Source organism: Dendrobates tinctorius, unplaced genomic scaffold, assembly GCF_039654945.1.
Source record: "Dendrobates tinctorius isolate UK_male_01 unplaced genomic scaffold, ASM3965494v1 ptg000001l, whole genome shotgun sequence".
Taxonomy (NCBI): domain Eukaryota; kingdom Metazoa; phylum Chordata; class Amphibia; order Anura; family Dendrobatidae; genus Dendrobates; species Dendrobates tinctorius.
This window is the reverse complement of record NW_027361669.1, coordinates 12,190,806-12,303,735: the sequence shown is the minus strand read 5'-3', so window position 1 is coordinate 12,303,735 and position 112,930 is coordinate 12,190,806. Positions and strand designations below refer to the sequence as shown.

General features: G+C 46.1%; 1 protein-coding gene across 1 annotated transcript; it reads left to right on the top strand.

The window, feature by feature from the left end:
* Positions 1-337: 337 nt before the first annotated feature.
* Positions 338-111,415, top strand: LOC141082363 (ADP-ribosylation factor-like protein 3). The gene is made up of 7 exons (XM_073566333.1): positions 338-2,452; positions 2,624-2,671; positions 20,065-20,217; positions 25,649-25,765; positions 55,749-55,799; positions 56,378-56,563; positions 111,303-111,415. The coding sequence occupies exons 2-7, from the start codon at positions 2,654-2,656 to the stop codon at positions 111,348-111,350; spliced, it is 573 nt and encodes a 190-aa protein (XP_073422434.1). The 5' UTR covers positions 338-2,452; positions 2,624-2,653; the 3' UTR covers positions 111,351-111,415.
* The last annotated feature ends 1,515 nt before the right edge of the window (positions 111,416-112,930 follow it).

Genomic DNA, 112,930 nt, shown 5'->3' with positions numbered 1-112,930 from the left:
CATTCCCATTTAATTTAGGTGTATCCATATAAATGGCCCACCCAGGCCTAACCTTATAAATGGCCCACCCTGTAGTTTTGAGCACTTTGAGGTGTGCAGTTTTGGGGTATTTTCTATCAAATATAGCCTTCTTAAAGTCACTTGGAACGTGATATGATCCTAACAAAAATTGGATTTGTAAATTTTGTTGGAAAATTGAGAAATTGCTTATAAACATTTAACCCTTCTAACTTTCCTAACAAAAAAAAAATATGCTTCAAAAATTATGCTAATCAGACATGTGGTAAATGTTATTTATTAACAATTTTGTGTGATATATCTACCTGGTTAAAGGGCATAAAAATTAAAAGTTTGAAAATTGCAAAGTTTTCTCCAAATTCTGATATTTCCACAAATAAATGGAAAGAAATGCAAGTCTTCCAGGTCCTGGAGCAGCAAAACAGCCCCAGACCATCACACTACCACCACCTTCATATTTTGGCATGATATTTCTTTTCTGAAATGCTGTGTTACTTCTACACCAGACGTAATGAGACATACACTTTCCAAAAAGTTCAACTTTTATCTTGTCAGGCCAGAGTATTCTCCCAAAAGTCTTTGGGATCATCAAGATGTTTTCTGGTAAAACCGAGATGAGCCTTTATATCTTTAATGCTCAGCAGTGGTTTTCATCGTTGAACTCTGCCATGCAGCCCACTTTTACCCAGTCTCTTTCTTATGGTGAAGTAATGAACACTGACCTTAACTGATGCAAGTGATACCTGCAGTTCTTTGGATGTTGTTGTGAGGTCTTTTGTGATCTCTTGGATGAGTCATAGCTACGCTCTTGGGGTAATTTTGGTCTGCCTCTCCTGGCAAACTCACCACTGTTCCATGTTCTTGCCTTTTGAAGATAATTGCTCTCACTGTGGTTTGCTGGAGTCCAAAGCTTTAGAAATTGTTTCTAATTTGTTCCAGAATTTCTTTGGATTGCGGCATGATGTCTAGCTTTTGAAGAACTATAGGTCTACTCCACTTTGTCAGGCAGGTCCTATTTAAGTGATTTCTTGATTGAGAACAGATGTGGCAGTAATTAGGCCTGGGTGTGGCTAGGAAATTTGAACTCAGCTTCCCAAAGATGTGATAAACCACAGTTAATTTATGTTTTAATAGGGGGTGGGCAATCACTTTTTTCACGCACCTCTAGATTTGGATTTCTTTTTCCCTTAATGATACAGTCCTTCATTTAAAATCTGAATTTTGTGTTTACTTGTGTTATCTTTGTCTAATATTTAAATTTGTTTGGTGATCTGAAACATTTAAGTGTGACAAACATGCAAAAGAATAGGAAATCAATAAGGGGGCAAAAACTTTTTCACACCACTATATAAGAAAAATGTGGATTTCTCTGGAATAAGAATTCAAATTGCATATATCAAGGTATAATTTTATCCAGCTTCCTATAACCTACATGCTCTGCAAAGTAGCTGCTTTTTCACCAGTGAATTTAGTGAAACAGTGACCCAAGCAAGTAAAGCAAATATCCTTTAATGTCCAAATACTGCATATATGCAATCACTCACCTCCGTGTTTCAGCCGTGAACATGACAATAAAGTCCTGTGCCGCTGGCACTTCCACCCCGTAAGTTCTTGAGCACTACAGTGTACATACTCATCACTGGCTCTGGCCTGCATTAGCTTCACACAGCTTGGTATACAACCACGGCACCTTAAGCTCTGCTGCATGTGAAACCAAATACAAAACATACACACCCAAACCTGATCTAAAAGTTTAAATGGGTTTCATGGACATGGGCGACTCCCAAAACCCGGAGTGGAGGGAGAGATCCATCCCACTACCAATCCTATAGATCGCTCCAAAAATATAAGCCCATGTTAGGTTTTCTTAAATCTGACTTGGTCAAATAGTTTGACCAAATCCACTCTCTCTTTTATTTTGCATTATAACCACAGGCGTGGCTATAATTACAATGCTCTCCAGCGGGTTGAATATGCCTCTACGAGCATCCATAACGACCCTCATATATGATCTCCCTCACAGCCCATATAGATAGCTTAAGAGGGTTAATCCTACTTACAGATTGCCTTTAATATGTGTTGACAACACAATCTTTACTCGTGCCACTTTAGAATAAATCATGTAGCTGAACTATGCAGTTTCCAATATTGCTTTCCCAACAGTAATCAGTTCATATTAATAAATAGGAGACAAAACAAAATCTGAACTAAAACAATAAAGCAAATTACACAAAACATTTAAACTGAACAACTGCTCAAATCAGACAATTTACCAGGAAATATATTATAATTTACCTAATTTAGTTTTCTGTGTTTTGGAATAATAGATCGACGACGACCTTAGTAGTGGCAGTAGGAGCAGGTACTATTGACCTGAACCCTTGTATGTCTGACCAGCATTGAACTGCGAGCAGATGGCAATGGGATTACACAGGTAATTATTTAATGCTGAGACAAAAACAGCCTAGTAATCCTCATTCTACCCTCCTACTAGACGTATGCTGTCCACACCCTTCTAACCAGAGGAGGTATCCGATCTGCCTGAATGCACCAAACACTGTGAGCAGGGAAGACTTCTCATACCAGAATCACAACTTTTTTTCAGAACGTCGCATTGTGCAAAGAATGGTGTATTATGGGTGAAGTAAAAAAGGTAAGTGCTTATGGATTTGTACATGATATATGTACAGTGGTGGTTGAAAGTTTGTAAACCCATCAGGATCTCCAATATTTCTGTCAAATGTATACAGAAATATAGAATATTGTAAGGGTTCACAAACTCTAAATCACCACTGTAACCATAGAAGCTGAATACTGACTGTATTATTGACTTGACTCTGGTTGTTGCATTAATTATCAATAATTATTATTACTGACAGATCCACATAATATAAACCACAGTTTGCTGGGAAGTATGTGATTTGCTCTTTGATCTATAGTTGTTATTTGGGGATTAAAGTTGTATTCTTAAATTTGAAAGTTATCCGCTATCCATGGGGTAGGGGTACACATCCCAATTGCTGGGACCACTGGAAATAGCCGAACACTGCACACGGCTACTCTCCAGTGCTTCATTAAGAATGAATGGAGTGGCAGTGTGCATGGTCGACAACCTCTCCATTCACACGGAGCTCTGAAAAATCCCAATTCTGTGGAACTATTGGACCTCAGCGATCGTGAGGTTATCCCCTATCTAATGGATAGGGTAACTTTCAAACGTGAAAATATTGCTTTAATCCTCAACTAATTATGGATCAAAACACACACCATTTCTCGGGATCGTGGGGTACCATTGATTTAGGATGAATACCAGGGGGGGGATCATTTTATGGATAACTAACTTGCTGAAGAGCGCAGCGTTGCCCAGGCATAGTAACTAACTGTGGTTAGTTATACACAAATTAACTAAATGGTTACCCAAGTATTGATAGTATTTTTATATCCGGCGCCATTTTGTTGAAGCAAAAATATTTTTTAACACAATATTAACCCCTTAACGAGTCCCGATATGACTTTTAACGGCGGCAGCGGAAGTTAAGGGGCCTTATTCCTCCTGCACCTAATGCTCCTTTTTTACACAGCCTCCTCCTGCACCTCACGCTCCTTCTTTAAACACAGCATTTTTCTGCAGCACAACTTTTCTCCTTTATAGTCACCTCCTCCGGTAGCACCTCACACTCCTCTTCCATATAGAATTGGAAACGCTTGATCCCGAGAGAAATTGCACTAATTGCAATAAAGCGTATCGTATATACAGCCTACTTCTACTGCAACACCACACATTTCTCCTTTAGACCTCATTCACACGTTATTTGGTCAGTACTTTTACCTCCGTATTTGTAAGCTAAAACTTGGAGTAAAACAAGCAGAGGAAAAGTATATTAGAAAACGTCACCACTTGTGTATTTTTCTCCCACTCGTGGTGTTGGCTTGTAAATACTGAGGTAAAATACTGACCAAATACTGAATGTGTGAATGTGGCCTTATACACAGCCTCCACCTGCAGCGCCTCACTCTTCTCTATACACAGCCTCATACTGTAGCAGCACCTCACTTCTCTCATTTTCCCATCACGCCTCTCATTTTCCCCCTCACAGCTCTTATTTTCCCCCTCACACCTGTCATTTTGACTTCACACCTGTCATTTTCCGATCACTCCACTATTTTCTCCTCACTCCTCTCATTTTCCCCCTCGCACCTCTCATTCCCCCACCTGTCATTTTGACCTCACACCTGTCATTTTACGATCACTCCACTATTTTCCACTGACACCTCTTAATTTGCATCTCACAACTTTCATTTTCACCTCACACCTCTCTTTTTCAACTCACTCCACTATTTTCCCCTCACTCCTCTCATTTTCACCTCACTCCTCTCATTTTCACCTCACTCCTCTCATTTTCACCTCACACTTGCCCAGCAACTTCCTGTTATGAGCACAGCGGTGTAATCCATGAGGCTCCTCTCTTTCCCTTGACGTCATGCCTCTCAGGAGCAACTCCATTCTAGACAGGACGGAGCTAGATGTGGCCTGTGTCTGCTGCACACTGATGCTCTGATGGCAGCGGTCCTGATTGTATCTTGCAGCGGCTGGGACGTTGCAGCCGGTGAGTTTTCCAGGGTGGCTTTCGAGGTGAATGTGTCTCCACAAGTGTGCCGTGTGGACGGGGCTTTGTGTGTGGAAGTGAGTGTGGCTATGTGGAGTGGGCGGGGTTATGTGGAGTTGGCATGGCATGATACACACACACTCAGCTTTATATACCATATTTTTTGGATTATAAGATGCACTTTTTTTCCCAAAAATTTTGGGGGAAAATGGAGGTGCATCTTATAATGCATATTTACCTTACGGTACCGTTCTGCAGGCCACAGGCTGGGATGAGGGGATGCCCGGCGGTGCTACGGAGGTGTCCGGTTCTGCTGGGGTGTTTGGCGGTGCTGCCCAGTGCTGCTGCGGGTGTCTATGGTGCTGTGGGGGGCTCTGTCCACTTTTTGTGAAAGGCCAGAGCCCCCCGCAGTTCCCTGGTTTCCTGTGCAGTGGACTCCGGGAAAATGGCCACCAGGGACAGCGCATGCACAGATGGAGATTTTGGCACCAAGATTTCGGAAGATGAGATCTCAGGGCTCAGCACCACACAGCACCTGGCACCTGCAGCGGCGCGCCGCACATCAGAATGCCCCCTTATCCCAGCCTATGGCTGCAGCATCACCCCACTTCTGCCTCCTCCAGCAGCGACCCTGGGACCCCGCTTCACCACAGACACCACCCCTGGTAAGCAATAAGAAGCATGGATTATAAGAAGCACCACCATTTTATTAAAAGAAACATTTCCTATTTTTCTCCTCAAAATTTGCGGTGCATCTTAAAATCCGAATATAGGAGATTCCTTTCAAAGGAGAATTTTGCTTTAAGCATTTAGAAAATAAGAAATGTTAGAACAGTCAAACAGGTAACAGTGACATATGCAGGTACAACCTGGCAAAGGTCAGTATCGTCCAGTCTGATTTCTCCATAGATGGGCTATGTGAGGACTATAGGACTGGTCGGTATGCCTTTTAAAGTAAATTCACACACTGAAGTGTGTTTTACTAACTAAACCAGAAAACTAGAGCTAGGGACAGACCTTGCTTATAGGTGAGCTGGGGAAGGAACAACTGGACACATAAATGGGGGTAATGTTGTGCAACACTCAGGGCCGGCCCGAACATATAGGCGAACTAGGCGGCTGCCTAGGGCGCCGACCCAAAGGGGCGCCAGAGAAAAAATAGAAAAAATTATAAAAAATCTTTTCAAAAGGCAAAAAGTTTTAGGGATGGAAAGAAAAGTGTACATAAATTTTTTTACCATAAATTTAAAAGAAAAACCGTTGAGCTTCAATTTACGCACGGAAAGGAGGTGCTAAACTGCGGACGTGAGTCGTTTGCATCGTCTGCTGACAGGTGTTTGATCCCGCGCGTTTATTTTGCTCCTAAGTTTTCAAATGTTGGCAAAGCAAAGCAAACAACCAAAAATGCACACTTAGCACACACTACACTAAGGGGGCGCCCGAGAGAAAAAAAATACGTATACTTAAAAGGTAGGTCTATTTTGCTCCTAAATTTATATCCCAAGTTTTCATCTACTGCCAAGAATAGTAGGGGCGCAACAAAATAGTTTAGCCTAGGGCGCTGTAATCTCTCGGGCCGGCCCTGGCAACACTGGAGATTTCATGAAGAGGTGGTGAGTCGCGTATGAGAGCTGGAAAGTGACGTCTTGGCACCTACTTAGGAATTAGTAGTATACAATAATTAAGGTGATGGTAATCCTGGGAGAATTCTGTTGGGATTACGCTTACATCACATTTCTAATTAACTAGAGACTAGAGACGTACTACTAGAGGTAATACTGATGTCTTCTGTGGAAGAGGGGATTTTGTGCCCTATTTAAGTGATAAATAGAGCTAAAAACTAATCTACTGGATTTTCTAGTTAAAGGGATCAATGATAAAGATCTATTGTTTCAATCACATTTTTATGCATACAAATAATGTACATCAGCTCACCAGGCATTACATGGTCATACAGCTGGTTTCAGAGCCAGGATTAAAGAGAAAGGGAAGCGAGGCCAGCATCCGGATCATTAGGACATCATTCATGCTTTCTTTCTTAATGTTAAAATTACAGAATGACTAGATTCCACAAGCATGAAACAGAGCCTGGAAAAGATCAATTAGAGTTCAGGACAAAAGAGGAGAACTATAGACTAGTATTCATAAAATATGGATTTATTAAGTGCAACATAATATTGCATTTCAAAAAAGAATCCCTCACCGGGAAAGTAGCAAATGCCTGGAGTATAATTAATAAGGATATGATCAGTAAGCATAGTATTACATGAGGAGACGAAAAACCAAGTGTAAAGACAAACCAATCGTACCATAGTATTAACTTGCTGGGTGCCTAGTCACCAGTACATAGAGCGGTCATTAATAAATAAAGGTGTTAAAACCTTGTAAGCTAGAACCATCGACGCTTAAGAAGTGTCCAGTTTGGTGTCCCTACGCCCCGACGTGAGTTTCGCTCAGCTTCTTCTGGGGGCTGACAGCACTATATACTATTAATTATGCACCTAGCAAGTTAATACTATGGTAGAATTGGTTTATCTTTCCGCTTAGTTTTTCCTCTCCTCATATATAATATACTAGCTGAAGACCCCAGCGTTGCCTAGGCATAGTAACCAACTGTGGTTAGTTATAACAAATTATAATGATTATATTGCACATAAAAACTGTGCATCTAATCCTATCCTGTGTGATACTGACTGCTGAGCCGTGTATCTAATCCTATTCTGTGTGATACTGTCTGCTGAGCCGTGTATCTAATCCTATTCTGTGTGATACTGACTGCTGAGCCGTGTATCTAATCCTATTCTGTGTGATGCTGTCTGCTGAGCCGTGTATCTAATCCTATTCTGTGTGATACTGTCTGCTGAGCCGTGTATCTAATACTATTCTGTGTGATACTGTCTGCTGAGCCATGTATCTAATCCTATCCTGTGTGATACTGACTGCTGAGCTGCGTATCTAATCCTATCCTGTGTGATACTGTGTGCTGAGCTGTGTATCTAATCCTATCCTGTGTGATACTGCCTGCTGAGCCGTGTATCTAATCCTATCCTGTGTGATACTGACTGCTGAGCCGTGTATCTAATCCTATTCTGTGTGATACTGACTGCTGAGCCGTGTATCTAATCCTATTCTGTGTGATACTGTCTGCTGAGCCATGTATCTAATACTATTCTGTGTGATACTGTCTGCTGAGCCGTGTATCTAATCCTATCCTGTGTGATACTGACTGCTGAGCTGCGTATCTAATCCTATCCTGTGTGATACTGTGTGCTGAGCTGTGTATCTAATCCTATCCTGTGTGATACTGCCTGCTGAGCCATGTGTCTAATCCTATCCTGTGTTCTACTGACTGCTGAGCTGTGTATCTAATCCTATCCTGTGTGATACTGACTGCTGAGCTGTGTATCTAATCCTATCCTGTGTGATACTGGGCTCCCCCTGCAGTCTGTGTCAGAGGGTGGTCTGTGTTGGCACGGTAATAAATTGTGTTATTTACAGCTTTACAGATGGACGATAACACCATAGAAATGATAAGAATAATAGGCCTCAGTTACCACAATGGTCTACAAAGAAAACTGTTGCTGAAAGCAACCAATCACAGCTCATTTTTCTTCTTTTAAACAGCTCTGGGACAGCGTGGCGAGTTTTGAGTGGCGACTTTTGTGTTTCGACTTTTATGTGGCAAGGTTGGTGTATGTGTGGTGAAATGTGTGCTGAGGGTGGTATGTGTTGAAGCACGTGGTAGTGTGTGGCGCATTTTGTGTGTGTGTTCATATCCCCGTGTGTGGTGAGTATCCCATGTCAGGGCCCCACCTTAGCAACTGTACGGTATATACTCTTTGGCGCCATCGCTCTCATTCTTTAAGTCCCCCTTGTTCACATCTGGCAGCTGTCAATTTGCCTCCAACACTTTTCCTTTCCCTTTTTCACCATTATGTAGATAGGGGTAAAATTGTTTGGTGAATTGGAACGCGCGTGGTTAAAATTTCGCCTCACAACATAGCCTATGACGCTCTCGGGGTCCAGACGTGTGACTGTGCAAAATTTTGTGGCTGTAGCTACGATGGTGCGGATGCCAATCCCGGACATACACACATACAAGCATACATACTGTGATAAAACACTCCGGGATCGGCTTTGCTGGGGTCAAAGGTCACGTTCGTTCAGCATGAAACTCAGGCGCAGAGCTGGGATTCGGGTGTAACTGACCCTGGGTCAGGTTTATTAACGGTGAAAGCAATGCAAAAGGAAATAAAACATAAAACAAATCCTTGCCTGTCCGGCACTAACTAAACAATGGACAACCTAACTACCAACTGGCGGGCTTCTCCCGTCCAGCCAAACCACAGTTGCAGTGGGCACTGCTTTCACTTACTGGTGTCTCTCACACAGACAGGCTCTCTGTGTTCCCAGGCTGAGACACTCACACAACTACCTGGCATCCTTTTATATCCACCTCCCATTATTCATTAGCAGGCAGGTGCGATACTGACCAGACTAGGCCACATAGGAAAGGAATCTGGGCGAGATATACCTGCCCTCATCCACTATTCCCACATGATTCTCACATATCCCCCCCCTCTGCTCAGACCACTCCGGTCGAGCAATGACACCCGCCAAACAGTGCACTCGGTACAGGGCATCTGCATTTCCCATCTGTACCCCTGGGCGGTGCTCCACCGTAAAAGTGTAGGCCTGCAGGGCAAGGAACCACCGGGTCACCCGGCTATTCCGCTCCTTGTTCAAGTGCATCCACTTGAGAGGGGCATGGTCAGTGTTCAGCCTGAACTTTCGGCCCACCAGGTAATATTTGAGGGCCTCTAGAGCCCACTTAATGGCGAGGCACTCTTTTTCTACGACTGCATACCTTTGCTCGTGTTTATTCAGCTTCCTGCTGAGATAGAGGACTGGGTGTTCCACTCCGTCCCTCACTTGTGAGAGTACGGCCCCGATACCGGTATCAGAGGCATCCGTTTGTACCACAAACTCGCTGCGGAAGTCCGGAGTCACCAGTACGGGCTGAGAGCAAAGTGCCCGTTTTAGGCTATGGAAGGCTTCTTCAGCCGCTAAACTCCATTTAATCATGACGGAGTCTTTCCCTTTTGTAAGATCCGTCAGGGGGGTAGCGATGGCTGCAAAGTTGGGTATGAACCGGCGATAATAGCCGGCAATCCCCAGGAAGGCTTGCACCTGCTTCTTGTTGACAGGTTGTGGCCAGTCCTGAACCGCCTGAATCTTATCAACCTGGGGTTTAACAACACCCCTCCCAATTACATACCCCAAATACCGTGCTTCTTCTAGCCCGATGTGACATTTCTTGGGGTTCGCGGTTAGACCTGCCTCCCACAGGTCGTCAATCACAGCTTGTACTTTCTGGAGATGAGTCTCCCAGTCCAAGCTGTAAATGACAATGTCATCCAAATAGGCCGAAGCGTACCGCCTATGTGGCCTCAGGACTCGATCCATCAGTCTCTGGAAGGTCGCCGGTGCCCCGTGCAGTCCAAACGGCATATACACATACTGAAATAAACCTTCCGGCGTAGCAAATGCCGTCTTTTCTCTGGCAGCCTCAGCCAGAGGGATCTGCCAATACCCCTTTGTTAGATCTAGGGTCGTAATATACCGGGCTTTTCCTAACCGATCTATTAACTCGTCGACCCGGGGCATAGGATAGGCATCAAATTTTGAGACCGCATTCAGTTTCCTGAAGTCATTGCAGAACCGGATGGTGCCGTCCGGTTTAGGAATTAGCACAATCGGGCTGGACCACGCACTGTGCGATTCCTCAATGACTCCTAACTCTAACATTGCCTTCACTTCTCGGGAAACGGCTTCACGGCGCACTTCCGGGATTCGGTAGGGCTTTACGTGAACTGTGACACCAGGTTCCGTTACGATGTCATGTTTCATTAGCATAGTCTGCCCGGGTTTTTCTGAGAAAAACTTTTGGTTGTGAAGTAGAAACTGCCTGACCTCAGTCTTTTGCCGCTCCGAGAGGGTCTCTGCAACCCGTACCTCCGGTACGGTATGCGAGCAGACAGGACGGGCCAGCTCCGCTGACAAGGCAGACCGATCCTTCCAGGGCTTTTTCAGATTTACATGATAAATCTGTTCAGGTTTCCGTTTACCTGCCTGGTATACTTTGTAGTTTACTTCACCAACTCTTTCCTTGATCTCAAAGGGGCCCTGCCACTTTGCCAGGAACTTACTGTCCACCGTGGGGACCAGGATCAACACCCTATCTCCGGGTGCAAACGTACGGATCTTGGCGCCCCTATCATAGATTCTTTTTTGGGCTCCTTGAGCCTGTATCATGTGTTCTTTGACGATAGGCATAACAGCCGCAATACGATCCTGCATTTGTGTGACGTGATCTATCACTGTTTTAAACGGAGTGACCTGACCCTCCCATGTTTCTTTTGCAACGTCTAACAGTCTGCGAGGACGTCGGGCGTACAATAACTCGAAAGGCGAGAATCCTGTGGAAGACTGGGTTACTTCCCTGATGGCAAAAAGCAAATACGGAAGTAAATAGTCCCAGTTCTTCCCATCCTTGTCTATCACCTTTCTCAGCATCTGCTTCAGAGTTTTATTGAACCGTTCGACCAACCCGTCTGTTTGAGGGTGATACACGGATGTGCATAACGGTTCGATTTGTAACAATCGGCAGAGCTCCTTCATTACCCTGGACATAAAGGGGGTCCCCTGGTCGGTGAGTATCTGTTTTGGTATACCTACCCAACTAAACACATGCACCAGTTCCTTGGCAATCGTTTTGGTGGCCGTGTTACGCAAAGGGATGGCCTCCGGGTAACGAGTGGCATAATCCAAGATGACCAGGATATGTTGGTGTCCACGTGCAGACCGTGGAAGGGGCCCAACTAAATCCATCCCAATCCTCTCAAACGGGACTTCAATAATAGGTAGGGGTACCAAAGGGCTACAGAACCGGGGCTTAGGTGCAGAGGCTTGGCAGTCAGGACAAGACTCACAATATACTCGAATATCGTGATGCATGCCTGGCCAAACAAAACAGTGTAATATCCTTTTGGTGGTTTTCTGGACTCCCAGGTGACCTCCCATCACATGTCCGTGGGCCAGGTCCAGCACCTGCCGCCGGTAGGGTTTTGGCACGACTAATAGTTGCACCGTATCTTCCCCCTTTTTCTCTATCTGATAGAGTAAATCATTCTCCAGAACCATGTAAGGATATGCCAGCCTAGAGCCAGGTTCTACGGGTACCCCTTTTATCACTTTTACATTTGTCCTAGCCTGAGAAAGGGTAGGATCCTTTACTTGCTCGCTTTGGAAGTCATCCTTCTGAACTTCTAAATCCGGCAAACGGGGAGGTGGACGGCTGTCGGCCTCCTCCTCTTCCCCGGTCTCCTCCGTATCACCCGCCATGACTGAAAACGGGAACTGCAGGTCATTTCCCGCAGACTCTTCCCCAGAGTCTTCCGGGGAGACCTCTTCCAGGGGTTCGGGACCCACACGCGCTCTGGGAGAAGAATCATGTACACTATTACCCTGGGGTATCAACTGATTCTCCCACAATTGCCAGAAGTGGGGAAAATCCCGGCCCAGGATAACATCATGCAATAACGCCGGGACGAGTCCCACTTTATGTTGCACAGACCCATAGGAAGTAGTAATGCATATGACCGTGGTGAGGTACGAACAGGTGTCTCCATGCACACACGTTACAGAAAATTTGTCTGATGGTCCAGTCGGGGCCTTCACCAGAGTCACCACACTTCCCGAGTCTAGCAATGCCACCACATTTTTGCCATCAACAGTTAAATCACACAAGTGTTTTTCCACATCCTTTTGACCGGCATTCACACTCACTACCCGTGCAACCATAGACATGAGGTTTTTAGAGTCTGTGACGTCGCACTGCATGGGTTCAGTAGTGACCGGACAGTTCGCAGCAATATGTCCCAACTCTTGGCAGCGGAAACACCTAACGGGCCCCTTGCTTAGACCATAGTTCGTTACTCTCGGCCTCGCAGTGCGGGCAGTCCCGTTTTCCTCTCCCACTGTCTTAGGGATTTTTCCATCTCCCCTACTCCCTGGAACAGTCTTACCGGTTCCACGTGGAGATGATGAAGAACGAGGTGGGGTAGCGTCGTCTCTGAGTCCTTCCGCCACGGAGTAACGTTCAACCAGATCCACCAGTTGATCTGCCGTCGTAGGATTTCCATGGCTTACCCACTTCCTCAGGGCTGGCGGTAGAGCTCTCAGGTACTTGTCCATGACGACTCTCTGGATTATCTCTGGCGCTGTCAGCACCTTGGGTTGTAGCCACTTCTTCGTCACGTAGATCAGGTCGAACATCTGTGACCGCGGTGGTTTATCCGGCTGATAAGTCCATTGATGCACTCTCTGTACACGGACAGCGGTCGTCACTCCCAGCCGGGCCAAGATCTCGGCTTTCAATTTGTCAAAGTCCTGCGCGGCTTCAGGCTCTAAGTCATAATAAGCCTTTTGGGCCTCACCGGAAAGAAACGGGGCAATCAGGCCGGCCCATCGTGCCTTCGGCCATTTTTCTCGCACCACCGTCTGTTCAAACGTGGTCAGGTATGCCTCGACGTCATCTTCGGTCGTCATTTTCTGCCAGTACCGACTCACGTGAATCACTCTCGACTCGGCTTCCAGGTTAAGCTCAGGTAAGCTTGCCAAGCGCTGCGCCACCTGCTGGAGAAGCGAACGATCGGTAACTGTCATGTCCACCAACTCCTTCAGCTGGGCCATCATCACCCGATTAGCTTCTTGCTGGACGGCGGTGGACTGTACCAGCGCTTTCACCACGTCCTCCATGCTCATGCTTGCAACATGATGCCCGCATTCTCCACCACAATGTGATAAAACACTCCGGGATCGGCTTTGCTGGGGTCAAAGGTCACGTGCGTTCAGCATGAAACTCAGGCACAGAGCTGGGATTCGGGTGTAACTGACCCTGGGTCAGGTTTATTAACGGTGAAAGCAATGCAAAAGGAAATAAAACATAAAACAAATCCTTGCCTGTCCGGCACTAACTAAACAATGGACAACCTAACTACCAACTGGCGGGCTTCTCCCGTCCAGCCAAACCACAGTTACCGTGGGCACTGCTTTCACTCACGTGTGTCTCTCACACAGACAGGCTCTCTGTGTTCCCAGGCTGAGACACTCACACAACCACCTGGCATCCTTTTATATCCACCTCCCATTATTCATTAGCAGGCAGGTGTGATACTGACCAGACTAGGCCACATAGGAAAGGAATCTGGGCGAGATATACCTGCCCTCATCCACTATTCCCACATGATTCTCACAATACATACACACACACACATTGAGCTTTATGTATGAGATTCTACGCCAAGCATTTGCTGTGTCCCGGTAAGGCAATTCTGTTTTGAATTTTAATGTTTTGTTATACTTAATAAATTCATATTTAATGAATACTTGCGTAGGTTTCTCTTCTTTTGTCCTGGAATCCATTTTATCATTTCCAGGCTTTCTTTGCTTCATGTCATATTGAAGAGCTGCATATTACGTGATATTTACAGTAAGGACTTTGTGAACCCCTTGGTGACTAGGCCGAATTTTTAAAGTCTGACATGTGTCACTTTGTGTGGCAATAACTCTGGAGTGTTTAACATATGCCAGTGATTTTTAGATTTTTTTGTGACATATTATATTTAATGATAATGGTACATTTATGTTGATATGTTTTGCGTTAATTGCTATAAATATCCAAAATTTTACAATTTCTAAAAATTTGTAATTTTCAAACTTTGAATGATTATCCCTGTAATTCAGATAGTCATATCGCACAAAAACAATAATAAATAACATTTCTCTCATGTCGGCTTGTCATCAGCACCATTTGTAAAACGTTCTTTTATTTTGTTAGGATTAGAAGCTTTAGGCTATGTGCACACAGCGTTTTTTGGCTCTGCGGATTTTGTAGTAAAAACCACAGATAAATCCGCAGGACTATAGTCCTGCGGTTTATCTGCGGTTTTGCCTGCAGTTTTGCCCTGCGGTTTTACACCTCATAATAGATGAGGTGTAAAACTGCAGCGCTTCTGGACAAAAGAATTGACATGCTGCGGATTGTAAACCGCAGCAAAACCGCACAGAAAAATCCGCAGCATGTGCACTGCGTTTTCCAGTTTACCATTGAAAACAATGGTACTGTACAACGCACCGAAATCTGCTGCGGACCCACAGCTGCAAAAACGCTGCGGATCCGCAGCAGAACCTGCACCGTGTGCACATACCCTTAATATTGTAGCAGTAATTTTTCATTTTTTCAAGGAAAGTTACAAAACTTATTTTTTAGGTGCTTATTTTTTGGAGGGGACTATATACACTCGAAACCCCCCAAAAATGGTTTCTTTTCAGGAATTAATGCAAAGTGGCATGACGGGAAAGAAAAATGTTATTTTTACCACCTAAATGTTGCTAACTTTTGAACAGGTCACTATAGTCAGCATATTCTAAGTCCGTTACTGGGCAACCATCAGCAAAACACAAACATAATCTCACGGTGCCTATGGGGTTAAAGAGGCAGCCCCCATACTCTGTTAACCATCTAGAGGCTGTAGTCACTATTGACAGCAGCATCTAAAGGATTAAACGGCCCTGGTCAGTGACAATACCAATCATGACTGATGCAGCAGGGTGTCAGCTATAGTGTACAGTCGACAGTTGCTGTTGTGGCTCCCCCAGGAGTATGGTCGCCACAGTGGCTTTGCCGTCCTCCAGGGAGGGTAATGTCAGGCTTGGAGGCAATGATGGGTCTCTCTCGCAGTCAATCTATGCATACAACACAGTTCCACTCCAGGCCAGCAGGGGAAACTCTGAACTGGGATTAAGGGGAGAAGTGCTCTCTGAGGGCCAAGGGGAAGGAGTAGTCATTTAGTCTGCGGAGGATGAAGTGTGCAGACGTGTGGAAGGAGCGCTGAGATAGAGCTGAGAGGAAGAGCTCATCTCTGGAGAGAGCGCATGAACTGGAGCCTAGTCTCCACGGTTGTACGGATACTAACGGTCCTGCAACAGACACCAGAGGAGTAGGAGGCTGTAAATGCCTTACTCCCATCTAAGACTTGAGGGCACAACAGCAGCTTGAATAGTGAGCCGGGACTCAGGAGAGAGGAGTCCCAGAGAGAGGCTACAGCTGTCTGCCGTGCAAGTGAGGTTCTTGAGAACATCTGTCCGGAGGAACTTCAGTGTAACTCAGTACTGGGAGTACTTCATTCGAATAAGCGCTAGTAAGGAGACTGCACAACCCATCTGCTGAGAGAGAATCCCTGAATTACTTCCGGGCTAGCCTGCTCCAATACCATCTGTAATCAGGACCTGGACTGCAGTTATCAAGTAAAGGTACAGAAATTGCACCCCGCTGTGTCTTGTCTGCTTCCTACCTTTCCGGCACCGCTACATCCCCGTGCCAACCACATCTACACTGCCCTGGGACTATAGCTTCGCCTGAGGGGAGCTTTTACATCTTTGCTGCACCATACCATCAGTCCCAGCGGATCTGCATGCAGCGTCAGCTTAACACCTCCCTTGCCGAGCACCACAGGTGGCGTCACAAACTATTACATTCCACCATTCACATCTTCCTATTACTTGGGCGCCCAGGGCCACAGTCCGGGTCACCGCTGCTGTGACACATCCCACTGATACCAGCCCGGTACCGAGTACCCCACAGCCCTTGGAGGGCGACCCACTGTATTTACACCCATTAGTGTGTAAGGGTTAATCACAGTTTACTGTATTGCTGGAGATTTGTGATTTAATATATGATCTGGCCAGTAGAGGGCAGCAGGCTAAGGCCTGAGTTAGAGCACGGGGATTTTGGCAGTTGGTGTGCGGTTGGACAAAGGCAAAGAAGAGTCCAGAAGGAAGTGGAGGTGCTAATCCTTGGGAAAAGACTGGATCTGTTGTTGGTGACTTTGGTATGCGTTGTTCGGCTTGACTTGAGTCAATTTGGTGAGGACAACCAAGTACACAGCATCTTGGGCTAGGCCATGTGAGGCCTCATCTCTAAGGACTTGGGGAGGCCCTGCGTTGGAGAGATTGGCATTCCCTAAGAGCTTCAAGACGGCATTTCTGATTATTCGGGACTCAGCCCAGCAAGGAGCCTTCTGCTTCAGTCTCAGGACGTATCTTACATCAGAATATATATGGGCATATATAAATAGCCTTATAGTGGTCTAGTTAGTTAGGAAAAAAAACTTTCCTGTAAGAGACATTTTGAAAACTGCTTTAAATAGGTGATTACTAAAATACTGGCATAACACTGTAGTTTTATTGATTTATGCATAGAAAGGGTTAATGAGTAAGTCGATGTTGGAGGCTTTTTAACCCTTAAAGTCAGCAGCTAATAGGCACTTATAAACTGCATAGCAAAGTTACTCTATTATGCCCACAGTGGAGCTGCAGATAGACAAATCTCTGGTATAGAACTAAATGAAGGTAAAATGTCAGATCGGTAATATACCTCAAAGACTCAGTCGCTGTATGAAGGAGTTACTGGAGCATCAGCCTTCTGCCCCAACACGCCCCCCCGAAGAAGCAGGGTGAAACGTGTGCGTCAGGGCCATTATTAAGATAAGTGCAGTAATTGTATTTGTAACTTATACACTGTTTACCGACAATCCTTTTCTTTGGTTTTATAAACTGATTGGTAAATATTTAAAGTATATTATACTATCTAATTTGTGTGCGTGTTTGTTGACTGCTGCTGTACCCCTCATCCTGTGGCTGTACCTCATCTACGTTTCAAGGGGATGCTATTCACTTATAACTCAGCTCAGTTTTGGGTCATATTGGTGGTTACTGCTAAGGGGTTAAAATTTGATTCCACAAGCAGTAGCAATCTCTCCTACACATTTCGGGCCAATAGTCGCCCTTAGTTACAACAAGGGTCTGTACCGCGTAGTTATGAGAAAAAGTCAAGTAAATTGACTGAAATTTGAAGGATGCACAGGCACGGTTCGTGGAATCGGTCTATTCTCTCATTTTAACACGAAGAAATAAAGCTTGAATCTATATATGTAAACGCCTTATCGTGTCTGTCTGTAACCGAAATTGCGGGCCGCTGATCGGTCGCGGCCGCTAGGCCGCAACCAATCAGCGACATGCGCAGCTCTTTGTAACGGTAAGCTGCGCCTGCCGCTGACTGGTCGCGGCTGCTAGGCCGCGACCAATCAGCGGCAGGCGCAGGCCTTAATCTGTAAAAGAGAGAATTTAAAATAAAAAAAGTTATTCTCACCTTCCGACAGCCTCCTGTCTTCTTTCCACGCGCCCGGCCTCGTGTTCCCAGTAATGCTTTGCGGCTTAGACCGCTGATGACGTCATTCTCGCAAGAGCGAGAAAGAAAACCAACGTCATCAGCGGTCTAAGCCGCAAAGCATTACTGGGAACACGAGGCCGGGCGCGTGGAAAGAAGACAGGAGGCTGTCGGAAGAATAACTTTATTTTATTTTTTAATATTATTTTTGTACTGGGCCGCGACAGTGATTGGTCGCGGCTACAGGGCCGCGTTGCTGATTGGCCAAGGACAGAGGGCCGCGACGCTGATTGGTCGCGGATACACGGAAAGGGGGGTGAGGGGACCATGCATACCAGGATTGTGGGGTGAGGGGACCATGCATACCAGGATTGGGGGGTGAGGGGACCATGCATACCAGGATAGGGGGTGAGGGGACCATGCATACCAGGATTGGGGGGTGAGGGGACCATGCATACCAGGATTGGGGGGTGAGGGGATCATGCATACCAGGATTGGAGGGTGAGGGGACTATGCATACCAAGAACGGGGGGTGAGGGGACCATGCATACCAAGAAAGGGTGGTGAGGGTACCATGCATACCAAGAAAGGGGGGTGAGGGGACCATGCATACCAGGAAAGGGGGGAGAGGGGACCATGCATACCAGGAAAGGGGGGAGAGGGGACCATGCATACCAGGATTGGGGGGGGTGAGGGGACCATGCATACCAAGAAAGGGGGGTGAGGGGACCATGCATACCAGGATAGAGGGGTGAGGGGACCATGCATACCAAGAAAGGGGGGGTGAGGGGACCATGCATACCAAGAAAGGGGGGTGAGGGGACCATGCATACCAGAAAAGGGGGAAGAGGGGACCATGCATATCAGGATTGGGGGTGAGGGGACCATGCATACCAGGATTGGGGGGTGAGAGGACCATGCATACCAGGACTGGGGGGTGAGGGGACCGTGCATACCCCAAAAGGGGCGTAAGAGGACCATGCATACCAGGAAAGGGGGGAGAGGGGACCATGCATATCAGGATTGGGGGTGAGGGGACATGCATACCAGGACTGGGGGGGTGAGGGGACCAGGCATACCCCAAAAGGGGGGTAAGAGGACCATGCATACCAGGATTGGGGGGTGAGGGGACCATGCATATCAGGAAAGGGGGGTGAGGGGACCATGCATACCAGGAAAGAGAGGTGAGAGGACCATGCATACCAGGATTGGGGAGTGAGAGGACCATGCATTCCAGGATTGGGGGGTCAGGGGACCATGCATACCAGGATAGGGGGTTGAGGGGTGGCATGCATATCAGGATTGGGGGTGAGAGAACCATACATATCAGGATTGGGGGTGAGAGAACCATACATATCAGGATTGGGGGTGAGAGAACCATACATATCAGGATTGGGGGTGAGAGAACCATACATATCTGGATTGGGGGGTGCATTATTGCATTATTATTAAATCTTCAAAAATAAACTGCATATATATTCTAGAATACCCGATGCGTTAGAATCGGGCCACCATCTAGTAATTTTATAATGATCCTGATGCTGGCTAGCCTCTCTGCCGTTTCACAATATTGTGATTTTATGTTGATGTCTAATTTTTAAAATACTTGGAAATCTTGCACTTTTTACAATGATCACTGAACCACGCCGTAGGCTGACAATTCCTGCTCTGTGGAAATCACTTTTCAGCAGTTATCTCATTATCATCACAGGCTGTAGTATAATGAAAAATAACACCTATATATTACAAAGCATCACACCATTATGTGATGAATACAGCTGTCCTCTTCTTCCTACACAAGTCACAGAGCATGCCCAGAACACTTTCCTAGAGATGATAGTATGTACGTCTTAACCAGACACAACTTTCCTTTAGTCCACGTGGCAGTTGCAAATTAAATCTCTAAACTGTTGCTTCCACAGTAGATGAACAGAAAAAGCAATATGGATATCCTGATAATTCTGTAAAACAGATTATGTTTCAGTATCTTAATAATAAAATATCTAATCGATAGGCCGTGTTTACACACATGGCTGAATAACATCGATAGCAGAGGCAAAAGGGCAATACAATTACATTAAAGCTTGAGGTTTAGAAGCTCACCCTTTTTTTCTATTCCAACCATTTCATCTTGGTCTGTGTTTCTAGAGTTTGTTGTCCCTTGCAGAAGAATTGAGAAAAGTAGAAGATCTGGAGGACAATGCGATTAAAATAATATTACTAGGGTTAGACAATGCTGGCAAGACAACCATCTTGACGCGGCTTGCTTTGGAGGAAGTCAGCAATATAACGCCAACACAGGTATGTACATGGTATTATTTGGAATATAAAAAATCAACAAGTGTCCAAATACAAATACACAGGGCACTTCACATAATGATATACCACATTTCCCATATACCGCTATATAGGACAACGAAGAGATCCCAAAACCAAATTATTTTTATTTCATATGCAGATTAAAATACATACATTAAAAATGCAAAATGCGGTATAGGGGGCGCTAGAGCACTCAATAATACAAAAAAACAAAGGTCCATGCAGTTATATCAGTACAAGATGCTATAAATACAACATCTTATGGAGCATATACAATAATAATATGCAGGTATTAAGGCACATATACAATAAATGTTAAATATTAATAGATGCTCCAATGAGCTATCATATACTCATAAAAAATACCAAAATACTTAATGTTGTAAAAATTCTCATATGCTGGTATAAAGGCACACTAATATTAATAAATGCTCCAATGAGCTAAAAAGAAACACCTATTTTTACAATGTGCCCAAATCAAAAATACCCTATTGTGCCTTAAATCCATATATAGCACAAAGAAATGCCCCAACAAACATGTGCCATGGCTGATAATATGACCTGAGACAATAAGGAAGAAAAAATCTAGGTGTATAGTACCATAACAGGGTCCCAAACGGGAAGGGAATTCCCAACTCCGTCGGTAATCAATGCCTAAGACCAATCAGACTGTACAAAAGAATGGAGTCATATTTACCAGTAGTATAGAAAGATGCTCCTGGTGTCCCCTCACCCCGATGCGTGTTTCGCCGCCAGCTTCTTCCAGGGGGCGTCTCCACCCCTCGAACTGTCCAAAGTCCCACCGCTCTCTCTTGGAAAAACTCCACTTCTCACCAATCACACAATAACAGTTCCCATCACCAGATCACACATATAGCCAGCAGCTTTTGTTTTAGCCAAAAGATTTTTTAAGCCGCCACCATGACAAGGTAGACTCTTTTGGCCGGGCCATACTCTACTCTAACCTATTAAATATTTGATAAAATATCCAGTACAATTTAGGTATATTTTTATTTATTTTTCAATGTTTAAAATGACCAATAATATCACATACAGGGGACAAATACCACCATGCCACGACCAGGCACCATATTACCACCACATAATGACCAAATAATAGCACATACAAGGAACAAATACCACCACACCATGTCCAGACCACATATTGCCACCACATAGTGACCAAATAATAGCGCATACAACAAATTACCACCACATAGTGACTGAATACTACAATACTGATCAGTAATAAAAAAAAACCACAATGCTAATATCACCATAAAAAAACACAAAAATTGAGCTTTGTTTAAGTTGGTATACATGCAGCACATACACGCATGTTCACATTGGCCATAAAGCATACAGAACCTACAAAAGACAAAATGAGAGGTAGTTTTAATATCACAAAAATTGTCGTTATACACAGGAGATCTGTACTTAGTATGCAGTGTCTGTGTACAGGGAACACAGTGATTACCGGTGACATTATACACAGGAGTTCTGTATACAGTATCAGTGTACAGGTAATACAGTGATCAACAGTGACATTATACACGCGAGCGCTGTATATATTGTACAAGTGATACAGTGATCAATGACATTATACACAGGAGCTCTGTGTAAAAGTCATATAGTGATCACTGGTGAAATTGTACACAGGACCGCTGTATAGAGTATACAGTGTATAGTGTCAGTGCACAGGTAAAACACTGACTCACCAGTGACATCTCTAGGTGAAGTCCTTCGTCTTCGCTTTTTATCTTCATCCAGCACATACTGCCGTCACTTCTTCCAGCCAGGGCTCGTCTCTGCAGGAAATAACACAGTTATCTAGAGTACCGCTTGCAGGACACATTACTTATTTTTTCCCAAATTCTAAACTACACAAGATGAAGAAAAAAGGCAATAGTATTGCTCTGCACAGTAACAGTATCCTCAAAAAATAAAATAAATACATCACTGCAGTAATAATATCCCTTATTTAGCCCCTATGGTAATAATATCCCCCATCTTGGTCCCCATGTGCCTCATTCCTGGCTCCAGCCAAATGTTCTCCTATCCTGCCTCCATTTGATGTCCTATCCTGCCCCCTATGATCTCACCATCCTGCCCCATCTGTCCCATGATCCTGCCCCATCTGTCCCATGATCCTTTCCTGTCTGTCTCCATCGTATTCATACTGCCCCATGATCCTACACCACCTGTCTCCATCCTGCCCAATCTGGCCCATGATCCTGCCCCATGTGTCCCATGATCCTGCACCATCTGTATTCATCCTGCCCCATATTCCTGCCCCATCTGTCTCCATCCTGCCCCATGTCCCCATCCTGCCCCCTGTGTCTCCAATCCTGCTCTGTGTCTCATCCTGACCCCATGTCTCCCATTCTGGCCTTGTGTCTCCCATTCTGCCCATGTGTCTCCAATCCTGCCCCATGTCTCTAATCCTGCCCCAGTGTCTCCCATCTGCCCCCTGTCTCCATTCTGTCCCGTGTCTCCATTCTGCCCCGTGTCCAAATTCTGCCCCTTGTTTACATTCTGTCCCCTTGTCTCCCATCCTGCCCCGTGTCTCCCATGCTACCCCTTGTCTCCCATCTGCCCCTGTGTCTCCATTCTACCCGTGTCTAGTCTACATTCTGCCCCTTGTCTCCCATGCTGTCTCTATGTCTCCCATCCTGCCTCTATGTCTCCCATCCTGCCGCCATGTCTCCAATGCTGCCCTCATGTCTCCATTCTGCCCCTTGTCTCCATTCTGCCCCTTGTCTCCAATCTGACCCGTGTCTCCTTTCTGCCTCGGGCAGGATGGAGACACATGGTCCATGTGTCTCCATCCTGCCGGTGAAACATAGTGTGGCTTGCCGCTTTCAATAAATAATTTAAAAAAATCCTTTCCTCTTACCTAGCTGTGCTCCTGCAGCGATGATCTCCTCAGGCGTTTCAAGAGCGCACTTGCCGGCGAATGACAATGATGTCATACGCCGGCGACGTGCACGCTGACGTCACTGCCAGCCTCCGATTTGCTGCTGGGCCAATGGGGGTTAATGTCAGTTTTTCCCCTGCTGGCAATCTGGTGTTACTGCAGTTCTGCTGGGTCAGCTGATGCAGGTAGTGACCACTCCCACCATCCTTTAAAAAGTCACCTGATGCATCAGCTGACTGTTGGTGATACAGTTCCTTTCTGGAGCCAGCCTAGCAGGAGCATCTCTCTGGTGTCAGCCACATCTGATGTTGGGAGTTCAGGTGCTGTTGTTACCTGCGGTGTGAAGCTTAGCAGAGGTGTCCATAATCTAAGTTGTTTTTTCACCATCCCTTACTTGTTTGTCACTATTCCCTGAGTGCTATTATCTGTAGTGGCTAGGCTAGCACCCTTCACTGGCCAGTGCACTAGCCAGGGCAGTTTAGGTGACAGTGAGGGATGAAGTATCCTGCTTGCGGCGGAGGGAAGGACCTGCATAGGGTGTTAGGCGAGTGCAGGGACAGGCTCAGGTTGGAGCTCAGGTGGTGACCATCCCTCATTCCCTATTGGTAGGGCCATTCTCTCACCTATCCCATCCCCATTGTATGTGTGTTGTGCCGTTAGCTGACCGACCATCTGTTGGGTCGAGTCACTCCGTGACAGTCACCCCGTGACACCCAGGCTATTAATAACACATCTGTTTGCTTAGCCTTTCCTGGTTAATGTATGGGAGGCCCCAGAAATATAATGATGCAGGGTCCCTCCTATAAATTCAAATCTGCAAAGGCTAAACAGACAGCTGTGGGTTGATATTAATAGCCTGGAAAGGGGTGAGAGATATTCTGTAATCACCAGATGCCCATTCCATTGAAGCACTCGTCCCCTGTAAAAAAAAACCAGAAAAAATAAACAGCTATATACTCACCTTACGCCCATTCCATTGAAGCCCTTGTCTCTTTAAAAAAAGAAAAATAATACACCACCATATCCCTTACCTGACCGAGATACTGTCCCACACCTTAATTTATCTCAGCGATAACTGCTTTACAACCTGGACAGTGCCAAAAAGCGACCGTCCAGGCTGAATAGCAGGATACAATGAGGTGTTGCGAGCGCAGCTACAGTAACGAGCGATGATGTCATAGAGTTCACCTCTGGTCATTGTAGCTGCATTCCTTCACTGTGGCATGATAAACTGTGGTTACCGTAAATTCACCAGGAAAGGCTAAACAAACAGCTGTGAGCTGTTATTAATAGCCTGGGAACCTTAGGGACTATTATTGTCCTTTGTCCCAGGCTATTAACATCAGCCTCCAGATGTGGGCTTTCCCTCTGCTAGTTACGAAAACTTTGTGTGCCCCCACACCGTTTTATTTTATTTAATTATTTGTTTTACACAAGATGTACACAGCTGCTGCTGGGTACAACTCCCATCATTGTCTACTCGTTGAGATAAGATCAGCATGACCAGGAGACAATGATGAGCGCTACATTCAGCAGCTGGCCCCAGAGAACAGTGTGAACTGTACCGCTTCTTCCCTGGCACCGGTACTTGTCACGCTGATGACAACTCCCATCATTGTCTCCTGGTCACGCTGATCTCACACAAGCAGGAGACAGTGATGAGAGCTGCCTTCAGCAGCTGGCACCAGGGAACAGCGGAAAACCGCTTGTTCTCAGGAGCCGGTACGTGTAACACTGATGTCATCCATGTGTTATCAGTCCATGTGAAAAACTGTCATGTGTGCACCACCATTCAATACAATGGGTGTGTGTATGTCCGTATTTGCGGTCCTTAAAAAACGGTTTGCATACCAACATACAAACCGGACGTGTGAAGAAGGCCTTAACTGGGTTTTAATTTTTTAATCCACTCCTCTAGGATTTTTGGTCAGGTAGGTGGTCCTATCAATGATTGACAGCCATGTCAGTATGCACAATGATGCAAAGAAAGCTGTCAGTCACTGATAGGACCACCAACTGCACCGAGAATCCCAAAAAGAGCAAAGGATTCAATCATTAAATCACAGATTATACTAAATCTTTTCTCACAAAACTATATATCAATCTGCATACCCTGATGTACAACATGGTGCCTGCAAATTTAACTGCATTTTCAGGGTGACAGGTTTCCTTTAAATGTAACATACTATATTGCATTTCCTGTAATAAATCTATAATGTTTGAAAATACCCTTAGACCCCGTTCACACTATCAGTATTTGGTCAGTATTTTACATCAGTATGTGTAAGCCAAAACCAGGAGTGGGACAATCAGAGGAAAAGTATAATAGAAACACGTCACCACTTCTGGATTTATCGCCCACTCCAGGTTTTGGCTTACACATACTCATGTAAAAACTCACCTAATACTCAATGTGTGAACGTGGCCTAAGTGTATTGAATGAAAATAGTAGTTTCAAGTTTTTTCCCTTAAATTGTTTTCTTCTTTGTTGTGAAGGGCTTTAATATAAAAAGTGTCCAATCTCAATGTTTGAAGTTGTCAGTCTGGGATATTGGCGGTCAAAGAACAATTCGTACCCACTGGAAGAAATACCTTGGAAACACAGACTTATTGGTGAGAATAAGATAACACTAAATAAGTGCTCTGCCAGTGTTACCCCACCTTGTCATTCGCCATAAATCTACAGCACAGTAGTACTCTCATCCCAGTAAATGCATGCTCAAGATACTCTATAACATTTCGGAACCTCACACACGTACACCTCCAAATTTTTGAATAAAAGAAAGAATGACAGACAATTGCGGCGCACACAAATTTTGCCAACACCCCTGACCACTCCCCAATCCAAGCCCATTTACCATTTCTTTCTCTCGTGGCAGGAGGAGTTGTCAGAGAGGTGGTGGTAGTGGCAGTTGGGACTAGAGATGAGCAGATCGATTCACGGGTCTGTGGTTCAGGATCCAGGTCGATGGCAGCTGGATGGGAGACCATGAATCTCTAACCTTCCAGGTTCGCCGGTGCAGCTTTTGATCAGCCAGGGCTGGCGCAACGTCATCTGTGCGTCCTGCTCATCTCTAGTTGGGACCTGTGGATTTATTTTTCGCTCCTTCATTCACAATCGGAGCAGTCAGAACTTTCTCATCTTTATGTGGTTTCACTACATGACATCTGCATTTTTGTGTCTGGAAGGCCATGTTCACATGTTGCAGAAATATTGTGGGGGGGGGTTTCAGCAGATGTCCAAAGCAAACTACACAATAACAGACTTCTCTTCCTTATTTGATGAGTTTTTGGTGCAGATATGAAGCCGTGTTTTTTATAGTTCAGAAAAGTATTGATTCTGCACTTAAAAAAAATAATTGACGTTTTTTACATGTGTTTTTTAGGCTCCACATAGAAGACAAAAGAGGAAAAAAAGCACCAAAACTGCACAGTTCAACAGCATCCTTGAGTGCAGAGCGGGCACAGATATTATGAAATCACATCCACTTTGCTTGGACAGAAAAACAGCAGAATTTTTGTGTAATAAAAAGGAGCAGAAAATGTGCAGCATTTACGCTAAATGTCAACAAGGTCTTAATTACCAAGGAAACTGGATGTGATTCCCCCGATGGTTAAAAGATGCTGTTTAACTCTGCATTTTTGGTGCATTTCTTTTCTTTAGGCTTATTCTGAAAAAATGCATCAAAGAGCAGAATCAAAGCTTTTCTGTAGTATTAAAAAAAGAGTTAAAAACTCTTCTTCACATCAGCCACAAAATCGCATCAAATAAGAGGGAAAATGCATACAAGAAATGCAGCAAACACGTAATAACCAGCGAGGATTGTTATTGCGTTGTATGATGTGGACACCTGCACAAAACGTGCAGAAAAAAAGCAGCCGAAAGAATGCAGCTTTTACGATGTGTGAGCACGGCCTCAACATTACAGTTGTATTACATTTTTTATGTGTTTAATAGAGAAAAAATATTAATCACACCATTTTTTTACTTCATTTACCGATCCTCGTAAATAATCTGACTTCAGTGTTGTGCAAGCGGTTACCATTACAGTACACAAAAAATAAAAAAAAAAATTCAATTACACAAAAATCGCCCTATCACATCACAAGTGATTGTGACTCTGTAGCTTAATCTCATTCCTGTAACATTAAGGTTGTGGGTTCACACGCCAGGGACACACACAAAAAAATGAAATTTTTGTAATTTCTTATAATTCTTACTACTTTTATAGAAACATGAAAAAAATTTTCTTCACCTCAGGATATAGGGAACGTAGATATACATTGTTATACACAATGTATATAACATATGGACTACTGCAACTCTCTTCTGATCAGTCACCCTCTTTTTCCAAATTCTATCCTCTCCAATCCGCCCTGAATGCCGCAGCCAGGGTCCTATTTCTGTCCAGCCGCTTCACCGATGCCTCCACCTTGAGCCAGTTATTACACTGGTTGCTCATTCACTACAGAATACAATATACTGTATACTCATATATGTGACCTACAAAGCCCTCCACAGTTGTGCACCACCCTATTTCTCCTCCCTCATTTCTGTCTATTGCTCTACATTCTGAAACTGACCTAAGACTAACATACTCCTTAACCCCTTAGTGACAGAGCCATTTTGCAGCTTAATAACCAGGCCAATTTTTACAATTCTGACCACTCTCACTTTATGAGATTATAATTCTGGAACGCTTTAACGGATCCCGCTGATTCTGAGAATATTTTTTCATGACATATTTTACTTCATGCTAGTGTTAAAAAATTTTTGATATGACTTGCATTTATTTATGAAAAAAACATAAATATGGCGAAAATTTTTAAAATTTTGCAATTTTCAAATTTTAATTTTTATGCCCTTAAATTAAAGAGATACTGTATGTCACACAAAATAATTAATAAATAACATTTCCCACATTTCTGCTTTACATCAGCACAATTTTGGAACCAAAATTTTTTTTTTTTGTTAGGAAGTTATGAGTTAAAAGTTGACCAGCGATTTCTCATTTTTACAACAAAATTTACAAAACCATTTTTTGAAGTCTCTTTGAGAGGTCAATATGACAGAAAATACCCAAAAGTGACACCATTCTAAAAACTGCATCCCTCAATGTGCTCAAAACCACATTCAAGAAGTTTATTAACTCTTTACGTGCTTCACAGAAACTGAAGCAATGTGGAAGGAAAAAAAATAACATTTAATTTTTTTTTACAAACATTTTACTTCAGAGCTATTTTTTTTATTTTCACAAGTGTAAAAAGAGAAAATGAACTATAAAATTTGTTGTGCAATTTCTCCTGAATACGGTGATACCCCATATGTGGGGATAAACCACTGTTTGGGCGCACGGCAGAGCTCAGAAGGGAAGATCGCCGTTTGACTTTTTCAATGCAGAATTGGCTCGCGTTTGGAGAGCCCTTGATGTGCTTAAACAGTGGAAACCCTCCACAAGTGACACTATTTTGGAAACTAGACCCCTTAAGGAACTTATCTAGATGTGTGGTGAGCACTTTGAACCCCCAAGTGCTTCACAGAAGTTTATAACGCAGAGCAATGAAAATAAGAAAATCATATTTTTTCTACAAAAATGATCTTAACCCTAACCACAACCCTAAACCCAACCCTAACCCCAACACACCCCTAACCCTAGTCCCAACCCTAACCCTAATCCCTAACCTTAACCCTAATCCCAACCCTATCCCTAAATCTAACCCTAATTCCAACCCTAACCCTAATTCTAACCCTTCTGGAAAAATGAAAATAAATATATTTTCTTTATTTCATTATTTTTTCCCTATGTATGGGGGTGATAAAGGGGGGGTATATTTACTATTTTTTTTATTTTTTTTTTATTTTGATCACTGTGATACGGTCTACCACAGTGACCAAAATGAAACAATAGGAAAACTCTTCTTACTTCTTATTGTTGCCGGGTACCGGCCGGCAGATCTCGTCGGGGGCACTGCGCAAGTGCCTGCCATTTTCTTCCCGGAAGAAGATGGTGGCACCGATGGAGGGGAAGCACGAGGGTCAAGGACCACTGGGAAGTATCGGGGGATCGGGGACCCTATTTCTCTCTCCTCTGATGTTGAAAACCGACCGGATTCATGTTCTCTATCCCCAGCAGCCGAGACCCTGGAGAAAATCCGACTCTGGGGGGCGCTATACACTTTCTCCACAGCGCCGTTAATTAACGGCGCTGTGGTTTAAGTACCCTTAACTACTGCCATTAAAAGGCGTATAGGCGGTCGTTAAGGGGTTAATCCAAACCGCTCACCTCCAACTCCAAGACTTCTCCTGTGCTGCTCCAGTTCTCTGGAATGCACTCCCCCAGGCGATCCGACTAATACCTAGCCTCCATGTTTTGAAGTGTGCTTTAAAAACACATTTCTTTAAACAAGCCTATCACTTCAACTCATTAACCTACCATGTATACTCGCGTATAAGCCAACCCGTGTATAAGCCGACCCCCTTAATTTTGCCACAAAAAAACTGGCAAAACTTATTGACTCGCGTATAAGCCTAGGGTGGAAAATGCAGCAGCTACTGGTAAATTTCAAAAATAAAAATAGATACCAATAAAAATAAAATTAATTGAGACATCAGTAGGTTAAATGTTTTTGAAAATCCATATTGAATCAGGAGCCCCATATAATGCTCCATACAGTTCATGATGGCCCCATAAGATGCTCCATACAAAATACACCCCATATAATGCTGCGCAAAGGTTAATAATGGCCTCAGAGTAATATGCCCCATATGCTGCCCCATAAAGGTTATGGTCCCATAAGATGTTCCATAGATTATGCCCAATCTGGTGCACATAAGATGCTCCATAGACTATGCCTCCATATGCTGCCCCCATAAGATGCTCTTTTGAATATGCCCCCATAAGATGCTTCATTGAATATCCCCCCATATGCTGCCCCCATAAAATGCTCCATTGAATATGCCCCCATATGCTGCCCCCATAAGACGCTCCATTGAATATGCCCCTATATGCTGCCCCATAAGATGCTCCACTGAATATGACCCCATATGCTGCCCCCATAAGACGCTCCACTGAATATGCCCCTATATGCTGCCCCCATAAGATGTTCCACTGAATATGCCCCCATATGCTGCCCCCATAAGATGCTCCACTGAATATGCCCCCATATGCTGCCCCCATAAGATGCCCCATAGATTATGCCCCCATAAGATGCCCCATAGATTATGCCCCCATATGCTGCCCCCATAAGATGCCCCATAGATTATGCCCCCATATGCTGCTCCATAGATTATGCCCCCATATGCTGACCCCATAAGATGCCCCATAGATTATGCCCCCCCATATGCTGCTCCATAGATTACGCCACCATATGCTGCCCCCATAAGATGTCCCATAGATTATGCCCCTGGATCACTCCCAGGGCAGTGGGATACTCGGTACCGGGCCAGTGTCTTAAAGGGATGTGTCGTGGTGGCAGTGACCCGGTCTGTGGCCCTGAGTGTCCATGTAAAATAGGTGGAATTGAATAAAGTTTATAGATAGATAATTTGTGACGCTACCTGTGGTGTTCGGCAATGAAGGTGTTAAGCCGACGCTGCAGTGCAGATCCTCTGGGACAGATGGTATAAGGCAGCAAAGATGAAATAGCTCTCCACAGGTAGAGCTGTAGTCCCAGGGCAGTAGTAGTGTTAGGCACAGAGTGTTAGGAGTGGCGGAAGACACTAAATAAAAAATAAATGCCTTCGCCACTCTGGGTCCACCGTGCGGTGGATGGAAAAACCGCTGCTAAAAGAGGCAGAGCACTAAGGCAGTAATGTGCACAGGGTTTTAACTGCACCCAGTGCTCACAAGCAAGCTCTGTTATGCTCATAGAGCTGCAGAGACAAAGAATAAACTAAACGCTGAATCTGTTCAGAGTCACAGACTTTCAGCGACGCAGACACGGTATTAAGAACTACGGTAAAATGAGCTGCGTGGCGTCGCAACTGCGGACGCAGAAATATGCTGCAACTGCAGCACGGCAAGAACTAAGCCACTGGCTAGGCGCTGCAATAACGCTGGCGCAATGCAGACGCTAAGCTGCTGTGCAAGATGGAGCTAAGGCACGCTGGCACTAGCGCTGCTACTGGCGAACCCAAACACTCACGCAATCGTATTATCAGAGGGAAGTGGTTTCTTAATAAGTCAGTCACCAGTCCAAGCATCCATCACCATACATACAGCAGCAAATATGAAAAATACTAGCGCATGGCGGAACAGCCATGCGCGCTTTTTATACCAAACGGGACCTTCCGGAAATCTCCAAGGCTCCATGAAGAGCCAATGGGATTCGACACAGGACCTGAGCACCTGACTCCCGAACTCCAATGGGAGTTCGTCCCATGAGCATGCTCAGATGACGGAACAAAGGACTTAGCCTCTGGAGAGAGTTGCCGCAGGGCAATCTCCTCTGCAATCTCCTCTGCAGCAGGAAAAGCGCAGGAGACTGCAGAATGTGAGGACCTAGATCTCAGCAAAGGAGAGGCAGAAATCTGAGACTTAACATTACCCCACCTCCTAGGGCCCCCTCCTCTCTGAGCCCTCCGGACCAACGACCTGTGCCCTGTGGTGGCATAGGGTACAAACTCGTCCGAAGGCGAGCCTGGTGTCCTGGTAGGTGAGACGGTAAACCGGGACACCTGGACGGCATCAGTGGAGACAAGGTCACCAGGTTTCAGAAGAGACACCTGGGAAATGGCGGGAGCGGCCGATGCAACACAGCGTCGCTGTGAGTCGGCGGCCGTTGCCACCCTCTGCCTAGGAAGGCTATTCTGAGCACATGAGGTGCAAGCCTGGATAAGTTTTTTAATGTCCCGAGCTCTATGGGGCCACCAATACGCTCTGTCCAAAAGCTTTGAGATTTGCATGTAGCCCCGATGGTGAGGCGCATTGGACGCATGCACCCATGTGAGAACCTGAGCCCTAAGATGAGGAGGGACAAAGGTCTCGATGACTGGTTCAGACTCCGACCGTTGCGGGGAGCTGGCTTCCGGAGAAACCGCACATATATGGTGACACCCGCAAATGGATTCCTGATCTGAGTCTGTATTAAGATTGGTACGAGACACCTCCATGGGCTCAGGGGGTAGAACCTCTGGCTCAGACAGCTCAAGAGGTTCAAAAAATTTAGAAGCCGAAACAGCTCTTCACTTGGAGTGAGCCAGCTCCATACCGCGCTCCGAAAAACGGTGGTCGATACGTGAGGAGACGGAAATTAACTCCTCCAAGCTGGTGGGGATCTCTCTAGTGGAGAGAGCATCCTTCACGTGCTCTGCTAGACCTCGCCAAAACACGGGGATGAGAGCTTTGTCAGACCATTCCAACTCAGACGCCAGTGTCCGAAAACGGACGGCATACTGGCTAACCGAGAGTGACCCCTGAGTAAGGGCGAGTAGTTGCAGAGACGTATCGTGTGTGACCCGAGGACTGAGAAAAACTTGCTTGATGGCTGTTAGCAAGTTGGCAGCGGTCCGAATCTCGAGGTCACCACTTTCCCATAAAGGCGTAGCCCATTCTAAGGCCTTGCCCGACAGTAGGGAGATAATAAAGGCCACCTTAGCCCGCTCTGTAGGGAATTGCACAGCCAGCAGCTCAAGATGTATTGAGAACTGGCTGATGAAACCCCTGCAGGAGGCGCCATCCCCAGAGAATTTATCGGGCAATGGGAGGTGGGTAACTGTCGGCGCAAGGGAAGACATGGACATACGCCCTACCGCATCTGTAAGTGCCTGGACAGCTTCGTCTGTGGCTTGCATAGCAGCGAGGGACCTCTCGAGGGTAACCAGGTGAGTCTCGAGCTGACGTACACACTGCAGAAGTTGCTGCTGTTCTGCCATCTCTAGCCAGACCCTGGCGCTAGTATTATGTTAGGAGTGGCGGAAGACACTAAATAAAAAATAAATAAAGTGCCTTCGCCACTCGGGGTCCACCGTGCGGTGGATGGAAAAACCGCTGCTAAAAGAGGCAGAGCACTAAGGCGCTAATGTGCACAGGGTTTTAACTGCACCCAGTGCACACAAGAGAGCTCTGTTATGCTCACAGAGCTGCAGAAACAAAGAATAAACTAAACGCTGAGTCTGTTCAGAGTCACAGACTTTCAGCGACGCAGACACGGTACTAAGAGTCACAGGAGTAGCCTTAGACAGCAGGACTACTCCGTCTAGACCTACCGTAAAATGAGCTGCGTGGCGTCGCAACTGCGGACGCAGAAATATGCTGCAACTGCAGCGCGGCAAGAACTAAGCCGCTGGCAAGGAGCTGCAGTAACGCTGGCGCAATGCAGACGCTAAGCTGCTGTGCAAGATGGAGCTAAGGCGCGCTGGCGCTAGAGCTGCTACTGGCGAACCCAAACACTCACACAATCGTATTATCAGAGGGAAGGGGTTTCTTAATAAGTCAGTCACCAGTCCAAGCATCCATCACCATACATTCAGCAGCAAGTATGAAAAATACTAGCGCATGGCGGAACAGCCATGCTCGCTTTTTATACCAAACGGGACCTTCCGGAAATCTCAAAGGCTCCATGAAGAGCCAATGGGATTCGACACAGGACCTGAGCACCTGACTCCAGATCTCCAGTGGGAGTTCGTCCCATAAGCATGCTCAGATGAGGGAACAAAGGACTTAGCCTCCGGAGAGAGTTGCCACAGGGCAATCTCCTCTGCAATCTTCTCTGCAGCAGGAAAAGCGCAGGAGACTGCAGAATGTGAGGACCTAGATCTCAGCAAAGGAGAGGCAGAAATCTGAGTCCTAACACAGAGACGTAGCAGTGCTGAAGGGGTTGCAGGAAGGATTCAAAGAATACAACAGGGTGCAGTTTCTTTTACCCTTTATGGTGCTTTGTAGGTACAATCCAGGATCCTGATTACAGATGGTACAGGAGTTGGTTGGCCTGGAAGCAACTTAGGAATCTCTCTATGCAGATGGGTTGCGTAGTCTCCTTTCTAGCGCTAATCTGAAGTACTTGTAGTTCTGAATTACACTCAAGTTCCTCTTGCTTAGAACTCCACTCGCATGGCAGGCAGCTGTAGCCGTCTCTCTCTGGCTCACACACGTTGCTGCTGTGACTTCGAGTCTTAGGTGGGAACAGAGCATTTGCAGCCTCTTGTTCCTCCGGTTTCTGCAGTGGGACCTTTAGTATCCACACAACCTCGGACACCGGGGTCCGGTCAATGCGCTTCAGCTAGGGATGAGCCTGACTTCAGTTCAGTCCTCCCCAGCTCGTCTCCACGTCTACACTCTTCCCTCTCTCTGCACAAATTAACGAATTTCCTCCCTCCCGACCACAGAGAGCAGTTCCTCAGCAGTGAGGTTCAGAGCTCCCACTGCTGGCCTGGAGTAGGAACTGTGCTGTGTGCTGGAATTACCTGATAGAGAGACCCTTCACTGCTTCCAAGCATGACATCACACTCCCTAGGAGGAAGGTAATGCCACTGTAGTGACCGTACCCCTAAGGGCGCCACACCCCCATAAAATGCCCCCATAAAATGCCCCATAGATTATGCCCCCATATATTGCTGCTGCCGCTACTGCAGGTATTAAAAAAAAAAAAAAGACATACCTCTCGTCGCTAGGGGCCAGGTACCGGTGTGCTGAGCAGGCGGAGACACCGATGCGCTATGGGGGACAGGTGTCGCCGCTGGCTCAGGACCCAGCACCTGAGATCAATCACCTGTCCCAGTTTCAACGCTGCTCACCGCTGTCTGCCCGCCGGGTCCCTCTGTCAATGACTGTACAGTCAGCAGAGGGCGCGGCGCGCACTGACTACGTCATTGCGCCCTCTGCTGTCTGAACGTCACTGACAGAGGGACCCAGTGGGCAAACAGCGGCGAGCAGCATTGGAACCGGGACAGGTGAATATAGCATATACTTACCTCCCCCTGGTGCGGTCTCTGCAGCCCCGTCCTCTCACGGTCTCCCTTCCTTCAGCGGTCACGTGGTACCGCTCATTAAAGTAAAAAATATGAGCATATTTATGACTTTAATGAGCGGTACTATGTGACCGCTGTAGGAAGGAAAGGAGACCGTGGGACAAGCAGGGGGGGCTGCAGAGGCCACGCCGGGGGGGCAGTATTATGTGACACCCCTGCTCCCCCTCCCCCACCTACCCCCTGGCTATATGACTCGCGTATAAGCCGAAAATGGGCTGAAAATCTCGGCTTATACACGAGTATATACGGTAACTCTCCCCTGTTCCCGTCTTTTAAATTTTATTCAGAATCTGCTTTCTCCTATTCATCTGTGTCCTCGCCCTTTATGCACATGATTACTGCACTCAGTAATTGCACTTGATCATACGGGCTGATGACAGGATCATGCAGCCTTATATGAAAATCCCTATTTATTATAATTGTTGGACCTGAAACAACAGGAACTTTTCACCTCCCTATTTCCTTGTAGATTGTAAGCTTGTGAGCAAGGCCCTCACTGCTAATATATCTATTTAAAATGTCTTACGTTATATTGCATTTATTGTCTGTATATGTCCCTGCTTAATTGTAAAGTGCTGCTGAATATGTTGACGCTATATAAATAAATTATTATTATAATGTATCTCTATAGACATACAGTCATATGTAAAAGTTTGGGCACCCCTATTAATGTTAACCTTTTTTCTTTATAACAATTTTGGTTTTTGCAACAGCTATTTCAGTTTCATATATCTAATAACTGATGGACTCAGTTATATTTCTGGATTCCAATGCGGTTTATTGTACTAACAGAAAATGTGCAATCTGCATTTAAACAAAATTTGACCGGTGCAAAAGTATGGGCACCCTTATCATTTTCTTGATTTGAACACTCCTAACTACTTTTTACTGACTTCCTGAAGCACTAAATTGGTTTTGTAACCTCATTGAGCTTTGAACTTCATAGCCAGGTGTATCAAATCATGAGAAAAGGTATTTAAGGTGGCCACTTGCAAGTAGTTCTCCTATTTGATTCTCCTATGAAGAGTGGCATCATGGGCTCCTCAAAACAACTCTCAAATGATCTGAAAACAAAGATTATTCAACATAGCTTTTCAGGGGAAGGATACAAAAAGTTGTCTCAGAGATTTAACCTGTCAGTTTCCACTGTGAGGAACATAGTAAGGAAATGGAAGAACACAGGTACAGTTCTTGTTAAGCCCAGAAGTGGCAGACCAAGAAAAATATCCGAAAGGCAGAGAAGAAGAATGGTGAGAACAGTCAAGGACAATCCACAGACCACCTCCAAAGACCTGCAGCATCATCTTGCTGCAGATGGTGTCACTGTGCATCGGTCAACAATACAGCGCACTTTGCACAAGGAGAAGCTGTATGGGAGAGTGATGCGAGAGAAGCCGTTTCTGCAAGCACGCCACAAACAGAGTCGCCTGAGGTCTGCAAAAGCACATTTGGACAAGCCAGTTACATTTTGGAAGAAGGTCCTGTGGACTGATGAAACAAAGATTGAGTTGTTTGGTCATTCAAAAAGGCGTTATGCATGCGCTGTATTGTTGACCGATGCACAGTGACACCATCTGCAGCAAGATGATGCTGCAGGTCTTTGGAGGTGGTCTGTGGATTGTCCTTGACTGTTCTCACCATTCTTCTTCTCTGCCTTTCGGATATTTTTCTTGGCCTGCCACTTCTGGGCTTAACAAGAACTGTACCTGTGTTCTTCCATTTCCTTACTATGTTCCTCACAGTGGAAACTGACAGGTTAAATCTCTGAGACAACTTTTTGTATCCTTCCCCTGAAAAGCTATGTTGAATAATCTTTGTTTTCAGATCATTTGAGAGTTGGTTTGAGGAGCCCATGATGCCACTCTTCATAGGAGAATCAAACAGGAGAACTACTTGCAAGTGGCCACTTTAAAAACCTTTTCTCATGATTTGATACACCTGGCTATGAAGTTCAAAGCTCAATGAGGTTACAAAACCAATTTAGTTCTTCAGGAAGTCAGTAAAAAGTAGTTAGGAGTGTTCAAATCAAGAAAATGATAAGGGTGCCCATACTTTTGCACCGGTCAAATTTTGTTTAAATGCAGATTGCACATTTTCTGTTAGCACAATAAACCTCATTTGAATCCAGAAATATAACTGCGTCCATCAGTTATTAGATATATGAAACTGAAATACCTGTTGCAAAAACCAAAATTGTTATAAAGAAAAAAGGTTAACATTAATAGGGGTGCCCAAACTTTTACATATGACTGTATATTACAAGCTTCTGGATTCATTGACTGCAATAGAGGTCGCGATTACCAAATTCTGCTACCTACTGTCACGGGTATGTCATAAGTAGAGTTGAGCGATACCGTCCGATACTTCAAAGTATCGGATCGGAATGGATCAGCCGATCTTAAAAAAAAGTATCGGTATCGCCGATTCCGATACCGGAAGTCCCATTCAAGTCTATGGGACTTCCGGTATCGGAATAAGAAAAACCCTATTTTTGCATTGTACAGCCTCTCTGGGGTCTGTACAGGCCTTTCGGGGGGCTGTGCCGGCCTGCCAGGGGGTCTGTGCAGGCTCCGGTGGTCTGTGCCGGCCTGCCGGGGGGCTGTGACGGCCTGCCGGTGGTCTGTGCAGGCTCCGGTGGGCAGGGCCGGCCTGCCGGGGGGCTGTGCCGGCCTGCCGGTGGTCTGTGCAGGCTCCAGGGGGCTGTGCCGGCCTGCCGGGGGGCTGTGCCGGCCTGCCGGTGTTCTGTGCAGGCTTCGGGGGTCTGTGCAGGCATCGTCCGATGGGACAACAAGTCCCATCAGGCGATGCCTGCTACCATGACAGTGATTGACACATTAGCCAATGATGGGACAGTAGTAGTCCCATCATCCAGCTAATGTGTTGAATGTAAAAAAAAAATAAAAATAAAAAATTACATGCTACATACATGCTACATACATACAAAATGCATACTACATATATACTACATGTAACATACATACTACATATATACTACATGCAACATGCATACTACATGCATGCTACATACATGCTACATACTACATGCATGCAACATACATACTACATATATACTACATGCATGCAACATACATACTACATATATACTACATGCATGCAACATACATACTACATATATACTACATGCATGCAACATACATACAACATATATACTACATGCATGCAACATGCATACTACATATATACTACATGTAACATACATACTACATATATACTACATGCATACTACATACATGCTACATACTACATGCATGCTACATACATACTACATGCATGCTAGATACATACTACATGCATGCTACATGCATGCTACATACATACTACATGCATGCTACATACATACTACATGCATGCTACATATATACTACATGCATGCTACATACATACTACATGCTACATACATACTACATACATACTACATACATACTACATGCATGCTACATACATACTACATGCATGCTACATACATACTACATGCTACATACATACTACATACATACTACATGCATGCTACATACAATACATTCATACAATACATACATAGACATACAGTACATATAACATAGAGTAACATACTTACCAATACTTGTCACATTGTTCCCCGAAGCCATTGTCTTTTACAGAATAAATATTAACATAACAAACCACAAAAATACTCACCCATGATCCGAAGCAGTCCAGGAGTGTGTCCCACGACGATCTTGGGTAGAGAACTGCAGCATCAGCTGATGCTGCCGCTCTCTACGGGCTGCAGGAATCCAATGACGGAAGGTAGGTATCCTTCCGCACTGTATTCCTCCACCACTTAAAAAAAAATTCCCACGCAGCAATGGCATAAAGTGAGACTAGGGACTTTTTTTTTTTTAAGTGGTGGAGGAATACAGTGCGGAAGGATACCTACCTTCCGTCATTGGATTCCTGCAGCTTCGGATCATGGGTGAGTATTTTTGTGGTTTGTTATGTTAATATTTATTCCGTAAAAGACAATGGCTTCGGGGAACAATGTGACAAGTATTGGTAAGTATGTTACTCTATGTTATATGTACTGTATGTCTATGTATGTATTGTATGAATGTATTGTATGTAGCATGCATGTAGTATGTATGTAGTATGTATGTAGCATGCATGTAGTATGTATGTAGCATGCATGTAGTATGTATGTAGTATGTATGTAGCATGTAGTATGTATGTAGCATGCATGTAGTATATATGTAGTATGTATGTAGTATGTATGTAGCATGTAGTATGTATGTAGCATGCATGTAGTATGTATGTAGCATGCATGTAGTATGTATGTAGTATGTATGTAGCATGCATGTAGTATGTATGTAGCATGCATGTAGTATATATGTGGTATGTACAGTATGTAGCATGTAGCATGTATGTAGCATGCATGTAGTATATATGTGGTATGTATGTAGCATGTAGTATGTATGTAGCATGCATGTAGTATGTATGTAGTATGTATGTAGTATGTATGTGGTATGTATGTAGCATGTAGTATGTATGTAGCATGCATGTAGTATATATGTGGTATGTATGTAGCATGTAGTATGTATGTAGCATGCATGTAGTATGTATGTAGTATGTATGTGGTATGTATGTGGCATGTAGTATGTATGTAGCATGCATGTAGTATATATGTGGTATGTATGTAGCATGTAGTATGTATGTAGCATGCATGTAGTATGTATGTAGTATGTATGTAGTATGTATGTGGTATGTATGTAGCATGTAGCATGCATGTAGTATGTATGTAGTATATATGTGGTATGTATGTAGCATGTAGTATGTATGTAGCATGCATGTAGTATGTATGTAGTATATATGTGGTATGTATGTAGTATGTATGTAGTATGTATGTAGCATGCATGTAGCATGCATGTAGTATGTATGTAGCATGTAGTATGTATGTAGCATGCATGTAGTATATATGTAGTATGTATGTAGCATGTAGTATGTATGTAGCATGCATGTAGTATATATGTAGTATGTATGTAGCATGTAGTATGTATGTAGCATGCATGTAGTATATATGTGGTATGTATGTAGCATGCAGTATGTATGTAGCATGCATGTAGTATATATGTAGTATGTATGTAGCATGTAGTATGTATGTAGCATGCATGTAGTATATATGTAGTATGTATGTAGCATGTAGTATGTATGTAGCATGCATGTAGTATATATGTGGTATGTATGTAGCATGTAGTATGTATGTAGCATGCATGTAGTATGTATGTAGTATATATTTTTTTTTTTTTAAACATTTAACACATTAGCCGGATGATGGGACTACTACTGTCCCATCATTGGCTAATGTGTCAATCACTGTCATGGTAGCAGGCATCGCCAGATGGGACTTGTAGTCCCATCGGACGATGCTTGCACAGACCCCCGGACATCAGCACAGCCCCCCGGCAGGCCGGCACAGCCCCCCGGCAGGCCGGTACAGACCCCCACAGGGTGCACAGACCACCGGCAGGCCGGCACAGCCCCCCGGCAGGCCGGTACAGACCCCCACAGGGTGCACAGACCACCGGCAGGCCGGCACAGCCCCCCGGCAGGCCGGTACAGACCCCGGGCAGTCCACACAGCCCCCCGGCAGGCCGGCAGAGACCCCCGGAAGGCCCGAAATGACGGCGCATCATGATGCGCACACACCGCGCATCATGATGACGTCATTTCGGCTGTCAATCAACTTTGAACTTCCGATTCCGATGCCGATGCCCGATATTGAAAAAATATCGGAAGTCGGTATCGGAATTCCGATACAGCAAGTATCGGCCGATACCCGATACTTGCGGTATCGGAATGCTCAACACTAGTCATAAGACATTCTGGATCCGGCTGTAGAAGGTCATTGTACTTGGCTCTGCAAACACCTTCTTGATCTTTTCATCTCTGTTGTGGAGTGATATCCTTCTCCTCCTAGGACCTAGCGGTGAGCGCCATCTTCTACTGCTGATTGACACACCCTTGCTGGATGTTTAAATACCTTTAGTCTCTTCAACAAGGTGCATGATCTGGAGCCTGGTCTCCACAGTTGTATGGATACTGAAGGTCTTGCAACAGAAACCAGAGGAGTAGGAAGCTGTAAATGCTCTATTCCCACCTAAGACTCGGAGGCACAACAGCGACGGGTGAGCCAAGAGAGATAGAGGGCTACAGCTGTCTGCCATACGAGGTAGTTCTAAAAGAAGATAAGAAGGAGGAACTTCAGTGTTACACAGTGCTGCATGTACCTCAACTAAGCGCTAGGAAGGAGACTACACAACCCATCTGAGAGAGAGATTCCTAAGTTGCTTCCAGGCTAGTCTGCTCCTGTGCCATCTGTAATCGGGACCCTGGACTGCATTTGCCAAGTAAAGGTAAAGAAACTGCACCCTGTTGTGTCCTTGCCTTCTTCCTACAAACTCTCCGGCACTGCTACATCCTTGTGCCATACACTGCACCCTCATCCCCAACACCTACAGTACAGACCAAAAGTTTGGACACACCTTCTCATTCAAAGAGTTTTCTTTATTTTCATGACTAAAATTGTAGATTCACTCTGAAGGCATCAAAACTATGAATTAACACATGTGGAATTATATATTTAACAAAAAAGTGTGAAACAACTGAAAATATGTCTTATATTCTAGGTTCTTCAAAGTAGCCACCTTTTGCTTTGATTACTGCTTTTCACACTCTTGGCATTCTCTTGATGAGCTTCAAGAGGTAGTCACCGGAAATGGTCTTCCAACAGTCTGGAAGGAGTTCCCAGAGATGCTTAGCACTTGTTGGCCCTTTTGCCTTCACTCTGTGGTCCAAACCATCTCGATTGGGTTCAGGTCCGGTGACTGTGGAGGCCAGGTCATCTGGCGTAGCACCCCATCACTCTCCTTCTTGGTCAAATAGCCGTTACACAGCCTGGAGGTGTGTTTGTGGTGATTGTCCTGTTGAAAAATAAACGATGGTCCAACTAAACGCAAATCGGATGGAATAGCATGCCGCTGCAAGATGTTGTGGTAGCCATGCTGGTTCCGTATGCCTTCAATTTTGAATAAATCCCCAACAGTGTCACCAGCAAAGCACCCCCACACCATCACACCTCCTCCTTCATGCTTCACGGTGGGAACCAGGCATGTAGAGTCCATCCGTTCACCTTGTCTGCGTCGCACAAAGACACGGTGGTTGGAGCCAAAGATCTCAAATTTGGTCTCATCAGACCAAAGCACAGATTTCCACTGGTCTAATGTCCATTCCTTGTGTTCTTTAGCCCAAACAAGTCTCTTCTGCTTGTTGCCTGTCCTTAGCAGTGGTTTCCTAGCAGCTATTTTACCATGAAGGCCTGCTGCACAAAGTCTCCTCTTAAAAGTTGTTGTAGAGATGTGTCTGCTGCTAGAACTCTGTGTGGCATTGACCTGGTCTCTAATCTGAGCTGCTGTTTAGTGTCCGGAGGCCACTCATAGAATTGGGCTCCTGTCACAGGTGTGTCAGGTGTGACAGTCACTTCAAATTTTGGAATAAATTCATGGACTTCAGTGCGCTGCTAGACAAATTCACTAATCCAGGTTATGAGAAAGATTAACTGTTTATTTCCCAACGCGTTTCAAAGTGTATACCACTTCTTCCTCAGGGGATGACATATTTGATATATGTCATCCCCTGAGGAAGAAGTGGTATACACTTTGAAACGCGTTGGGAAATAAACAGTTAATCTTTCTCATAACCTGGATTAGTGAATTTGTCTAGCAGCGCACTGAAGTCCATGAATTTATTCCAAAATTTGAAGCTTTAAGCGGTCACAGAGCTGACCCTTGGACGTGCAGCAAGCAGACTACTGATCCTATATGCCTGAACCTCTCCTGAAAAGGGTGAGTACATTCTAAATTATTCTTTTAATAATAACCCGGATAAGACCCTATTGCGCTTTTTTGTTCCTTAGTTTGATTGCAGGTGTGACAGTCAGACATTCTGGATACGGCTGTAGAAGGTCATTGCACTTGGCTCTGCAGGCACCTTCTTGATCTTTGCATCTCTGTTGTGGAGTGATATCCTTCTCCCACTAGGACCTAGCGGTGACCTCCACCTTCTGCTGCACCTTCCCTTGCTGGATGTTTAAATACCTTTTGTCTCTTCCAGTAAGGCACTGGTGATAGTTCTGTTTTCCTCTACCCGGTTGGAAGTGCTAGTAGTTGACTGGTGTTTTCTTGGAGGTCTCTTGGAGGATTGTTGGCATGAACTAACTTGTGTCTTCACAAGCTAAGTATATTCCCTAGTTTGTTTAACCATTTTGTCTTTAGTTGCAGTGGGTTCTGACTAGCAATTATACTGTCCTCCCCCTATTCCAGGACCTATCGCTAGGGGCAGTCAGGGATTAGGCTCCTGCTCGGCAATAAGTGCATAATCTATTTAGGGACATTGTCAGTTCTGTCTAGGGGCCTTTAATCCCCCCTTTCCTAGTGTTTGGGCTTCCCCACCCTCTTCCCATTATTGTGCACCTAATTGCTTCTTCCCCAGTGTTAGACATACATCATTGTGGGCTGTGGCTCCTAGATAGAGCAACAGCTTGTGGACATGCAAGGTTGAGTTTCAATCCTGGGAGACCCAAACACAGGAGAAGAAGCAATGAATATATAATTTAATTTATGCACTGAGCAGAGAGATGTGGCCCCAACCCCCAAGAAGGAGGAGGACCTAGAGAGCGATGAAATTGGAGAGAAGAGAGGTGATTATACTGTAGAAGCTCTGACATGCCGGGACAGTCCTGCCGAACCCGGGACAGTTGGGAGCTATGCGCATGCACATTATCACTCTAGAACCAGAAGTGGGGCATCTGCTCTTACTGTATGATTGCATGAAACGCAGGTGGGAAGTTCTCCTTTGTGTTCAGATCAATGCATTCATTATGTGTAAGGAATCATGCTGAGGTCAATATACTTCATTTAGTGAATATTTCTGAAACTAATGCTGCTGTGAATTGGACCTATAATTAGGAAACAGGTGTTCCTAAGGACACTCATTTTCAACTATCGAGTACTCTACATAGGCGAGCAATCAACACATGAACAAGCAGAACGCTTGTTTGTCAGATGTGCAGAGAACAATAGTATTAGGTGAGCATAGAAGTGTGATCTGCCTACCTAAATAGGGCCATTAAAAAAACGCCAATTAGCATACATGTAGCCGATCATTAGTTGTTTAACAACTGAGTTTGATACGTGTAAACCCAGCTCCAGTCGTACAAGTTGACTGGGCATTTATGATGAGCGAGTGGCATTGTTGCTTGGGTTTTCCCAAGCATGCTCGGGTGTCCTCCGAGTATTTTGGCGGGCTCGGAGATTTAGTTTGTGTCGAAGCAGCTGCATGATTTGTGGCTGCTAGCAAGAATACATGTGGGGATTCCCTAACAAACAGGCATTCCTCACATGTATTCAGTCTGCCCAGCAACCACAAATCATATAGCTGCGTCGACAAACACAATCTCCGAGCACGCCAAAATGCTTGAAGATCACCTGAGCATGCTTGGGGAAACCCGAGCAACGAGTATACTCGCTCATCACTGCTGGGCATTACTTGTATGTGCAGTATTCATTTTTCATAAACACTACATGGACAAACATAGTGAGACACTAACCTGCAGTGGAGAAAATGAGTACCTTCAAAGAATGGAGAGATTTGTAATTTCTATCATAGGTACACTTCAACTATGAGAGACAGAATCTAAAAATAATTTAAAAAAAAACAGAAAATCACATTGTATGATTTTTAAATAATTAAATTGCCTTTTATTGCATGAAATAAATATTTGATCACCTATGAACCAGCAGGCACTCTGACTCTCACAGACCTGTTCATTTTTCTTTAAGAAGCCTCCTACTCTGCACTCATTACCTGTATTAATTCCACCAGTTAGAACTGTTTACCTGAATAAAAGACATCTGTCCACACATTCAATCCCCCTCCAACTTCTCCACCACAGCCAAAACAAAGAGCTGACGAAGAACACCAGGGACAAAATACCTGCACAAGGCTAGGATGGGCTACAGGACAGTATAGTCAAGCAGCTTGATGAGAAGGCAACAACTGTCATCACAATTATTAGAAAATAGAAAAAACACAAGATGATTGTCAATCTTTCTCGGACTGGGACCCCATGCAAGATCTCACCTTGTGACCTTATGAGGTAAGGATGATTCTGAGAAATCAGTCAGGAATCAGCACAGAACCTCAGCCGGACCTCTCTGACCTTTCCCGTCGCGGCTCCAAAGCAGGCACACTGCTCTGCCCTGTTGAGGGCAGAGCAAAGTACTGCAGTGCGCAGGCGCCGGGAAAGGTCAGAGAGGTCAAGTGCCTGCGCACTGCAGTACTCTGCTCTGCCCTCAACAGGGCAGAGCAGTGTGCCTTCACAGGAGCCGCAACGAGAAGCAAAGAAGAGGACGTCACCGTTAGGACTGGACCGCGACACCCATCGGACCAAAACCGGACCCGGACCGCCCCTGGGTGAGTATAATATAACTCGTTTTTCTTCTTTTTCAGGTTACATCGGAGCTTATCTACAGCATTACACAATGCTGTAGATAAGGCCCTAATGGCGGTGTCGGCAGCTGATAGTCGAAAAAATAGGTGACAGATTCCCTTTAACAAATTATGGGATCTGTTTTCTGCTACTATCCATTGCAAAAAGTAAAAATTTGGGGCTAAAACATTTTAGCAGAATAATTTTTGTTTTCAATCCACATTTTAAAAAGTTCTTTGACGCAGTTAGAGGTTCAACAAGCTCAGCACACCCCTAGATTAATTCAATGATGGATCTAGTTTCCACAATCGAGTAACTTGTAGGAGTTTCTGCTGTTTTGGTACTTCAGGGGCTTTGTAAAGCAGAGATGGTGTCCGCAATCTATTCCAGCCAAATTTACATTCCAAATAACAAATGTCGTTTCTTCCCTTCCAATCCCTGCCTTGTGTCCAAACAGAACTTTTTGACTACATATGTGGTATCGCCTCGCTCAAAGGAAAGTGGGAACAAAATTGAGGGGTCCACCATTTCATGTTACATCTTGCAAACGTGAAAAATTTGGGGCTAAAGCAATATTTTTGTGAATAATACATGAAAATTTTCTGTATGACGACCTAATATTATCACATTCTGTGTAGTACCTGTGAGTTCAAAATGCTCGCTATACCCCTCGATAAAAATTTATTGAGTGGTGTAGTTCCCAAACTAAAGTCATCCTTAGGGGCCCTACAAATGTGAGATGTCGCCCTCAATCTGTTTCAGCCAAATTTGTGTTCAAAAATTCAAATGGTGCTTCTTGCCTTCTGAGCCCTGCCGTTTGTACAAATAGAGGTTTCTGACTATATATGATGTATCAGTGTGCTCAGAAGAAACTGGGTAACAAATTGTGAGGTCCATTTTCTCATGCTATTCCTTGTAAAAGTGAAAAAATTGGGGCTAAAGGAGACATTGTAAAGTGTTATGAATGAGTCACCATAGGAGGCAAAAACAGAAATGCTAGCTAAGTCCAGAAAACCAGAGAAGTTGGCAGCTATCGGATTGCAGACCCCTGAACCTATCAACAACAACTAGCAGTAGCCGTGGGGGGTTCCTACGATGCCCTAGACCCCTCGATCACAGCCGGAGAACTGCCTAGCCTAAAGAAAGAAAGGGAAATCTAAACTGCCCCAGAGCAGACCCCAAAGCAATAGGCAGCCCCCAACATATAATGACAGTGAAGCAAGAAGAAAAAACACTAACACAAATAGAAAGATAGACTGAGCAAATGATGGGGCCCAAGCTAACTAGATAGGACAGGATAGGAAGGCTGCTGTCTGCAATCCGCGAAAAACCCTATCAAAATAAGAGCCAACAGACTGACAGGGAAAAAGGCCCTGAAGACGCTAGGCTTCAAAAAGACTATGTCAGTACTCAGGTATTTTCTGAAGACAGAGCAAACTGACAAAAAGGAATTCAGCTCACCCCAGCAGGGAATGGCAGAATCCAGAAAAGCAAGGCAAACTAAAACCAAAACACAAATGCAAAAAGGCAAAGCAGAAAACTTTTGAGGAGCAGGAATCAGACTGGTCTCCTAGAATTCCACAGAGAAATCACCAGCGAGGCAGAAGGGCGTCGGCTGCCTTATATCCAGTCAGAGATCCCCATCGCCCAGTCATCCTCTCCCAGCTCAGGTGCTTGGTAATCAGCCTCACTACCTTGCTTCACTAGAAGAGGGAGTTCATCAGACCTCAATGGTGAAGGGGAAAATGAACTCATAACAGTACCTCCCCCTTGAGGAGGGGTCACCGAACCCTCATCCACGCCACCAGGGCGATCAGGGTGAGCCCGATGAAAGGCACGCACCAATCTTTTGGCATGAATATCAGAGGCAGAGACCCAGGAATTATCCTCCTGACCATAACCCTTCCACTTAACCAAATACTGGAGTCTCCGTCTAGCCAGACGGGAATCCAGTATCTTCTCTACCTCATATTCCATGTTACCTTCAACCAATACAGGGTGCGGAGGTGCCACCAAAGGAACTACTGGTTCAACAAACCTCTTCAACAAGGACTTATGAAACACATTATGGATTTTAAATGTGACAGGAATAGCCAACCGAAAAGAGACCGGATTAATGATCTCCAAAATCTTGTAAGGCCCAATAAATCTAGGCTTAAACTTAGGAGAAGCTACCTTCATAGCGATATTTTTTGATGACAACCAAACCATATCACCCAACTTAAACTGGGGACCAACGGTCCTATGTCGGTTGGAAAACCGCTGGGCCTTTTCCTGGGAGAGAGATAATTTATCCACCACTTGGTCCCAGATCTAGTGCATTCTCTCCACCACAGTGTCAACACCTGGGCAGGCAGAAGGCTCCACCTGCCCTGAAGAAAATCGAGGATGAAACCCAAAGTTACAAAAAAAGGTGATATCAAAGTGGCAGAACTAGCTCTATTATTTAAAGCAAATTCGGCCAAGGGCAAAAATGAAACCCAATCATCCTGATCAGCGGAAATAAAACATCTCAAATACGACTCCAAGGTCTGGTTTGTTCTCTCCGTCTGCCCATTGGTCTGAGGGTGAAACGCAGAGGAGAAGGACAACTGAATTCCCAGCTTGGAACAGAACGTCCTCCAAAATCTAGACACAAACTGAACTCCTCTGTCAGATACAATGTTCTCAGGAATCCCGTGCAAACGAACCACCTGTTGCAAAAACAGGGGCACCAACTCAGAGGAAGATGGCAACTTAGGGAGTGGTACAAGATGAACCATCTTAGAGAACCTATCACAAATCACCCAAATAACAGTCATAATATCGCGTCCGTCTGCAAGTCTGGGCTGCAGACAGACCGCGCCCCGAGTAGCACCGACACCCTTTACCCCTATACAGGGATCTGGATTTACTGCAGAGCCCAGGAAGTGCTGTCTGAACAGGAGCAGAGTGCCAGAGCAGAACGGTCGCAATAGAAAAGCAGGAAGAGAGCCAAAAATGGAGTCGGAAACCAGGCGAGCAGTGGAGGTACAGAAACGGCAGGCAGAGGCAGAGTCGAGAGTCCAGGCAGAGGTCAAAAACCGGGAGAGTAGCGGAGGTACAAAATCGTCAGGCAGTAGAGGGGGTCAGGAATCCAGGCCAAGGTCAGCGTCAGTAATCGGGAGAAATGCAAGGTACTAAAACGGCAGGCAACAGAGTTGTCAGAAGTTCAGGCTGAGGTCGGAGTTAACGATAGGCAATCACAAGTAACATGTAGGGGAACCAAGAATATATCCAGCAGCTTGCAAGCCCAGTCCCAAGGTATTTGAGGGATCAGGTCGTCCCTCACAGGCTCCCGGGCTGGTGATGTCATCAGGACCGCCCCCAGGACAAGACCTGATGATGATGCACCAGCCCCTTAATGACTGACAGAGGAGCGGAGTCTGCGTCCAGTAGACGCCTGCGCAGAAGCCCCTTCATTGCTGCCACCCTCACTCGGGCGCGAGCCACGGCGCCTCCTAGTGGTTGAGGGCGGAACAGCAGGCACCGAGATCGACGACGACATGTCAGTCCGGCGTCTCCTGGTGGCCGAGGCCTGGACAGCAGGCCCGAGGGCGGCGTGACAGTCCGTCGCCTCCTAGTGGCTGAGGGTGGAACAGCCGGCCCCGAGTCTGACGGCGTCGTGACACATTCTCTGAGAGACAGGCATATCAGAGATGAAATCCATTGAAATATGGGTCCATGGCCTCCTGGGGACCGGCAAAGGCATCAACAACCCACTAGAGCGAGAACAAGGTTTAGACCGGGAGCAAGTCCCACAGGACTGCACAAAATTCCTGACATCACGAGACAAGGCGGGCCACCAAAAAGACCGACTCACCAGATCTCTAGTACCAAAAATACCTGGATGACCAGCCAATGCAGAGCAATGAACTTCAGACATCACTCTCTTCTTCCACTGGTCAGGAACATACAACATTCCACTGGGACAACGCTCAGGTTTGTCCTCCTGGAACTCTTCCAGAGCACGTCTCAAATCGGGCGAGATGGCAGAAAGAACTACCCCTTCGCCTAAGATGGTAGCAGGCTTAGTCACCACAGGAGAATCAGCAAAGAAGCTCCTAGAAAGAGCGCCAGCCTTGACATTCTTAGTGCCAGGAAGAAAAGAGACCACAAAATCAAAACGTGTAAAAAACAAGGCCCATCAAGCCTGTCTAGGGTTCAAGCGTTTGGCCGACTCCAGGTAAATCAAATTCTTGTGGTCAGTGAGGACCACGACTTGATGTTTAGCTCCCTCCAACCAATGTCTCCACTCCTCAAATGCCCATTTCATGGCCAACAGTTCCCGATTCCCCACATCATAGTTACGTTCAGATGGGGAGAACTTTCGAGAAAAGAAAGCACAGGGATTCATTTTAGATGTTACAGGATCCTTTTGGGACAAAACAGCTCCTGCACCAATCTCAGAAGCGTCCACCTCTACCTGGAACGGGAGTGAGACATCAGGTTGCCGCAAAACCGGGGCAGAAGTGAATCTTCGCTTCAGCTCCTGAAAGGAAGAAACAGCCTCGGGAGACCAATTCAACACATCAGCACCCTTCTTAGTCAGATCAGTCAATGGCTTGGCAATACTAGCAAATTTTGCTATAAATTTCCGATAAAAATTAGCAAAACCCAAAAACTTCTGAAGGGCCTTCAAAGAAGTGGGCTGAACCCAATCATAAATGGCCTGTACCTTGGCCGGATCCATTTCAATAGTTGACGGAGACAAAATAAATCCCAAAAATGAAATCCTCTGTACCCCAAAAAGGCATTTCGATCCTTTGACATACAGGGAATTCTCCCTCAAGATCCGGAACACCGTCCGAACATGTTCCACATGAGAATCCCAATCCTTGGAGAAGATCAAAATATCATCCAGATAGATAATGAAAAATTTATCCACAAAGTCTCGGAAAATGTTGTTCATGAAGCACTGGAAGACAGAAGGGGCATTAGTGAGCCCAAAAGGCATCACAAGGTACTCAAAATGTCCCTCTGGAGTATTAAACGCCGTATTCCATTCATCCCCATGCTTAATGCGGATAAGATTATACGCCCCCCTGAGGTCAAGCTTGGTAAACCAGCAAGCACCTTTAACTCTGGAGAATAGATCCGAAATCAGGGGTAACGGATACTGATATTTAATAGTAATTTTGTTGAGGGCACGATAATCAATACAAGGCCTTAATGAACCATCCTTTTTGGCCACGAAAAAAAAAACAGCACCTAATGGTGAAGAGGATGGTCTAATATGACCCTTCTCCAACGCCTCCTTAATATAGGATCGCATAGCCTCGTGCTCGGGTACAGATAAATTGAAGAGCCGACCCTTGGGAAATTTACACCCCGGGCTCAGTTCAATTGCACAGTCATAACTCCTATGAGGAGGCAAAGACGCAGACTCATTCTCACTAAATACATCATAAAAGTCCGCCAAATAGTCAGGAACATCATGCGACTGAGGAGAGGTGGAAAAAACCGGAGCCTCACTAAGGGCACACCGACAACCCCAACTCACCACAGACACAGATTTCCAGTCCAAAACTGGATTATGAATTTGCAACCAGGGAAACCCCAGAACAATGTTATCATGCAAATTATGCAACACCAAAAATCTGCAATTTTCTTGATGGTTTGGGGCGACCCGCATTACCACCTGGGTCCAAAACTGAGGTTTATTTTTCGCCAAAGGAGTAGCATCAATCCCCCTCAAAGGGATAGGCGTCCGCAGAGGTGTCATAGGAAATCCACAACGTTAAGCAAAATCCAAGTCCATTAGGTTCAGGGCTGCTCCCGAATCCACAAAAGCCTTGGCGGAAAATGTGGACAGGGAACAGATCAGAGTAATTGCCAGAAGAAACTTAGGTTGAACAACACCCACAGAAAACGTGTGTGCAAAACGTTTCTCTCGTTTAGGACAGACAGAAATAATATGCGATGCATCTCCACAAAAAAAACACAGCTTATTTCGCTTTCTGAACTCCTGACGTTGCTTCCTGGACAAAACTCTATCACATTGCATAGGTTCAGACACTTGTTCAACAGGTGGCAACACCTCTCGTGCAGTCCTGCGTTCACGTAAATGCCGATCAACCTGAATGGCTAATGACATAGAATCGTCCAGACCAGATGGAACAGGAAATCCCACCATAGTATCTTTCACGGCTTCTGACAAACTCTTCCGAAAGAGAGCTGCCAAGGCATTATCATTCCAGGCAGTAAGGACCGCCCACTTTCGGAATTTTTGACAGTTCAATTCTGCAGAATCTCGACCCTGGCTCAATGCCAACAGGGTCTTTTCAGCCTGATCAATAGCATTAGGTTCGTCATACAACAACCCCAAGGCTTGAAAAAATGCATTCACATTAGTCAGACTAGGATCATCAGGTTTCAAAGAAAACGCCCAATCCTGGGGATCGCCACGCAGCAAAGAGATGACAATTTTAACCTGCACGGAGCTCCCTGACGAGTTAGGCTTCAAGGCAAAAGATAATTTACAATTATTTTTGAAATTCAAAAATTTAGACCGATCCCCAAAAAACACATCAGGAGCAGGGATCTTTGGTTCAGCAGCATGTGAATGAGCAAGGTAGGTGGAAATTCCCCGCACTTCCGCAGCGAGCTGCTCCACACGATCAGACAATTGCTTTATCTCCATTGAGAGAAAAAAAAATTCCCCCTACGGCCTCAGAGATATAGAGGAAAAAATATACACACTTTTTTTTTTTTTTTAATTCTTTCCTGCTATTGAGTACCCTAGGATCTGCGTAAGGCTGGTGATTCTGTTATGAATGAGTCACCGTAGGAGGCAAAAACAGAAATGCTAGCTAAGTCCAGAAAACCAGAGAAGTTGGCAGCTATCGGATTGCAGACCCCTGAACCTATCAACAACAACTAGCAGTAGCCGTGGGGGGTTCCTACGATGCCCTAGACTCCTCGATCACAGCCGGAGAACTGCCTAGCCTAAAGAAAGAAAGGGAAATCTAAACTGCCCCAGAGCAGACCCCAAAGCAATAGGCAGCCCCCAACATATAATGACGGTGAAGCAAGAAGAAAAAACACTAACACAGATAGAAAGATAGACTGAGCAAATGATGGGGCCCAAGCTAACTAGATAGGACAGGATAGGAAGGCTGCTGTCTGCAATCCGCAAAAAACCCTATCAAAATAAGAGCCAACAGACTGACAGGGAAAAAGGCCCTGAAGACGCTAGGCTTCAAAAAGACTATGTCAGTACTCAGGTATTTTCTGAAGACAGAGCAAACTGACAAAAAGGAATTCAGCTCACCCCAGCAGGGAATGGCAGAATCCAGAAAAGCAAGGCAAACTAAAACCAAAACACAAATGCAAAAAGGCAAAGCAGAAAACTTTTGAGGAGCAGGAATCAGACTGGTCTCCTAGAATTCCACAGAGAAATCACCAGCGAGGCAGAAGGGCGTCGGCTGCCTTATATCCAGTCAGAGATCCCCGTCGCCCAGTCATCCTCTCCCAGCTCAGGTGCTTGGTAATCAGCCTCACTACCTTCCTTCACCAGAAGAGGGAGTTCATCAGACCTCAATGGTGAAGGGGAAAATGAACTCATAACAGTAAAGGGAAAAAAAATGTTTTCATTCCACATTGCATTACTTCTTTTGTAGCACCTGAAGGGTTAATACATTTTCTTGTAGCAATTTTGAAGTATGAGAGGTTTGCGGTTTTTAATATTATATCACTTTGGGGGAATTTTCAATATATCAAAGTCCATTTAAATTTACTAAAGAAACAGGTTTTCTAAATGTGTTGAAAAAATTAGAAATTGGTGTTAAAAGTTTAACCCTTGTAGCCTTCTAACAAAATAAAATGATTGAAAAAAATTATGCAGATATAAAGTAGATGTAAAGAAGATGTTGTTTGTTAACCATTTTGTACAGCACGACTAACTGGTTTAAGGATATAAAAATGGAACGCTTGAAAATTGCAAATTTTTTTTTATTTCCTCAAAATTCTGATATTTTCACAAATAAATGCAAAACATATCGACCAAAATTTACAACTAACAAAGTAGAATGTGTTACGAGAAAACAACTGCAGAATCACTGGGATATGTTGAAACATTCCAGAGTTATTACCATATGAATTGACTTTGGTCACATTTCAAAAATTTGGCCAGGTGATTAAGGTTAAAATTGGCTCTGTCACTAAGGGGTTAAGAATAATAAACATTGATGTACCTTGTTCCAGTCTCTGTCTTTATTTTGGCACCTGTGACAATTCCGCTCTCTTTCTCCTTCTCCCTTCTTCCTGTACTCACTCTCGTATCTCGTTCACATTTCTTTTGCCTTTCTCTTAGTTCTCCAATGTCACGTACACACCTTACCAGCATCTAAGGGTTGGGTCTATGCATCTAAGCAGATCTGGTGCACACTATGATGCTGTCATCACTTCTCTGTAAAGTTGCACTTTATTTCCCGCCATTTGGTTGTCCTGATCCACAGGCTAGATAGGTATAGCCAAAGGAGCTTGATATGACCTCCAATTTGCTCAGGTCTGCTACACACAATTGATCGATATCAGTTGCACAATATTTTGGCTATCAGCTGCGGTGTATGCCGAGAACAAAAAGATCGGCAGTTCGAAATTAGACATCCTGGATCCTTATCTCCCCCACATCATCTGTCAGGAGATAGTCGGGAGGCCCCCATACACTGTCGTTTGATTCTACTTTTATTAGTATTGGTTTGTGTCAGGTTGTTACTCTCATAATGAGGATTAATTAAAGCATAGTTTACCATATCTTGTAAAGGAAGCAAGAGCTTGCACTCTAACATTCCATCTGACCTCTGTGCTGTGAAGAGGCAATTGAAGTGGGTTATCTCATGGACAGCAGACAAAGAGGCTGTACAAGAGGCTGGGAGGTGAGACTTTTCTCTCCTGTATAGATAATGCACAGTCTTCGAAGTAACATTCGACCAATGATGGTACATTAATCGGCACCGCATTACAGTTATGAATATTGGGGGTTTTGTGACAGGCATAGGTCCTATAGTTCTGGAAGGCATAGTTTCTGTGTTGTGACGAAGTGGCAAACATAATGCATTTACTTACATCACTGTGCGATCTATGCATCAGCCCTGAATTAATATTGGCCAGATGGACAAAGCTAGATATGCCATGTCTCTTATCTATAGAAAGCTAAGATCATGATAGGAAATATGGCATTAATATCTCCCGCCTAGGACCTCTCATGATGGGAAATATGGCATTAATATCTCCCGCCTAGGACCTCCAGGGGAGCAGATATCCTTAAGATCAGGGCTCCCATCATTTTTTGGTATCTGAGCTGCATCCCATTTACTTGCCTCCATCTGAGCTCACTAAAGGAAGGTAGGTAGTTGTGGCTTGTACCTGCTAGAAGCCACATATGACTTACAATCATTGTTCAGTTCTGGGAGCACTCCCCTCCACTAAATCTGCACCATTTCTATGACATCAGGTCTAGCACTTTTCTTTTGCGTATCTATTTTATGTGATTGTATATACTGTATTGTTTTGTCCCCTTTTATAATATATTTTGTATATTTTTATTTTAAGTACTGGCTACTTTTCCAATAAAATATATAAAATGTAATGACTTCTTTCCTCTTGCTCTATAAACCACATCCCAGAAGCTGCGTGAGGCCATACATTGCCAGCAATGGGTGTCCAATCGGCTGGTATAAATGATTGGTGATAGCAGCTAGTTTCCTTGGGTTATTGTGGAGCTTGGCGCTGACCATGCCAAAGTATATATATTTCATGTGTTGGAATTGGATGTGTATATACTATACGTCCTCTATGAAGTCCCCAATAACCTGCCTAGTAGCAAAAACAGCTGTTGACTCGTCCCTCAATTGTCAATCAATCGTGTGATTGTCAGGACCATTGGGGCAGTGGAGTGCTATTCGTACCAAATTGGTGGCAGTGGTGGGATATCTGCGTGATCCCTTGGCTGTTCCCTGACATGGGTCATTTTGTAAATGCTATTTATATGAAATTTGATAATAGTAATTTTATAATGGCTGTAGAGGCACAGGTGGCCTTCTACCAGCATACATAACAATATTTCTACACTTTATTTATTGCAGATCTATGTGATTGACAGCGCAGATCGTAAGCGATTTGAGGAAACAGGGCAGGTATGCTCAGAACTGACTGAATCAATAAAATATATTTGAATTTTCTTTAATGACAATGTAGTGTAATCTGCAAGCATTGTGAATCTGCCTGGCGCCCTCACTTAGACTCCAGCTGACGTGAGGAAATTAACATTATTTCTCCCTGCACCATTTGGCGTTCAGCCATGGGGGGGTGTTGCCTGCACGGTTTCAGTCACCTCTCTGTGTATAGAGATCGGTGGTTGTAACAGTGCCTCCGGCACTGACTGACAGCAGCTCGGCATTAGGTCCGGTGCCTCCTTTTTGACTGAAAGCTGAATACTGCCAAGAGGAACAAAGTTCATTTTCTCCCAGCAGCAGGGCTCTAAATGCGGGTGCCAAACAGGTTCAGAATATCAACCTGCAATTTAACCCAATACCCCATATAGTAGCATTTTATCATGTGACAGGTTCCCTTTAAGACACATTATGGAATAAATCTACTGTACTCATACAATGGTTCTGCTTCACTTTCCTGTAAACTGAATTTTAGTATACAAATGATGAGGGAGACTGTTACAGTATGAACATCACCCTATCATAACCGGTTTTATATTTAGGAGCTGGCAGAACTGGTAGATGAGGAAAGTCTACTTGGTGTCCCACTTCTGGTTTTTGCGAACAAACAAGACTTACTGACTGCTGCACCTGCTTCAGACATTGCTGCTGGACTGAACCTGCACACCTACCGGGACCGCACATGGCAGATCCAAGCCTGTTCTGCCCTCTCAGGAGAAGGCATCCAGGTAAAGAGCTAATAGCAAAAACTGTGGCAAACTGTTACCTGATGCGTATTTAACAGGGCAGCTCTGTTTTCAGGGAATACCTAAAATAAACCCTATATTAAGGTTGATCGGACGAACAGTTGTTTGAACAAAAGCTCTTTTTCTTCGGATTCCCCCCCAAAAAAGGTCTGACCACCTAATCTATCGGAGAACAGGATCAGGAATATGAAATCCAATAGCCCAATCCTTATCTATTAATATTTGTGGTGGTCCCCAGATCCAGGCTTTGTGGAGACAAGACAACTTTATTCTAATGTCTATGGAGGCCATTCTAATGTGTATGGAGGCCATTCTAATGTGTATAGAGGCCATTCTATTGTGTATGGAGGCCATTCTAATGTGCATGGAGGCCATTCTATTTATTATTATTTGTGAAGAGACTGAGGATTATTATTATTATTATTTATTTATATAGCACCATTGATTCCATGGTACTGTACATGAGAAGGGGTTACATACAAATTACAGATATCACTTACAGTAAACAAACTTACAATGACAGACTGATACAGAGGGGAGAGGACCTTGCCATTTCGGGCTTACATTCTACAGGATGGTGGGGAAGGAGACAGTAGGTTGGGGGTTGCAGCAGCTCTGGTGTTGGTGAGGCGGTAGTTCTAGTAGTGGTGAGGAGGCAGCAGGGTCATTGCAGGCTGTAAGTTTTCCTGAAAAGGTGGGTTTTTAGGTTCCGTCTGAAGGATCCGAATGTGGTTGATAGTCGGACGTGTTGTGGCAAAAAATTCCTAAAGATGGGGTATATTCAGGAGTAGTCTTGGAGGTGGTTGGGTGAGGAGCGAATAAGTGATGAGGAAAGAAGGAGGTCTTAGGAGGACTGAAGTTTATGTGAGGGAAGATATCAGGAGATTAGTTCAGAAATATATGGAGGAGACAGGTTAGGCTAGGTTCACATTGCGTTAATGCAGTCCGTTCAACGCATAGCGTTGACGGACTGCAATAACGCTACTGTCATTTTGTGATCGCGTTCAGCGATCACGCTAGCACAGCTTCCATGTCTGTGCTAGCGGTGACGGACCCCCGAATGCTGCAGACAGCGTCCGAGGGTCCGTCACAGAATGATGACACATCGCGAACGCATGCCGATTATAACATGCGTTGGCAATGCGCTCGTCTATTGTAGTCTTTGGTTGCTTTAAGCATCTGTTACATAGTGTTAATGCCGCTATGTAACGGATGCGTTAAACGCTGCCCACAAACGCAATATGAACCCAGCTTTATAGATGGCATTGTAGGTCAGTATTAGTAATTTGAACTGGATATGCTGAGGGAATGGGAGCCACTGAAGAGATTTGCAGAGGGGAGAAGCGGAGGAGTAGCGAGGAGAGAGATGAATTAGTCAGGCAGCAGAGTTAAAGATGGACTGGAGAGGTGCGAGGGTGTTAGCAGGGAGGCCACAGAAAAGGATGTTGCAGTAGTCGAGGCGGGAGATGATGAGGGCATGCACAAGCATTTTAGTATATTGAGGGTTGAGGAAAGGACAGATTCTGGAAATATTTTTTGAGCTGGAGGTGACAGGAGGTGGAAAGAGATTGGATGTGTGGTTTGAAGGACAGGGCAGAGTCAAGGGTTACTCCGAGGCAGCGGACTTCCAGTACGGGGGAAAGCGTGATGTTGTTGCCTGACCTATTTATCACAAGTAAGGAAGATCTGTGAGATGGAGGAAAGATGATGAGTTCAGATTTGTCCACATTGAGTTTGAGGAAGCGAGAGGAGAAGGAGGATATGGCTGATAGACACTCTGGAATTCTGGACAGCAGAGAGGTGACATCTGGGTGAGAGAGGTAGATCTGAGTGTCCTCAGCATAAAGGTGGTACTGGAATCCATGGGACTTTATGAGTTGCCCCAGGCCAAGTGTATAGATTGAGAAGAGTAGAGGTCCTAGAATAGAGCCTTAGGGGACTCCAACAGAGAGAGGGTGGGATGAGGAGGTAGTGTGGGAGTGGGAGGCATTGAATGTGCGGTTGGAAAGGTATGAGGAGATCCAGGATAGGGCAAGGTCTTTGATGCTAAAAGAGGAGAGGATCTGTAGTCGGAGGCAGTGGTCAACTGTGTCGAAAGCAGAGGACAGGTCTAGAAGGAGGACTATAGAGTATTGTCCGTTAGCTTTGGCTGTAAGTAGGTTGTTAGTAATTTTGGTCAGGGATGTCTCAGTGGAGTGATGGGGCGGAAATCAGAATGTAAATTGTCAAAGAGCAAGTTAGATGAGAGGTGGGAGGAAAGTTCAGTATGGAGGTGCTGCTCCAGGAGTTTGGAAGCGAGTGGGAGCAGTGATATTGGGCATTAGCTGGAAATAGCGGTTGGGTAGAGGGTTAGCTTTTTAAGGATAGGAGTGATTGTGGCATGTTTGAAAGCAGAAGGGAAGGTACCAGAAGTTAGTGATAGGTTGAAGAGGTGGGTTAGGGATGGGATAAGTGTAATGGTGAGGATGAGGAGGAGGAAGGGTGATGGGATGGGGTCAAGTGCACAGGTGGTGAGGTGTGATTTGGAGAGGAGACAATTAAGCTCCCCTTCAGTGATGTTGGAGAGGGAGGTTATGGGGTTTGGGCATTGGTCTGGTATACAAAGGGGTTGTGGTGGTTGAGCAATGAAGACTTGCCTTGTTTGGTCGATCTTATCTTTGAAGTGTGTGGCAATGTCCTTAGCAGAGATGAGGGAGCTTGGAGGGGGTAGTGGTGGGCAGAGGAAGGAGTTAATAGTTTTTAATAACTGTTTGGGGTTGCACGATAGGGAAGATATGAGGGTTGTGAAGTAGACCTGTTTAGCAGAGTTGAGGGCAGATTTGAAAGCGAGTGTGGCCTGTTTGAATGCAGTGAAATCATCTTGCAAATTTGTTTTCTCCCTACGCCGCTCTGCAACCCTGGACTCTTGCCAGAGCTTTTTAGTCATGTTATTGTGCCAGAGTTGTCTGTTGATACATCGCACAATGCCATGAACGAGAGGAGCAACTGTGTCAATATCAATAGCTGATGCGAGAGTGGCATTGTAGAAAGCAGTGACACTGTGTCGTGGATTGAGGATATGGATGCCAGTGATAGAATAGAGTCAGAGAGCATGTGGGTGTCTAGGTGTGCGAGGTTTCAGTGAGGGTACGTATGTTGCTGGACATGGGTGACTGGTGAGGAGGACAGGGATGAGAAAGTGAGTAGATGGTGGTCGGATAGAGGGAGAAGGGAGGTTGTGAAGTTAGATAGAAAGCAGAAATGGGTGAAGATCAGGTCTAATGTATGTCCATCTGTGTGGGTGGCTGAGGAGGATCACTGAGCAAGTCCAAAAGATGAAGTAAGGGACAGGAGTTTGGAGGCTATTGAGTGAAGGGTATCAGTAGGGATGTTGAAGTCACTCATGATGATAGTGGGGATGTCAGTGGAAAGAAAGTGAAGAAGCCAGGTAGAGAATTGGTCAGTAAAGGAAGTGGCCGGGCCCGGAGGTCAGTAACCTCTTGAAGGTTGGAGGGAGAGTAGATGCAGACAGAGTGGACTTCAAAAGAGGGGAGGATAAGGGAGGGAAAAGGTGGGATTGGGTTAAAGGTACAGTTAGAAGAAAGGAGAAGACCCACTCCTCCACCGTGTCTGTTGCCGGGGCGAGAGAGAACGAGGTCATGAATCACATGAAACTTATTGCAGATGAAGCAGGCAATCCTGAGTGCTCCAGATAGAGGGAGCAGGGGGAAGGTCATCAAGGGCACGGGTTTTATGTTGGAAAGATTGCGGTAGTTCGTATTCGATATGGAGCGGTAGAAGGGAGAATTAATGGGAAGTATTAGCTGTGGGAGTCCAGGATTGGGAGCTATGTTGCCAGCAGTGAGGAGAAGCAGACAGAGGGAGGGCAGGTGGGAGAAAGAGAGTGGGCGGCTTGTTTTATGTTTTATTGTGAGAAATCTGAGGTTGGGGAGTAGGTCAGCAGATGAGGTCAGGTGGGGAGGAAGGAGGGAAGGGGAGATGATTACTTGATTAGAGGGTGCTGGGGTTTGGGGATAGCGAAGGAGAGTGAGGATTTGTGGAGCAAACACTGTAAACACATAGGTAAACATGGTGAAGGAGTACGATGGTTTAAAATAAAGGCTAAGTCCAAGTAATAAGAAGTGCTTACTCGGCAGACATACCTTTGCTGTTCCGCGTAAGTTATGCTTTTCAGTTTTCTATGTATTGTATTTTTCATGTTATGCATAGTACCATTCCTACTTGTCACTCTGCTGCCATCTAATGGCCTTTTTTGTATAGCAGCCTGTAATTAATTCTTATTGGCGTGCCTTCCACTTCTGGTTCAAGGGTCATGTTATCAGTTTTCGACCTCTTACTGCTCACATTTGCAGCCACACTTGGTGCTGCACCTTGGTTTGCCTTGTTTACATCTGCATTTCTGGAGAAGTTATTGTATTACCCAGGGCTGCCACTAGGAATTTCAGGGCCCCATACTGGTAAAATTTTCGGGGCCCCCTTGAGACTCCGCTCAGGCTCCACCCCAGCCCCGCCTCCACCCCTCGATCTGTCCAAAGTCCCACCGCTCTCTCTTGGAAAAACTCCACTTCTCACCAATCACACATTAACAGGTCCCATCACCAGATTACACATATAGCCAGCAGCTTTTGTTTTGGCCAAAAGATTTTTTAAGCCGCCACCATAACACGGTAGACTCTTTTGGCCGTGCCCTAATCTACTGTAACCTATTAAATATTTGTTAAAATATGTGATACAATTTAGGTATATTTTTATTTTTCAATTTTTAAAATGACCAATATCATCACATACAAGGGAAAAATACCACTGCACCATGTCCAGACCACATAGTGACCTATAATACCACACAGAAGGAACAAATACTGCCAGACCATGACCAGACCACATATTACCACCAGTGACCGAATAATATCACATACAAGGAACAAATACCACCGCACCATGACCAGACCACATATTACCACCACAGAGACTGAAAACTACAATACTGATCAGTAATAAAAAAAACACGATACTATCACCATAAGTGCCATTATACACAGGAGATCTGTACTTGGTATGCAGTGTCTGTGTATAGGTAATACAGTGATCAATGACATTATACACAGGGCCTCTATACAGTGTATAGTGTCAGTGTATAGGTAACACACTAACTCACCAGTGACGTCTCTAGGTGAAGTCCTTCATCTTTGTTTTTCATCTTTCATCCAGCACAGATCGCCATCACGTCTTCCAGCCAGGGCTCGTCTCTGCAGGAAATAACACAGTTACCTAGAGCTCCACTTGCAGAACACATTACTTATTTTTCCCAACTTCTACATTACATCACATGAAGAAAAAAAGGCAACATAGTGTCGCTCTGCACATTAACAGGACCGCCCCCATTTAAAACAGTATACTCAAAAAATAAAATAAATACATCACTACAGTAATAATATCGCTTAATTAGACCCTGTAGTAATAATATCCCCCATCATAGCCCCCCGTGTGTCTCATTCCTGGCTTCAGCCATAAATTCTCCCATCCCACCCTCATGAGTATCCATTCTGCCCCATACGATCTCTCCATCCTGCCCCATCTGTCTCCATCGTATCATACTGTCCCGGGATCCTGCATGATCTGTCTCCAACCCTGCCCCAGTGTCTCCAGTCATGCCCCCATGTCTTTGATCCTACCCCCTGTGTCTCCAATCATGCCCCGTATCTCCATTCTGCCCCGTGTCTCCAATCATGCCCGTATCTCATTCTGCCCCTTCTCGTGTCTCACTGTCACATTCTGCCCCCATCATGTCCAGCATTCTGCCCCATCATGACCAGCAGTCTGCCCCATCGTGTCCAACAATCTGCCCCATCGTGCCCAGCATTCTGCCCCATCGTCACCAGCGTTCTGCCCCATCGTGTCCAGCATTCTGCCTCATCGTCCCCAGCATTCAGCCCCATCGTGTCCAGCATTCTGCCCCCATCATGCCCAGCATTCTGCCCCATTGTCAGCAGCATTCTGCCCCCATAGTGTCCAGCATTCTGCCCCAGCCATCGTCACCAGCATTCTGCCCCCATAGTGTCCAGCATTCTGCCTCCATAGTGTCCAGCATTCTGCCCCCATAGTGTCCAGCATTCTGCCCCCATAGTGTCCAGCATTCTGCCCCCATAGTGTCCAGCATTCTACCCCCATAGTGTCCAGCATTCTACCCCCATAGTGTCCAGCATTCTACCCCCATAGTGTCCAGCATTCTGCACCCATAGTGTCCAGCATTCTGCACCCATCATCACCAGCATTCTGCCCCATCGCCACCAGCATTCTGCCCCCATAGTGTGTCCAGCATTCTGCCCCCATAGTGTCCAGCATTCTGCCCCCATAGTGTCCAGCATTCTGCCCCCATAGTGTCCAGCATTCTGCACCCATAGTGTCCTGCATTCTGCCCCATCATCACCAGCATTCTGCCCCATCGCCACCAGCATTCTGCCCCATCGTGTCCAGCATTCTGCCCCCATAGTGTGTCCAGCATTCTGCCCCCATAGTGTGTCCAGCATTCTGCCCCCATAGTGTGTCCAGCATTCTGCCCCATAGTGTGTCCAGCATTCTGCCCCCATAGTGTGTCCAGCATTCTGCCCCCATAGTGTGTCCAGCATTCTGCCCCCATAGTGTCCAGCATTCTGCCCCCATAGTGTCCAGCATTCTGCCCCATCATCACCAGCATTCTGCCCCATCGCCACCAGCATTCTGCACCTATAGTGTGTCCAGCATTCTGCCCCCATAGTGTCCAGCATTCTGCCCCCATAGTGTCCAGCATTCTGCCCCCATAGTGTCCAGCATTCTGCCCCCATAGTGTCCTGCATTCTGCCCCATCGTCACCAGCATTCTGCCCCATCGTCACCAGCATTCTGCCCCATCCATCGTCACCAGCATTCTGCCCCAGCCATCGTCACCAGCATTCTGCCCCCATAGTGTCCAGCATTCTGCCCCCATAGTGTCCAGCATTCTGCCCCCATAGTGTCCAGCATTCTGCCCCCATAGTGTCCAGCATTCTGCCCCATCATGACCAGCAGTCTGCCCCATCGTGTCAAACAATCTGCCCCATCATGCCCAGCATTCTGCCCCATCGTCACCAGCGTTCTGCCCCATCGTGTCCAGCATTCTGCCCCATCGTGTCCAGCATTCTGCCTCATCGTCACCAGCATTCAGCCCCATCGTGTCCAGCATTCTGCCCCCATCATGCCCAGCATTCTGCCCCCATAGTGTCCAGCATTCTGCCTCCATAGTGTCCAGCATTCTGCCTCCATAGTGTCCAGCATTCTGCCCCCATAGTGTCCAGCATTCTGCCCCCATAGTGTCCAGCATTCTGCCCCCATAGTGTCCAGCATTCTGCACCCATAGTGTCCAGCATTCTGCACCCATAGTGTCCAGCATTCTGCACCCATCATCACCAACATTCTGCCCCATCGCCACCAGCATTCTGCCCCCATAGTGTGTCCAGCATTCTGCCCCCATAGTGTCCAGCATTCTGCCCCCATAGTGTCCAGCATTCTGCCCCCATAGTGTCCAGCATTCTGCCCCCATAGTGTCCTGCATTCTGCCCCCATAGTGTCCAGCATTCTGCACCCATAGTGTCCAGCATTCTGCACCCATAGTGTCCTGCATTCTGCACCCATAGTGTCCTGCATTCTGCCCCATCATCACCAGCATTCTGCCCCATCATGTCCAGCATTCTGCCCCATCATGTCCAGCATTCTGCCCCCATAGTGTGTCCAGCATTCTGCCCCCATAGTGTGTCCAGCATTCTGCCCCCATAGTGTGTCCAGCATTCTGCCCCCATAGTGTGTCCAGCATTCTGCCCCCATAGTGTGTCCAGCATTCTGCCCCCATAGTGTGTCCAGCATTCTGCCCCCATAGTGTGTCCAGCATTCTGCCCCCATAGTGTGTCCAGCATTCTGCCCCCATAGTGTCCAGCATTCTGCCCCCATAGTGTCCAGCATTCTGCCCCATCGCCACCAGCATTCTGCCCCATCGCCACCAGCATTCTGCCCCCATAGTGTGTCCAGCATTCTGCCCCATCGTGTCCAGCATTCTGCCCCCATAGTGTCCAGCATTCTGCCCCCATAGTGTCCAGCATTCTGCCCCCATAGTGTCCAGCATTCTGCCCCCATAGTATCCTGCATTCTGCCCCATCATCACCAGCATTCTGCCCCATCGTCACCAGCATTCTGCCCCATCCATCGTCACCAGCATTCTGCCCCAGCCATCGTCACCAGCATTCTGCCCCCATAGTGTCCAGCATTCTGCCCCCATAGTGTCCAGCATTCTGCCCCCATAGTATCCTGCATTCTGCCCCATCATCACCAGCATTCTGCCCCATCGTCACCAGCATTCTGCCCCATCCATCGTCACCAGCATTCTGCCCCAGCCATCGTCACCAGCATTCTGCACCCATAGTGTCCTGCATTCTGCACCCATAGTGTCCTGCATTCTGCCCCATCATCACCAGCATTCTGCCCCATCATGTCCAGCATTCTGCCCCATCATGTCCAGCATTCTGCCCCCATAGTGTGTCCAGCATTCTGCCCCCATAGTGTGTCCAGCATTCTGCCCCCATAGTGTGTCCAGCATTCTGCCCCCATAGTGTGTCCAGCATTCTGCCCCCATAGTGTGTCCAGCATTCTGCCCCCATAGTGTGTCCAGCATTCTGCCCCCATAGTGTCCAGCATTCTGCCCCCATAGTGTCCAGCATTCTGCCCCATCGCCACCAGCATTCTGCCCCCATAGTGTGTCCAGCATTCTGCCCCATAGTGTCCAGCATTCTGCCCCCATAGTGTCCAGCATTCTGCCCCCATAGTGTCCAGCATTCTGCCCCCATAGTGTCCAGCATTCTGCCCCCATAGTATCCTGCATTCTGCCCCATCATCACCAGCATTCTGCCCCATCGTCACCAGCATTCTGCCCCATCCATCGTCACCAGCATTCTGCCCCAGCCATCGTCACCAGCATTCTGCCCCCATAGTGTCCAGCATTCTGCCCCCATAGTGTCCAGCATTCTGCCCCCATAGTGTCCAGCATTCTGCCCCATCATCACCAGCATTCTGCCCCATCCATCGTCACCAGCATTCTGCCCCAGCCATCGTCACCAGCATTCTGCCCCCATAGTGTCCAGCATTCTGCCCCAGCCTTCGTCACCAGCATTCTGCCCCCATAGTGTCCAGCATTCTGCCCCATCCATCGTCACCAGCATTCTGCCCCCATAGTGTCCAGCATTCTGCCCCAGCCTTCGTCAACAGCATTCTGCCCCCATAGTGTGTCCAGCATTCTGCCCCAGCCTTCGTCACCAGCATTCTGCCCCCATAGTGTGTCCAGCATTCTGCCCCCATAGTGTGTCCAGCATTCTGCCCCCATAGTGTGTCCAGCATTCTGCCCCCATAGTGTGTCCAGCATTCTGCCCCCATAGTGTGTCCAGCATTTTGCCCCCATAGTGTGTCCAGCATTTTGCCCCATCGTGTCCAGCATTCTGCCCCATAGTGTGTCCAGCACTCTGCCCTATCGTGTGCATCATTCTGCCCCCATCGTGTCCTGCATTCTGCCCCATCATCACAAGCATTCTGCCCCCATTGTCACCAGCATTCTGCCCCATCATCACCAGCATTCTGCCCCCATAGTGTGTCCAGCATTCAGCCCCCATAGTGTCCAGCATTCAGCCCCCATAGTGTCCAGCATTCAGCCTCCATAGTGTCCAGCATTCAGCCCCCATAGTGTGTCCAGCATTCTGCCCCCATAGTGTGTCTAGCATTCTGCCCCCATCGTGTGTCCAGCATTCTGCCCCCATAGTGTGTCTAGCATTCTGCCCCCATCGTGTGTCCAGCATTCTGCCCCCATCGTGTGTCCAGCATTCTGCCCCCATCGTGTGTCCAGCATTCTGCCCCCATCGTGTGTCCAGCATTCTGCCCCAGCCATCGTCACCAGCATTCTGCCCCATCGTCACCAGCATTCTGCCCCCATAGTGTCCAGCATTCTGCCATCTGCCCCGGGCCCCCCGCTCTGAATGAATGAAAAGAATAAAAAAAAAAAAAAACCACAAGCTCTTCTTACCTGGCCACAGTCCAGCGGTGAAGCTCCGGGCATCCCTCCATGCAGCAGCGCGCGCTCGCCGGCGACTGACAATGACGTCAGACGCCGGCGAGGTAAGCGCTGCGGCGGACGTGAGCTGCCAGCCTCCGATTGGCTTGCCGCTGGCGGCTGTTAACTATTGACGTGCGGGCCCGCATATCAATAGCTATCATCTGCCGCCGCGCTGAGGGCCCAGTTTAGCATGCCGGTAGGGCCCGGTGAGCAGAGGAGACCGGGCCCGATGCGGGCCCCCTCTGCCCACCGGGCCCCATACGTCAGTCAGGGCAGTAATGCCCTGATGGCGCCCCTGGTATTACCGATCGCACGCTGTATGTCCAGATTTACAAATAAACAAGTCTGGATTGCACAATCCCCGATATGCATCGTCTCTCCGGACACTGAACAGCATCGGTCCTGTCTGCTCTGCATTGAGGAAACAAAGGTAGGACCTCTCCCAGCCCTATTAATCAACCACACCTGCATTCACCTCATGCGGGGACACAACAGTCGAAAACTGCCTTGAAGCCTGGCCAGAATCACCCTTATATACCTATCCATGTGCCCGCACCCTTCCTGCTCACATACTGCAGCCCTGCTCTGTTAGAAATCTCCTGCAGCGTCACCTCAGACCGTGTTGTGCATAGAGACTCTCTGTAAATAATACCACAAAATGGTCGATGAACATCCTGTGCAGCTCCTCGGCACCAAAGTACAGCAGGTGCAGCCCGACCCTGAACATCATGAAGCGCGAGAAGCAGAGCGTGCTCCCACAACAGCCCAAGACGCACGACCAGTATGCTCCCTCAAGCCAACGCTAAAGGCCCTAGAGGACTACCGTTCAACAAGGGACGAGTTCAATGGCAATCTGGATGACCTATGGGAACTAGTCGCCTCCCTCATGTCAAGCGTCCAACACCACAAAGATGATGCTGTGAGTTTACAGGATAAGGGGAGATGATTACTTGATTAGAGGGTGCTGGGGTTTGGGGATAGCGAAGGAGAGTGAGGATTTGTGGAGCAAACACTGTAAACACATAGGTAAACATGGTGAAGGAGTACGATGGTTTAAAATAAAGGCTAAGTCCAAGTAATAAGAAGTGCTTACTCGGCAGACATACCTTTGCTGTTCCGCGTAAGTTATGCTTTTCAGTTTTCTATGTATTGTATTTTTCATGTTATGCATAGTACCATTCCTACTTGTCACTCTGCTGCCATCTAATGGCCTTTTTTGTATAGCAGCCTGTAATTAATTCTTATTGGCGTGCCTTCCACTTCTGGTTCAAGGGTCATATTATCAGTTTTCGACCTCTTACTGCTCACATTTGCAGCCACACTTGGTGCTGCACCTTGGTTTGCCTTGTTTACATCTGCATTTCTGGAGAAGTTATTATATTACCCAGGGCTGCCACTAGGAATTTCAGGGCCCCATACTGGTAAAATTTTCGGGGCCCCCTTGAGACTCCGCTCAGGCTCCACCCCAGCCCCGCCTCCACCCCTCGAACTGTCCAAAGTCCCACCGCTCTCTCTTGGAAAAACTCCACTTCTCACCAATCACACATTAACAGGTCCCATCACCAGATTACACATATAGCCAGCAGCTTTTGTTTTGGCCAAAAGATTTTTTAAGCCGCCACCATAACACGGCAGACTCTTTTGGCCGTGCCCTAATCTACTGTAACCTATTAAATATTTGTTAAAATATGTGATACAATTTAGGTATATTTTTATTTTTCAATTTTTAAAATGACCAATATCATCACATACAAGGGAAAAATACCACTGCACCATGTCCAGACCACATAGTGACCTATAATACCACACAGAAGGAACAAATACTGCCAGACCATGACCAGACCACATATTACCACCAGTGACTGAATAATATCACATACAAGGAACAAATACCACCGCACCATGACCAGACCACATATTACCACCACAGAGACTGAAAACTACAATACTGATCAGTAATAAAAAAAACACGATTCTATCAACATAAGTGCCATTATACACAGGAGATCTGTACTTGGTATGCAGTGTCTGTGTATAGGTAATACAGTGATCAATGACATTATACACAGGGCCTCTATACAGGGTATAGTGTCAGTGTATAGGTAACACACTAACTCACCAGTGACGTCTCTAGGTGAAGTCCTTCATCTTTGTTTTTCATCTTTCATCCAGCACAGATCGCCATCACGTCTTCCAGCCAGGGCTCGTCTCTGCAGGAAATAACACACTTACCTAGAGCTCCGCTTGCAGAACACATTACTTATTTTTCCCAACTTCTACATTACATCACATGAAGAAAAAAAGGCAACATAGTGTCGCTCTGCACATTAACAGGACCGCCCCCATTTAAAACAGTATACTCAAAAAATAAAATAAATACATCACTACAGTAATAATATCGCTTAATTAGACCCTGTAGTAATAATATCCCCCATCATAGCCCCCGTGCGTCTCATTCCTGGCTTCAGCCATAAATTCTCCCATCCCACCCTCATGAGTATCCATTCTGCCCCATACGATCTCTCCATCCTGCCCCATCTGTCTCCATCGTATCATACTGTCCCGGGATCCTGGATAGTGTCCTGCATTCTGCCCCATCGCCACCAGCATTCTGCCCCATCGTGTCCAGCATTCTGCCCCCATAGTGTGTCCAGCATTCTGCCCCCATAGTGTGTCCAGCATTCTGCCCCCATAGTGTGTCCAGCATTCTGCCCCCATAGTGTCCAGCATTCTGCCCCCATAGTGTCCAGCATTCTGCCCCATCGCCACCTGCATTCTGCCCCCATAGTGTGTCCAGCATTCTGCCCCATCGTGTCCAGCATTCTGCCCCCATAGTGTCCAGCATTCTTCCCCCATAGTGTCCAGCATTCTGCCCCCATAGTGTCCAGCATTCTGCCCCATCATCACCAGCATTCTGCCCCATCGTCACCAGCATTCTGCCCCATCCATCGTCACCAGCATTCTGCCCCAGCCATCGTCACCAGCATTCTGCCCCCATAGTGTCCAGTATTCTGCCCCCATAGTGTCCAGCATTCTGCCCCCATAGTGTCCTGCATTCTGCCCCATCATCACCAGCATTCTGCCCCATCCATCGTCACCAGCATTCTGCCCCAGCCATCGTCACCAGCATTCTGCCCCCATAGTGTCCAGCATTCTGCCCCAGCCTTCGTCACCAGCATTCTGCCCCCATAGTGTCCAGCATTCTGCCCCAGCCTTCGTCACCAGCATTCTGCCCCCATAGTGTCCAGCATACTGCCCCAGCCTTCGTCACCAGCATTCTGCCCCCATAGTGTGTCCAGCATTCTGCCCCAGCCTTCATCACCAGCATTCTGCCCCCATAGTGTGTCTAGCATTCTGCCCCCATAGTGTGTCCAGCATTCTGCCCCCATAGTGTGTCCAGCATTCTGCCCCCATAGTGTGTCCAGCATTCTGCCCCCATAGTGTGTCCAGCATTTTGCCCCATCGTGTCCAGCATTCTGCCCCATAGTGTGTCCAGCACTCTGCCCTATAGTGTGCATCATTCTGCCCCTATAGTGTCCAGCATTCTGCCCCCATCGTGTCCTCCATTCTGCCCCCATCATCACCAGCATTCTGCCCCCATTGTCACCAGCATTCTGCCCCATCATCACCAGCATTCTGCCCCCATAGTGTGTCCAGCATTCAGCCCCCATAGTGTCCAGCATTCAGCCCCCATACTGTCCAGCATTCAGCCCCCATCGTGTGTCCAGCATTCTGCCCCCATCGTGTGTCCAGCATTCTGCCCCCATCGTGTGTCCAGCATTCTGCCCCCATCGTGTGTCCAGCATTCTGCCCCCATCGTGTGTCCAGCATTCTGCCCCCATCGTGTGTCCAGCATTCTGCCCCAGCCATCGTCACCAGCATTCTGCCCCATCGTCACCAGCATTCTGCCCCCATAGTGTCCAGCATTCTGCCATCTGCCCCGGGCCCCCCGCTCTCAATGAATGAAAAGAATTAAAAAAAAAAAAAACCACAAGCTCTTCTTACCTGGCCACAGTCCAGCGGTGAAGCTCCGGGCATCCCTCCATGCAGCAGCGCGCGCTCGCCGGTGACTGACAATGACGTCAGACGCCGGCGAGGTACGCGCTGCGGCGGACGTGAGCTGCCAGCCTCCGATTGGCTTGCCGCTGGCGGCTGTTAACTATTGACGTGCGGGCCCGCATGTCAATAGCTATCATCTGCCGCCACGCTGAGGGCCCAGTTTAGCATGCCGGTAGGGCCCGGTGAGCAGAGGAGACCGGGCCCCCTCTGCCCACCGGGTCCCATACGTCAGTCAGGGCAGTAATGCCCTGATGGCGTCCCTGGTATTACCGATCGCACGCTGTATGTCCAGATTTACAAATAAACAAGTCTGGATTGCACAATCCCCGATATGCATCGTCTCTCCGGACACTGAACAGCATCGGTCCTGTCTGCTCTGCATTGAGGAAACAAAGGTAGGACCTCTCCCAGCCCTATTAATCAACCACACCTGCATTCACCTCATGCGGGGACACACCAGTCGAAAACTGCCTTGAAGCCTGGCCAGAATCACCCTTATATCCCTATCCATGTGCCCGCACCCTTCCTGCTCACATACTGCAGCCCTGCTCTGTTAGAAATCTCCTGTAGCGTCTCCTCAGACCGTGTTGTGCATAGAGACTCTCTGTAAATAATACCACAAACTGGTCGATGAACATCCTGTGCAGCTCCTCGGCACCAAAGTACAGCAGGTGCAGCCCGACCCTGAACATCATGAAGCGCGAGAAGCAGAGCGTGCTTCCACAACAGCCCAAGACACACGACCAGTACGCTCCCTCAAGCCAACGCTAAAGGCCCTAGAGGACTACCGTTCAACAAGGGACGAGTTCAATGGCAATCTGGATGACCTATGGGAACTAGTCGCCTCCCTCATGTCAAGCGTCCAACACCACAAAGATGATGCAGTGAGTTTACATGACAATATAAGACGGCTAGACACTGCCCACGGGAGGTACAAGAGACTGTCCACAAGGTACGTCGCCTTCCCAAAAGACTCTAATATTGATGAAGCCTTATCAGGGATAAGCAGAGAAGATTCCATAGACAGAGAAAGGAACGCCACCTTGCAAAATGCCAAAGATAAAGCAGAGCTCCGTATCGCTCATCTGCAAGAAACTAGATCGCACAGGTCAGGCTCGTCCAAACACTCTGTTCGGTCATACAAATCATCTTGCTCAAGAATTTCAGCCCTCAGACAGAATTCTAGAGGCCTGTTTAAACGCAGCGCGATCCAAACTAAGACATTCCTTCAAAGAAAAGAAAGCAGAGGCAGAAGCCAAAAAGGCAGTGGTTTGGGCAAAGATTCTTCAAACAGAAATGTAGGAAGAAATCACGCTACCCAAAGTAAAAATACTCTAACAAGCATTGAAGCAAAACCTTGACCCGATTTGCCTACCACCACTGGAAGAAGACAACCCAGCTGTTTGTACCAGCAAAGACGTGCAGAAATAGAATCCTGCAGCGCACACCTTCTCCAGTGACGTTCAACCCAACATTGCGGAAACGTCCCATTTAGCCCAACTTACAGTGCCAGTGTTGCCCACAGCATCTGCAGAGACCCAAGACCAACACCATGATGTGTCCCCTCAGGAGCAGTCATCACCACAGGACGACCACAAGGCGCACTCCAGCCTGCATCCACAGTTGAAGCAGCAGTCACAAGATTCTCCAGAGCTTAAACCACAGCTCAACCCTGCAGCAACATAATTTTACCTGGGAACAATTCACCCCTTCACACCACACAGGTTATACGTCCGAGGGGCACCACAAGCTGATACGGTAACAAGGAGTGAAAGATCAGACTTGTCTGATTTTGCCAGGTTCATGGTGAACAGAGAGCTAATCAACACCAGTCTCTCGAAATTCGATTGCCGTGCAGAGAACTACAGAGACTGGAAAGCAACCTTTAAGGCCACCCTTGCTGACCTCAACCTATCTGCGGAGCAGGAGCTTGACCTCATGTTCAAATGGTTGGGTCCAGAATCCACAAACTGCATAAAGAGTCTTAGGACCGTCTACGTAGGACAACTGAAGCAGGTCTTGCTGCTGCCTGGCAGAGACTCGAAAGAACCTACGGCAGCACTGAAGCCACAGAAAAATCCCTAATCAAGAGACTGCAGAACGTTCCAAGGATCAACCTTAAGGAAGCCCACAAGCTTCTGGATTTAAGTGATCTGCTTATGGAGATGGAACTTGCGAAAAGAGACCCTTTCTGTCTGGACTGTGCTACCTGGACACTGCCCATGGAGTGAATCCAATTGTCTCAAAGCTGCCACACAGTCTGCAAGAGAAGTGGGCAGTGTGCGTCTCCAGCTACAAAAGGTCACATGATGTCACCTTTCCTACTTTCATTCAGTTCTGCAAGTTCATCAATAAACAAACCCAAATGAGGAACGATCCTAGCCTCAACTTCCAGGAGTCTAAGGCCGGGGTCACACTGGCGATTAAATCGGACGAACGCAATGCAATAAAAAAATCGCATTGCATTCGTCCCAATGTTATTCTATGGGGCAGCTCCCATCATGCGATTTTTGATCGGATCCGATCCTCGGACCGAGACAATCGCAGCATGCTGCGATTGTCACCGATTTTCGGATCGGATTCGACAATACAAGTCTATGGGGGCGAGAAAAAATGGGACTAAAAATGGACTAGATGTGTGACTTGCGATAAAATCACACCCGGTGTCCTTTAGACAAAGCCGGCAATTCTTCCAATACAGTAAAATCACAGAGATCGGTTAAATAAAGAATGAATAGATCTAGACACACACACACATATATATATATATATATTTTATTATTTTATACATGTCATAGAGACACATTAATATATATATTACAAATTCATACAGTTCATCATAGCAGAATAGCCGCAGAAACATTTGCCGGCTTTTGTATAATTATTCTCCTGCCCAACATGAAATGACACATGGTTTACATATAGTTAACCATTTCATTTCATGTTTTTTTGTTATGTCTATCACTATTAATTAGATGAGGGTTTGTGGGTAAAATTTTGGACTTGTAGGGGTTAATTTAAGGGGTTTGTGGGGAATAGATAGCTCAGCTGGGATCTTTGCTTTGGCACAAGCGTGTGGCTATTGAGTCACTACAGCAGACTAGCAAGTTCCACATGGATATTGACACGGCATATTTATTGTGCACACTCGTTATTTAATGTTACACATGCCAAACATGAAATAAAACATCTAAGGCCGTCTGGCCACTAACTAACAATAGCAGGCTAACTACAAAATAAACCTATATAACAGCAAAGAACTCCATGTAATCTAAGGCTGAGTTCACACGTGGCGTTTTTTTTCGCTTTTCCGCGGCGGTTTTTACCGCGCGATTTTGCCGCGAAAACGTGAAAAATAAGCATCCCATGCATTCCTATGGGATTCCGCAATGCTGTGCTAATGCTGCGGTTTTTACCGCGGCGGAATCGCTTCGCGGTAAAAACCGCAGCATGCTCATTATTTTGCGGAATCGCGGCGATCCCGCACCCATAGGAATGCATTGTTCCGCTTACTTCCCGCATGTGGCTGTGCACACCATGCGGAAAGTAAGCAGAACAATTGCGGATGGTACCCACGGTCCGGAGGAGAGGAGACTGTCCTCTGGGCTTTGGGGACCATATCCCTGTAAAAAAAAGAATTATAAAATAAAAAATATTGTTATTCTCACCCTCCGACGTCCTGCGCAGCATTCTCGCTTCTCTCCACGCTCCGGTCCCAGTAATCCTTTGCGAAAATGCCCGTGATGGAGTCCGATCTCGCGGGATCGCGAAGTCTCGCGGTCATTCGCGCGACGTCATCGCGAATTACCGCGAGACGTCGCGATCCCGCGAGAACGGACGTCATCGCGGGCATTTTCGCAAAGGATTACTGGGAACGGATGCGCGGGACGTCGGAAGGTAAGAATAACAGTATTTTTTTTTTTTTTTTTTACATTCTATCTTTTACTATTGATGCCGCATAGGCAGCCTCAGTAGTAACAAGTTGGTCACACTTGTCAAACACTATGTTTGATGAGTGTGACCAACCTGTCAATCAGTTCTCCAAGAGATGCTACAGATCGCTTGGAAAACGCTAGCATTTTGCAAGCTAAATACGCTTGCAAAATGCTAGTTTTTCCGCGGGAAAATCGCGGGAATTTAAAATGCGATTTTCCCGCGGACTGGAATTCCGGAATTCTCGCGGTAATTTCCGCGAGAGTTCCGGTACGTGTGCACTTAGCCTTACTGTGTCAGCTCCCAGCTCAGCAGACGAGATAGACTGAGAGATCCCAGCTTCTCCTGATTATATCAGCTGGACCAGTCAGGAAACCAAAACCTGGATTGAATTAGTGGAGGGGGAACTACCAATCCTTCCCATGCTGATCACTAAGGAAACCAGGACTGGATTACAGTGAAATAAACTGGCTTCATCATCAGTAGAGGGAGACATATGAAATGAAACGGGAAGAAATATTCCTGTTTTCTAGTACCTCTCCCCTTGGCACCACCTCACAGGTTAATTCGGTGTATGAAATTACGGGGACTCCCTGCAGCCTCAGTGACGTCAGCAGGAGTCCCTGCAATTTCATACAACGAATCAACCCCTTAAATTAACCCCTAAAAGTCCAAAATTTTACCCACAAACCATCATCTAATTAATAGTGATAGACATAACAAAAAAAACATGAAATGAAATGGTTTACTATATGTAAACCATGTGTCATTTCATGTCGGGCAGGAGAATAATTATACAAAAGCCGGCAAATGTTTCTGCGGCTATTCTGCTATGATGAACTGTATGAATTTGTAATATATTTATTAATGTGTCTCTATGACATGTATAATATATATATATGTCTAGATCTATTCATTCTTTGTGTGGGGAAACCTGTCATTGGGCTCCATTATATGTCCATTTAGCTACCCTGCGAGAAAATCTCGCCAGACGGATGTCAAACGGATCCTTACATGCGATTAAAATCGCATCAATTAAGAAAAATCGCATCAAAAACGGATCAATGGTTAAGATACCTTTGTGCGATTTCGGACCGTTAAAATGGGACCATTTTTTTAATGGTTGTGTGTGACTCCAGCCTAACACTACAACTCCAGCAATACCGTCATCAAGGTATGAAAGCGTCACACATAGACGCAAGGACTTGAGGAACAGTGTAAGTGTCAGAAAGACTAACCTGCCACCATCTGCAGTACTTGCCGATAAGCAGTAGACTATTCCGTCGAGGGATAAGTCTTTCAGTCGTGAGTGTCCCATCCACAAAAAAACACATTCATTGAACAAATGTAGAGGCTTCAGGTCCAAAACCATGCAGGAACACAAGAAAATCCTCAGCGAACATGGGGTATGTTTTAAGTGCTGCGCCTCATTAGAACATATAGCCAAAGACTGTAAATCTGCCATTAAGTGTGAAGAGTGTCATAGTGACAGACACCCATCAGTCTTGCATCCAACCTCAGTAACCAGCAATCCAGCAGTCGCAGTTACCTCTAGTCCAGTTGCAAGCCATTCAGGGGAGTCACATAATCACGCCAAGTCCACCACGGCTGTCTCCTGCTCATCCTTAGAGGTATGTGGGGAGATCCAAAGTGCTAAATGCTGTTTCAAGATATGCCAAATCAGAGTCTATGCATAAGGGCAACCAGAGAAGGCAGTAAGAATGTATGCCATCATTGACGATCAGAGCAATCAATCCCTAGCTGGACCTAAGTTCTTTGAAGCCTTTGGTATCAAGGGACCAGCAACCCCCTACACTCTGAACACCTTCTCGGGCCACATAGAGACTAGTGACAGAAGGGCACAAGGTTTCACTGCTTCTCCTATAAACAGAGACGTAGGAATACCCCTACCTACGCTAATCGAATACGATCAAATACCCTACCAAAGGGATGAGATCCCTACCCCGGAAGCTGTGTTCCACCAACCACACTTAAGGCACCTAGCCAGCATTATCCTACCTTTGGACACAAACACTGAAATCCTACTTCTGCTCGGCAGAGACAATTTAGGGATGCATAAGGTCCGTCAACAGTTTAATGGTCCTGACTAAGCCCCCTACGCCCAGAGACTCGACTTGGGGTGAGTAGTCATAGGAAATGTATGCTTGGACTGAACAGGAGTCGATTCCTTTAAGACATACATACGCCGGGACAGCCGGACTACTCTCTGCAAGCCAAGCCCTCATCACTACGAGGTGAAAGAGAAACTTCCAGATCCCGTACAGCTGCCTGATGTTATCCCTTCTCCCTATGCAGACGACTTGGGACGATTGATGTTTCATACGACTAAGGATGACAACAAAGTACCCAATCAATGGAAGGCAAGGAATTTGTCAGGATAATGGACAATGAGTTGCTTAAGGACACGACTAATCACTGGGTTCTTCCCCTACCCTTCCGAGCTACCAGGGTAATGCTCCTGAACAATCGTGAACAAGCCTTGTCCAGATTCAACATTCTCCAGTGCACACTAAGCAACAAACCGGAGAAGAAAGAACACATTGTCACCTTTATGGGCAAAATATTCCATAACAACCATGTGTGGTGCCCCTGAGGGTTCAGTTGCCACAGAGGTACTGCACCTCCTCCTGAGGTGTGGTGCCCCACCATCCAGGTAAGGTGGGAACTCCTAACCACGCTCCAACACTCGCATCCCACACAACACAGTAGTTCAGCAAAGCCACATTGCTGCTCCCTGCTTGGAGTGTAGCAGAGCACCTTTGGTGGCTCCCTGATTGGAACACTAAACGTGCTGGGAGGTGGGTGGAGTTTAGAATACATAAAAGAGTGGGAAGGTTTAGAATTTCAGTGAGTTCGAGGTCAGTCAGGGAGAGTCACTCAGAGAGGAGTGAGGAAAGGAGATCCCTGGAAGAGGGATGGAGGAAGGAGTGCTGCAGCTGCCTCAGTGATCTGAGCCAGCTGGCACAGGAAAGGAAAGAAGGAGAAAGACATTGAATGGAAACCTGATCTTCCATAAGAAGGAAAGAATAGTACGGATCGTAGGAGTAAAAGGGAACAGAAGACGTGGGTTAGAGGAAGAACCCTGCCTAGCAGTTCTAAGCGCAAGGCCGGGGCCTGGTCCCCGAGGTTGTATGGACACTAAGGGTGTGTGCACACGCTGCGGATTTTGCTGCGGTTCCGCAGCGGATTTGGCCGCTGCGGATCCGCAGCAGTTTTTGCTGTGGTGTACAGTACCATGATTCCCTATGGGAATCAAAAACCGCAGTGCAGACGGTGCGGAATTTTCAGCGCGGATTATCTGCGGTTTTCAATCCGCAGAAAGAATTGACATGTCAATTCTTTTTGCGGATTCTGCTGCGGTTTGCCATCTCCTCCATTGAGGAGATGAAAAACCACAGGGCAAAACCACAGAGCAATCCGCAGGTAAAACCGCAGGTCTTTTGACCTGCGGTTTCACCTGCGGATTTTACAAAATCCGCGCGGATGAATCCGCACCCCAATTCGCAGCGTGTGCACACACCTTAGTGGTTCTGCAGCAGACACCGGTGGAGTAGTGGGCTGTAAATGCACTACTCCCATCTAAGACTTGGGGGCACAACAGCAACATTGATAGTGAGCTGGGACTCAGGAGTAAGGAGTCCCCGAAGCAGGCTACAGCTGTCTGCCGTACAAGTAGAGTTCTTGGGAACATCTTAAAGGAGGAACTCCAGTGTAACTCAGTACTAGGAGATCTTCACACTTAAAGGCGCTATAGAGGAGACGTTCAGAAAGGCACATGTTGGTGGAGTGTTGGAAGGGAGCGTCCTATCTTGCCTGGAGGTCGACTGAGCCCCTGACCCGGAGGACACAGCATGGAGGCAGGCACCTGTGTGTACTACAGACTGTGAGTAATGCTTTGGAACTACAAGCCTTGGTGTCCTCCATTCATTCCTGCGCCAACACACCTGGTACCGCTACATCTGGGTACCAGCTTCTACACTGCCTGCGCCTCTCAGCTACCCCTACATCTACACTGCCCTGGGACTACAGCTCCACCTGTGGGGAGCTTCACCATCTTGGCTGCAACACACCACCAGTCCCAGAGGATCTGCATGCAGCGTCGGCCTAACATCTCACTTGCCGAACACCACAGGTGGCGTCACGAACTATTCATAAACTCTATTCACCCGCTTCCATGACAACTCCCATTGAGATCAACGGCCCGGTACCGAGTACCTCGCTAGTCCTGGTCGGGCACTCCACATGCGGAGCCAGTGCATCCCTTAAAGGAAAATGAGGAGTGCTGGTACCTACCTTCATTCGGGGTATATCACCCGTGAAAAACTAAGCAAATTAGAGTTGTCTTTGATTCAAGCACTAAATATCAAGGTATATCTCTCAACGACGTCCTCCTCACGGGTCCTAATCTGACAAACAACCTAGCCGGAGTGTTGATGAGGTTCAGGAAAGAGCACATTGCCATCACCGCTGACATTGAAAGATATTCCACTGTTTCATAGTCAGAGCGGACCACAGGAATTTCCTCAGATTCCTTTGGCACAAGGACAACGACCCGAGCAAGGATATGGTGGAGTATCGCATGAGGGTGAACGTATTAGGAAAAAGCCCTTCGCGAGTTGTGACAACCTATGTCCTGCGGAGAACTGCACTGGAAGGAGAGTCCAAATATGGAACATACACCAGACACTTTGTAGAGAAAGATTTCTACGTAGATGATGGTCTAAATATCTACCCACAGAAGAAGCAGGGATCGACCTACGTAAAAGGACCCAAGGTATGTTGTACCGAGCTAAACTTAGACTGCACAAAATTGCCTGGCTGTCATGAGAACCTTTGAGTCAAGTGACCACGCACCAGGATTCAAGGACATAGACCTGGAACCAGACTGTCTGCCTGTGCAGAGAAGTTTAGGCCTGAGGTGGAACCTGTCAGCCGACGCCTTCGGTTTCCAAATCAACTGTGCAGGCAAACCATTCACTAAACCTGGTGTCCTGTCAGTGGTAAATGGCTTATACTATCCACTGGGATTCTTAGCACCAATTACCATACAAGGTAAATCCCTTTGAGACAGCTTTCCGAAACCTTCAAGGACTGGGATGCCCCACTCCTTCCTGATATGAAACAAAAATGGGAAACCTGGAAGCAGTCTTTGTGTGTCTTGGATGAAATCTACATACCGAGATGCTACGCCAGAATCTCACTTACTGCTAGCACTAGGACAGAACTCCATGTGTTCTCGGATGCATCCACGGAGGCCATTGCAGCTATCGCCTACCTGAAGGTGACGGGATCCAACAATCTAGGTCATGTTGGGTTCAGTTTCAGCAAGGCTAAGTTGGCCCCTAAGCCTGACCACACTATTCCCAGGCTTGAACTCTGTGGGACTGTGCTTGCAGTAGAACGCGCAGACTTTATACAGCATGAGCTGAACACCAACATAGATGACGTACAATACTACAGTGACAGTATGGTCATCTTAGGTCACATCTATAACCAAACAAGGAGCTTCTATGTGTACGTCAGTAACTGCATAGAGAGAATAAGGAGGTCTTCCAAGCTGAAGGTCCTTAGGAAACGTGAGCCTAAGACATTTCAGAGGCCAATCCACGAGCTCGTATTAATACTACTGATCGAGGACATTCCGGTAAGATGAACGATGAACAGAACCTCGCACTGGTACTTTGTTCATGGATTGCAGTTGGGTCGGAGACAGTTTGACCTAGTGCGGCTTTTCCGATCCGAAGATGGTATGATGCAGTGACCCCTGTGACAGCTAGGGGGCGCTGTGTGGGCTTCCCAGGACATGCATGCAGGCGTTTCCTTTATTGTGATGGGGAAATGGTGAGCACAGGATTGTAACTGGCCGATATGTTTCACAAGGGTGGGTGCCTTGTGATGGAAGCTGAGCTGGAACGTGTATTGATCAGCAGAGGTACTGCTGAGGGTTTGTTACTGTGTATCAGGGAAGCTTCCAGGTGACTTGGTGAGATGGGTGGGACCAGTCACCTACAAACCCACCCAGGGGCATGTGTCTGAACGCCCAATGTAAAGCCTGTATGTGTGTGGCTGTGTGTGGAATAGGACCTGTAGTGAGGTCATGACCATGTGATCCATACCTCACCTGTGGGTGTGGTTATGTACCATTTAATGTGCCTGAGGTCTGGTCACAAGGAGAGAGAGTGTGTACCTGAATGGTTCAGGGTGCAAGGTCCTGGAGGGTCAGTGTTGGGAGATTCTGGGAGAAGAATCGGATCCCTGGAGCACATGCTGCGACCTTGAACCTGGTGAGGCGAGAGTTTTGGATGGTCTCAGGAGGGGACGGACATCCTGAATAGCACCCGCTGAGGCCCTGGCCCTGGTGGCCGGTGTGTTGGGAGACCCTGGGAGGAGGGTTGGATCCCTGAATAGCACCCGGTGAGGCCTGTGTGTTGGATGGTTCCGTAGTGGGGACGGACGTTCAGAATAGCACACAGACAGGCCACGTGTGTTTGCAGAGTCAGTGATGGCACTGGATTGGGGGAGCTACTGTCCGTCTGTGAATCTGGACTGTCAGGTGGCCTGGTGAGCAAGGCGTTGTCCGGGATGGTGATCCCAGTTCGTCAGCTTCCCTGAGAGAGACGACTACCAAAGAATCGGCATCTGGAGCAGGAGCTCCTGCGAGGTAACCCCAGACATGGGGATATAACTGTTGGTGCCCGTGATGTTCTATGGACACAAATGAACTGTTCGGCGTGCGGTCACCCATGGTAACTGGACAAAGAGGTCCAGCGTGTTTAGTGACAGCGTGTTAAAGCCGTGTACCAAGGATTGTGATGGACTTTGTGTAAGCATGTGACATGTAACATGTTCCTCAGCGGTTTATGAAGGCATAATAAACTGCACTAGACTGTTTAAGTAGAAAGTGTTCCTATATGCATCAATATCACAGCCAAGTGAGTGTCCCCCAACACTAACAATAAGCGTTACCTTACATATGGTGGGGAATGCTATGGGCACTTTTGTAGCCTTGTTGCTAGGGGCAATTGACAAGGTTTACAAACCCAGCCGGTTGCTAAGGGCAACAGCCCAGGAGGCACGTGTGAGGTGTTTTGCTGTGACTCGGTGGGGTCACAAAGTTTTTTTTTCTCTTCTTCAAGTCAGCTTACGGTGGCTCGGTGGGGTCATGAAGTTTTTTTGATTTTTTTTCCTCAAGTCAACTTGCGGTGGCTCGGTGGGGTCACAAAGGTGACAAGCGACTGGCTGTAACTCGGCAGGGTTCCGAAGGTTGCTGTGGATCGGCGGGTCTATGAAGACGGCGCAGCGGAAGCGTGCACGGACTTGTGGCAGCGGGAGCTGCTGTTGGAAGTTGTAGCAAGAGGTTGTCATGATCCCAGTGCAGGTGTTGACCTGCACGTCAGGGGTTAATGTCTTGAGCTCAGTGCAGGCATTGACCTGCATACCTGGGGTAAATTATTGTGCCCTCTCTTTGGTTCAGGGAGAGCTTTTTATAGACCTGAGAAACTCCAATCCCTGTCAGTTATACTTTTGCCTTTGGCCGAGTGTGTTGATCTCTGTGTGCCTGTTTGTTGTTTTATAGCTTGCTTATATGGTTCTGATCCGGTTCTGTCTCCCGTTGTGAGTTTGCCTGTCTAGCCCTTTGGTAATTGTCATGCTATCTCGTGCTTTGACCCCGGCCTGATCTGGTTTATGTCCCTGTCTATGCCAATTAGTAACTTTGTTCCATAGTTACCTTTCTAGGAGTTTTCCTGCAGCTCATAGCTCTCTGGAGTTTAGGCCACGCCCCCAGCAGTCACATGCTTCAGGTCCTGCGGGTCTGAAGCACGCATCTTCTCTGCTGCTGCCCGCTCCACAGGTATTTCTGAGCACAGTTTGTTTTACTCAGGACACGCGCACTGGCTCAGTGAGCAAGTGCAGTGCGGTGTTCCTGACAAAGGTTCTGCAGCAGCAGAAACTGCAGGGACACCAGCAGCTGCTTGTGAGCGGCAGCTGGAGGTGCTGGTGGTTTGTTGGGGCAAAGAATTTCTGAGGACAGGGGCAATTCGGGAGAAGTCTTTGAGGCGGTTGGATTAGGAGAGAATAAGTGTGGAGGAGAGAAGGAGGTCTTGGGAGGACCGGAGATTACGTGAGGGAAGGTATCAGGAGATTAGTTCAGAGACATATGGGGGAGACAGGTTATAGATGGCCTTGTAGGTCAGTATTAGTAATTTGAACTGGATACGCTGAGGGAATGGGAGCCAGTGAAGAGGTTTGCAGAGGGGAGAAGCAGAGGGGTAGCGAGGAGAGAGATGAATTAGTCGGGCAGCAGAGTTAAGGATGGACTGGAGAGGTGCGAGGGTGTTGTCAGTTCATTTTCCCCTTCACCATTGAGGTCTGATGAACTCCCTCTTCTGGTGAAGGAAGGTAGTGAGGTTGATTACAAAGCACCTGAGCAGAATGATGATGACTGGGTGACTGGGATTGCTGACTGGATATAAGGCAGCCGACGCCCTTCTGCCTTGTGGGTGATTACTCTGAGGGATTCTTGGAGACCAGTCTGATTCCTGCTCCTCAAAAGCTAAGTTTTCTGCTCTACTTTTTGCATTTGTGTTTTGGTTTTGTTTTGCCTTGTTTTTCTGGATTTCTGCCTTTCCCTGCTGTGTGAGCTGAAGTCCTTTTTGCTCTGTCTTCAGATAATACCTGAGTACTGATATAGTCTTTTTGAAGCCTAGCGTCTTCAGGGCTTTTTTCCCTATCAGTCTGTTGGCTCTTGTTTTTGAGAGGGTTTTGGCGGATTGCAGACAGCAGCTTTTCTATTCTGTCCTATTTAGTTAGCTTGGGCCCCATCATTTGCTCAGCCTATCTTTCTATCTGTGTGAGTGTTTTTTCATCTTGCTTCACCGTCATTATATGTTGGGGGCTGCCTATTGCTTTGGGGTCTGCTCTGGGGCAGTTTAGATTTCCCTTTCTGTCTTTAGGCTATGTAGTTCTCCGGCTGTGATCGAGGGGTCTAGGGCACCGTAGGAACCCCCCACGGCTACTGCTAGTTGTTGTTGTTAGGTTCAGGGGTCTGCAATCCGATAGCTGCCAACTTCTCTGGTTTTCTGGACTTAGCTAGTATTTCTGTTTTTGCCTCCTATGGTGACTCATTCATAACACGAGGGTGTTAGCAGGGAGACCACGGAAAAGAATGTTGCAGTAGTCGAGGCGGGAGATGATGAGGGCATGCACAAGCATTTTAGTAGATTGAGGGTTGAGGAAAGGACGGATTCTGGAAATATTTTTGAGCTGGAGGCGACAGGATGTAGAAGAGCTTGAATGTGCGGTTTGAAGGACAGGGTAGAGTCAAAGGTTACTCCGAGGCAGTGGACTTCCGGTACTGGGGAAAGCGTGATGTCATTAAGTGTTATAGCTAGGTCGGGTAAGGAAGATCTGTGAGATGGAGGAAAGATGATGAGTTCAGATGTGTCCACATTGAGCTTGAGGTGAAATCCAGGTAGCTGTTGAAAATGACATGGTTCCAGTCATTGTTGTTGGCTCTATGGAAAGCCTTAGGAACATCCGAATGCTCTTGGAATATCAAGTGACGTACCTATGATAGGTAGAGCAGCTGATCTGGAAAAAAAATGCAAATTAAAGTACAGCTACAGGTGTTGGAAAGAAGAGGGCGACCGCTTCCAGCCCAAGAGATGGAGAAATGAGGGGCTTCTCTGGAAACTGGCAGTACGCGGTCTGAAGCAAAGAGGGTTAGAGGTGGTGACTCCTCTGTTAACTCAGGGCTTGGTAGCATAGGCAGGAGACCCGGTAGTGGACGTAGCGACAAAGGGTCAGACTCAGACCAGTCAGTTAGCTCGACTGGACGTGGGACTTCTAGCCATACCAACCGGGAGAGCCAGCCATGGAGAGAAAGGTTGAGTGACGGGGCATACGGCAGAAATGTGTAGATTAACAAGGGTCTGGTAACACAGTTGGACTGTGACTTAAAGGCCAAAGCTCAAGGCCGACATAAGGACCGCTGGGGGCAGGGGAGGCCTAACAGACGGACTCTGAAACATGAAAGGATAAAATCCGATAACGTGTTTGTCACAGAGAGGGATACAGTGACAGTGTTGGACTACATATCGGGAGCTGATGCTCAAAGATGACTAAGAGGGCCCTCTCGACTGGTAGGGCAAGGTGACATGGGTGCCCGGTCTCGGGGCCTCCGGTTTGTGACAAGTGTTCAACCCCACAAGTTTGGGGGTATGTGATGCAGTGACCCCTTTGACAGCTAGGGGGTGCTGTATGGGCTTCACAGGACATGCATGCAGGCATTTACTTTATTGTGATGGGGAAATGGTGAGCGGCAGGATTGTAAATGGCCGATGTGTATCACAAGGGTGGGTGCCTTGTGATGGAATCTGGAATGTGTATTGATCAGCAGAGGTACTGCTGAGGGTTTGTTACTGTGTATCTGGGAAGCTTCCAGGTGACTTGGGGAGATGGGTGGGACCAGTCACCTACAAACCCACCCAGGGGCATGTGTCTGAACACCCAATGTAAAGCCTGTATGTGTGTGGCTGTGTGTGGAATAGGACCTGTAGTGAGGTCATGACCATGTGATCCATACCTCACCTATGGTACCATATAATGTGCCTGAGGTCTGGTCACATGGAGAGAGAGTGTGTACCTGAATGGTTCAAGGTGCAAGGTCCTGGAGTGTTGGCAGATTCTGAGAGAAGAATCGGATCCCTGGAGCACGTGCTGCGACCTTGGACATGGTGAGGCATGAGTGTTGGACGGTCTAAGGAGGGGACAGACATCCTGAGTAGCACCCGCTGAGGCCCTGGACCTGTTGGCCGGTGTGTTGGGAGACCATGGGAGGAGGGTTGGATCCCTGAATAGCACCCGGTGAGGCCTTTGTGTTGGATGGTTCCAAAGTGGGGACGGACATCCTGAATAGCACACAGACAGGCCACATGTGTTTGCAGAGTCAGTGACGGCACTGCATTGGGGGAGCTACTGTCCGTCTGTGGATCTGGACTGTCAGGTGGCCTGGGGAGCAAGGCATTGTCCGGAATGGTGATCCTAGTTCGGCAGCTTCCCTGAGAGAGACGACTACCAAAGAGTCGGCATCTGGAGCAGGAGCTCCTGCGAGGTAACCCCGGACATGGGGATATAACTGTTGGTACCCGTGATGTTCTATGGACACTAATGAACTGTTCGGCGTGCGGTCACCCACGGTAACTGGACAAAGAAGTCCAGTGTGTTTAGTGACAGCGTGTTAAAGCCGTGTACCAAGGATTGTGATGGACTTTGTGTAAGCATGTGACGTGTAACATGTTCCTCCTAGGTTTATAAAGGCATAATAAACTGCACTAGACTGTTTAAGTGGAAAGTGTTCCTGTATGCATCAATATCACAGCCAAATGAGTGTCCCCCTGTTATGAATGGGTCACCGAGGAGGACGGCAGGAACAGGCCAAGCCACCAGAAAACCAGAGAGGTTGGTAACTAAGCGGATTGCAGACCCCTGATCTTATCCACACAACTAGCAGTAGCCGTGGAGCGTACCTACGATGCCCTAGACGCCTCGGCACAGCCGGAGAGCTAACTAAGCCTAAAGCAAGAAAGGTGAAATCTAAACTGCCCCGGAGCAGACCCCAAAGTAATAGCCCCCAAACATATATTGTCGGTGAGACAAGATGAAACACAAACGCAGGCAGAAAAATAGACTGAGCAAATGATGGGGCCCAAACTGACTAGACAGGATAGGAAAGGAAAGACACTGTCTGCAATCACACAAAAAACCCTGAAAAATCCAACACATCTGATGTACAAAAAAACACTGAAGTCACACGACTTCGCCCCCACTGTATCAGCACTCCGGTATTAACTGGAAGCAAAGCAAAAGGGACCAATATAACAGGGGACTGAACAAACTGACACAAGCGGTAACATATGGAGCGGTGGTCCAGCACAGCCCCCAGCAGGAGCAAGCTGACCTGCACAACAAGCAGAGATAGACAAAACCAGATCAGATGCAAAGGATTAGCAAATGAATCACCTGGCTGAACAATGCAGGATCAGAGCAGGAGACATCAGACCTCAGAATGCACAGGAAAGAAATCACCAGCAGGGATTAAAGGTAGTCTGCTGACTTAAATACTCCAATCAGTAACCCCAGATCTCCAGTCGTCATCATCATCATCAGGTGGCAGACCTCTGTCAATCTGGCCAGCTCCACCACCTCCAGTAACCACCAGAGGGAGCCCTGAAAGAGAATTCACAACAGTACCCCAACACTAACAATAAGTGCTACCTTACATAGGGTATCCTTTGGATTATCTCAGGAACTGACTTAAATACATTCATCTACCACTTTTTGAAGTTATTATAGCATGCATGTTTTGTTTCATTTTCTAGGTTTCTGGACTATATTTAAAAAGCATTAGTATAGTGAAATCCCTTATGGAATTTCAGACGGGGAGTGTGCTCTTCCGTGTAAGTTATGCTCTTCCGTTTTCTATGTATTGTACTGTATTTTTCATGTTTCTACATGTCACTCTGCTGCCATCTAATGGCCTTTTTGTTTGTATAGTAGCTAGTAATTAATTAATTCTTATGGGCGTGACTTCCACTTCCGGTTCAAGGGTCACGTTTTCCTAATAGCAGCCATGTCATTTTAGTTTAACTTTCAGTGGGAGAGACACCCTTGAACCGAGCTGAGAAAGGCATTAGTTTTCGACCTCTTGCTGCTTACACTTGCAGCCCCACTTGGTGCTGCACCTTTCTGCGCCTTGTTTACATCTGCATTTCTGGAGAAGTTACTGTATTACCGATCATACGCTGAATGTCCAGATTTACAAATAAACAAGTCTGCATTGCACAATCCCCGATATGCATCATCTCTCCAGACACTGAACAGCATCGGTCCTGTCTGCTCTGCATTGAGGAAACAAAGGTAGGACCGCTCCCAGCCCTATTAATCAACCACACCTCCATTCGCCTTATGCCGGGACAGAACAATACTCAAAAGAGATAGTGTGGGGTCCTGACTCCTGCTGTGACTAACTGCAGTTGAAATAACTGCACATTCTAATGTGTATAGAGGCCATTCTATTATGTATAAATGCCATTCTAATGTGTATAAAGGCCATTCTAATGTATATGGGGCCATTATACTCTCTATGGAGACCATTCTAATGTGTATAGAGGCCTTTCTAATGTGAATAGATGCCATTCTAATGTTTATGGAGGTCATCCTATTGTGTATAAAAACTATTCTAATGTGCATGGAGGCCATTCTAATGTGTATGGAGGCCATTCTAATGTGTATGGAGGCCATTCTAATGTGCATGGAGGCCATTCTAATGTACATGGAGGCCATTCTAATGTGTATGGAGGTCTTTCTATTGTGTATAAAAGCTATTCTAATGTTCATGGAGGCCATTCTAATGTGCATGGAGGCCATTCTAATGTGTATGGAGTCCTTCCTAATGTGTATGGAGGCCATTCTAATGTGCATGGAGGACATTATAATGTTTATGGAGACCTTCCTAATGTGTTTGGAGAACATTATATTGTGTATGGCCGGAGTCACACTGGCGAGGAATACGGGCGAGAGTCGCAAAAAGCACGCATTAGACACGGACAAATGATCTTCTATGGGGTCACTCGCACCAGGCGTATATTTCTCATCCGTATCCTATGCACTGTGCCAATCGCAGCATGCTGCGATTGTCAGCGTACTACGCCCGTAGTACGCCAATGCAAGTCAATGGGTGCGCAAAAAATACGGATTACACACGGAACACACGTGTGACCTGCGAGCAATACGCAGGTCTTTTGGCTGGTGACAGGAAATGGGCCAATCCATCATCAGGAAGCCTAGACATGCAAATGAGCTCAAAAACCGCTCCAGACATCCAGGAAGTACGCCTCCACGGAGTACAGCAGCAGCATGGCATCCACATACATTAATGTTGAGATGCTAATTGTGCTGGTGCAGGAGCGTCCCGAATTATGGGACCCACGCGATGCAAATTATGCAAACCGGACAAGAAAGGAGGCGTCATGGAGGCGCATCAGTCGCCAGATGTACCATGACTTTGGTGACAGACCACGTGATGAGCAGCATAAAATTCGTAAGTGCAACCATAAAAACATAATTAACCTTAGCGCACGCTAAAAAATGAATCTAAAATCAGCAACCCCCTTCCTGTGCATGTAATTTTATTAGCCTCATGAGGCCGTTACATTTGGATGTGACACATGGCTTCACACAGCCATAATTATGGGTTAGGCCACAAGCTCCTCATCCTCCTAGCCAATAAAATTAGTTTAAGTGTAGCTAATGAGACCCTGTGTATCGGCCCAATTACATATGCCACCATGGGTAGGAAGCACACCCCAGAAGGCCCCATGCCTAGACTACTGTTAGAAAATGTGACCTCTCAAATATGTGATTTTGACAATCTTTCCTGTCACATTGCAGTGGAAGATGTGATGAAACGCTGGCGAAGCATCCGGAACCAGTTCCGCTGGGAACGCCAGCAGAAGTCCAGGAGTGGGGATGCTGGACATGTCAAAAAAAAATATATATACTATGACCGGCTGAACTTCCTCGCCCCAATTCTGGATCTGAGACCGTAAGTACATACCTCACACCACATTACACAAATACATTACACAAATACTTTACAGGGACAAAAATATTGATGTATTTTTGCCTCTGTTCTATTTCATAACGGAACTCAATCCAACCTTACGGATCGAGGAACGGACTCAGAGGCAGAGCCCATTATAGATCCTGTAGGGGATGAGGTGGCTGGCCCATCTTCTCCCCCTACAAGAAGGATGGCTGAAGATGAGGCATCACAAGACCACACAATGGCTGGCCTACACACCACACCACCAGGACGGTCTGCTGTTGCCACCTCACCCATCCTGGAAGAGCCGGGCAACTTGAACAGCAGCCCAACTGCCCAGATCAGGTCCTCCCCACAGGCTGCTCTAGCATCACGGCGAACAAGAAGAAGGCGCCAGGTCACTATTCAAGAGAGCAGGACCAATGTGGACACAGGGGTGCTCAATTATTTGTCCAGAGTAACTACAGATGATGGGGAGGAGGCCTATGCACGTAGCCTCACCCTTTATCTCCGTGCCCTTACCCGTGAGGTCAGGCTCCGTATTAGGGTATGTATTCAGATCCTGCTTGATGCAAGCACCCCCCCAATACCCCATATGAGGTTTTTGAATTTCTGGAGAGGTGGCAGCTCTCACCACGAAATTTAATGCGCATGAGACCATCCACACAGATGCTTGCTCAAGCAGGGTCTGAACAGCCCCTAATACGTGGGCCAACACCTCAACCCCTTCCTCCCCCTACCCAACCGTCTATTCCGCAGCCCCAAATGTCTTCCTCAAGCCAACCCCAACAATATGGCCTCTTGTACCCACCCAGTGTTGGAGGCTGGTCCCAACCTGGTTGGGGACGATCTGGCTATCTTGGTGGGTATGAGCCACGGGCCTACCAGAGCCAACAAGAAGCCCCTCACCATCATCATTACTCTGGCCAATATCCCCAACAGTCCCAGGAGGCTGGACAATTCCAGCATCATGGGCAACAGTATGGCCCCACACAGGGCGATGTTGGCCACAATGTCCAGCAGCACCCTCAGGTTGTTCTTCCACGTTCCCCTTCCCCAACATATGAGGATTTATGATTCTGAAGGGTGGAGATGTCCAGTGAGATGTAACTGGTGCTCCTAATATAAATGAAAAAACAGGTGTTCTCCTTCACCAACATTTATAACATAATGTAACATTCACATTTTTAAACAATGTTTTCCAAACATATGAAACAATCCATTATGACAGGCAACGCTACCTCACGCCTTTCAGACAGATATTACATGTGTGTAGAAAAGAGAATATTTAAATGCGCTATGCTGTAAAATGAAAGGATGAAAATACACTACTCACTTGCTAACGCCTAGGAAAGGCGTGCTCGCCTTAGTTAAGTAGTCACCTTTTTTGTTAGCAATCTCTAGTACAAAATTTCGAGGCGACCAGCATTCAGAATATCACTCTCTCTCTATGTCTTAACAAGTGAGTTTTGTATTTTTATCCTTTCCAGTATAGCGTGCTTAAATATTGTCTGTTCTACAGACAGGTAATATCTGTGTGAAAGCTGTGAGGTAGCCTTGCCTGTCATGGTAGACTCTTTCTATGATTGGATAACATTATGAGGAAATGTGAGTGTTATCTTGTTGCCTTTATTTTGGGGATGGAGCTCACCTTTTGTTGCCAAATCTCAGTTAGTCTAGTCATGCAGCAATGTTGTTTTTGCCTAATGTTTGTTGCTGTTTTGTTATGTAAAGTTCATTTTACAACAAGTTAAAGGGTCATTTTGGCCATTGCCAAATTTGTCTTATGGCAAAATTATGTTTGCCTTTAAGCGAAAAAAAAAAAAAAAAAAGGCAAAACTAAAAATTTGTCTACTCTAGTTAACGTCTCTGTGTGATTTATCACAATCCCTCACAACATATTAACAGACACCAACCAATGCAATGAAACACTCATAGAATCATAAAGGCTTGAGTAATATATATTTAGACACACTTAAAGCAACAAATTATAACATAGACACAGCATGCTCTTGCCAAGAAGTTGCCCCCTCAGGTGAGATAACGTTATTAGTGAAAATATCACGCACTTTTAGGCCAGAGAGCGGTCTACGTTGAGGGTTCATAGGTGGTCTCACCCTGGGCACATTGTCCGGCCTACGCACAACACCCTCAGAGGAGGAACAATCATGTATCCTGGTGAAGTTATGCAGAACAACACAGGCTTTCACAACTTCATTCACATTTTGCTCACTCAACTGAATGGCAGACTGGAGTACCCGCCATTTGGCACAAAGAATCCCAAAGGAACACTCCACCAGTCGCCTAGCACGTGATAGGCGCAAGTTAAAAATTCTGCGCCTGTGGTCAAGGTTGCGCCGGGGATATGGCCTCATGACATTGCGCGATAACTGAAAGGCCTCATCTGCCACAAGGACATAAGGGACTGATTGTTCGGGGGAGCCTGGTAGCTGGCGTGGTGGTGGTGGTAGATCCAACTGGTTGGTGCGTAGCCGCCGAGCCATTATGGAAGTATTGAAGACTCTAGAGTCTCCCGTCCTTCCATAGGCCCCAATGTCAACAATTATAAACTTGTATTGAGGGTCTACCAGAGCCAACAATACAATAGAAAAGTATTGTTTATAACTGAAGAATTGGGAGCCTGAGTTCGGCGGCTTACGCACCCTGATATGTTTGCCATCCAGGGCCCCAATACAATTTGGAAACTGGCAGTCCTCCTCAAAGTCCCTTGATATCCTTAACCAGTCTTCCATCCTGGGCTCGGGCATGACCACTTGATGGAGTCTTGTCCAGATTTGTTCACATGTAGACCTCACTATGCCTGAAATGGTTGATTTTCCTATGAGAAACTCATGGTGGAGGGCGGCATAAGACAGGCCAGTGGACAGGAAGCTGTAGAACAACAGAAATAGTAAAGTTTAGAATGGCTAAAGTAAAAAAAAATCATTTACATGCCGACCAAACTTGTTAGGAAATGATAGAGAAGAACACACACATATTTGGTGGCACAATGACTAAGTGATATGCAGGACATATTAGATGTAACATTCTGCTGTGTCAGGTGCTTCATATTTGGAGTAAGATGATGGCATTCAACTTTGTCAAAGAAGGGCAAAAAACATAATTTAGCACACACATTAGGAATAGAGAGAATGTAGTTGTGTAGTATTTTTAAACAATGTTTTCCAAACATATGAAACAATCCATCATGACAGGCAACGCTACATCACGCCTTTCAGACAGATATTACATGTGTGTAGAAAAGAGAATCTTTAAATGCGCTATGCTGTAAACTGAAAGGATGAAAATACACTACTCACTTGCAAACGCATAGGAAAGGCGTGCTCGTCTTAGTTAAGTAGTCACCTTTTTTGTTAGCAATCTCTAGGACAAAATTTCTAGACGACAAGCATTCAGAACAACCCGCTTTCTCTATGTACTAACAATTGAGTTTTTGTATTTTCATCCTTTCCGGTATAGCATGATTAAATATTGTCTGGTGTACAGACAGGTAATATCTGTGTGAAAGCCGTGAGGTAGCCTTGCCTGTCATGGTAGAATCTTTCTATGTTTGGCTAACATTATGTGGAAATGTGAGTGTTATCTCGTTGCCTTTATTTTGGTGATGGAGCTCACCTTTTGTTGGCAAATCTAGGTTAATCTAGTGATGCAGCATGTAACGTGTAAGCATCCGTATGTAATCCGTATGGCATCCGTATGGCGAGATTTTCTCGCAGGCTTGCAAAATGGACATATAATGGAGCCCTATGACAGGGTTTCTAACAGAAACCAAAGAATAGATATAGACACATAGAATGCATATATATATATATATATATATACACTCACTGGCCACTTTATTAGGTACACCATGCTAGTAAGGGGTTGGACCCCCTTTTGCCTTCAGAACTGCCTCAATTCTTCGTGGCAGAGATTCAACAAGGTGCTGGAAGCATTCCTCAGAGATTTTGGACCATATTGACATGATGGCATCACACAGTTGGCGCAGATTTGTCGGCTGCACATCCCTGATGCGAATCTCCCGTTCCACCACATCCCAAAGATGCTCTATTGGATTGAGATCTGGTGACTGAGGAGGCCATTTGAGTACAGTAAACTCATTGTCATGTTCAAGAAACCAATCTGAGATGATTCGAGCTTTATGACATGGCGCATTATCCTGCTGAAAGTAGCCATCAGATGTTGGGTACATTGTGGTCATAAAGGGATGGACATGGTCAGCAACAATACTCAGGTAGGCTGTGGCGTTGCAACGATGCTCAATTGGTACCAAGGGGCCCAAAGAGTGCCCAGAAAAAATTCCCCACACCATGACACCACCACCACCAGCCTGAACCGTTGATACAAGGCAGGATGGATCCATGCTTTCATGTTGTTTACGCCAAATTCTGACCCTACCATCCGAATGTCGCAGCAGAAATCGAGACTCATCAGACCAGGCAACGTTTTTCCAATCTTCTACTGTCCAATTTCGATGAGCTTGTGCAAATTGTAGCCTCAGTTTCCTGTTCTTAGCTGAGAGGAGTGGTACCCAGTGTGGTCTTCTGCTGCTGTAGCCCATCTGCCTCAAAGTTCGACGCACTGTGCGTTCAGAGATGCTCTTCTGCCTACCTTGGTTGTAACGGGTGGCAATTTGAGTCACTGTTGCCTTTCTATCAGCTCGAACCAGTCTGCCCATTCTCCTCTGACCTCTGGCATCAACATGGCATTTCCGGCCACAGAACTGCCGCTCACTGGATTTTTTTTCTTTTTCGGACCATTCTCTGTAAACCCTAGAGATGGTTGTGCGTGAAAATCCCAGTAGATCAGCAGTTTCTGAAATTCTCAGACCAGCCCTTCTGGCACCAACAATCATGCCACGTTCAAAGGCACTCAAATCACCTTTCTTCCCCATACTGATGCTCGGTTTGAACTGCAGGAGATTGTCTTGACCATGTCTACATGCCTAAATGCACTGAGTTGCCGCCATGTGATTGGCTGATTAGAAATTAAGTCTTAACACACAGTTGGACAGGTGTACCTAATAAAGTGGCCAGTGAGTGTATATATATATGTATTCTATGTGTATATAGCTATTCTTTCGTTTCTTTATTAAACCTGTCAGTGTGAGTTTACTGTATAGCGCACTGAATTGCCAGCTTTGCTAAAAGACACCGGGTGTGTATTTCTCGCAAGTCACATGTGTGGTCCGTGTGTAATCCGTATTTTTTGCGCACCCATAGACTTGCATTGGCCTATTACGGCCGTAGTACGCTGACAATCGCAGCATGCTGCGATTGGCACGGACCGTAGAATACGGATGAGAAATATACGGCTGGTGCGAGGGACCCCATAGAGAATCATTGGTCCGTGTCTAATGCGTGCTTTTAGCGCCTCTCACTCGGCCGTATTCCTCGCCAGTGTGACCCCGGCCTAATGTGTATGGAGACCTTTCTAATGTGTATGGAGGCCATTCCAATTATGGAGTCCATTCTAATATGCATGGAGGTCATTCTAGGGCTGGAGTCACACTAACCGATGCAAAATACGGTCCGTATTTTACATGCGTAATACGGATGAATGACCCCCAAATACTGCTCCGTATGTCATCCGTAAGCAAGGTGTGGTCGTGTATTTTGCGCGTGTCAGCATCCGTATGTAATCCGTATGGCGAGATTTTCTCGCAGACTTGCAAAATGGACATTTAACTGTTTTGAGGCCAGCAAACTATTTAAATCATTAGCCTACACCCTATTTATTGGCTCAGGAACAGGTGGCTGCCTCCATTCTGTCCATTTGTGACCTTTCCTTGACTAGGTGTGTTGGTGTTGTATGTGCAACATGGCAGACAGTCTGAGTTTCAACACAACTGAGCAGGTTCTCATCAACTGGCTTTTGTCACGCCGCTATGGTCACCCATACCCAGTGATAGTGGATCCGCGGAGGAGGAGACGCATGTGGGTCCATCCACTCTTGAGGCAACGACTCACAAGAGGTCATTTTCACCGCCTCTATTCTTCTCTGTGGGATCATCCGGAAAAATTATACCAATACTGTCGCATGAGCCTTGCAACATTTGATCTACTCTTGGAGACAGTGCGTCCTGGGATAACCTTTCAGGTCCCAAGGATGCGCAAAGCTATATCTGCAGAGGAGCGACTTCTACTCACATTACGGTATGTACTACACAACCACATTCTCTATGTTCATGATGTGTTGCCCAAAGTATGTATTTTTTGCTTCTTGAACTAAGTTTAATGCCTTCATCTTATTCCAGATATACAGTATTTAAACTTACAGACCAGAATGTTATGTGTAATATGTCCTGAATATCACGTAGCGATTGTGCGACCAAATACTTTATATGTGTGTTAGTAGATATGAATCACTAACAAGTTTGGTATGTATGTGGGTCGCCCTCCCAGGGCTGTGGGGTACTCGGTACCAGGCCGGTGTCAGCGGGATGTGTCACAGCAGCAGTGACCCAGTCCGTGGCCCTGAGCACCCAATGTAAAAAAAAGGGGTGATTGAATGGTGGAATGCAGTTAGGTGAATAGTTTGTGACGCCACCTGTGGTGTTCGGCAAGGGAGGTGTTAAGCCGACGCTGCATGCAGATCCGCTGGGACTGATGGTATGGTGCAGCAAAGATGTAAAAGCTTCCCACAGGTGAAGCTGTAGTCCCAGGGCAGTGTAGATGTGGTTGGCACGGGGATGTAGCGGTGCCGGAAAGGTAGGAAGCAGACAAGACACAGCGGGGTGCAATTTCTGTACCTTTACTTGATAACTGCAGTCCAGGGTCCTGATTACAGATGGTACCGGAGCAGGCTAGCTTGGAAGCAACTCAGGGATTCTCTATCAGCAGATGGGCTGTGCAGTCTCCTTCCTAGAGCTTACTTGAGGGATCTCCAGTACTGAGTTACACTGAAGTTCCTCCTGTCAGATGTTCCCAAGAACTCTGCTTGTACGGCAGACAACTGTAGCCTGTTCCAGGGACTCCTCGCTCCTAAGTCCCAGCTCACTGTTGCTGTTGTGCCCTCAAGTCTTAGATGGGAGTATTGCATTTACAGCCTTCTACTCCTCTGGTGTCTGCTGTAGGACCATCAGTGTCCATACAGCCGTGGAGACCAGGCTCCAGTTCATGCGCTTTTACGGGAGATGAGCTCTTCCTCTCAGCTCTATCTCAGCGCTCCTTCCACACGTCTGCACACTCCACCCTCCGCAGACTAACTAACCACTCTTCCCTCTTGGCCCTCAGAGAGCACTCCTCCCCTTAATTCCGGTTCAGAGTTCCCCCTGCTGGCCTGGAGTGGAACTGTGTTGCATGCATAGATTGACTGCGAGAGAGACCTGTCATTGCCTTCCAAGCCTGGCATTACCCTCCCCTGGAGAAAGGCAAAGCCACTTTGGCGACCATACTCCTGGGGGCGCCACATATGTACCTGGTGTTTTCTTAATTTGTGCATTCTAAAATGTTCCATTTCTGCTGTTCTTCAGCTTCCTGTCCACTGGCCTGTTTTATGCCGCCCTCCACCATGAGTTTCTCATTGGAAGATCTACCATTTCTGGCATAGTCAGGTCGACATGTAGTCAAATATGGTCAAGACTACATCAACTCATCATGCCCGAGCCCAGGATGGAAGACTGGTTGAGGATTTCAAGGGACTTTGAGGAGGAATGCCAGTTTCCTAATTGTATTGGGGCCCTTGATGGCAAACATATCCGGGTGCGTAAGCGGCCGAACTCTGGCTCCCAATTCTTCAATTATAAACAATACTTTTCTGTTGTATTGTTGGCTCTGGCGACCCTCAATACAAGTTTATAATTGTTGACATTGGGGCCTATGGAAGGACGGGAGACTCTAGAGTCTTTAATACTTCCATTATGGGTCGGCGGCTACACACCAACCAGTTGGATCTACCACCACCACGCCAGCTACCAGGCTCCATTCAAGAATCAGTCCCTTATTTCCTTGTGGCAGATGAGGCGTTTCAGTTAACGCGCAATGTCATGAGGCCATATCCCCGGTGCAACCTGGACCACCGGCGCAGAATTTTTAACTTGCGCCTATCACGTGCTCGGCGACTGGTGGAGTGTTCCTTTGGCATTCTTTGTGCCAAATGGCGGGTCCTACAGTCTGCCATTCAGCTGAGTGAACAAAATGTAAAGGAAGTAATTAAATCATGTGTCATTCTTCATAATGTCACCAGGATACATGATTGTTCCTCCTCTGCTGGTCTTGTGCCTGGGTCAGACAATGTACGTGGGGCGAGACCACCTATCGACCCTCAAAGTAGACCGCTCTCGGCTCAAAGTGCGTGATATTTTCACAAATTACTTTATGTCACCTGAGGGGGAAACTTCTTGGCAAGAGCATGCTGTGTCTATGTTATAATTTTTTGGTTTATGTCTGTCTAAATATATATATTTAAACCCCTTATGATTATATGACTGTTTAATTGCATTGGTAAGCATATGTTAGTATGCTGACACCTTTTTTTATAATTGAGACAGAGACGTAAAATGTAGTAGACAAATGTTTACTTTTAACGACATCACAAAAGACCCATCAAGATGAAAATGGCACAAAAAATTGATTGAATATACAAAAACACAAAAAGAATCCAGTATACCGTGCCAGTATATAAAATGTACAAATTTTATTGACTCAATCACAGAGTATATATACATAAGAATAATGCACTCACAGTGTAGATAAAATTCATGCAAGGTCACTATTAAACCACAATTGGGGTTAGTACCAACAAAAAGCCTGACCTACACCCATTGTAAACAGTGCTTCAATATTATCCCTAAATTGCCATCTAGATCTCAAGTGCCTGGTATATTACATGTCCACCCATGGCATAAATATGGGGTATGGTAATAAAATGAGCACTTTCATATGAAGTGGTCTGCAGGATATAGTATCCCCATGCGCCCCAATGCGCGTTTCGTCCCTTCGTCAGGAGGCGAACGCTAGGGGTGGAAACATTATATAGTATGGGTAACCAATGATAGAAGCGCTCTCCAATTACTAGAAGAAGTTCCGTGTCATGTTAAGGTCACTTCCGGCATTGTACTGCGCGTGCGCCTCCAGCATCACTCACTCATAGACACCATGATTCAAGGCCGTGGAACACAAGCACAGAACGCCGTCATGGAGACGACGCATGAGCCCTGTCCCTAATGCCTGCTTACCATAGATGTCAGTCAGTGTGACGGCTCCGCACGCGTCATAGACGGAAGTGAGGGACTCAGTAAAGCGAGATCATATATCATTCTATTTATTGTGGCCAAAATAAGGTGCTCGTTGCAAAATAGGATGTTTGGTGAATGACATAGTAAAGCCAAGGGTGCGACATCCTAATATAACATAAAAACGGCACAGTAAGGCTTATAGCGTAATCCAGTGTAAACAATATAGACATCATCATACATAGTAAGAGTCCATACAAGTGAAGAAAATATATATATGTGCCTGCCTAAATATATTACATAACATATAGTGTCATACAAAATACATTACATACATAGTGTGTAATAAGATTATAGAGCAAAATATGTGATCCTATGTTGTGTAAATGTATTATATTTTATATAAAGTGCAAAGTGACTATAAAGTGACAAATACATATCAAAATTAAAAAATAGAAAAAATTTTTGGTATATGTATAAAAACCCTTGTGAAATTATAGTACAATATACACTATCAAAAATACAAAGAGTCCAAAAAATATAAATGTCGTCCATCCTAGGGTAATTACAAAGGAACAAATAGCATAATTAAGACATATACTATATTATGTTTCCACCCCTATCCCCTAGCGTTGTCTCCTGACGAAGGGACGAAACGCGCGTTGCGGCGCTTGGGGAGACCACATCCTGCAGACCACCTCATATGTAAGTGCTCATTTTATTACCATACCCCATATTTATGCCAAGGGTGGACATGTAATATACCAGGAACTTGAGATCTAGATGGCAATTTAGGGATAATATTGAAGCACTGTTTACAATGGCTGTAGGTCAGGCTTTTTGTTTGTACTAAACCCAATTGTGGTTTAATAGTGACCTTGAATGAATTTTATCTAGTGTTTTATTCTTATGTATATATACTCTGTGATTGAGTCAATAAAATTTGTACATTTTATATACTGGCACGGTATACTAGATTCTTTTTGTGTTTTTGTAAATGTTTACTTTTGCCTTATTTTTTTTTTTTTTAAAAACATATTATTGCCGTATGATAAATGTGGCAATGGGCCAAATTGGCATTTGTGCAGATGCGAAAATTGGGAACAAAAAACATTTTCTGACAAACAAAACAACCACAAAACTATTAGGCAATACCAAAATGGCAACATTATAAATTTTGGTAGGTCGGAGGAGAAGGCGGAAGACCAGCCTGTGTTTGCTGCTGGCTACTTTGCCCAACTTGGCCATCGCCCTGTGTGGGGGCATACTGTTGCCCATGATGTGGGTAGCGTACTGCCTCCTGTGATTGTGGTTGGTACTGGGCAGACTGATACTGGAGAGGGGCCTCTTGTTGGGGCTGGTAGGCCCGTGTCTCATACCCCCCAAAATAGCCATGTCGTCCCCAACCAGGTTGGGACCAGCCTCCAACACTGGGTGAGAACAAGTGGCCATATTGGTGAGGTTGGCTAGAGCCAGACATATGTGACTTGTGTTGGAAAGGTTGGGTAGGGGGAGGAAGTGGGTGAGGTGTAGGCCCACCTATTTGAGGATCCTCAGAGCCTGCTTGAGCAAGCATGTGTGTGGGGTGTCTAAGGCGCATCAGATTCCTGGGGGAAAGCTGCCACCTCTCCAGATATTCAAATAACTCATATGGGGTATTGGGGTGTGTGCTTGCATCAAGCAGGATCTGAAAACATCCTCGAATACGTAGCCTCACCTCACGGGAAAGAGCCCAAAGATAACGGGCCAGGCTGCGTGAGTACGCCTCCTCACCATCATCATTATTATTGACTCTAGCCAGATAGTTCAGTACCCCTGTATCAATATTGGTACAGGTATCTTGGGCAGGGATCTGGCGCCTTCTTCTTCCTCGCCGGGATGGTCCAGCAGACTGTGGGGAGCCCTGGATCTGGGCAGTTGGGCTGCTGCTGATGTTGCCCTGCTCCTCCTGTATGGCTGATGGTGCAGCAGCAGATGGTCCTACTTGTGGATGTGGTCCTGGTGGTGGGGTTTGTGGTGCAGGCACTGGGTTTTCCTGAGAGGAATCTTCACCCATGCTTCTTGAAGGGGGAGAAGATGGGCCAGCCACCTCTTCCCCTACAGACCCAAGATCTATGATGGGCTCTGTATCTGAGCCAGTTTCTCTCTCCGTAAGGTTGGACTGAGTTCTGTTATGAAATAGAACAGAGCCAAAAATAAATCAATTTTTTTGGCGCTGTAAAGTATCTGTGTAATGTGGTGTGAGGTATCTACTTACGGTCTCAGATCCAGAATTGGAGCGAGGAAGGAGAGGCGGTCATAATATATATATTTCCGCTTTATGTGGCCCGCATCACCACTCCTGGCACGCTGCTGACGTTCCCGCCTGTATTGGTCGCGGATGCTGCGCCAGCGTTTCATCACATCTGCCACTGCAATGTGACAGGAAATATTCTCAATTTCACATATTTGCTAGGTCAAATTTCCTACAAGTAGCCTAGGCATGTGGCCTTCTACGGTGTGCTTTCTACCCAGGGTGGCATATATAAATGGGGCATCCAGGCCAGGTACACAGGGTCACATTAGTTCAGGTATCAAGTAACTACACTTAATAACTTGGTTGGCTAGGAGGATGAGGAGCTTGTGGCCTGGACCAAATTATGTCAGTGTATAACCATTGGTCACATAAAAATCTACCCGCCTCACGAGGCAAAAAGTCCAAGCACAGGAAGGGGGGGGCTGATTCTGAATGCTTTTTTTGATGTGAGGTAATTTTAAACAGTTTTTGGGTTGTTTTTACTCATTTGCTGCTGCTCCTCACGTGGTCGATCACCAAAATCGTGGAACATCTGGCGACATATGCGCCTCCATGATGCCTCCTTTCTTGCCCGGTGGCATAATGGGCATCATGTTGGTCCCAGATTTCCGGCCGCTCCTACACTAATACAATCAGCATCTCCACATTGAGGAAATATGGCGCCATGATGCTGCAGGACTCCGTGGAGGCGCACTTCCTGGATGTCTGGAGCGTTTTTTTTAGCTAATTAGCATGTCTAAGCTTCCTGATGATGGATTGGCCCATTTCCTGTCACCTGCCAAAAGACCTTGGTATTTCTCGCAAGTCACACTTGTGGTCCATGTGTAATCTGTATTTTTTGCGCACCCATAGACTTGCATTGGCGTACTACGGGCGTAGTACGCTGACAATCGCAGCATGCTGCGATTGGCACGGACCGTAGAGTAAATATACGGCTGTTGGGAGCTGCCCCATAGAGAATCATTTGTCCTTGTGTAATGCGTGCTTTTAACGCCTCTCACTCGTCCATATTCCTCTCTAGTGTGACACCGGCCTAATATGCATGGAGGTCATTCTAATGTGTATGGAGGCCTTCCTAATAGGTATGGAGGCCTTTCTAATGTACATAGAGACCATTCTAATGTGCATGTAGGCCTTCCTAAGGCCAGTATGTGTGGTGACTGTTTTCACACCTGTGTGTTTGTGTGCAAAACACGCTGACATGTCCCTTTTTCAATGCTAGCACGGGCCGCAATACGTCCCGCCCCTAACTAGCTGAGGGGAAGCCGACAGCTGTGACTGGTATTAATATTATGGAAAGAGGTCTATAGCCATAAAGGTTCCCAACCTATTAATAGCAGCTCACAGCTGTTTTCTTAGCCTTTACTGGTTTTTAAAAAGGGGGGACAGAAAAGAAAATGACATGCGTCCTTCCTAATTTTACTAACCAGCAAAGGCTAAACAGACGGCTGCGGGCTGATATTAATAGGCTGTTAAAGGGCCATGGATATTGTCCCCCAGACTAAGAACACCATCCCTCAGCTGCCCCAGAAATGACGCATCCATTAGATGCACCAATCTTGGTGCTTAGCCTTGGCTCTTCCCACTTGCCCTAGTGCATTGGCAAGTGGGGTAATAGTTTTGGGGTTCATGTCAGCTGTTGTATGTTCGCTGACATCAAGCCCAGGGGTTAGTAATGAAGAGGTGTCTATCAGTCACCCGCATTGCTAACCCCATAGTGAAAACTCATAAAGATACACACAGAGAAAAGTCCTTGATTTGAAAAAAACACTCCTCCGACCCTCTTTTACCCATTTATTAACCGAAAACTAAAAAATCTAATTATTCTTCTTTCATCTGTTCACTTAACCAGCTTATTTCTAACTTTGTTTGGAAAGGCAAAAAGGCTAGACTCCCCCTAAAATTACTTTTTATACCCAAAGGTTCAGCCTGATATAGCCTGGTATAGCCTGATAGTATGTTTTAAAATCCGGAAGGCCAACCTTCCGGATTTTAAAGCATACTATCAGGCTATACATCTTGCTCGATGGATTACCTTGATTAAACATAGATCTGACAATCTTGACACGAATGTAGAAATTGCCATGATGGGAACAGATTCAGATTTGTACCTATGGTCATCAATTATTCCCCCCTCTCGTAAATGCAATGAAATAACCCTAACTAATCTTTCGATCAGACGCAAACTAAGTGTCCTGTTACACTAAACGACGCACCAGCGATCCCGACAAAGATACGACCTGGTCAGGATCGCTGGTGCGTCGCTACATGATCGTTGGTGAGCTCTCAAACAAGCAGACTCACCAGCGATCAGGACCAGCGAGGACGCTGATAACCAGGGTAAATAGCGGGTAACTAAGCACGCATGTCCCTTAGTTACCCGCTGTGTACCCTGGATACCAGCGTGCTCGCGCTGGGAGCTGGTTTCCAAGGTAAACAGCGGGTAACTAAGAGCGCGCGGCGCTTAGTTATCCACTGTTTACCTTGGATAACAACTCCCAGCGCGAGCACGCTGGTTTCCAGGGTACACAGCAGGTAACTAAGGGATGCGCACGCTTAGTTACCCGCTATTTACCTTGGATACCTGCTCCCAGCATCTGCTTACAGTGCCGGGAGCTTGCTGATCGATGTTCTCCCGCTGCCACATGCAGCGATGCATGCTGGCCAGCGGGAGACCAACGATCAAAAAATGGCCCAGGACATTCCTGCACGATCAGCGCGGCGCTTAGAAACCCGATGTTTACCTTGGTTACCAGCTCCCTGCATCAGCGTGCTGGTAACTAAGGTACACAGAGGGTTTCTAAGCGCCATGGGGTGCTTAGAAACCCATTGATTACCTTGGTTACAAGCTCCTGCTCGCTGATCGCTGGTCTCCCACCTGCCACACGCAGCGATGTGTGCTGGCCAGCGGGAGACCAGCGACCAAAAAAAATGTCCTGGCCATTCCAGCACGATCAGCGATACCGGCAGGGGGGCCGGTCGCTGATAGGTGTCACACACAGCGATCTCGCTGGTGAGATCGCTGTTGCGTCACAAATCTTGTGACTCAGCAGCGATCTCGCTAGCGAGATCACTGTGTGTGACGGGGGTTTAACCCTAAATATGTAGACGTTTATGATCTGTGGGATGGTCTCCCAAACATTCTGTGGCGCCCCTGAGGCTGTCGCCACAGAGGTACTGCACCTTCTCCTAAGGTGTAGTGCCCCACCAACTAGGTAAGTTGGGAACTCCTTTCCACACTCCAACACCTGCATCCCACACACAGGATAGTTCAGCACTGATCACATTGCGGCTTCATGCTTAGAGGGTAGCAGAGCACCTTTCGTGGTTCCTTGCTTCGTAACACGAGATGTGCTGGGAGGTGGGTGGAGTTAGATATAAAAGAGTGGGAAAGTTTAGAATTACAGATCAGTCTGAAAGGAGTCTGAGTGAGAGAGCAGGCTGACAGGAGGTCAGTCTGATGGGTGGTCAAGGCGGAGGAAGACAGTCAGTCAGGAGAGGCTGAGGACTGGTCTTAGTGGAACGAACTCCCTAGGAGAGGAGAGAGGAAGGAGTGCTGCAGCTGCCTCAGTGACCTGAGCCAGCTGGCATGGGAAAGGAACAGAAGGAGAAAGACGTAGAACTGCAACCTAAGCTTCCATAAGAGAGAGAAGGAACAGCGCGGAACGAAGGAGTAGGAGAACAGAGAGGAGTTGTGGGTTGGAAGAGGAACCCTGCCTATAGGTTCACAGCGCAAGGCCGGGTCCCGGTCCCCGAGGTTGTATGGACACTTATGGTTCTGCAGCAGACACCGGTGGAGTAGTTGGCTGTAAATGCATTACTCCCATCCAAGACTTGGGACACAACAGCAACACGAATAGAGAGCCGGGATCCAGGAGGTCCTTGATCAGGATACAGCTGTCGTCATACAAGTAGAGTTGTTAGGAACATCTGACAGGAGGAACTTCAGAGTAACCACGGTACTGGAGCTCTTCACACTAATAGGCGCAATAGCGGAATCATTCAGGACAGGTACATGTTGGCGGAGTGTTGGAGAGGAGAAGCCTAACTTGCCCGGGAGGTTGATTGAGTCTCTGCCCCGGAGGACACGGCATGGAAGCGGGCACCAGTGGTTACCAAGAACCGTGAGTAAAGCTTTGGAACTACAAGCCCTGGTGTCTTCCAGTCATTGTGCGCCAACACTGTCAGCACCGCTACATCTGGGTATCATCCTCTACACTACCTGTGCCTACACACTGCCCTGGGGTTACAGCTTCACCTGAGGGGAGCTATACCATCTATGCTGCAACACACCATCAGCCCCAGAGGATCTGCACGCAGCGTTGGCTTAACATCTTGCTTGCCAAACACCACAGGTGGCGTCACAAACTATTCCATTGCACCATTACAATTCCACCATTGACATTGGGCGCCCAGGGCCACGGACCGGGTCACTGCAGCTGTGACACATCCCACTGACACCGGCCCGGTACCGAGTACCCCACAGCCCTGGGACGGGGGCGACCCAATTTCTATCTCCCATCTCATGTGGGGTGATATACCATATGTGGAGGGTTGGCCGAGAGATGCTACAAAGCGTCCTAAGGACTTCTTGCAGAAACAGCATGTCCATTTCATCTTAACAAAATTTAAAGCAGACCTGAAGCATTCCCCATATAGTTAAGCTCCGTTCTCCTATCTCCAAATTAGTGTCTAAACTATATGCTAATCTTATCAAGCCACCAGAGAACTTCAAACCTCTTTATATAACCTCTTGGGAATCGGAGTTAATGATAACCCTATCTCACCAAGAATTGAGCCAGGTGCTTGCCAACTCTCACGGTTTTTCCAGATGTATTCTATTACAGGAGAACGCATTCAAGATTCTCTCCCGGTGGTACAAAACTCCAGAACACTTGTTCCACCTTGGTTTAAGCGATACACCGTTGTGCTGGAGATGTTCTGGTGCAATAGGATCTCTTGCGCATATTTTCTGGTTTTGCCCTGGTATTCCAACTTTCTGGAAAGATATTAATGACTCACTTTGTTGTATGGGTTTGACATCAACAGACCTTACTCCCCAGGAGATTTTATTGTCACTCCCCTCAAAAACTTTTAAACCAAGAAAACACGACTTACTCTCATTATTAGTAGCTGCTGCGAAACAACAGATTTCCTCACACTGGAAATCTCAAATCCCCCCACGCTAGGAGAATGGCGCAATAAGGTCCATGACTTATACCGACTGGAAGAATTATCTAGTTGGAAAACCAGATCCCATTAAAAATTCAAACGCTTATGGCTCCCTTGGAAGAAATATTCCGATACTCTGGTGGGGACAAATTGAAATTAACTAAATCTTCCCTTGTAGTACATGCCAAGGTGATCGAGTCCGGTACTCAACTTAATAACCCTTTTTAGTCTAACAGTGCAATTTACCTTATGTCATCTTCAATTCCCACTACAGTTTTTTTTCTTACTGTGAGTTCACCTATCACATATTTGTTCACCTATAAAACATCCTTCGAGGATTAATACTGGAAGAGTACTTGCCTGATATGTTTTATGTTTATGTTATGTTTATTTTAATGTTTTGACCTGTATACTACGCTTTCCAGCTCATCAACACTGAAAAATGACTGTAACTTGTATACTCTGGAAAGTACTGTTTTTTTAAGTTATGTGCAGGTTGTTTGAAAAATTTGAAACTAAAGATTTGCAAAAAAAAAAAATTCTAATTATTCCTCACCTGTGCACCATTAATTCATAATAATGAGTCTTACGATGATCCCCAACTTTGCTACATCCAGATGGTTTGGTGAGCAGTGAAATCAGTAATGTTACCACTCACCACGCCAGCTGTATCACACTGAGCTTAGCGTGAGAACGTGGCTCCAGTGACGAGCAGTGACAAAATTAAGGTTACCACAGGTCATAGGCAGTGGTTCCCACGTAAGCTTTGTGAACCTGTGAACTGCTTTAACCTTACGAACGTCACTGCTCGCACCGTTAGAAATTTCTGCAGTAACCTTAATTACAGAAAGAACACCGTGAGCACAACTCAAGATGGTGCTAAGGTTAGGTTCCCAAACCGTTAAAGCAACAAATATGAACCTAGCACTCAACTTAAAGGTATTTGTAAGGCGGTTTATTGTAGTACACGAAAAAAGACGTTTCGGTCAATGTGACCTTCTTCTTACGTGTGGTATATAGATTGTGTAGAGCTTATAGGCATCTATCAGAAAGGACGATGGTGCTTTAGGCATTGAGGAGAATGATCTCTCTAAGGTAATGAGCTTGTCAGTATATAGGAGAGGGGCAAACGTGCCTCCAGATGCGGTGTCCACCGGCCATCTCTTTTTTCGTGTACTACAATAAACCGCCTTACAAATACCTTTAAGGGTAACCTTAATTACGTCACCGCTTGTCACTGCAGCCATGTTATCACGCTAAGCTCAGTGTGTTCCGGCTGGCGTGGTGAACGGTCACATTACTGATGTTACCTTCACAAATTCATCCGGATGTAGTAGAGTTGGGGATCGTCGTGGGACCTCATCATTATGGATTAACGACGGACAGGTGAGGATTACTATGATGTTACATTTTTAGGTTAACAAATGGGAAAAAGAGGGTCGGGGGTGTTTTATTTTCAATTAATCCCTTTCCTACATTAGACGTACTATTCTGTCCATATGACCTGGGACCTAAGTCCCAAGGACAGAATAGTACATCTAGCACGATCAGCGGCGCTCACTGTGATAATCAGCTGACACCCGGCACTATGTGTCAGGGGCGGTCATGGACCACCCCCGACACATTAACAACCGGCACACTGCGATCAAACCTGATCGCAGAGTACCGGCGGCATAGGAGAGAAGCGCGCAGGGAGGGCGCTCCCTCTGTGCTTCCCTGAGCATCCTGGAGCAGTGCGATGAGCTGCGCTGCTCTGGGGCCTCCTTCCCTGCAGGTCCCCGGATCCAATATGGCGGCGGGGACCTTCGGGGGCCTGCAGGGAGCCGGCTTCCTCACTGCCTGCAGAGCGCAGGCATGAGGAAGCCTGTGTAGCACCTGTGTCAGATTGCTGATCTGTCACAGCGATCTGTGATGTGACAGATCAGCGATCTGTCACATGACAGTGATGTCCCCCCTGGGACAATGTAATAAAGTTAAAAAAAAAGTGTAAAAATAATTTATAAAAATTCCCTACATAAAGTAAAAAAAAAAAATTCCCTAATAAATACATTTTTTGAAAATAAAAAAAAACAATAAAAGTACACATATTTGGAATCGCCGTGTCCGTAACGACCCGCCCTATAAAACTGTCCCACTAGTTAACCCCTTTATTGAATCCCTTAAAAAATAAAAATAAAAATAAAAATGAAGCAAAAAATAATGCTTTATCATCATACCGCCGAACAAAAAGTGCAATAACGCGCGATCAAAAAGACGGATATAAATATCCATGGTACCGCTGAAAATGTCATCTTGTCCTGCAAAAAACGAGCTGCCACACAGCATCATCAGCGAAAAAATAAAAAAGTTATAGCTCGCAGAATAAAGCGATGCAAAACTAATTATTTTTTATATAAAATTGTTTTCATTGAATAAAAGCACCAAAGCATAAAAAAATACATAAATGAGGTATCGCTGTAACCGTACTGACCCAAAGAATAAAACCGCCTTATCGATTTTACCGCACGTGGAACGGTGTAAACGCACCCCCCAAAAGAAATTCATGAAACACTGGTTTTTGTTCATTCTGCGTCCCAAAAATCAGAATAAAAAGCGATCAAAAAATGTCACATGCCCAAAAATAGTACCAATAAAAGCATCAACTCGTCCAGCAAAAAATAAGACCTCACATGACTCGGTGGGTCAAAATATGGAAAAATTATAGGTCTCAAAATGTGGTGATGCATAAACTATTTTTACAATAAAAAGCGTCTTTTAGCATATGACAGCTGCCAAATATAAAAACCGCCATAAATAGTAAATCAAACCCCCCGTTATCACCCCCTTAGTTAGGGAAAAATAATAAAATAAAAAAAATGTATTTATTTCCATTTTCCCATTAGGGCTAGGGTTAGGGCTTGGGTTAGGGCTAGGGGTGTGTTGTGGTTAGGGTTGGAGTTAGAATTGGGTGGTTTCCACTGTTTTGGCACATCAGGGGCTTTCCAAACGCGACATGGCGTCCGATCTCAATTCCAGCCAAAAAAGTCAAATGGCGCTGCTTCCCTTCCGAGCTCTGCCATGCGCCCAAATAGTGGTTTACCCCCACATATGGGGTATCAGCATACTCAGGACAAATTGAACAATAACTTTTGGGGTCCTGTTACCCTTGGGAAAATAAAAATTGGGGGTGAAAAGATCATTTTTGTGGAAAAAATATGATTTTTTAATTGTACGGCTGTACGTTATAAACTTCTGTGAAGCCCTTGGGGGTTCAAAGTGCTCACCACTTATCTAGATAAGTTCCTTGGGGGGGTCTAGTTTCCAAAATGGGGTCACTTGTGGGGGGTTTCCACTGTTTAGGCACATCAGGAGCTCTCCAAACTTGACATGGCATCCGATCTGAATTCCAGCCAATTTTGCAGTGAAAAAGTCAAACGGCGCTCCTTCTCTTCTGAGCTCTGCCATGCGCTCAAACAGTGGTTCCCCCCCACATATCAGGTATCGGCGTACTCAGAACAAATTGCACAATAACTTTTCCAGTCCAATTTCTCCTGTTACCCTTGGTAAAATAAAAAGATTGAACCTGAAGTAATTATTTTTGTGAATAAAAAGTTAAATGTTGATTTGTTTTAAACATTCAAAAAATTCCTGTGAAGCACCTGAAGGGTTAATAAACTTCTTGAATGTGGTTTTGAGCACCTTGAGGCGTGCAGTTTTTAGAATGGTGTCACTTTTGGGTATTTTCTATCATATAGACCCCTCAAAGTGACTTCTAATGTGATGTGGTCCCTAAAAATAAAATGGTGTTGTAAAAATGAGAAATCGCTGGTCAAATTTTAACCCTTATAACTTCCTAACAAAAAAAAATTTGGTTCCCAAATTGTGCTGATGTAAAGTAAACATGTGGGAAATGTTAATTATTAAGTTTTTTATGTGCCACATCTCTGTGATTTAAAAGCATAAAAATTCAAAGTTGGAAAATTGCAAAATTTTCAAAATTTCCGTTTTTTCCACAAATAAACGCAAGTTATAAGAATGAAATTTTACCACTAACATGAAGTACAATGTCAGAATCACCGGGATCCATGGAAGCGTTCCAGCGTTATTACCTCATAAAGGAACAGTGGTCAGAATTGCAAAAATTGGCCCGGGCATTAACATGCAAACCACCCTTGGGGGTAAAGGAGTTAAAGGACTTTTCTCTGTGTCTGTGTGTCTTTATTAATTTTGACTATTGGGTTAGTAATAGGATTGTCTGATTTTGGCACTTCTCCATTACTAACCCCTGGGCTTGATGTCAGCTGACATAAAACAGTTGACATCAACACTAAAACTACTATCCCACTTGTCAACGCACCAGGGCAAATGGGAAGAGCTGAGACTAATTTCCAGAATTGGCGCATCTAATGGATGTGTTATTTCTATGGCGGCTGAGGGCTAGTGTTCTTAGTCTGAGAGGGTACCAATATCTATTGCCCCTTCCCAGCCTATTAATATCAGCCTGCATCTTTCTGTTTAGCCCTTGCTAGTTAGTAAAATTAGTGGGGACCGCACATCATTTTTTTTTTTGGTCCCCCCTTTTTACTAACCAAAAAAGCCTAAGCAAACAGCTGTGAGCTGTTATTAATAGGCTGTAAACCTTTCTGGCTATTGACCCCTTCCCAGAATATTAATACCAGCCCCCAGCTTTCGGCTTTCCCTCAACTGGTTAAGAAAATTAAGGCGGACCTCACGCTTTTTTGAATCACACGATACACAGACAGTGCTAACTCCAACTGTCAGCAGCATCGCCTGGTCACGCTGATTGCAGTGAGACCAGGTGACAATTATGAGAGATGATTTAGCACCCACTGCTTGGGAACAGCGCTAACAGCTTTTTCCCAGATGTCGGTACGTGTCACGCTGCTAGTGCACCTGGATGCCACATGAATACCACACGTATATGACATACAGACACACATAGTATAGGTACTGGTTTTTCACTGACTTGTGAAAGAGGCCTAGTACATATGGAGACCTTTCTAATGTGTATAGAGGCCATTCTACTGTGTATGGAGGCCTTCCTAATGTGTATGGAAGCATTCTACTGTGTATGGAGGTCTTCCTAATGTGTATGGAGACCTTTGCATAGACTCAGGGATTATCTGAACAGGAAATTGCCTCGCTATGATTTGCAACAGGCCACCTGGGTATACTTGCTATTTAGGACACTAAGCTACCATAGTTGACAATCCATGCTGTGGAAATGACAATATTGGGAATGCCCTGTTAATGTAGTAGATGGTAGGAAATAATAATCACCCAATCAGTCTTTACTAATGAATAATGCAACTACTATCATGTGTTTCTATCTTTTCAGGATGGAATGAACTGGATATGTAAAAACATTACTGTTAAGAAAAAATGAAATGTCTGCTTCATGAAAGAAGAGCTGAGGAGAAACCAATTATTAAATAAAGATATGTGAATACATGATGGTGTGCTTGCCGTTGTCAAAAAAGAACAAAAATGTGACCAATGCATTACTATTTTCTGTCCTCACCAATTTTTAGCCTTCCCCCATGTGTCCACATGTTAATGCTAAAGACAAAGGTTACCTCAATTCTTCCCACATTAGGAGTCCCTCCAACGATGAGCGCCTGCGGATGCCAATGTGACAAGCAAAGCGCAGTGATCCCAGTACACCAGGCATTGGTTGGTTCCATCTTTTTTGTCACATGGAGGGTGGTGACCATGCCCGGTGCTTGGCACTCTGGTGCAGTGAAATAGGCACATGGCTGAGGGTGTGTGGGGGTTAATGCAGGTAGAACTGTCCCCTCTCCTCTATGATGTTTGGTGGCCTTCAGGATCGGACTGTTTTGGTGGGATACCTGTGAAATGCCCAGTGGGCCCGAAGAAGGGTAAAAAATTTTTTTAGGGGCACAGGTCCTTAAACAGCGCAGGCATGGGTGCATGCATGCTTGTACCTGACCCTCTGCGATGGCCAGTGCCGGCATCACCACCCAGCACACCAGGGTAAGTGTGGGGACCCTGGACAAACGGGGGGCCTACTCGCTGCTGGCTGCACTGACACACTATGGTGACCATGAGTTGAGCCCCCACCTCAAATACTTACCGCTCCGGTGTCCATTGTCTTCAGCATTTTCTGAGCTCTGTGACGTCTCAGGGCAGAGGGCGTGAAGACGCTGAACAGTGCAGAGTCAGAAGACGCTGAGGAGACTAGGCCTACAGAGAAAGGGAAAGATGAATATAGGTTTTTTTAATGCATGGAGCTTTACATGGGGCCATTATACTAAATGGAGCAATATATGGGGCCCATTATACTATATAGAGCAACATTTGGGGCCATTATACTGTGTGGAGCAATATATGGGGCCATTATACTGTATGGAGAAATATATGGGGCCATTATGCTGTATTGAGCAGTATATGGGGGCCATTATACTGTATGAAGCAATATATGGGGCCCATTATACTGTATGGAGCAATATATGGGGCCCATTATACTGTATGCAGTATTAAATGTGCCCATTATGCTGTATGGAGCAATATATAGGGTCCATTATTCTGTGTGGACCATTATATGGGGCCCATTATATTGTATGGAACAATATATGGGGCCACTGTACTGTATGGAGCAATGTATTGGGCCATTATATTGTATGGAGCAATATATGGGGCCCAATATACCGTATGGAGCAATATATGGGGCCCATTATATATTGTATAGAGCAATATATGGGACCCATTATACTGTATGCAGCGATATATGGGGCCCATTATATATTGTATGGAGCTATATATGGGGCCCTTTATGCTATATGGAGCATTATAGAGGTCTCATTATACTGCATGGTGCAATATACGGGGCCCATTTCACTGTATGGAGCAATATATGGGGCAATACATGTGGAACATTATACTGTATGGAGCACTATATGGGTCCATTATACTGTATGGAGCAATATACAGTTGGGAAAAAAAGTA

Coding starts and splice junctions, on each gene's coding strand:
- LOC141082363 (XM_073566333.1), top strand. Junction 20,218..25,648: donor GCAATATAACGCCAACACAG/GTATGTACATGG, acceptor TTTGTTGTGAAG/GGCTTTAATATAAAAAGTGT. Junction 25,766..55,748: donor TTGGAAACACAGACTTATTG/GTGAGAATAAGA, acceptor TATTTATTGCAG/ATCTATGTGATTGACAGCGC.